Source organism: Zea mays, chromosome 1 (genome assembly GCF_902167145.1).
Source record: "Zea mays cultivar B73 chromosome 1, Zm-B73-REFERENCE-NAM-5.0, whole genome shotgun sequence".
In the NCBI taxonomy this organism is placed as follows: domain Eukaryota; kingdom Viridiplantae; phylum Streptophyta; class Magnoliopsida; order Poales; family Poaceae; genus Zea; species Zea mays.
The window spans coordinates 247,121,657-247,265,835 of record NC_050096.1 but is presented as its reverse complement, the minus strand read 5'-3'; the positions used below and the strand labels follow the sequence as shown (position 1 = coordinate 247,265,835).

At 47.8% G+C, this 144,179-nt stretch overlaps 5 protein-coding genes and 1 pseudogene across 7 annotated transcripts; 5 read left to right on the top strand and 1 right to left on the bottom strand.

Moving 5' to 3' along the window:
• Positions 1 to 33,195: 33,195 nt before the first annotated feature.
• Positions 33,196 to 34,456, top strand: LOC100217159 (OJ000126_13.10 protein). Its single transcript, NM_001143524.1, has one exon. The coding sequence runs from the start codon at positions 33,253 to 33,255 to the stop codon at positions 34,012 to 34,014; it is 762 nt and encodes a 253-aa protein (NP_001136996.1). The 5' UTR covers positions 33,196 to 33,252; the 3' UTR covers positions 34,015 to 34,456.
• A 20,619-nt stretch (positions 34,457 to 55,075) lies between these two features.
• Positions 55,076 to 57,442, top strand: LOC109943764 (uncharacterized; annotated as a pseudogene).
• Positions 57,443 to 57,576: 134 nt separating this feature from the next.
• LOC100383727 (prolyl 4-hydroxylase 2) lies at positions 57,577 to 78,381 on the top strand. Of its 3 annotated transcripts, none has more exons than XM_023300206.2 (7): positions 57,577 to 57,864; positions 57,961 to 58,018; positions 58,108 to 58,212; positions 77,079 to 77,136; positions 77,243 to 77,418; positions 77,489 to 77,549; positions 77,677 to 78,381. In XM_023300206.2, the coding sequence occupies exons 1-7, from the start codon at positions 57,734 to 57,736 to the stop codon at positions 77,712 to 77,714; spliced, it is 627 nt and encodes a 208-aa protein (XP_023155974.1). In that variant the 5' UTR covers positions 57,577 to 57,733; the 3' UTR covers positions 77,715 to 78,381. The 3 variants fall into 3 exon arrangements, with proteins under 3 accessions (XP_023155974.1, NP_001169835.1, NP_001241862.1); NM_001176364.2 differs by having other exon boundaries at positions 57,638 to 57,864; positions 77,777 to 78,257; NM_001254933.2 differs by having other exon boundaries at positions 57,638 to 57,864; positions 77,642 to 78,257.
• Positions 78,382 to 78,494: 113 nt separating this feature from the next.
• On the bottom strand, positions 78,495 to 85,666 carry LOC100272827 (uncharacterized). Its single transcript, NM_001367772.1, has 2 exons — positions 84,947 to 85,666; positions 78,495 to 79,580 (listed from the first exon to the last, which is right to left on the bottom strand). Exons 1-2 carry the CDS (start codon positions 85,607 to 85,609, stop codon positions 78,678 to 78,680), a joined length of 1,566 nt encoding a protein of 521 aa, NP_001354701.1. The 5' UTR covers positions 85,610 to 85,666; the 3' UTR covers positions 78,495 to 78,677.
• A 28,702-nt stretch (positions 85,667 to 114,368) lies between these two features.
• LOC100192561 (uncharacterized) lies at positions 114,369 to 115,458 on the top strand. Its single transcript, NM_001137777.2, has one exon. The coding sequence runs from the start codon at positions 114,424 to 114,426 to the stop codon at positions 115,288 to 115,290; it is 867 nt and encodes a 288-aa protein (NP_001131249.2). The 5' UTR covers positions 114,369 to 114,423; the 3' UTR covers positions 115,291 to 115,458.
• A 2,707-nt stretch (positions 115,459 to 118,165) lies between these two features.
• On the top strand, positions 118,166 to 118,630 carry LOC118473207 (uncharacterized). Its single transcript, XM_035961976.1, has one exon. The coding sequence runs from the start codon at positions 118,166 to 118,168 to the stop codon at positions 118,628 to 118,630; it is 465 nt and encodes a 154-aa protein (XP_035817869.1).
• The last annotated feature ends 25,549 nt before the right edge of the window (positions 118,631 to 144,179 follow it).

Genomic DNA, 144,179 nt, shown 5'->3' with positions numbered 1-144,179 from the left:
AAGTATTGCAAGCATGGTAAATAGTAGAAGGTTCATTACATACTCTCCTAGGCACATGATGCACAACATGATTCCTCCTAGGCTTACTTCTACCATGCACAAAAGTAGAGCTAGAAGCAAACATAGCATGTGAATTAAATGCATCATGACTCCTATTATAATGAGCATTTCTAGCAAATTTTCTATCATAAATGTAAGCATGACATTTTTGAGAACTACTAGCCATAGGAGCCTTCCCTTTCTCCTTGTTGAGAACGGGAGCCTTTTGGCTTGTTAAGTTATTGGTTTCCTTTTGAAAACCAAGTCCATCCTTAATAGAGGGGTGTCTACCAACGGTGTAGGCATCCCTAGCAAATTTTAACTTATCAAAATAAACCTTGCAAGTCTTAAGTTGAGCATTAAGACTTGCCACCTCATCATTTAATTTAGTAATAGACATAAGGTGTTCATCACAAGCATCAACATCAAAATCTTTACATCTATTACAAATACTAACATGCTCTACACATGAACTAGATTTATTTGCTTCCTCTAGCTTAGCAATTAAATCATCATTTACACTCTTTAAACTAGACATAGTTTCATGGCAAGCAGATAATTCAGAAGACATCATTTCATTTCTTTTAATCTCTAGAGCAAGAGATTTTTTAACACTAATAAACTTATCATGCTCTTCATACAAAATATCCTCTTGATTTTCTAAAAGTCTATCCTTTTCATTTAAAGCATCAATTAGTTCATTAATCTTTTCTACTTTAGCTCTATCTAAACCTTTGAACAAGATAGAGTAATCTACTTCATCAACACTAGAATCCTCATCACTAGAAGTAGAGTACTTGGGGAATCTCGACCACTTACCTTCTTCTCCTTAGCCATGAGGCAAGTGTGGCGTTCGTTGGGGAAGAGCGAAGACTTGTTGAAGGCCGAGGCTGCCAGTCCTTCATTGTCGGAGTCGGATGAAGAGCAGTCCGAGTCCCATTCTTTGCCAAGATGAGCCTCGCCTTTCGCCTTCCTATAGCTTTTCTTCTTCTCCTTCTTCCCATGTATTTCTTCCCCCTGGTCATTTTCATTATCGGGACATTGAGCAATAAAATGACCAGTCTTACCACATTTGAAGCAGGAGCGCTTTCCCTTTGTCTTATTCTTGTTGGTGTACTCCTTGTGTCCTTTTAATGCGGTCTTGAAGCGCTTGATGATAAGCGCCATTTCATCTTCGTTGAGGCCAGCGGCCTCCACTTGTGACACTTTGCTTGGTAGCGTCTCCATGCTGCTGGTTGCTTTGAGGGCAATGGTTTGAGGCTCGTGGATGGGTAGTGGACCGTTTAGAGCATCGTCCACATATCGAGCCTCCTTCACCATCATGCGCCTGCTCACAAACTTTCCAAGAATCTCCTCGGGCGTCATCTTGGTGTACCTGGGATTCTCACGAATAAGGTTGACAAGATGGGGGTCAATTACCGTAAATGACCTTAGCATTAGTCGGACGATGTCGTGGTCCGTCCATCTTGTGCTTCCATAGCTCCTAATCTTGTTGACCAGGGTCTTGAGCCTGTTGTACGTTTGTGTTGGCTCCTCTCCCCTGATCATCGCGAACCTTCCCAGCTCGCCTTCCACCAACTCCATTTTGGTGATCATGGTGGCGTCATTTCCCTCTTGTGATATCTTGAGGGTATCCAAATTTGCTTGGCGTTGTCCAAGCCGCTCACCTTGTTGTATTCATCCCTGCATAACGATACTAGCAAAATAGTGGTAGCTTGTGCATTCTTATGAATTTGCTCATTAATAAACACAGGGTTATCTGTACTGTCGAAATGCATTCCATTTTCAACAATCTCCCAAATACTAGGATGGAGAGAAAATAAGTGACTATGCATTTTGTGACTCCAAAAAGAGTAGTCTTCTCCATCAAAGTGTGGAGGTTTACCAAGAGGAATTGAAAGCAAATGAGCATTGGAATTGAACGGAATACGAGAATAATCAAATGAATAGTTTTGATTAACCGGTTTCTTTTTAGACGAGTCATCGTCGTCGTCGTCTCTTGGTGAAGAAGAGGAGGCGTCGCTGTCGTAGTAAATGATCTTCTTGATCCGCCTCTTCTTCTTCTCGTCCCTCTTCTTGTGACTCGATCCTGAGTCAGTGGGCTTGTCGTCCCTTGGCTCGTTGAAGAGGGACTCCTTCTCCTTGTTGTTGACCACCATCCCCTTTCCCTTAGGATCCATCTCTTCGGGCGATTAGTCCCTTACGTGAAGAGAACGGCTCCGATACCAATTGAGAGCACCTAGAGGGGGGGTGAATAGGTGATCCTGTAAAATTCAACACTAATAGCCAAAAAACTTTGTTATGTAAGTTAGAATGGCTAAGTAGCTTGAAGCGAGTTCTTGTGAACACAGATAATCAAAGGTAAAGCACACAAAAGACACGCGATTTTTATCCCGTGGTTCGGCCAAGTAATACTTGCCTACTTCCACGTTGTGGCGTCCCAATGGACGAGGGTTGCTCTCAACCCCTTCCAAGTGATCCAATGATCAACTTGAATACCACGGTTTTTCCTTTCTTTGTCTTTCTCCCATTTGCGAGGAATCTCCACAACTTGGAGCCTCTCGCCCTTACAATGATGATCACAAAAGAAGCACAGAAGTAAGGGAGGGGAGAGCAACACACACAAGACTCAAATCACAGCACAATCACGCACACAAGTCACAACTTGAGCTCAAAACACAACCCACAGAGTTTACAACTCAAATGGAGCTCAAGTCACTATCTCAAAGAATCAAATGCGCGAAGTTGGAGTCTTGGAGTCTTAGAATGTTTCTTGTAAGCTTGGGTTACTCCTCCATGCGCCTAGGGGTCCCTTTTATAGCCCCAAGGCAGCTAGGAGCCGTTGGAGGGCAACAAGGAAGGCCAAAGTTGCCTTCTGTCGGGTGGTGCACCGGACAGTCCGGTGCACCATCGGACAGTCACTATAGACGGTCCGGTGCGGATTTCCTTCCTTTTTTGGCGCAGATGACCGTTGCAGCGCCGAGCCAGTTGGCGCACCGGACACTGTTCGGTGCACACCAGACAGTCCGGCGCCCCCTGTCGACCATTGGCGCGGGCCACGCGTCGCCCGCGGATTGCGTGGCCGACCGTTGCGCTGGCGGTCGTTGGCTCACCGGACAGTTCGGTGAATTATAGCCGTACGCCGCCGATTTTTCTCGAGAGTGGCCTGTTCACCGGAGGCTGGCCTGGCGCACCGGACACTGTCCGATGCACCACTGGACAGTCCGGTGTGCCAAGCCGAGCTAGACTTTGGTTGTACCAAGCCAAGTCTTTTGCATTTCTTTTCTTCTCTTCTTTTCTCTATTTCTAGCACTTAGACAATATATGTTAGTACTCAAAACAATGTAATAAGTCTAGAAACATACCTTGTTACATGATTTGCACTTCTTGCTTGTTTGGCACATAATCAACTCACTTAATATGTGTTGGACACTTAATCACCAAAACATTATAGAAATGCCCCAAAGGCACATTTACCTTTCAGCAGCCCCGCATGTCCTCCGGGCCGCCGGCCGCCGAGAAGCCTACGGTGGCACCATTCAGGCCCTGGAGGTCACCCATCACTGCGGACGTTGTGTCCGACGCGGATAGGCGCCTCGACGGTATCGCTCTCGCTGGAGATAGACGTCGTCTCTAGATCGAGGGCCACCCCGAGGAGAAAAGGTAAATGAAATCCGCTTTCGAGTGCGACTGGTGGGAGCTGAGACGCCAGCCGATGGAGAAGCTCATAGGGAACCCCATTCAAGACTTATAGGTGGTTCCATAGCAAATAGAGCTATTGTTCTGGCCCCAATCTCGCGAGGTTGCTCTGGCTGTGGCTGTGGTGTCCCTGGCTCCACCGCGCGCTCCACCGCCCGGAGAGGAAGGAGGCCGAGGACGCGAGGCGGTCCACGTATTCGCGCAGCCAGCCGCAGGACCCGGCTGCCTCCGCTAGCGCCTCTCCGGGCGCCGCTTGTGTCTCCGACTTGGCCGCCGCAGAAATCGGAGTCCGCCCCGTCGCCGCCATCATCGGCCCCAACCTCGCGAACAAACACGGCGTAGGGAGCAGAGATCGGCTGCGTGAAATGTGGAGGCTGTGGAGCTCATGGGAGCGCGAGATTGGGGGGATTATGGCGGCTGCGGGATGCTATCATGACCGAGATTCTGGAGGTGGCAGCCGCGGGATGGAGAGGCTATCGCGACCAAGATTTCCGGAGGCAGAACACAGCCGCATGTGGATGCCTACAATGAGTAATTAATTAGTTGTAAAGATAAGGTAACACAGTCAATCATACTCAAGGAAGATAAGGGAGTAGAGCAATCAACCACAACCAACATGTTTAGGACAACAGCACAACAGTTACTTGTTTCAATCATAACTAAAATATATTCATCCAAAAATAGTGAACAAATACTTTTTGGGAATCTTAGTAAGTGCTATACAACTTTGGTATTATCATCTCAACGTGATTAGACACTTAGCAAGGTCGATTTGTGCTAAAATGACAGCTCTGTTCAGAGTTGTACAGATTCATAATTCACTTCAAAAATCCATAACTAGAGACTCATGCATCTAAAACAAGTGATCCTAGACTTTCTAGAAAGATAGTAAAATTATCTACAATTTATTTATGAACATCTTAGGTTGATTCAAAGCATATCAAGGGCAGTTAACAGAGATAGACTTTTTTTGTCCAGATTTGGATAGATTCTGACTCTACACTTCAAACATCTATAACTTGACATTTAGACCACCAAAAAGGATGATCCAAGACTTTTTGTAAAACTTAGCAAAATTACTACACAACTTCTATAATAACCGTGAAGTGATTTCAAGTTTCATCAATCCAAACAACACAATTTTCGAAATATGTTCAGAGAGTGGATATAACACAACGATTATTTTGAAAAATTAATAAATGTCAAACTATCAAGCCTATGGTCATGAAATTTTAACACAAGAAAGATAAGGAAGTTATCTACAAATTTATTATGATTAACAAGAACTGATTCCAAGTTTAACTTAGGAAAACAATGCAACCTTTGAAATCTGTATAGAATTTGGACAGATACAGGAATAGGACTTGTGAGAAGCATAACTTCCAAACTATCAATCCTAAGCTCTTGAAACTTTAAGACAAGCTAGATATATAGGTTAACTAAACTTTTGTATAGAACATATTCATAGAAAACATAATTTTATTCACTAAATTAATCGCACAACCAAAACTCTATACACATGAATTTTAGCTTGTGAGCACACGAGAACTTAACTAAATCACCAAGCAAAATCATAGAGAGATACTACCCCTTGTTAGTTCTAGCTTGTCATGACTTTGTTATCAAACTCGTAATCTATATCAATGCAAAATTCTATGTGCTTATGTTATCTAAGTTGATGATCATGAAAGGGACACCTTACCTTACTAGTGTAATCTAGTATGTGAAGGTAAGTTAATTACAAACTTTATATTGCAACACATATCCATTTTAAATGTCATCAAGCAACCACAACATCCTATGAGGATATAAGAACACTAGTTTCTTGTTTTATACCTACAATTACTTTATTAATCATTTTTAACCACTTAATCGCCATCGACCGACTTAACCTCTATTCGACGATTGAGCACCACAATTCACGGAATTTCATCCAGACATCTGGCGTCACATAGAGGGCCTACTACTTCACATCGCCAGCCATATGGAGCGCTAGAGCGACAATTATAAATAACCCGCAAGCAATCAACTTTTCTCTACGACTTTCAACCAGGTCACTAAGCACACATGACGACTACGAAGGCATGTCATCACTTCACATACACATTTACCAAAACATTTCTCGCATCGCTTGCATCTTCAACCTAAGCTTTACTACACAAATATAGGACACCTACTTTCATCACAAATATCACCATTACACAACATATACTTGATTCAATAATACTAACCATACATGTTTATCACATGAATGAAGCATTTCAACAAGCACCCTAAAACAAACTAACTCTATCACACAACTTGCATTTTGAACCTACTCGATTACTTGAAGCGTCTACTGGACGTCATGAACACAACCATACATTATATGTGAAGCATAATTCAACAAACGCATAATGTGCATTGACTTAACTTATAAACATAGAGGAAGCGATGACTTCCTTGGCATGTCACCACCTCTCTATACAAGCCAAAATAATAATTATACTGACCGAACCTTCTTATCGAGCACACCGTCCTTGTCACGAATACAACCACATCACGACATGCATTCAAAACACTTCAATAAATCCTTGCACGACCATTAATATAACACACTCCGGCACACACCTGTTCACCAATATATATACAACTTTGCATAAAGCGGTGTTTCTAATTCCGCTCATCACATCAAACAACATGACTCACCCTTTTCTCTAATTCACCTACGTGTTTACGATACTCGAGCGCATAAGAGAAATTTCGCCAATCCACTTCACGCATATGAAAATGACACCTAACACAGTTGGAAAACATAAAGAAATATCTCACCCTTTTTACACTTACTTTGTTTTCTAACGAGGGTTCAGACCACACGCTCGCATGGCACATATCAGGCGATTAGGGCACGTGGCATGGTGTCGACGCAACAGGGTGGAATGGGTCGTGGGGATGACGATAGGAGGGAGCTCTGCTTGTCGGCTTGATGCAAGGAAACCAAAGACCGTGAGGCTGAGCGTCGAGGGGGATGACGCGCAGTGACGATGGATGGAGCCAACACACTTTTTGGCGACTCCGCTAGGGACCAGATGTCAAGATCTACTAAAATTAGGCCCCAAATGGCTAGTTCTAAAGATCACACCGATATCTCCCCAGATAATATCCTGAAGCCGACTGTTGAAAGTCTGACGTCCGATGAGCAACAGCAATACAGGGACTACATGCATCAAGTGAAGGAGAAATTCTTATCATAAAACATGGTGGATCGCCACCAGAAGGATATCAAACATGGAGAAACTGATGTCGCATCTCTTCTTTCTTCGCTTCAAGTCCCCAACGTAAGTAAACCCAATGACATCCAATCTATTAAGTATTATGTAGATCATCAGCAAAATCAAATGAAACAACAGATTGGAGGGTTAGAAGAATCAATTAGAAAATTAATGTGTACGTTGGAGAAGTCTGTTGCTCCTAGTTTTCCATCATATGAAACTAGTAATAGGATATCTATGTCTAATACATCAGCGACAAGGGTTCAGACCAAACACTCGCATGGCACCGATCAGGTGATTAGGGCACGAGTCATGGTGTCGACGCAAAAGGGGTGGAATGGGTCGTGGGGATGACGACAGGAGGGAGCTATGCTTGTCGACTCGATGCAAGGAAATCAAAGAGCGCAAGGCTGAGCGCCGAGGGGGATGACGCGCAGTGACGATGCATGGCGTGAGGAGGATGCTACCGCGACACATTCATTCCACCGAGCACATGACGCGTGTCACGGTGAACAATGCGCAGCGAGGACAAACAACACGAGCAACAACGACTATGCGACGATGTGACGCAAGGAGAAGGACGACGCTTGGGCATTCCGTCGAACACCTGGCGGACGTCGATGGCATGCTACAGGGACTGTTTGCTACTGCAAGGAAACCGTGACGTGCGGCTACCACTCATATCACCGAACATGTAGCGCACAACTTGCTGCCACAGACCCTGACCCTGGGGAGGCCACGGCACATTGGCTAAGGGCGAGCTTACCGGCAACCTGGAGGTGGCCAACGGCTCCTAGAACGAAGGTCAGTGCCACGATCTGCTGGAGGTTATCGAAGGGGGCACGAACATGGCCTAGATGACAGCGAGCTCAGTTCCCAAGGTGTGGAAGAGGGTGGTCAAGCAGAGCTCCGGCGACCTGAGGGACTGACACCCGGTGACATGGGGGTTGTGGCACTGCGTGCGGCCCTTGGAGAGCCCCTGCAAGAGCTAGACGCCAGGGCGAGACCGAGCGCCATGTGTGTGTGTGGTGGGAGGGGAAGCAGGGCGCCTACTCGGGGAGGTGCTCGTTTCGACGATGGAGTGGGTGGAGGGGGTGTTGGACGGAACCCAAAATAGAGAGGAACAGGGGGAGGCATCGTGGGGAGGAAGAAGGTGCCCCCTGTGGCTAGCGCCATGGATGGATCATGGATGGAGGCGGGAGATGGTGCCTCCAGCAAGAGGCCGGGATGCCGGCCTATGAGCAGAGAGCGCGTGTGAAAAATGGTTGGGGAGAGGAAAAGTTGCACGCGGCTAGGGGTAATGAATGGTAAATATCTCAAGTGCAAGGGAGAGGAGCTCTAGTTTGGGTACTCATATCCCCTTCGGGATTGAAGGGGATTGGAGAGGAAATTAGTTTATTTCCGCCTCAATCCCCTCCAATCCCGAAGGGGATTTGAGGTTCCCAAAGGCTACTTGAGATATTTACCATTCATTACCCCATAGAAGAAATTTCAGGCTATGGCTGGGAGATTGCTTAGGATGGAAGCAAATGGTTGCTAGAGGAGAAGGAAAGAGTTTCCTTCTAGGCTAAATAAACCAAAAATATCCTAGATTTTTGGGTGATGATTTATTTGTGAGAAACTAGAACCGGTGTGACAAATGAAGAAAATTGGCGTCCGGATGACAGACGACCGGGGGAATAATTTGACCGGATATTTGATTTTGGCGTCGCTCGGAAATAATTCCTTGCACAATATTAGAAAATAAATGGACTAGAGATTTGACCGACTTTCGGGTTTGTGATCGAGAAATCAAAAATTTCCAATGTGGATCCGAGCTTAGGACCAATCTCATGGCATAACATGAATTAAACACCTGGGGTGTCATAGCCTCCCCCTTAAAAGAAACATGTCTGCAACACATAACGTATTGAATAATTAATATTTCGTGGCTAAACAAGATGCGACATATGAATACCACTAGATTATGATTAAATGCGCAAAACTATATTTCTAAGTTGATTTTAGTTAGTATAAATTATTTGCGTAAGATTTTTTAGATAAATTGAATTATCAAATAGTCAACGATTAAACAAGAATTAATTACTAAGCATGAACGATTATAGCAAAACAGTTAGCTAATATGTGTGGATCGTGCGCGCGACACATGCGAAACAGCGCGAACGAACGGTGACGGCGCACGCGGACCGCGCACGCAAACGGCAACAACGACACGTGCAATCGATGCGCGCTACGATTCGTGAATAGCGCGCGAACTAGATACGCGCATGGACACAAGCGTGCGAGTGAATGTCGACGACGCGTGTGCCAGCATGTGAATTACGCGGACGGGCTATGGCGCGACACGGGCGCACGTGCGACGACGGCGTGCCGCGAGCACGACACAACAACACGCGCAAGGGCGGGAACTCGCCACGCTGGGGCTACGCAGGATGCACGCGAGGCTGCACCAAGGGCGCGTGCGAGCCAATCGCGGGCATGAGCCGCGCCGAGCCAGGATATGGCCGCGCTGGGCAGCCACGCCGGGCAGCCGAGCTGGCCGAGGATCTGGCCGTGCCACCGCGCCAGGCAGGCGAGCTGGCCGCGGATCGTGCTGCGCCGCCGCGCCAGGCAGCCGAGCCGGCCGTCGATCTTGTCGCGCCACCGTGCTAGGAAACCGAGCCGGTCATGGATCGCTCGTGGCCTATGGCCGACCGGACGACCGCTGCAGTGTCGAGGGGAGAGGAGAGATAGGTGTGGGAGATAGGGGTCGTAGAGGTGCTCGCCGATCCTAGGATGGTCAGACGCGCAGGGAGAGAGGGTGTGCTCGTCGGGGAGAGTTGGAACCGCCATCGACGTGGGCAGGGAAAGGGGATCATAGTGGAGATAGAGGGAGAAGTGGAGGAGATGACGCATGGGGCCCACCTATAAGAATGAGAGAGGGAGGGGAGATGAGAGTGTGGTGGTTCAGGGAGATGGGCTGAACGATCGTTCCCTTTTTTATTTCTTTTCTCCTTTTTTTTATTTCTCTTCTTTTCGTATATATAGGCATAATAGACATATATATATCCATTTTAGATCAAGCCCAAAATAATTTAAATAAAATTAAATGTGATAGCAAACAAAACTATACTTTAGCATGAAATGTAGGACGCAAAGCTTCTCTAGGGTTCAATTTAGTAGGCTTACACTAATATATAACAAAATAACACTCCATTTTTTTAGAAAAAGAAAAGAAAAACAAGGAAAAGAGAGGGTAACACCTGAATTTGGTGGATATTAGAAAAATAATTTTATACCCCAAATTCAGGGTGCTACAAATATAACCCCCTTAACAGAATCTCGCCCTCGAGATTCAAGAAGGCGCTAGCAAGAAAAACAAGGTTGATTCATCGGTTGTTCACGACTTTCTTGAGTTGACTTTGACTCTGCAAGCTTAACTTGTGGACCGGTTGCTTTGACCTTCAGATGTTCACGACCCACACATATGCAATTCTTGAGGATCTCTTGGACCTGTGGCTTAGGACCCACGCACGCTTTCGCTGCGCCGCTCTGATCTTGTTGGTTGATGTTGATCGCATTGTCTTCATTAGGGTTAGCTGCTAACCCCCTTAATAGAAGCATTGATACACACTTGGTGAAGATGCTGCCGACTCTGATCTCGATTGATTAAGAGAGGTTGTAGGATGCCAACCCGACAGGTGCAAGAGGCAAGGGTATAGATAGAAAAGGTAAGCATACGTGCATGGACACAAGCGTGCGAGTGAATGTCGATGACGCGTGTGCCAGCACGTGAATTACTCGGACGGGCTATGGCGCGACACGGACGCACGTGCGACGACGGCGTGCCGCGAGCACGACATAGCAACACGCGCAAGGGCGGGAACTCGCCATGCTGGGGCTATGCAGGATGCATGCGAGGCTGCACCGAGGGCGCGTGCGAGCCAGTCGTGGGCACGAGCCGCGCCGAGCCGGGATCTGGCCGCGCTGGGCAGCCGCGCCGGGCAGCCGAGCTGGACCGAGGATCTGGCCGCGCCACCGCGCCAGGCAGCCGAGCTGGCCGCAGATCGTGCTGCGCCGCGCCAGGCAGCCGAGCCGGCAGCCGATCTTGCCGCGCCACCGTGCCAGACAACCGAGCCGGTCGTGGATTGCTCGTGGCCTATGTTCGACCGGACGACCGCTGCAGTGTCGACGGGAGAGGAGAGATAGGCATGGGAGATAGGGGTCATAGAGGTGCTACAAATCTAACCCCCTTAACAGAATCTCGCCCTCGAGATTCAAGAAGGCGCTAGCAAGAAAAACAAGGCTGATTCATCGGTTGTTCACGACTTTCTTGAGTTGACTTTGACTCTGCAAGCTTAACTTGTGGACCGGTTGCTTTGACCTTCAGATGTTCACGACCCACATATGCAATTCTTGAGGATCTCTTGGACCTGTGGCTTAGGACCCACGCACGCTTTCGCTGCACCACTCTAATCTTGTTGGTTGATGTTGATCGCATTGTCTTCATTAGGGTTAGCGGCTAACCCCCTTAATAGGAGCATTGATACACACTTGGTGAAGATGTTGTCGACTCTGATCTCGATTGATTAAGAGAGGTTGTAGGATGCCAACCGGACAGGTGCAAGAGGCAAGGGTATAGATAGAAAAGGGTAAGCATAGATGGATTAAAGAGAGAAAAGGGAGAGCACCCAACTACCTAACTCTATGGCAGTCAGCTAGTAAACTGATGTCATTGCGGACCAAGGCCCACAACACATCAACACTCATCACAAAGAAGCAAATCAGTCATCTGAAAGTCGCCTAGAGGGGGGGTGAATAGGGCGAAACTGAAATTCTCAAAAATAATCACAACTACAAGCCGGGTTAGCGTTAGAAATATAATTGAGTCCGCGAGAGAGGGTGCAAATAAGATGTGTGACACACGGATTTGTTTTACCGAGGTTCGGTTCTCGCAAACCTACTCCCCGTTGAGGTGGTCACAAAGATCGGGTCTTTTTCAACCCTTTCCCTCTCTCAAACGGTCCCTCGGACCGAGTGAGCTTTCTCTTCTCAATCACTTGGAACACAAAGTTCCTACAAGGACCACCACAAGATTGGTGTCTCTTGCCTCAATTACAAGTGAGTTTGATCGCAATAAAGAATCAAGAAGGAAGAAAGCAATCCAAGCGCAAGAGCTCGAAAGAACACAAGCAAATCTCTCTCACTAGTCACTAAAGCTTTGTGTGGAGTTTGGGAGAGGATTTGATCTCTTGAGTGTGTCTAGAATTGAATGCCTAGCTCTTGTAAGTGGTTGGAAGTGTGAAAACTTGGATGCAATGAATGGTGGGTGGTTGGGGGTATTTATAGCCCCAACCACCAAACTAGCCGTTTGGTGGGGCTGACTGTCGTATGGTGCACCGGACAGTCCGGTGCACACCGGACATGTCCGGTGCGCCAGCCACGTCACCAAAGCCGTTGGGTTCCGACCGTTGGAGCTCTGTCTTCTGGGCCCGCCTGGATGTCCGGTGGCGCACCGGACATGCACTGTAGAGTGTCCGGTTCGCCAGCATGGGCGTGCCTGACTTCTGCGCGCGCTGGCGCGCATTTAATGCGCTGCAGGTATCCGTTGGCGCCGAAGTATCCGTTGCTTCGATGTCACACCGGACAGTCCGGTGTACACCGGACATGTCCGGTGAATTATAGCGGACTAGCCGTTACGAATTCCCGAAGCTGGCGAGTTCCAGAGCCGCTCTTCCTTGGAGCACCGGACACTGTCCGGTGAATTATAGCGGAGCGCCTCTTGATTTTCTCGAAGGTGACGAGTTTGAGTTGGAGTCCTCTGGTGCACCGGACAGTCCGGTGCGCCAGACCAGAGGTGCCTTCGGTTGTCCCTTTGCTCTTTTGTTGAACCCAATATTTGGTCTTTTATTGGCTAAGAGTGAACCTTTGGCACCTGTATAACTTATACACTAGAGCAAACTAGTTAGTCCAATAATTTGTGTTGGGCAATTCAACCACCAAAATTATTTAGGAACTAGGTGTAAGCCTAATTCCCTTTCAATCTCCCCCTTTTTGGTGATTGATGCCCACACAAACCAAAGCAAATATGGAAGTACATAATTGAACTAGCTTGCATAATGTAAGTGCAAAGGTTGCTTGGAATTGAGCCAATATAACTACTCATAAGATATGCATGGATTGTTTCTTCAATTTTTGACATTTTGGACCACGCTTGCACCACATGTTTTGTTTTTGCAAATTCTTTTGTAAATCCTTTTCAAAGTTCTTTTGCAAATAGTCAAAGGTAAATGAATAAGATTTTGCAAAGCATTTTCAAGATTTGAAATTTTCTCCCCCTGATTCAAATGCTTTTCCTTTGACTAAACAAAACTCCCCCTTAATGAAATCCTCCTCTTAGTGTTCAAGAGGGTTTTGATATTAATTTTGAAGAGGGTATACCAATTTGAAATTATATCACAAGTAAGATATCAATTCGAAAATACTCTTTGAAAAACTAAAATTTTAGAAATTGGTGGTGGTGCGGTCCTTTTGCTTTGGGGCTCTTACTCTCTCCCCCTTTGGCATGAATCGCCAAAAATGGAATCATTAGAGCCCTTAGAATTACTTTCTCCCCCTTTGGCCCTAAATAAATGAGTGAAGATTATACCAAAGATGGAGTCCTCTTGCTTTGGACTCTCCCCCGAAAGATGGAGAGATGCGCGGAGCAACGGCGAAGGATGAGTTACGGAGTGGAAGCCTTTGTCTTTGCCGAAGACTCCAATCCCCTTTCAATAGACCTATGACTTGGTTTGAAAATCACTTGAAAACACATTAGTCATAGCATATGAAAGAGACATGATCAAAGGTATATAAATGAGCTATGTGTGCAAATCAACAAAAGAAGTTCCTAGAATCAAGAATATTTAGCTCATGCCTAAGTTTGTTAAAAGTTTGTTCATCAAGTGGCTTGGTAAAGATATCGGCTAATTGATCTTTAGTATTAATGTAAGAAATCTCGATATCTCCTTTTTGTTGGTGATCCCTTAAAAAGTGATACCGAATGGCTATGTGTTTAGTGCGGCTATGCTCAACGGGATTATCCGCCATGCGGATTGCACTCTCATTATCACATAGAAGCGGGACTTTGGTTAATTTGTAACCGTAGTCCCTAAGGGTTTGCCTCATCCAAAGTAATTGCGTGCAACAATGGCCTGCGGCAATGTACTCGGCTTCGGCGGTAGAAAGAGCTACGGAATTTTGCTTCTTTGAAGCCCAAGACACCAAGGATCTTCCCAAGAACTGGCAAGTCCCCGATGTGCTCTTTCTATTAATTTTACAACCCGCCCAGTCGGCATCCGAATAACCAATCAAATCAAAAGTGGATCCCTGAGGATACCAAAGCCCAAACTTAGGAGTATAAACTAAATATCTCAAGATTCGTTTTACGGCCGTAAGGTGAGCTTCCTTAGGGTCGGCTTGGAATCTTGCACACATGCATACGGAAAGCATAATATCCGGTCGTGATGCACATAAATAGAGTAAATACCCAATCATCGACCGGTATACCTTTTGATCGACGGATTTACCTCCTTCGTCGAGGTCGAGATGCCCATTGGTTCCCATGGGTGTCTTGATGGGTTTGGCATCCTTCATTCCAAACTTGCTTAGAATATCTTGAGTATACTTCGTTTGGCTTAGGAAGGTGCCTTCTTGGAGTTGCTTCACTTGAAATCCTAAGAAATATTTCAACTCCCCCATCATAGACATCTCGAACTTTTGTGTCATGATCCTACTAAATTCTTCACATGTAGACTCATTAGTAGACCCAAATATAATATCATCAACATAAATTTGGCATACAAACAAGTCATTTTCAAAAGTTTCAGTGAATAAAGTAGGATCGGCCTTTCCGACTTTGAATCCATTAGTGATAAGGAAGTCTCTAAGGCATTCATACCATGCTCTTGGGGCTTGCTTGAGCCCATAAAGTGCCTTAGAGAGTTTGTAAACATGGTTAGGGTACTCACTATCTTCAAAGCCGGGTTGCTCAACATAGACCTCTTCCTTGATTGGTCCATTGAGGAAAGCACTTTTCACGTCCATTTGATAAAGCTTAAAGCCATGGTAAGTAGCATAGGCCAATAATATGCGAATTGACTCAAGCCTAGCTACGGGTGCATAGGTTTCACCGAAATCCAAACCTTCGACTTGGGAGTATCCTTTGACCACAAGTCGAGCTTTGTTCCTTGTCACCACACCATGCTCATCTTGCTTGTTGTGGAAGACCCATTTGGTTCCTACAACATTTTGATTAGGACGTGGAACTAAATGCCATACCTCATTCCTAGTGAAGTTGTTGAGCTCCTCTTGCATCGCCACCACCCAATCCGAATCTTGAAGTGCTTCCTCTACCCTGTGTGGCTCAATAGAGGAAACAAAAGAGTAATGCTCACAAAAATGTGCAACACGAGATCTAGTCGTTACCCCCTTATGAATGTCGCCGAGGATGGTGTCGACGGGGTGATCTCGTTGGATTGCTTGGTGGACTCTTGGGTGTGACGGTCTTTGTTCTTCATCCTCCTTGTCTTGATCATTTGTATCTCCCCCTTGATCATTGTCGTCATCTTGAGGTGGCTCATTTGTTTGATCTTCTTCTTCATCAACTTGAGCCTCATCCTCATTTTGAGTCGGTGGAGATACTTGCGTGGAGGAGGATGGTTGATCTTGTGCATTGGGAGGCTCTTCGGATTCCTTAGGACACACATCCCCAATGGACATGTTCCTTAGCGCGATGCACGGAGCCTCTTCATCACCTATCTCATTAAGATCAACTTGCTCTACTTGAGAGCCGTTAGTCTCATCAAACACAACGTCACAAGAAACTTCAACTTGTCCAGAGGACTTGTTAAAGACTCTATATGCCCTTGTGTTTGAATCATATCCTAGTAAAAAGCCTTCTACAGTCTTAGGAGCAAATTTAGATTTTCTACCTCTTTTAACAAGTATAAAGCATTTGCTACCAAAGACTCTAAAATATGAAATGTTGGGCTTTTTACCGGTTAGGAGTTCATACGATGTCTTCTTGAGGATTCGGTGAAGATATAACCGGTTGATGGCGTAGCAAGCGGTGTTGACCGCCTCCGCCCAAAACCGATCCGAAGTCTTGTACTCATCAAGCATGGTTCTAGCCATGTCCAATAGAGTTCTATTCTTCCTCTCCACTACACCATTTTGTTGTGGGGTGTAGGGAGAAGAGAACTCATGCTTGATGCCCTCCTCCTCAAGGAAGCCTTCAATTTGAGAGTTCTTGAACTCCTTCCCGTTGTCGCTTCTAATTTTCTTGATCCTCAAGCCGAACTCATTTTGAGCCCGTCTCAAGAATCCCTTTAAGGTCTCTTGAGTATGAGATTTTTCCTGCAAAAAGAACACCCAAGTGAAGCGAGAATAATCATCCAATATTACAAGACAATACTTACTCCCGCCGATGCTTATGTAAGCAATCGGGTCGAATAGATCCATGTGGAGTAGCTCAAGAACCCTGTCGGTCGTCATGATGTTCTTGTGTGGATGATGGGCACCAACTTGCTTTCCTGCTTGGCATGCGCTACAAATCATGTCTTTCTCAAAATGAACATTTGTTAGTCCTAAAATGTGTTCTCCCTTTAGAAGCTTGTGAAGATTCTTCATCCCAACATGTGCTAGTCGGCGATGCCAGAGCCAGCCCATGTTAGTCTTAGCAATTAAGCAAGTGTCGAGTTCAGCTCTATCAAAATCTACCAAGTATAGCTGACCCTCTAACACTCCCTTAAATGCTATTGAATCATCACTTCTTCTAAAGACAGTGACACCTATATCAGTGAAAAGACAGTTGTAACCCATTTTGCATAATTGTGATACAGAAAGCAAATTGTAATCTAATGAATCTACAAGAAAAACATTGGAAATAGAATGGTCAGGAGATATAGCAATTTTACCCAAACCCTTGACCAAACCTTGGTTTCCATCCCCGAATGTGATAGCTCGTTGGGGATCTTGGTTTTTCTCATAGTAGGAGAACATCTTCTTCTCCCCTATCATGTGGTTTGTGCACCCGCTGTCGCTAATCCAACTTGAGCCCCCGGATGCATAAACCTACAAAACACGTTTAGTTCTTGACTTTAGGTACCCAAATGGTTTTGGGTCCTTTGGCATTAGATACAAGAACTTTGGGTACCCAAACACAAGTCTTTGATCCCTTGTGTTTGCCCCCAACATATTTGGCAACTACCTTGCCGGATTTGTTAGTCAAAACATAAGATGCATCAAAAGTTTTAAATGAAAAGCTATGTTCATTTGATGCATTAGGAGTTTTCTTCTTAGGAAACTTAGCATGGGTTTGTTGCCTAGAACTAGATGTCTCACCCTTATACATAAAAGCATGATTAGGGCCAGAGTGAGACTTCCTAGAGTGAATTCTCCTAATTTTGCTCTCGGGATAACCGGCAGGGTATAAAATGTAACCCTCGTTATCCTGAGGCATGGGAGCCTTGCCCTTAACAAAGTTGGACAATTTCTTAGGAGGGGCATTAATTTTGACATTGCCTCCCTGTTGGAAGCCAATGCCATCCTTAATGCCAGGGCGTCTCCCACTATAGAGCATACTTCTAGCAAATTTAAATTTTTCGTTTTCTAAGTTATGCTCGGCAATTTTATCATCTAATTTTGCTATATGATCATTTTGTTGTTTAATTAAATCCATGTGATCATGAATAGCATTAACATCAACATCTCTACATCTAGTACAAATAGAAGTGTGCTCAACAGTAGATAGGGATGTTCCTAAAACATCCGACTTGTATCAAAAATCTAATATTTTTAGCATAGATATACATAATATTTAAAGTTAATTTTCGGCAATGTTATTAAGAATATTATGAAGTATTTAAATAATTTTTTGTATAATTTTTTATGTACATTATTTTCTCCTTACAACAAAAAAGATGAAAAAACATCCGAATCCGTATTTGGATAGACATTCGAAATTTATATGAATTATTTAAAAAGATATAGAATGGATTTAATGTTTATTTTTTGTGAAGATTAATAGTCTCAATGCTAAAAACAAGAATATAAATTTACATAGCAAATTTTATATGTTAGTTATTCACAATCGAAGAAAGAAGACCAAAAACATGACATCTGAATAAATATCCGGATCCATCCCTAACGGTAGATGTAGAGGGTTTGCAAGATTTTAATTCTACAACCTTAGCATGTAATATATCATTTTCACTTCTAAGGTTAGAGATGGTAATATTGCAAACATCAAAATCTTTAGCCTTAGCAAGCAATTTCTCATTTTCAATCCTAAGGCTAGCAAGAGAAATGTTCAATTCTTCAATCCTAGCAAGTAAATCATCATCATTATTTCTAGAATTGGTAATTGAAACATTACAAACATGAGAATCAACCTTAGCTAACAAATTAGCATTTTCATTTCTAAGGTTGTCTATTGTCTCATGTCAAGTGCTTAGCTCACTAGATAATTTTTCACATTTCTCAACTTCTAGAGCATAAGCATTTTTTACTTTAACATGCTTTTTGTTTTCCTTGATTAGGAAGTCCTCTTGGGAGTCCAAGAGATCATCCTTCTCATGGATGGCACTAATCAATTCATTTAATTTCTCTTTTTGTTGCATGTTTAAGTTGGCAAAAAGAGTGTGCAAGTTATCTTCCTCATCACTAGCATTTTCATCACTAGAGGATTCATATCTAGTGGAGGATTTAGATTTAACCTTCTTCTTTTTGTCGTCCTTTGCCATGAGGCACTTGTGGCCGATGTTGGGGAAGAGAAGTCCCTTGGTGACGGCGATGTTGGCGGCGTCCTCGTCGGAGGAGGAGTCGCTAGAGCTTTCGTCGGAGTCCCACTCCCAACAAACATGGGCATCGCCGCCCTTCTTCTTGTAGTACCTCTTCTTCTCCTTTCTTATCCCCTTCTTGTCATCGCCCCTGTCACTGTCACTAGATATAGGACATTTTGCAATAACGTGACCGAGCTTACCACACTTGTAGCAAACCTTCTTGGAGCGGGGCTTGTAATCCTTCCCCCTCCTTTGCTTGAGGATTTGGCAAAAGCTTTTGATGACAAGCGCCATCTCTTCATTGTCGAGCTTGGAGGCATAGATTGGTTGTCTACTTGGTGTAGACTCTTCCTTCTTCTCCTCTGTTGCCTTGAATGCAACTGGTTGAGCTTCGGACGTAGAGGGGCCGTCAAGCTCGTTGATCTTCCGTGAGCCCTTGATCATAAATTCAAAGCTCACAAAATTCCCGATTACTTCCTCGGGAGTCATTAGTGTATATCTTGGATTACCACGAATTAATTGAACTTGAGTAGGGTTAAGGAAAATAAGAGATCTTAGAATAACCTTAACCACTTCGTGGTCATTCCACTTTTTGCTCCCGAGGTTGCGCACTTGGTTTACCAAGGTTTTGAGCCGGTTGTACATGTCTTGTGGCTCCTCCCCTTGGCGTAGACGGAAGCGACCGAGCTCTCCCTCGATCGTTTCCCGTTTGGTGATCTTGGTGAGTTCATCACCCTCATGCGCGGTTTTGAGCACGTCCCAAACTTCCTTGGCGCTCTTCAATCCTTGCACCTTGTTGTACTCCTCCCTACTTAGAGAGGCAAGGAGTATTGTTGTGGCTTGGGAGTTGAAGTGCTCGATTTGGGCCACCTCGTCCTCATCATAATCCTCATCCCCTACGGATGGTACCTGTGCTCCAAACTCAACAACATTCCATATACTTTTGTGGAGTGAGGTTAGATGAAATTTCATTAAATCACTCCACCTAGCATAATCTTCACCGTCAAAGGTTGGCGGTTTGCCTAATGGAACGGAAAGTAATGGAGTATGTCTAGAAGTACGAGGATAATGTAAGGGGATCTTACTGAACTTCTTACGCTCATGGCGCTTCGAAGTTATGGAGGGCGCGTCGGAGCCGGAGGTAGAAGGTGATGAAGTGTCGGTCTCGTAGTAGACCACCTTCCTCATCTTCTTAATTTTGTCGCCACTCCGATGCGACTTGTGAGAAGAAGTCTTCTTTTCCTTCTTCTTCTCCTTCCTCTTCTCCTTGTTGCGGGACTCTTCCGATGAAGCCTTCCCGTGGCTTGTAGCGGGCTTGTCGCCGGTCTCCATCTCCTTCTTGGCGAGTTCTCCCGACATCACTTCGAGCGGTTAGGCTCTAATGAAGAACCGGGCTCTTATACCAATTGAAAGTCGCCTAGAGGGGGGGTGAATAGGGCGAAACTGAAATTCTCAAAAATAATCACAACTACAAGCCGGGTTAGCGTTAGAAATATAATTGAGTCCGCGAGAGAGGGTGCAAAACAAATCGCAAGCAAATAAGAGGTGTGACACACGGATTTGTTTTACCGAGGTTCGGTTCTCGCAAACCTACTCCCCGTTGAGGTGGTCACAAAGACCGGGTCTTTTTCAACCCTTTCCCTCTCTCAAACGGTCCCTCGGACCGAGTGAGCTTTCTCTTCTCAATCACTTGGAACACAAAGTTCCTACAAGGACCACCACAAGATTGGTGTCTCTTGCCTCAATTACAAGTGAGTTTGATCGCAATAAAGAATCAAGAAGGAAGAAAGCAATCCAAGCGCAAGAGCTCGAAAGAACACAAGCAAATCTCTCTCACTAGTCACTAAAGCTTTGTGTGGAGTTTGGGAGAGGATTTGATCTCTTGAGTGTGTCTAGAATTGAATGCCTAGCTCTTGTAAGTGGTTGGAAGTGTGAAAACTTGGATGCAATGAATGGTGGGTGGTTGGGGGTATTTATAGCCCCAACCACCAAACTAGCCGTTTGGTGGGGCTGACTGTCGTATGGTGCACCGGACAGTCCGGTGCACACCGGACATGTCCGGTGCGCCAGCCACGTCACCAAAGCCGTTGGGTTCCGACCGTTGGAGCTCTGTCTTCTGGGCCCGCCTGGATGTCCGGTGGCGCACCGGACATGCACTGTAGAGTGTCCGGTGCGCCAGCATGGGCGTGCCTGACTTCTGCGCACGCTGGCGCGCATTTAATGTGCTGCAGGTATCCATTGGCGTTGAAGTATTCGTTGCTTCGATGTCACACCGGACAGTCCGGTGTACACCGGACATGTCCGGTGAATTATAGCGGACTAGCCGTTACGAATTCCCGAAGCTGGCGAGTTCCAGAGCCGCTCTTCCTTGGAGCATTATAGCGGAGCGCCTCTGGATTTTCCCGAAGGTGACGAGTTTGAGTTGGAGTCCTCTGGTGCACCGGACACTGTCCGGTGGCACACCGGACAGTCCGGTGCGCCAGACCAGAGGTGCCTTCGGTTGTCCCTTTGCTCTTTTATTGAACCCAATATTTGGTCTTTTTATTGGCTAAGAGTGAACCTTTGGCACCTGTATAACTTATACACTAGAGCAAACTAGTTAGTCCAATAATTTGTGTTGGGCAATTCAACCACCAAAATTATTTAGGAACTAGGTGTAAGCCTAATTCCCTTTCATCATCAACAAAGACAAACATCACAAGCATACAACAACAAACATCTCGTTGCTATAAGTTCCTTTTAATTAAATGGTGGTCTTTCTTGAAAAGGAAACATCTACTCTCTAAGGTTGTCGAAGGAGAAGGAGAAGAACAAGACGTGCAGGATAGGGGCACGAGCACCATAAAGGATGGAGTTAAAGCAAGGATTACAAGCAACCAGGATAAGGATACGACCAAGGGCATAATGGGTAGAACACCACTCTCGAGTTGAGATAGAATAGAGGAGACTCCAAAATGCAGACCTACGATAAGCATCAAGGTAAAGATCGAGGGATGACAAGGGTTAAAGTGATAATAGACAAACACACAACAAAGGATGTATCTTATACAAGACTTGCAAGGCGTCAAAGGAGAGGAAGCAACCAATGGTGAAGTGGGTGAGGCATTAAATGGAAAAGAGGATGCTTTAAAGGGTAGGTTCAAAGTGAGCATGAAGGTAAGGGTATAAGTATTACAAGGGTTAAAGGTGATAACGGACAAGAATGTAAGAGAGGAGATAAATGGTCATAAGAACAAAGGATATAAGTACCCTAAAGGATGGAGTTAAGACATGACCTACAAATGAAAAAGAAGGGGTACGTCCATGGGCCAGATAAGTAAACTGTCGCTCTTAAATTGAGGTGAAAGAGAGGAATTTTTTAGAACGGGCATAAAGATAAGTATCAAGGTAAGATCGATGGATGGCGACGGTAATGGTGATAGCAAACAGAAACACATCAAAGGATGGAACTAGGACAAAACTTGTAAGGCGACAAAAAAGGGGCAAAGGGACTAAGGGAGAGATAGGTAACTCACCGCTCTCAAAATGGTTGAAAGAAAGGGGAGGCTTTTAAAGGATAAGTTTAAGGTAAGCATTTAGGTAGATGGCATAAATATCGTAAGGGTCAAAGGCAGTAACAGACAAGGGTATAAGAGGAGAAGTAAAGGTGCAGAAGAACCAAGGGTAGGAGTACAACAAAGAATGGAGTTAAGACAAGACTTGCACATGGCAAAGATGAGGTTACGACCAAGGGTGGGATAAGTAAAACACCACTCTCGAACTAAGATGGAAGATTGGGGTTTTAGACAACAGACATAATGTAATCACCAAGGTAAGATCAAGAGACGAGAAAGGTAAAAGCAACAACAACCAAAAGCATCGCAAAGGATAGAGTTAAAACTCGCAAGCAACATAGAAGAGGATACGACCAAGGGAAAGTAGGTAAGTTACAACTCCCAGTTTGAGATGGAAGAGAGGAGATTTTAAAGGGTAGGTATAAGATAAACATCAAGTAAGATATAGAGGTGATAAGAATAAAGGTGCTAATGATGGAAAGCATAATCCATGGACAAAGTTAAGGCAAGACTGACGAAGTGGAGAAAACAAGCAAGGGCAAAATAGGTAAGGTTCCAACAAAATGGTTGAAGTAACAAAAATTATTACCGAGGGGAGTTATAAGGAAACGATGAGATCATCAAGGATGTGCGAAATAGAATGGTCGCTCATGGATCATCAAGAAATAAGGGTGGTCGAAAGCATGTTAACCGGAATGTCTTAAATAGGCATTGGGATATAAAGGTAAGCATATATAAAAATAAGAGTATGCAAGATTCCAATGATACGAGTGTACCAAGACCAAGAGAATAGAAAAGGCCAAAAGGTGACGGGTTCACAACAGAATAGGAAAGGGGCCTCAGAAGACAAGAAGTTCATGGACATATAAATTGAAATGTTTAAGTAGGCAGTAGAATTCAAATGTAAGTATTTGAAACAAGAGTATTGAAGAGTCTAGGAGCACGAGCATGTCAATATCCAGGGAATAGAGATGGTCAAATGGTAACAATTTAATAATGGAAGAGGGAAGAATCCTAAAAGACTAAAGTCTATGGTCAGGGGTAGAGATGGCAACGAGTACAAACTCGCTGGGTTTTGCCGTCCCAAACCCGTACTCGTGAAAAATATCTATGCCCATTAAAAAACCCGTACCCATGACGGGTTTGAGATTTTGCCCAAACACGTACCTGTCGGGTTAGCGGGTACCCATGGGTTACCCGCGGGTTTCATCTCCAATATACTTGTTCTTCTCATAATCAATAAGTATCGTAATGATTAATGATATCATGATCCAAAATCTATGTAATGAACAACGAGTTCATGATTTGGTATAAAAATTATTAGTAGAGAGAATGAAATACAAATAATAAGTTGTATAATTAAGTGACCTTGCACTAAGTTATCCATCCACCACATATATAACGCTAGTAAAAACTATAATAGCAAGCAAGCAACACTCTCATCGACTATTGATACATTCACCAATTGATAAAAATTATGAAGTAAATAAGGAATAACAAGTTTGTTGTTCGTTTATAAAATAAAATGACAATATGCACTAGGTTTGGTCGGGTTTAAAAAACCCACGGGTTCAAGGGTTTGGGTACTATAGGAACAAACTCGTACCCATAAACTCGTCGGGTATAGATTTATGCCCATTAACAAACCCATGGGTATGAAAATTGACCCAAACCCGTACCCTAATGGGGTAAAAACCCATCGAGTTTCGGGTACCCATTGCCATCTCTAGTCAGGGGGCATCTACAAAGATGTTGCAAGCACAAGAGTGAGATCAGATCCAATAGGTTGAGAAAAGTATGGATCATACTAGAATAAAATACTTTTGGCAAGGGGCATATAGGAGCACAACATAGAATTAGTCGAGGTGACTAATATTTTGAAGCAGCATCAAGGATGAGGTGAAGTAATAGTCAATAAATCCTTAAAACGACCAATGATACTCTAGGTCAGCGGTCCTACAGTTAGCACGACTTTGATACCACTTATGTCTCACCCAGTTTTAAAGGTAAACCGAATGCGAACCATGTACGTGCTAGGATCAGAAATTCACGTACACAGCGATTACATAAATGACTCATCATAACACAATGCTTCGAATAACAATAAAGAGTAAGTAATAATATTAAATACTAGAGTCATTTACATAATATAAATCAAAGTACACAAAATCAAAACGTAGCCAACGTAAATAAACCCACCACAGGCAGCTGACTAGGGGAGGTCGCTAGCCTAATCCTCAAACTCGTCGAAGTCTTGGAACTCATCGGGATCCGCCTCGACGCTTTCTTCTTCTTCTTTACCTGAGCATAGATTGCACCAACGACAACCTGGTGTTTTATGAAAGCAAGGGTGAGTACACATCAACGTACTCAGCAAATGTCCCGTTTGGCTGAGGTGGACTAGCTTTATGTGGGGTTAGGGTCAAAGCAGTTGCTTTTAGTTTGTCTGTTATTTATTATTAGTAGAAGCCAAGTTTTAGCAATAACCAACCCGTGAATCATTTCCTCATCGAGGAACATCAATATCACCATCGAACCAAAAACCATTAATAGAACCATTGTATCTCAGATCATATGTATCTCTAATCAAAGAGGATCCCAAGGCCGCTCATAACCGTGAGCATGGTTGATATATCAGTTTCATTCCCCTGCAGAGGTTGCACACTTTACCCATGAGTTGTGATCCCTTTCCAGCCTGGGTTTGCAAGATCTGATCTTCACTACCGAGGTGAACGGCCAGGGATTCACTATATAGCCTTTACAAAGACTCACCTGAGGTCATAGCCGCCCGTTAGGTTTCTCCAGTTTGATAAACACAGTACTTCTCCCCATAGGAAGGGTGACTAACAAAACCAAATCAAAAGAACATCGGCAACCAGCCTCGGCAGAGCAAGTACTATGCCCAGACCCCATTGACGGCCCTACGACGAAGCCGACTACACCTCAAGTTCCTCTAATTAATCAGCTAAGGGCGTCCCATACCACCCTCATGGTTGCACTTTTTCCCCGGGTGGTCTCTCAACGAACAGGTCCTTACAGAGAGGTGCTCAGGAAACAACCTGAGTCCCCTAAAGTATCACAAATAATCAAGATATCATCGTATCATAAATGTTCACATCATGTTCATTGATTAAAGTAAAGCAATATCATGAAGCTAACCATAATAACCCAAAAGGTAATCAAGGACAAGTTAAATACAAAGCTAGTCAATCCTTAGGTTTCAATTAAGTAATGCGGGACAATAAATTATAAGTGAATGAGACATAATGGGTCATAGGACACTTGCCTTCACCAAACAGATGCTCAGGATCTCCAACCTCGTAGAACTCGAAGAGTTTGATCTCTTGGTTGCCGAAGCTTGACCGTCGATTCCTCGAAGCTCGGAAATGGATCGCATTCTAATCGCAATGCGAAGCGAAGACGAAACACCAACAAACAAACATATATGCATAAGAACATTACACCATACAAGATAAAACATTATAAAAACATGCAATATAAAATAGAGAGCGCTTCTACGGTCACGCGAGGAAAAAGAAATGCAACAGTCGGGGCTACGGTCGAGAAGTTACCGCATTCAAGCCAAGCAGGTATTAACTATAACATTTAACTCGACCTTATCAAATATAAATTATATCTATTATTTAGTTCGATTAATCTGCTACACTAACAACTGTCAGTTAAATAAGTGATTTAATTAACTAAGGAGATTCTAATTGATGTGAATTTACGACACACGAAACAACATAACAGCATGCAGAACGACGCGCGGACACGCACGACATGCGCGAACAACGCGTGGCAATGCACACTACACGCAAAAACGATGTGTGTGTCACGCGCGAATGACGCGTGGTGACACGCGACAAGGTACGCGACGTGCAAAACAATGTGGGAACGATGCACGGCCACACACAACTTAGCGCGCGGACGACGCGCAAAGCAGCACGCCACCGCGCGCGGAACAACACACGCAACAGGCGAGAAAACTAAATAGGTGATGTGGGGGGCCTTCTTCTCCGCTGAAGGTCCTCTAAGAAAAAACACCTTCGGCAGGACGATATGCAAGCAGGTACGACATGAAAATATATGCCGAAGCTAGAATTGAAAGAGCTTCGGTATGGTGGCATGTCTAAGACGAAGGATGGCACCGACTTAAAGAGAAAAAGACTACATAGTCCCTGTTGATTTGTATTATATTTAAATTAGTTATCAGAGACACGAATGTGATTTTATCCGGGCTGTGTCTCGTGCCTATAAATAGATAAACAGTATCCCCGTACTGTTCACGCTGAACGGTAATCGCTCTGGCGCCATTCCTACTTTCTCACTTTCTGTCAAGCCGAAGGTACAAATGTAATATAAATATCATTGATGTTCATTCATGTTAATAAATAAAGAGTATAAATAATCTAATGATTTGAAATGATTGTTTATATTCTTCTTATATATTTTCATGTCTCTGTTTACATTTTTGTTCACTGGAATGATGAAGGTATACCCTTCATGACCTTCGTCTCGAGATCATTATATCTTAAGGGAAATAATGGTTCTAAGGACGAAGGTCCCTAATCATTAACAATTGTGTTGCTTTATTCTTGATGTATAGCTTTTGAGAGCAAGGACCAACAGGTGATGCGTTTATACTAAACAAATATCAAATAAATAAAAAGTAGTTAAGTTAGTATTGGCCATGTTAATGTTTATTATAAAAGCGCAAGTTGAACACTACACATTTAATCTAATTGGAATATTAATCTAATCAATATTAGTCGACCAAACCTTAAGTTAATTATCTAAAATATGTGACTTGATGAATTAACGTTATTAACATGAGTGTTTATAAGCGGAAACAATTTATTATCACGCGTAGATGTCGCGCGACACACGTGAACGGCGCATGACAACGCGTGCGAATAGCACGCGCTAACGACACGCGACGATGCGCGCAAAACAGCACTGTGGCGTGCACACGGTGCGCACACAACACGGCGTCGCGCGTGAACAACTCGCAAGAGTCACTAAAAGGTATCGTGTTTGTACTAAACAAGTATTAAATGAAAAGTATTCTGGTCGGCATTAATCAAGTTAACATTTATTTATAAAGGCGCGAGGCAGAAACTGTAAAATAGTTTTAACCAGAAAGCTATTTTAAGTAACTAGCATAATAAACAATTACTTGACTAATTAATTAATTAAAACTTGTGTCGTGATGAAATAATGTTATTAATATAAATGCGACGCTATTACAGAGTTGACGCGACCGAAACGAGTCGAAACTGGTCTGCGACGCATAACATATTGAATAATTAATAATTTGTGGCTAAACACGACGCGACATACGAATACCACTAGATTATGATTAAACACGCAAAACTATATTTCTAAGTTGATTTCAGTTAGTATAAATTATTTGCGTAAGATTTTTTAGATAAATTGAATTATCAATTAGTCAATGATTAAACAAGAATTAATTACTAAGCATGAACGATTATAGCGAAACGATTAGCTAATGTGCTTGGATCGCGCGCGCGACATGCGCGAAACAGCGCGAACGAACGGTGACGGCGCACGCGGACCGCGCACGCGAACAGCAACAACGACACGTGCGATCGATGCATGCTACGATTCGTGAATAGCGAGCGAACCAGATACGCGCACGGACACAAGCGTGCGAGTGAATGTCGACGACGCTTGTGCCAGCACGTGAATTACGCGGACAGGCTATGGCGCGACGCGGACGCACGTGCGACGACGGCGTGCCGCGAGCACGACATGGCAACGCGCGCAGGGGCGGGAACTTATCACACTGGGGCTACGCAGGATGCGCGCGAGGCTACACCGGGGGCGCGTGCGAGCGAGTCGCGAGCACGAGCCGCGTCGAGCCGGGATCTGGCCGCGCCGGGCAGCCGAGCTGGACCACAGATCTGACCGCGCCACCGCGTCAGGCAGCCGAGCCGGCCACAGATCGTGCCGCGCTAGGCAATCGAGCCGGCCGCGGATCGCTCGTGTCCTATGGCCGGCCGGATGACCGCTGCAGCGCCAAGGGGAGAGGAGAGACAAACGTGGGAGATAGGGGGTCGCACAGGTCCTCATCGATCCTGGGATGGTCGGACACACAGGGAGAGAGGGCATGCTCGTCGGGGAGAGTTGGAACCGCCATCGACGTGGGCATGGAAAGGGGATCGCAATGGAGATAGATGGAGAAGTAGAGGAGATGACGCATGGGGCCCACCTGTAAGAATGAGAGAGGGAGGGGAGATGAGAGCATGCTGGTTTAGGGAGATGGGTTGAACGATCATTCCCTTTTTAATTTATTTTCTCCTTTTTTATCTCTCTTCTTTTCGTATATATAGTCATAGTATATATATATATATATATGGCAGGTATAACGGGAGCGCTGGGCTTCCAATAGTTAAAGGAAGCACAGGTCAATCATCCCTGCAACCTGGTTTAACCCAGCGCACCGACTGGACCAGGCTGTCGGTTGCACCACCCGCGCTCACGTCTGTGCGCGCAAAAAAGGAATGCATGCATGAGTCAAACACGTCCCCTTGCATGCGCATAAATTTAGGAAAGATATGTGTGGCAGTTTCTATTTTTAAATGCTTTATTTCCTTCATAAATTTAGGATCGCTACAACAGTCATGCAACTAGACTCGTAAGGACCATTTTATGATATATACTGCTACTAAATATGCTACCCGGTGTAGATAATTATGCAATTCGGTATACTGCGTAAAAATCTGTTACCAGCTGCATGCACATGAATTTATGATGAAAATAATATGCAATGAAAGGAAATGAATAGCACGCATAGAAACAAAAAATCATATTTAATGTTTTATTTCCTTCATAAATATAGGATCCCTCCAACAGCCATGCAGCTAAACACATTAGATCTAGTTTATGATATATATTGATACAAATTATAATATATGGTGTAGCTATTTATGCAATTCGTTACACTGCATAAAAAATCTGGCATGTTGTTCACTTGTGGACGCATCTCCGGGTTGGAGCATAATAACCTTAAGTTTTGAGCATAAAATCCTTCAATTATAAGCGTAAATACCCAGCCAATGTGAGAGGTTGATAGCTCTAGTAGGTTGTTATTACGATCCTATTTTTATGGCAGATCCGAAAAACATGGCAGTCGCATGCATGCGGTTATACAGATCCAAAATTTATGGCAAAATGCATGGATGAGTCAAACACGTTCCCTTGCATGCGCGTAAATTTAGGAAAGATATGTGTGGCGGTTTCTATTTTAAATGCTTTATTTCCTCCATAAATTTAGGAGCGCTGCAACAGCCATGCAACTAGACTCGTAATGACCATTTTATGATATATATACTGATACTAAATATGTCACACTGTGTAGATAATTATGCAATTCGGTATACTACGTAAAAATCTGTTACCAACTGCATGCACACGAATTTATGATGGAAAGAATACGCAATGAAAGGAAATGAATTGCATGCATAGAAACAAAAAATCGCATTTAATGTTTTATTTTCTTCGTAAATATAGGATCCCTCCAACAGCCATGCAGCTAAATGCATTAGAACTAGTTTATGATATATACTGATACAAATTATACTACATGGTGTAGGTATTTATGCAATTCGTTACACTGCGTAAAAAATCTGGCATGGTGTTCACTGGTGGACGCATCTCCGGGTGGAGCGTAAAAACCTTAAGTTTTGAGCATAAAATTCCTCAATTATAAGCGTAAATACCGAGTCAATGTGAGAGGTTGATAGCTCTAGTAGGTTGTTATTACTATCCTATTTTTATGACAGATCCGAAAATATGGCAGCCGCATGCATGCGGTTTCTATTTTTATACAGATCCAAAAATTATGGCAAAAACTGTGGGAGTTTCCATTGCATGCGCGCAAACTATGAACAACATAAATCAAGGAATTGCCTTTCCAATGTGCATGCAGTAAACTGATATACGAACTCCGTGTTTAAGCATAAAATCGTACATTTTTGGCGTAAATAATACATGTGGTAGGCATAAAACACAATAATCGAAAACAAAACTGCGCCGGATCGGAGGATGTCACGCGCGATCATCGCTGCGCGCATCTCGGGCCTTCCGTGACGCCGCTCGCTCGAAGATCGTGCCTCATGCGTCGCCGTCGCTACTCGCACGTTGACGGGAGTCGCTTGCTCGCCGGCCTTGGAAGTGCCTCCTCCTTGGGACCTTGGGGACGCCGCCGCTTGCCCGCACAAGGGCCCCGCTGTCGCTCGCCCTCTGGATCGGGGAGCCGCCACCACCGACCTGGGAATCGCCCCCACTACTTCGGATCGAGGAACCTCCGCCACCGCGCGTCCAGGTCATGGAGTTACGGCCACCGGCTGGGGGTCCACCGCCGCGCATGCTCTGTGGCAACCGCCGTTGTCGCACGCGGCATCGCTAATGAATCGGGGTGGAGCGTAAAAAACTGAACCCTAGCACTCCGGGTCCTGTTTTATAGACGTTCGGATGTGGTCCGGCTCGACCGGATTGCACCGTCCGACCTGGGCTTCCTCTAGTTATTGGAAGCTCAGGGCTCCTAATATATATATATATATATATATATATATATATATATATATATATATATATATATATATATATATATATCCATTTTAGATTAAGCCTAAAATAATTTAAATAAAATTAAATGTGATAGCAAACAAAACTATGCTTCAGCATGAAATGCAGCACACAAAGCTTCTCTAGGGTTCAATTCAGTAGGTTTACGCTAATATATAACAAAATAACACTCCAATATTTAGAAAAAGAAAAGAAAAGCGAGAAAAAGATAGGGTAACACCTGAGTTTGGTGGATATTAGAAAAAGAATTTTATATCCCCAAATTTAGGGTGTTACATTATGCGACTGTGCTCCACCCCTTTTTGGACATTTTGCTTGATGTCTCGGTTCATATTTTCCCCCACATCCAAAACACAGCCCATTCAACCTTCGAAAATCTCTCAGTTGTCTTTCCTTTGTCAAATCTACACCTCCTCCACCAATTTTAGCCCCCCCTGTTATTGCATTTCCCTAACTTTATTAGGTACTAACCCCTTCTGAAATTTCAATTTATTCATCTCCAGTACCTCATGTTGTATTTGTGTTAAAAGAATGGCATGATATACCGTTCATGGTAGTTGGGCCATCACATGCCCTTGTAACTCCCCCTTCAACCCCTTAAGGGCTTGTTCGGTTACACCAATCCAGAAGTGGATTAGAGGGGATTAAGGGATTTAAACCCCTCCAACCCCCTTCTGGATTGGTGTAACCGAACATGCCCTAATGAATTGAGAGACAAAGAAGGTTTCACCCAAATTTGGATTATGCACTGAGTTGGTATATCTAGCTTCATCGAACGCCTGAATATACTCATCCAACCCAGCCTTCCGTGTCAGATGCAACAATCCTCTCATCGCCTGTGGGAATTCTTCAGAACCAAATTTCTCCCGCACAGCTTGGGTGAACTGTGCCTAGCTTCCCAACCCTTGCTGCCTTTTATCCACCTGCATCCAACGAGCAACATTTCCTTCCATATGCAGAGATGCTGATGAAGACCACATGAACTCAGGTACTTGGTAAATCGAAAAATACTCCACACATTTATAAATCCATATCCCTGCTTTAGTTCCCTGAAATTTTGGGAATGACATTTTTGGCAAATCCGCTGCTCTATACTCTCAATTTCCCCCTTGTTGTTCACGGAACTCCCCCTCACGAATCTCTCTGTTCCTCCCTCGCTGCTCACGGAACTCCCCCTGCCTCTGATCCTCTTCCTCTCGCCTTCGATTCTCTTCCTCAACAGTCCTACGCTCACGGTTCTCCCTCTCAGTTTTCGATCCCATACCTTCCATCTCCTTGGCCATCCACTCCAAGCAAAGACGCGACACTGTCTTCCTGGTTTCCTCCATTTGACGAGCGAGGATGGAGCGCTCCTCCTCTGCCTTCCGAGCCGCAGAGGCAGCAACCTCTGCCTGGTGTTGAAGATGTTGCTGGCCCACCTCCATGGACTCTGCTTGCTAGGCATCGTTGTCTAATCTCCATCGCCTCCACCTTGTCTCCGAGCCGGTCTAGGATCCGCATCATCCGATCCCACTGCTCCTCGCTCTTCTGCTCCAACGATTCCATTGCTTCCAACACGATCCACGTCTGCTTCGAGGGCTTCACTGTCGGCGTTGTCGTGGAAAAACTCCGAGGAACACGGCTTTGATACCACCTGAGACGCCCCTTGCCCGTCGGCACGTCACTATCGCGACGTGAGTTCGTCGGAGGTATGACGAGAGCACAACTGACTCGTGAAGAGTTTCTCCCTTTGCCAACTGGTTGTGGCGGTATTTAAGGCTTAATCCAACTCACCCTCACGGTTACCACCATAACTTGGCCCACGGCCCACACTAGCACACCAACTCATCTCACCTAGTTCCCGCTAGTGATGTCTGTCGCTCTACCCTCCACTCCGTCAGCCATGACAAACGGTGGTCTGAGTGACGCCATGGGGAGACGGGTGGTGGCGAGGGCGTTAGGCGGCGGCGTGGCCAGTCGGCGGCGACCTAGTCGGCTAGACCACGATGTGATGATTTGGTGAAGAACTGAAGATGGATGACGGCTGCTCCGTCCTGGGGAAGAGCACCGCACCTGCCCGCGAGGGTTAATGCAAATATGCAGCGCCAGCGAAGAGAGGAGCGCAGGTTCTATTCTGCAAAAAGGGCGCGATCCGTTGGCTTCAGGATGAACGTTCCGGATGGAATCTGTGCACTTGTGTACGCTGCCTTCTATTTTACTCCAGCTCGTACATGGGCATGGGCTTCGCGGCCGTTTTGACTCTGCCCCCACTTCCTGACCCTGCCGGCCCTCGCGGCCTCGCCTGACGACCCCCCAATGGACTCTCCCGGCCGGCCCCGCCGCTCTCCGCCCGCCGACCGTTTCCTCGGCCTATTCTCCTCTCCGTCCCACTCCCTCCCCGCTTCCTCGCCCTCCGCCGGGGACGAGCTCGTCGAAGGCGACTTCCTCTTCCCCGCGCCACCCTCCTCCTCGGACCCGCCGCCCGATGCCTCCAAGAATCCGGGCCGCGTCCAGGGCGGCCACCTCGGCCTGCTCGCCGCGCTCCACGAAAGCGACAGGAAGGTACGTGGGCGTGGCGGAGCTGCTGCTGTGGCCGCGTCCACGGCCACGGCCACGGCTGGAACCTCCGGGACGCTGCTCCGCCGCAAGGCGACCATCGCCGCAGCCGCAGCCGCGGCCTCGGCTTCCTCAGTGACGCCTTCAGTGTCCCCTACGTCCGCGTCGCGTGCCATACCGGTGGCACCGAGGCCAAGGGACCCTGAGCTGCCGGCCGCGGCGCCGTACCACCAGTCGGCTCCCGTCCTAGTTCCCGTCCCTCCACCCTGGAGCCGCGGGCGCAAATGGGATAAAGTCGCCGCCGGTCCTGGCGAAGGGGACGACGACGACGAGGAGCTCTTTCATGGGGACGCCGCCATGCTACCCCCGCACGAGATGGTGGCGCGCGCTTCCGCAGGCGGCGGATACGGTGAGCCAGGGAAACCGTCCTCGATGTTGGAGGGCGTCGGCCGCACGCTCAAGGGTCGCGACCTCCACCGCGTGCGTGACGCCGTGCTGCGGCAGACTGGCTTTCTTGACTGAATCCGGCAAAGGTGGTATAATATGTTTTGTCCTGCATGATCTAGTAGGAAAGGTGAAACAAGAAATTATGGTTAGCTTGTGATCCAAACTGCTCGCAGTTTTGGTGTTCTTGGAGATATGCGAGATCATATCTTGCCGTATCTTAATAATCGATGAGTAGTGAGGATTAGTGTTTGGGGCCATGGATCTCTCTCTTTCTCTCTGCAGCTAAGGAGAGAACAAAACTTGAGAGGATGTTTGGTGATTTTTGTCAGTCCAAATGTCCAAACCAATGCGTTGTTTGCTGTATCAGAATTTTGCTTTGTGAAATCTTGAGTTAAAATAATCTTGAAGATTTGGATACTCTGCTACGTACTCTTTTTCTTTTTTTGTTCTAGCAAGGTGCATGGGCTGTAATTGGCAAATATTATGCTCACCGGTTGGAAGAGATAGTGCAAATTATACCTATTATAGATTTTTGTTTCATGGGTGGTAGTTTTTTTTCGCATAGGGGAATTGGGATTGAAATTGAGGAATGCAGTATGCTGGAGATGGTCTTCCTTACTGCTCCTATTCATATGTAAGCTTCAATGTCTGATGGTCGTTTTGTCTTTTTAATATAAATTACTCTCTTCAACTATATGGCACTTTCTCTGTTAGAGTGTTGTTTTCGTTTCTGTATATACTTCTATTGTAATAGTCCTTGGTCCACCACACTCAGCTATATATATACACTCTCAACCCTGATTAGGGTTAGGGTTTCACCCTCCAACTTGTACTAGAACCATTTTTCTCTCTCTTCTTCCCTTCCTCCCACCCTAAGCCGTTGTCGTGCTTACCGCTGCTCGGCCACCCCTTGACTCCCCGCCGGCGCGCGACCTTGCTCCCCCTGCAAGCGCGCGACCGTGCTCTCCCCGTCGCGCGCGCGACCCCTGCTCTGCCCCCCGGCGCGTAGCCTCCCTGTCGGTGCCCCCTCCCTTCCTCGCTGGTGCGCGGCCCGCTCCCTCCCCCTGCTGGTCGCATGTGGCCCACACACACCCTGGTCATGGCTTGTCACACCTGGCACCCTTGGCCAATGTTCCCTAGCGCGCGATCGTCACCACCTCCCTGCCTGCTGAAAGTTGCCTAGAGAGGGGTGAATAGGGCGAATCTGAAATTTACAACTTTAAACACACGCTACAAGCCGGGGCTAGCGTTAGAACGAATATCAAGTCCGGAAGAGAGGGGAAAACAAATCAACCAAGAAATAAAGTTGATGACACGGTGATTTGTTTTACCGAGGTTCGGTTCTAAAGAACCTAGTCCCCGTTGAGGTGGTCACAAAGACCAGGTCTCTTTCAACCCTTTCCATCTCTCAAATGGTCACTTAGACCGAGTGAGGCTTCTTCCTTAATCTAACGGGTCACTTAGACCTCGCAAGGACCACAACACAATTGGTGTCTCTTGCTTCGCTTACAAAGCACTTGAGAGTAAGAAGTGAGAAGAAAAAGAAAGCCAACCAAGCAAACAAGAGCAACAAGAAATACAAGTGATCCTCTCACAAGCCCTAATGCGCTAGAGTTGAATTTGGGACTTTGAGTGGATCGATCGCTTTGATTTGTGTCTTGGAGTGAAGTCTATTGCTCTTGTATTGAATGCAATGTGTGGAATGCTTGAATGGTTGAAGTGGAGGTGGTTGGGGGGTATTTATAGCCCTCAACCACCAAAACAACCGTTGGGGGTGGTTGCTGTCGATGGGCGCACCGGACAGTCCAGTGCGCCACCGGACGTTGTCCGGTGCGCCAGCCACGTCACCCAACCGTTAGGGTTCGGGCGCAGTCGACCGTTGTAGCTTTGTCTTCTTGTGGCACCGGACAGTTCGGTGTCGCACCGGACAGGTACTGTGCACTGTTCGGTGCATCTTTGACGGCTGCTCGGCTCTGCCGCACACTGTTTGTGCACTGTTTATCTGGAATTCAGCTTTTGTAGGCGACCGTTGCGCGAAGTAGTCGTTGCTCCGCTGGTGCACCGGACAGTCTGGTAAATTATATCGGAGCAGCGCTGGAGAGACCCGAGACTGCCGAGTTTGATCTTGTACGGTCCTGGTGCATCGGACACTGTCCGGTGGCACACCGGACAGTCCGGTGCGCCAGACCAGGGAACCCTTGGTTCCTTTTGCTCCCTTTTTGAACCCTAACTTTGATCTTTTATTGGTTTGTGTGGAACCTTTATGCACCTGTAAAATATATAATCTAGAGCAAACTAGTTAGTCAAATATTTATGTTGGGCATTCAACCACCAAAATTATTTATAGGAAAAGGTTAAACACTATTTCCTTTCAATCTCCCCCTTTTTGGTGATTGATTCCAACACAAATCAAAGCAAATATATAAGTGCAGAATTGAACTAGTTTGCATAAGGTAAGTGCATAGGTTACTTAGAATTAAACCAATTTATAGTTTCACTAGATATGCATGGATTGTTTTCTTTTATTTAGCATTTTGGACCACGCTTGCACCTGTTGTTTTGTTTTTGCAAATAGTCAAAGATATATGAATAGGATTGCAAAAGGCATTTTTAAGATTTGAAATTTTCTCCCACTATTTCAAATGCTTTTCCTTTTGACTAAACAAAACTCCCCCTGAATGAAATTCTCCTCTTAGTTTTAAGATGGTTTTAATAGATACCAATTGGAAATATATTGAGATGCTAGTTTTGAATACATATACCAATTGCAAGTAAACATATCAATTTGAAATAGATAACAAGATACCAATTAAAAACTTTATTTCGAAATTTTTGAAATGGGTGGTGGTGCGGTCACTTTGCTTTGGGCTAATACTTTCTCCCCCTTTGGCATTAATCGCCAAAAACAGAGACTTTGAGAGCCCTTTCTCCCCCATTGATAAATGAAATATGAGTGAAGATTATACCAATTTGAGAGTGATGTGGAGTGACGACAAAGGATAAATGATACTGGTAGAGTGGAGTGGAAGTCTTGTCTTCGCCGAAGACTCCATTTCCCTTTCAATCTATGACATAGTATAGAAATACACTTGAAATCATATTAGTCATAGTCATGAAAGAGATATGATCAAAGGTATATAAATGAGCTATGTGTGCAATGTTTCAATTAAAATTTTGAGAATCAAGTATATTTAGCTCATTCCTAAGTTTGCTAAAGGTTTTCTCATCTAATGGTTTGGTAAAGATATCGGCTAATTGTTCTTTGGTGCTAACATAAGCTATCTCAATATCCCCCCTTTGTTGGTGATCCCTCAAAAAGTGATACCGAATGTCTATGTGCTTAGTGCAGCTGTGTTTAACGGGATTATCCGTCATGCGGATTGCACTCTCATTGTCACATAGGAAAAAGACTTTGCTCAATTTGTAGCCATAGTCCCTGAGTGTTTGCCTCATCCAAAGTAATTGCGCACAGCAATGCCCTACGTCAATATACTCGGCTTCGGCGGTAGAAAGAGCTACTGAGTTTTGTTTCTTTGAAGCCCAAGACAACAGGGATCTCCCCAGAAACTGACAAGTCCCTGATGTGCTCTTCCTATCAATTTTACACCCTACCCAATCGGCATCGGAATATCCTATCAAATCAAAAGTAGATCCCTTGGGTACCAAAGACCAAACTTAGGAGTATAAACTAAATATCTCATAATTCTTTTCACGGTCCTAAGGTGAACTTTCTTAGGATCGGCTTGGAATCTTGCACACATGCATACGAAAAGCATAATATTCGGTCGAGATGCACATAAATAGAGCAAAGATCCTATCATCGACCGGTATACCTTTTGATCTACAGATTTACCTCCCGTGTCGAGGTCGAGATGCCCATTTGTTTCCATGGGTGTCTTGTGTAGAGCCCAAAAATTTGTAGAAGAAAAAATAATAATAAAATAAATAAATAGGGAAATAAAATAGTAAATTCAAATATCTCAAATTTATACTTTAGCTTTAAATTTTGAGAATTGAATTTCGAAACCAAGAATTAATAATAGAAAGGTTTTCTATTCAACCAAGTGATTATTCATTTCATTAAATAATATACTATAAGCATTTATTTAAATGAGTATTGAAAGATAAAGGTAGTATTAAATTTTGATGACTCAAATCTAGACTAGACCTTTCAAATTCAAAACATAATTTTGAAGTTTGAAAAAAAATAAAATAAAAAATAGAAAGATTTCCTATTTATTTGAATGAGTATTTTTTTCAACAATAATATATTTAGAGGCATTTATTAAAGTAAGTAATAAATAAAGAAGTAAAAGAAACTTTACATCCATGTCGAGAGTTTGATTTGTAAATTTAACTAGTACTTGATTTCAAAGCAAACTTAAATTTGAAGATTAGAAACTTGAAATCAAAAGGGAAAATGGAAAACAGGAAATAGAAAAGCATAAAACCCATTTTGGGCCGAATCCGTCCCTGGCCCAATTACTGACAGTCCACCACCAGGCCAATACCGCGCGCGCCTACAATGAGAAATCGACACTGACTAGTGGGTCCCGTTGGTCAGTACCTCTCTATCCCCGTCGTCAACTACGGACCGAGTCTTGCGGCGAAGGAACTCCACGGATCTCGCGTGGTTGGTGTGCTAGGCCCGGCCGCGGACTCCGCGTCGTGGGAGTACAAGTATCGCCCCTGCGCCCCCTTTTCCCGTCACTTTCGCCTCCATTGCTTGGCACCTCGACCATGATTCACCCTGCCGCTGCGGCTGATTCGCGGGAGGCACTGTAAACGGCGCGCCGCCGCGACTGTCCACTGCTGTCCACCTTCCAGCCGCGCTGTGCTTCGGCCATTACCTGGGGAGCTCTGGGTGCTCTCGGACCAGGAGAACTGTCGCCCGAAAGACCGGAATTCCTCACCGTACCTGGAGCTCCGCCGCGGATCCGCACCGCGCCGTGGACAGCTTCAGCGGCCCCGCCATTCCTGGTAAGCGACCCCTGACCAGTTTCGCCTCTCGTTGTACATCGCGTAGGTCTAGACTCGTTTGGTTTGGATCGGTAGGGCGCGAGGATCTCCGGGGCTGGCCATGGCGTCGTCGCATTGCTCTGAGCGCCGCCCGGTTCGGGTCCGTGGGGAGAAGGTGGCCTCCTGGCCGTTGGATTGTCCCCTACGGTGGAGATTAGACGACTGTGTACCGATTCGCGAGAATAGATCTGTGCCGTTGATTCAGTAATGAACGGTCTAGGTCAGATCGGGGCAGGAGCGTCCTTCATCCGTTGATCTAGGATCCGACGGTCGGGGGTGAGTGCGGATGAGTAACTTGCCTAAATCTAATCCGGTGCGTCTGTTGTGGATCGGACGGCTAGGATCCAGGGATACCCCTTCGGCCATGCTACTTTGCACTTAAGCCCCTTTCCTTTGCCACAAATAACCCGTCGTCCACCTATCTTATACTGTGTGTCTTGGGATGGTTTACACCGTGATCCCTGGTGTATTCAGGAATTAGAATTGTAGACAGAGAGCTCGACCTGATTATAAATTAATTACAGAAAATGATTTTTATACAAAAATAAATCCTAGAACTTGTTTAATTAATAGAAATTACTTCTTAACTCCTTTTATATCCATTCCAGTTGCAACAATTTTGTTATATTATTGTTTATCACGTAGTACCTCTGTTTTGGCATGAATGTCACCATAAAATTTATTTCCTAATTAATCTTATATCAAATACATAAAACCTTAGGAAATTCATAATTTACTCATTTTAACTCCAATTTGATCTGTTCCAGTTGCGTTAGCTTCGTATAAATATTTAATACACAGTAACAACATTTATTATACCATATCTCATTATTTTATGATTAGACCTTTACTTAACTCATGTTGGTTAGTCTTGTTAATGTGTTCATCATTGTCTACCAAAATATAATTTGTGGTAAATTTATAACTTAAATTAAAATTGAGATAATTATTTATAAAACAACCTCTTAATTGAATTATATTAACCAATTTATAATATAGTGTAATATTTTGACCACATAGATCTTTTATAAAATCATAAACTCCTTAACCGTAACTCTGATCTTAGTAGCTCTCGATCCCACGATCTCGTAGCGACGTGTAGATTATTAATATATATTTGTACTTATGTTTGGTGTAATGTTAATTTTGCCTATACAATGCTTGTTTGTATTGCTACGACTAGAGCGAGGTCACGTGTCATTTGAAGAGCAAGTTGGTACAAGTCCCAGGCAAGTTGTGCCCTTGATCACTTCTTTTTACCCACTCATGTTCTAATTAATCATAATGATCTGCATAGGTTAATTTTGATGGGACCCAATAGGATACCCTAGTTTGTCTATCTTTATACCTTGTTTACCACTGAACTTTCTGGGTAGTACTTGCTAGTGCTATATGTGGTTTTGGGTATGGAGATACATTATTCATGATTACACTTTTGTTATCAGTTGTTATTTACTGTTCATGATAAGATCATTATGTTAATTGGAACATGGAGAACCACCCGGGAAAACAGTGCTACCATAAGGGTTTAATGGGACGCCATTGGCAGATTAATTAGGAAAGCTAGTGGATGACTATCTTACCCGAAAGGGGCAAGGGCAGTAGGGGAGTGGTCAGTGTAGGGAGGCCCTTGGGATGATTTTGCTGCGATGGCGGTCATGCGAGGGATTCCTGCATTGGAGCTTCCTATAAACTGTAGCGGGTTTTCTGAAGCTAGTGGAACTTTGTAAAGGCCTCGTAGTGTTACCCTGCCTCGCCTCCTCGGTAGAGGTGTATGGGATTGGTCGTCTCTTGGCAGATGGGTAACATGACTTGTGGGTAAAGATGCGCAACCTCTGCAGAGTGTAAAACTGGTATACTAGTCGTGCTCACGGTCATGAGCAGCTCGGACACTCACATGATTAAATTATGGAACTTAAACTCAATTTGTCATATGCATTGCATCGCAGGTGAGGTTGTTACTTTTGTTCTACTACTTAGTTTGGTTGGTATTTACTTATACTTAGTAATTGCTAATAAAATTTTGACCAACTTTAAAAGCAATGCTCAGCTCTAACCATCCTCTTTGGTAAGCCTTACACTTCACATGAGCTCCCACCTTTGGCGAGTTCATACACATTATTCCCGACAACTTGTTGAGCGATGAACGTATGTGAGATCACTCTTGCTGTCTCACACCCCCCATAGGTCAAGAACAAATACCACAGGATGAGGCGCTTGGAGGATGTTGTGACAAGTTCGTGAGAGGTCTAGGCCATCGTCTCCCAGTCAACTTTGGGTTGCTGGACCGTTGTCTCCTTATAATGTAATTATTTATTTTGTATAGAACTCCTATTATATAGTAAAGATGTGACATTCGATCCTGTGCCATGATTCATCATATGTGTGAGACTTGGTCCTAGCACACCTGGTGATTATGTTCGCGCCCGGGTCTTGGTGCCCCGAAACCCGGGTGTGACAGAAGTGGTATCAGAGGAATATTGACTGTAGGACGAAACCTAGATAGAAATGGACAAAACTCTTACCTACTTACCTTACTCTGATTCTTTCTATACTTTTCTTGATCATGTCTCATCTTCTACTGTTTTACTCTGATTAACCTTGCCTTTAATACTCTGATTCTTTTCTAACCTTATCTTAATCTTTTCTCATCTATTTCCGCTTTACTCTGATTATTCTTACCTTTTCCTTCTAAAGACAAATGTGGATTTCACACTTTGAAATCATGTGCCTAAAGTGACTTTAGGAATAGGAGACCTACTCTTAGGAACAAAAGCAAAACTATTTTCGTGAATATTTGTATGCTTGAATGTTTGTTCTTGTGATACATGTCTGATTTGGATCTTTGATTGAGTGTGATGTGTTGTGGAGTAATGTCCGCAATTGCATCTACATAGATAATTAGGAATAAAACATGTTTTCAAGCTAATTAATAAACTTAGATTTTCCCTCATTAAACTTAATCTAGCAAAAAACAAAGGATCCATCTCATCTTGAGGTATTCTATCCCTATAAATTCATCTTGTTCTAATAAACATACTTATCCCACCCTAGAGTAACCACTATGATCTAATCCAAATTAATTAGACCTCATCTAATCTAAACTAACCTAGTTTAATTGAACCTAGCCCAATCCATATGATCTAATATGATTAATCTGATCTTCAAAAGTGAGTTACTTAAACAAGTTAGTTAATCTTGGTGAAATAGATTAGACCATATTCCTATAAACCTGTTTTAACCTAAATTTAGGGCCATAGACCAACTCGGCCATGAACAAAAACTTGACCTACATAATAGGTTACATAACCTAACCAACCAATCAAGAAGCAAACAACCAAACCAGATTCTGACTAATCTCATAGCCACCTACTAAACCAGATGTTCTACCTACTGGTCACCTACAAATCTATCTTAACCACATGTTCCTAACTCGGATGGAGACACCAAGACCCAAGAAGGAAAGAGATTAACCTCATCTGCAAAGGATAAAAGAGTCAACTGGATCGCGAAAGTAGCCATGATCCACGAGCCATGATGAAGTCTTTCCTTACCCAGTACTTCTTACCGTCATCTATCCTTGCTGTAACCAAATCTCATATTGCCTAAAAAGTGGTTAGGCATAGAAGATACCCATGCCTTCCTAATCACTTTCTAAGTAACATGAAATTTCTTATTCTTAAACTGATTAGAAACTAAAAGCTAAACTATAATTAAGGCCTTTTATATCCTTTGCTTACAAATCTCGAGGACGAGATTTTTGTTAAGGTGGGTAGGATTTGTAGAGCCCAAAAATTTGTAGAAGAAAAAATAATAATAAAATAAATAAATAGGGAAATAAAATAGTAAATTCAAATATCTCAAATTTATACTTTAGCTTTAAATTTTGAGAACTGGATTTCGAAACCAAGAATTAATAATAGAAAGGTTTTCTATTCAACCAAGTGATTATTCATTTCATTAAATAATATACTATAAGCATTTATTTAAATGAGTATTGAAAGATAAAGGTAGTATTAAATTTTGATGACTCAAATCTAGACTAGACCTTTCAAATTCAAAACATAATTTTGAAGTTTGAAAAAAATAAAATAAAAAATAGAAAGATTTCCTATTTATTTGAATGAGTATTTTTTTCAACAATAATATATTTAGAGGCATTTATTAAAGTAAGTAATAAATAAAGAAGTAAAAGAAACTTTACATCCATGTCGATAGTTTGATTTGTAAATTTAACTAGTACTTGATTTCAAAGCAAACTTAAATTTGAAGATTAGAAACTTGAAATCAAAAGGGAAAATGGAAAACAGGAAATAGAAAAGTATAAAACCCATTTTGGGACGAATCCGTCCCTGGCCCAATTACTGACAGTCCACCACCAGGCCAATACCGCGCGTGCCTACACTGAGAAATCGACACTGACTAGTGGGTCCCGTTGGTCAGTACCTCTCTGTCCCCATCGTCAACTACGGACCGAGTCTTGCGGCGAAGGAACTCCACGGATCTCGCGTGGTCGGTGTGCTAGGCCCGGCCGCGGACTCCGCGTCGTGGGAGTACAAGTATCGCCCCTGCGCCCCCTTTTCCCGTCACTTTCGCCTCCATTGCTTGGCACCTCGGCCACGATTCACCCTGCCGCTGCGGCTGATTCGCGGGAGGCACTGTAAACGGCGCGCCGCCGCGACTGTCCACTGTCGTCCACCTTCCAGTCGCGTTGTGCTTCGGCCATTACCTGGGGAGCTCTGGGTGCTCTCGGACCAAGAGAACTGCCGCTCGAAAGACCGGAATTCCTCACCGTACCTGGAGCTCCGCCGCGGATCCGCACCGCGCCGTGGACAGCTTCAGCGGCCCCTCCATTCCTGGTAAGCGACCCCTGACCAGTTTCGCCTCTCGCTGTACATCGCGTAGGTCTAGACTAGTTTGGTTTGGATCGGTAGGGCGCGAGGATCTCCGGGGCCGACCATGGCGCCGTCGCATTGCTCTTAGCGCCGCCCGGTTCGGGTCCGTGGGGAGAAGGTGGCCTCCTGGCCGTTGGATCGTCCCCTACGGTGGAGATTAGATGACTATGTACCGATTCGCGAGAATAGATCTGTGGCGTTGATTCAGTAATGAACGATCTAGGTCAGATCGGGGCAGGAGCGTCCTTCATCCGTTGATCTAGGATCCAACGGTCGGGGGTGAGCGTGGATGAGTAACTTGCCTAAATCTAATCTGGTGCGTCTGCTATGGATCGGACGGCTAGGATCCGGGGATACCCCTTCGGCCACGCTACTTTGCACTTAAGCCCCTTTCCTTTGCCACAAATAACCCGCCGTCCACCTATCTTATACTCTGTGTCTTGGGGTGGTTTACACCGTGACCCCTGGTGTATTCAGGAATTAGAATTGTAGACAGAGAGCTCGACCTGATTATAAATTAATTACAGAAAATGATTTTTATACAAAAATAAATCCTATAACTTGTTTAATTAATAGAAATTACTTCTTAACCCCTTTTATATCCATTCCAGTTGCAACAATTTTGTTATATTATTGTTTATCACGTAGCACCTCTGTTTTGGCATGAATGTCACCATAAAATTTATTTCCTAATTAATCTTATATCAAATACATAAAACCTTAGGAAATTCATAATTTACCCATTTTAACTCCAATTTGATCCGTTCCAGTTGCGTTAGCTTCGTATAAATATTTACTACACAGTAACAACATTTATTATACCATATCTCATTATTTTATGATCAGACCTTTACTTAACTCATGTTGGTTAGTCTTGTTAATGTGTTCATCATTGTCTACCAAAATATAATTTGTGGTAAATTTATAACTTAGATTAAAATTGAGATAATTGTTTATAAAATAACCTCTCAATTGATTTATATTAACCAATTTATAATATAGTTTAATATTTTGACCACATAGATCTTTTATAAAATCATAAACTCTTTAACCGTAACTCTGATCTTAGTAGCTCACGATCCCACGATCTCGTAGCGACGTGTAGATTATTAATATATATTTGTACTTATGTTTGGTGTAATGTTAATTTTGTCTATACAATATTTGTTTGTATTGCTACGACTAGAGCGAGGTCACGTGTCATCTGAAGAGCAAGTTGGTACAAGTCCCAGGCAAGTTGTGCTCTTGATCACTTCTTTTTACCCACTCATGTTCTAATTAATCATAATGATCTACATAGGTTAATTTTGATGGGACCCAATAGGATACCCTAGTTTGTCTATCTTTATACCTTGTTTACCACTGAACTTTCTGGGTAGTACTTGCTAGTGCTATATGTGGTTTTGGGTATGGAGATACATTATTCATGATTACACTTTTGTTATCAGTTGTTATTTACTGTTCATGATAAGATCATTATGTTAATTGGAACATGGAGAACCACCCGGGAAAACAGTGCTACCACAAGGGTTTAATGGGACGCCCTTGGCTGATTAATTAGGAAAGCTAGTGGATGACTATCTTACCCGAAAGGGGCAAGGGCAGTAGGGGAGTGGTCAGTGTAGGGAGGCCCTTGGGATGATTTTGCTGTGATGGCGGTCATGCAAGGGATTCCTGCATTAGAGCTTCCTATAAACTGTAGCGGGTTTTCTGAAGCTAGTGGAACTTTGTAAAGGCCTCGTAGTGTTACCCTGCCTCGCCTCCTCGGTAGAGGTGTATGGGATTGGCCGTCTCTTGGCAGATGGGTAACATGACTTGTGGGTAAAGATGCGCAACCTCTACAGAGTGTAAAACTGGTATACTAGTCGTGCTCACGGTCATGAGCAGCTCGGACACTCACATGATTAAATTATGGAACTTAAACTCAATTTGTCATATGCATTGCATCGTAGGTGAGGTTGTTACTTTTGTTCTACTACTTAATTGGGCTGGTATTTACTTATACATAGTAATTGCTAATAAAATTTTGACCAACTTTAAAAGCAATTCTCAGCTCTAACCATCCTTTTGGTAAGCCTTACACTTCACATGAGCTCCCACCTTTGGCGAGTTCATACACATTATTCCCCACAACTTGTTTAGCGATAAACGTATGTGAGCTCACTCTTGCTGTCTCACACCCCCCCACAGGTCAAGAACAGGTACCACAGGATGAGGCGCTTGGAGGATGCTGTGACAAGTTCGTGAGAGGTCTAGGCCATCGTCTCCCAGTCAACTTTGGGTTGCTGGACCGTTGTCTCCTTATAATGTAATTATTTATTTTGTATAGAACTCCTATTATATAGTAAAGATGTGACATTTGATCCTGTGCCATGATTCATCATATGTGTGAGACTTGGTCCCAGCACACCTGGTGATTATGTTCACGCCCGGGTCTTGGTGCCCCGAAACCCGGGTGTGACATCTTGATGGGCTTGACATCCTTCATTCCAAACTTGATAAGTATGTCTTGTATATACTTTGTTTGGCTGTTGAACGTGCCATCTTGGAGTTGTTTGACTTGAAATCCTAGGAAATACTTCAACTCCCCCCATCATGGACATCTCGTTTTTTGTATCATTATCCTACTAAACTCTTCACAAGTAGATTTGTTAGTAGACCCAAATATGATATCATCAACATAAATTAGGCATACAAACAAATTTATTGCAATAGTTTTAGTAAAAGTGTAGGATCGGCTTTTCCGACTTTGAAGTCATTAGTGATAAGAAAATCTCGCAGGCATTCATACCGTGCTCTTGGGGCTTGCTTGAGCCCATAAAGCGTCTTTGAGAGTTTATACACATGGTTAGGGTACTCACTATCTTCAAATCTGGGAGGTTGCTCAACATAAACCTCTTCCTTGATTGGTCCATTGAGAAAGGCACTTTTCACGTCCATTTGATAAAGCTTAAAGCCATGGTAAGTAGCATAGGCAAGTAATATGCGAATTGACTCGAGTCTAGCTACGGGTGTATAAGTTTCACCAAAGTCCAAACCTTCAACTTGTGAATAACCCTTGGCCACAAGTCGGGCTTTGTTCCTTGTCACCACACCATGCTCATCTTGCTTGTTGCAGAATACCCACTTGGTACCTACAACATTTTGGTTAGGACGTGGAACAAGATGTCATACCTCATTCCTCGTGAAGTTGTTGAGCTTCTCTTGCATTGCCAACATCCAATCCGAATCTCTTAGAGCATCCTCCACCATGTATGGCTCAATAGAGGACACAAAAGAGTAATGTTCACAAAAATGAGCGACTCGAGATCGAGTAGTTACCCCCTTATGAATGTCACCGAGAATGGAGTTCACAGGGTGATCTCTTTGAATCGCTTGGTGGACTCTTGGGTGTGGCGGTCTTTGACCCTGAATCTCTTGCTCATCTTCCTTGTCTTCATTGACTTGATCTCCCCCTTGATCATTGTCCTCCTCTTGAGGTGGCTCATCCTCTTGATCCTCATCATCTTGAGCCTAATTCTCATCTTGAGTTGATGGAGATCCTTGCATGGAAGATGACGGTTGATCTTGTGCTTGTGTGTGCTCTTCGGATTCCTTAGGACACACATCCCTAATGGACATGTTCCTTAGCGCGACGTACGAAGCCTCTTCATCATCTAGTTCATCAAGATCAACTTGCTCCACTTGGGAGCCATTAGTCTCATCAAACGCAATGTCACAAGAAACCTCAACTAATCCAGTTAATTTGTTGAAAACTCTATATGCCCTTGTGTTTGAGTCATATCCTAGTAAAAAGCCTTCTACAACCTTAGGAGCAAATTTAGATTTTCTACCTTTTTAATAAGAATAAAACATTTGCTACCAAAGACTCTAAAATATGAAACAATGGGCTTTTACCGATGATGAGTTTGTACGATGCCTTCTTGAGGATTCGGTGAAGGTATAATCGAATGATGGAGTAGCAGGCGGTGTTAATCGCCTCAGCCCAAAACTGGTCCGGTGTCTTGTATTCATCAAGCATGGTCCTCGCCATGTCCAGTAGAGTTCTATTCTTCCTTTCCACTACACCATTTTGTTAAGGTGTGTAGGGAGAGAACTCATGCTTGATGCCCTCATCCTCAAGAAAGCCTTCGATTTGTGAGTTCTTGAACTCCGTCCCATTGACGCTTCTTATCTTTTTGATTCTCAATCCGAACTCATTTTGAGCCCGTCTCAAGAATCCCTTTAAAGCCTCCTGGGTTTGTGATTTTTCCTGTAAAAAGAATACCCAAGTGAAGAGAGAATAATCATCCACAATTACTAGACAATACTTACTCCCGCCGATGCTTATGTAAGATATCGGGCTGAATAGATCCATGTGGAGTATCTCTAGTGGCCTGTTCGTTGTCATTATATTCTTGTGTGGATGGTGAGAGCCAACTTGCTTTCCTACTCGACATGCACTACAAACCCTGTCTTTCTCAAAATGAACATTTGTTAATCCTAAAATATGCTCCCCCTTTAGAAGCTTGTGAAGATTCTTCATCCCAACGTGGGCTAGTCGGTGATGCCAGCCAACCCATGTTAGTCTTAGCAATTAAACAAGTATCGAGTTCAGCTTTGTTAAAATCAACCAAGTATAGCTAACCCTCTAATACTCTCTTAAATGCTACTGAATCATCACTTCTTCTAAAGACAATAACACCTACATCTGTAAATAGACAGTTGTAGCCCATTTTGCATAATTGAGAAACTGAAAGCAAGTTGTAATCTAAAGAATCTACAAGAAAAACATTGAAAATAGAATGGTCAAGTGATATAGCAATTTTACCAAGTCCTTTGACCAAACCTTGATTTCCATCCCCGAATGTGATAGCTCGTTGGGGATCTTCATTTTTCTCGTAGAAAGAGAACATTCTTTTATCCCCTGTCATATGGTTTGTGCATCCCCTATCAATTATCCAGCTTGAGCCCCCGGATGCATAAACATGCAAAACAATTTAGGCCTTGTTCTTAGGTACCCAAACAGTCTTGGGTCCTTTGACGTTAGAAACAAGCACCTTGGGTACCCAAACACAAGTCTTGGAGCTCTTGTGTTTTTCCCCAACATATTTGGCAACTACTTTGCCTTATTTGTTAGTTAAAACATATGATGCATCAAAAGTCTTAAATGAAATGTTAGGTTCAGTTGATGCAATAGGAGTTTTCTTTTTAGACATTTTAACATATGTAGAATGCCTAAAACTAGATGCCTCATTCTTATAAATAAAAGCATGGTGAGAAACAAAATGAGACTTCTTAGCATGGATTCTCCTAATTTTGTGCTCAGGATAATTAGCAGGATATAAAATGTAGCACTCATTATCCTGAACCATGGGAGCCTTACCCTTAACAAAATTAGACAATCTTTTAGGGTCATTAAGCTTGACATTGCTTCACTGTTGGAAACCAATGTCATTCTTAATGCCAGAGCGTCTCCCATTATAGAGCATGCTTCTAGCAGATTTAAATTTTTTATTTTCTATCTCATGCTCATTAATTTTAGCAGTAAGTTGAGCTATATGATCATTTTGTTGTTTAATTAAAGCAAAGTGATCATTTATAGCATCAACATTAACATCTCTACATTTAGTACAAATAGTGACATGATCAACAGTAGATATAGAGGTTTGCAAACATTTAATTCATCTATCTTAGCATGTAATATGACATTCTCATCTCTAAGACAGGAAATAGAATGATTGCAAACATTCAAGTCTTTAGCCTTGAAATTAAACTAGCATTTTCAGTTCTAAGGCTAGAAATTGATTCATTCAACTTATCAATCTTAGCAATTAAACTAGCATTTTCATTTCTAAGATTGGTAATTGAACCATGGCAAATGCTAAGCTACTTAGTCAAGTTTTCATTTTTCTCTACTTCCTGAGCATAAGCATTCTCTACCTTAACATGCTTTTATTTTCTTTAATAAGGAATTCCTCTTGGCTATCCAAAAGTTCATCCTTCTCATGAATAGCTCCTATTAATTCATTCAATTTTCTTTTTGTTGCATGTTAAGGTTGACAAAAATGGTAAGCAGATCATCTTCATTATCACTAGAACTACACTCATCACTAGATGCAGTATACTTGAGGGTGGTTCTAAATTGTACCTTCTTCTTTTTGTCGTCTTTTGCCATAAGTCACTTGTGGCCGACGTTGGGGAAGAAAAGACCCTTGTTGACGGCGATGTTGGTGGCATCCTCGTCGGAGGAGGAGTCGGTGGAGCTCTAATCGGAGTCCCATTCTCGACACACATGGGCATCGCCACCCTTCTTCTTGTAGTACTTCTTATTATCCCTCTTCTTCCCCCTCTTGTCGTCATTGCTCATGTCATTATCACTAGACATAGGACATTTAGCGATAAAAATGATCGGGCTTACCACATTTGTAGCACACCCTTTTGGAGCGGGGTTTGTAGTCCTTCCCCCTCATTTGTTTAAGGATTTGGCGAAAGCTCTTGATGATGAGCGCTATCTCCTCATTGTCGAGCTTGGAGGCGTCGATGGGGAGCCTACTTGATGTAGACTCTTCTTTCTTCTCTTCCGTCGCTTTGAATGCGACGGGTTGCACCTCGGGTGTGGAGGTACCGCCTTGTTCCAAGTCGATGATGTGTTTGGATCCTTTGATCATTAGTTCAAAGCTCACAAACTTTCCTATCACTTCCTCGGGAGACATTAATTTGTATCTAGGATCCCCACGAATTAATTGTACTTGAGTAGGATTGCAAAAATAAGGGATCTTAGAATAACTTTGACCATCTCATGGTCATCCCATTTTGTGCTCCCGAGGTTGCGCACTTGATTCACTAAGGTCTTGAGCCGGTTGTATATTGCTTGTGGCTCCTCTCCTTGGTTGAGGACGAATCGACCGAGCTCCCCCTCGATCGTCTCCCGCTTGGTGATCTTGGTCACCTCATCTCCTTCATGTGCGGTCTTTAGGACGTCCCAAATCTCCTTAGCGCTCTTTAACCCTTGCACCTTATTATACTCATCTCGACATAGAGAGGCGAGGAGTATAGTAGTTGCTTGGGAGTTAAAGCGCCGGATTTGGGCAACTTCGTCCGAGTCGTAGCCCTCGTCCCCCACGGTAGGTACCTGCGCTCCAAACTCAACAATGTCTCATATGCTTGCGTGGAGTGAGGTTAGGTGATGCCTCATTTTATCACTACACATGCAATAGTCCTCACCATCAAATTATGGTGGTTTGCCTAATGGAACGGAAAGTAAAGGAGCGTGTTTTGAAATGCGGGGATAGTGTAGGGGGATCTTACTAAATTTCTTGCGCTCATGGTGCCTAGAAATGACGGACGCAGCGTCGGAGCCGGAGGTGGAGGACGACGAAGAGTCGGTCTCGTAGCAGACTACTTTCTTCATCTTTTTCTTCTTGTCGGCACTCCGATGCGACTTGACGCGGGGAGGTGATTCCTCCCTTCCTTTGGTGCCGGACTCTCTTGATGGAGCCATCCCGTGGCTTGTGGCTTTGTCGCCGGTTTCCATCACCCTCTTGGCGGATCCTCCCGACATTACTTCGAGTGGTTAGACTCTAAATGAAGTATCGAGTTCTGATACTAATTGAAAGTTGCCTAAACGGGGGGTGAATAGGGCGAATCTGAAATTTACCAATTGAAAGTTCTGACCAGTAAGTCGGTGACCTAACCCGCCCGCTGCTGCGCACTTTGCCTTCTCATCACTCATCAGCTCGTCGACTCGTCGGGATCCTACACACAACATTGATATTTTGCCTCCTAGTATGCACCAGCACATGGGCAAGTTATTGGTGGGACCATGGCATCACTTGTCCCTCGCTAACTCATTAGAGTCCCACCGCGCCATTGCAACACGACAATGGGTGTCGCTTGCCGTCACCATCATCTATCGCTACCTTGCCTCCTGCACTCACTCCTCCTACTTATCGTCGTCTCACCAACGCTATCTCACGACAAATTCGATGACTCGCCAGAACGACGCGCTGATGCGGCTGCTCCGCCCTAGTGCCTCGTCCTCAGTCAGTCCACCTATTTTCTCCCTCTAGCTCTCCTTTCGGGAGCCAAAAAGGATTTTTGGTATTCATATCCTTTTGGGAACACTAGATTATCATTTAATATTCGTGTTATTATCATTAATCTACATTTATGGTCTAGTCCGGTGTTGCGCTGTCGGCCCCACCTAGAATTTTGTTCTGCGTCCGCCACTGTCCGGTGGCACACCGGACAGTCCGGTGCGCCAGACCAGGGAACCCTTGGTTCCTTTTGCTCTCCTTTTGAACCCTAACTTTGATATTTTATTGGTTTGTGTTGAACCTTTATACACCTGTAGAATATATAATATAGAGCAAACTAATTAGTCCAATATTTGTGTTGGGCATTCAACCACCAAAAATATTTATAGGAAAAGGTTAAACCCTATTTCCCTTTCACCTGCGCCGCCGTCGGGAGCCTCTTCCCCGATAGGAACCGTGCTTCATGCTCGCCCTACAGTGAGCGTCGCCCGATGCCAGCTTCGACTCGCCTAACGCATCCTCTTCTTCACCAGTGGAGGGCACCCCTCCCCTAGTCGTCGGGGCTGTGTCCAACCCCCTCTCCTGTCTATCTCTCTGTTGTTCTGCTTCCAGTGCCCTCCATAGACATGGCCGCAGCCACCGATCTCGTTCCAGACTGTCCCGACACACACGTGAGTGTCCTCCCAGCTTGGTTTGCCCCCACCTTCTTCCTCACCATGGTGTCCAGTTGCGTCTCTCGTGTCCCTACACCTCTCCTTAGAACACCCGAGCCAAACACATCATTTGCACCACCACCAACATGACCTGTTGCCTCCTCTTTTAGGCGTCTCTCTCTGCCAGCTACTAGGCAGAGGCCCTGAACACCGCTACACATCTCTTGAACCGCCTCCCCTCGAAGGCGGTGAACCACCCCACTCCCCACTTCACCCTGTATGGCACAACCCCTCTTACGACCACCTTCGCGTGTTCAGCTGTGCCTGCTATCCCAACACTTCCACCACCGCTCTCGACAAGCTATCACCTCGCTCCACTCGCAGCCTCTTTCTCGGTTACTCCCCTAACCATAAGGGGTATCACTGTCTTGACCTCGTCTCCCACCGTATACTCATCTATCGTCACGTTGTTTTTTTATGAAGATGTGTTTCCCCTTGCTTGCTCCTCTCCACCCACCGATCTCTACACTCTCCTTAAGTCTGATCTGGTTCCCTCTCCACCTCAGGCGCCCCGGCTTGTGTCGTTGCCCACGCCACGCACAGCTCTGACACCTCCACTCGCGCCTCTACCCGCACCACACGCGACCTCGTTGACCCCTCTCACGCCACGTTGACTCCTCTCGTGCCACGCGTGGGCCTGTTGATCCCTCCCACGCCATGCACGGCCCCGTCGATGAGCGTGGCATGCTTCGCCGACCCCGCCCTTGTCTACTGCCACACTCGGATTAGCAAATGTTTATAACTTAATTAATCAATGATTAGCAAATGTTTATTGTAGCATCATACGAGTGAATCATGGACTAATTAGGCTTAATAAACTCGTCTTATTAATTAATCATTATCCGTATAATTAATTTTGCAATTAAATTATATTTAACACTTTTAAGTAGTATTCAAACATTTATGACGCGACTAAAATTTAGGCATTCTCAGTGGGAGTTTCACGAGAGTTTCATTCTCATTAAATGACATGCTACTTAAGCAAATACAATGACATGTCATACATATAATAAAGAGAGATATGAGAGTTTAATGGAAGATGAGAGAGTTTTCATAAAAATGAAACTCTGCATATACTATTTTTCTTAATAAATCTTGACATGACATCTTGAAAACAGTGTGATTGAAATCCCTCGTTGAGAATGACCTTATTAGGCCTCTTTAGAACAAAGGAAAAGTAGAAGAATTTTGGAGGATTGGAATCATATAGGAAATTTTCCTATGTAGTCCTTTGGAACAAAGGATTGAGTTCCTACAAATCGTATAAAATGCCTATGGGATTGCTCATTGTAGTGAGATTTTGGAGGATTTCTAACAAGAGGTCCAACCTCTTGGAAACTTTCCTTTGTGCCTATCTCTTCTCTGTAATTCATATGTTCTTTCTATGTTGCATCCAAATATACTATTTAGAAGTTTTTCTGTATTTTTAATTCCTGTAGGATTGTAATTGTCATGCAACTCCATTCCTACATTTTTCTATTCCTACATTTTACTTAGAGATGGCAATGGGTACCCGAATATCCGACGTGTTTTACCCGATATGTAGGCTATACCCGCTAGTATGTTAATGGGAAATAACCTTTACCCGTTGGGTAGACGGGTATGAGTATGGGCGGGTACTACTCATACCCGCATATCCATGGGTAACTATACCCGTATCATACCGCTATTATTATCTAATAAAGTCAATCTTAGTTAAAATAAAACCCTTCTTTGGCTATTGTTTATTTAACTATCAAGTTATGTAATCATATGGTTTGTTATTTTTGAACTTTTTTTTGTATTTATTTGACATTTTGAAGTATCTGATTATTAGAATTAGAGAACTTCTTAGTGGGTACGAGTTATCCGATAGGTAAAATTAATCGCGGGTACGAGTATGAGTAAGGTTTTATATCCACGAGCATATATAGGTAACCCGATCGGTATGATTTTTTATGATGGGTACAAGTATGAAATGATATTAACAGACGGGTATATATCCGTTGTCATCCCTAATTTTACCAATCCTGAGTTCCAAAAGGATCCTTAACGTGGAATTGAACTGGTTCATAATCATATACTATCTGATTGGTTGCCCGAAGACACATGATTTATGAGCAGATACAAAGTAAGTCATTTTGACCATTTGACCGCAGCCACGTATGGTCCAGAAAACGCCGTATCTAGTTGGCCAGCGTCATGTGAACCTGCACGCGCATAGCGAATCATGTGGTAGCACCGGCACTGCACTGTATTGGATATATGGTTTGTTTGGTTTACTATTTAACTTACCACGCTTATCTAATTTTTCTACTAGGTATGTGCCCGTGCTTCGCTACGTAAGTTAAAAATTAGTTCACTTATTTGGTGATGGTTTAAGGGCTGTGGCAGCTGCAAATGCTACAATATTTACTTTTTATATAACGTGACATAGCAGCATCAGCTACTGCTGCAGAAGCAGCAGCTGAACGCTAGTCGAGCAACCAAACAACGTGAGTATAAAACATCAATACATAACGACAAATGTCAATATGATATACAAAATCCGTAGTAAAATACCACTCTGACACTAATATTATATTGATGATATAAATATGTAACGGGTACTGAGTCCCATTCACTACATTGCTGCAGTGATGAATTAGCCAGCTTGTTTACGGATCCAACAGGAACGGGCAGAATTAGCTGCATATTAGGAGTATCAGTGTTTTTCCCTGTGGCTATGCTGCTGCATTGTCGTTTGTGATGCTTTTGTAAAACTTGAAAGCTATGTATCCATCTATGACTGTTGACGCAACAGGAAACAACAGTGCGGCGGGGAAAACAGAATTTGGCTCCACGAGGCGAGGGTCCGCTACGGTGGCAACACAACGCTCGCATGGCATGGAGGCCGGAGTCGGGTCTGGTGGTGACATGTTTCAGACTCAGTACACACATGTCCCGTGCAGTCAGCCTGGACGATGGTCTCTCTCACGCAGACGTCAGCTAAACGCTGCCCAGCCCAGCTGCTGCAGGCAGAGACAAAAAGACCGGAACCCACAACAAAGGTATGCAAACCAAACCGTGTGCTCAGTTTCGGCCGATTCAGCCACGAAAAGAAAACCCCGGGCGCCACGCGGAAAACCATCGGACGACCCGACACCAGGGGCGGAGGACTCACTATAGCTCGGTGTTGCTCAAGCAATACCTTGATTCAGCCCGAGAAGAGATCAACAGTGAAAAAAATCTAATCCCTAGCTAACTCTACCCTGTTCCACGCGACCACACATCCAATGAGTGTCGAGCAAGCTGCCGACGCCGAGCCTCTGCCACTCCGCCAACTCTGTCGTCTCGGGCGGTCGTGCCCCCGTTCGCCTCCAGTCTCCCACCGCTTGTGGCTGACGCACAACAATGCCGAGCAGTTGTTCCACCTGGAGCTAGGGAGCTTCCTGCCTGTGTGCTTGCGCTCGCCAGGTACTCGTCGCCGTCGCCCGTCAAAATCGCAACAGTATCTAGAGATCTCTTGCTCTGGCCTCTGGGATGTCCTTTTTCGAGTGATTCGTGAATCGTGATTCGGAAAGCAGTGGGTATGGTCTCTAGGTGACTCGTTCGTCTTGCAATTGTAGTGTTGATGGCTAGTTTGGCTAGTAATTGGCATCCAATGTTAGGCATGCTCATATAATTATAATAATAACTTCATAATTGCCCATCCAGCGTCATGCTTGTTGTTTGGATGAACTCCAGTCCATACTAATTCTTAACGCTCCTCCGGTCCATACTAATTCTTAACGCTCCAGCTCCTTGATTTCCTTTGGATTACTGAAAGAGTTATTCTGGTGGGTAAGCAGGGTAGAGAGCATGTTGAAATTGATTCTGCATTTCTGCAGGTGGGCATGCATGGTGAAAACTGTGTTGAACATGTTTCTTTTAGCTCACAGAACCAAATCCAAATGAATACTGATTTTTTGTCTAATCTCCACCAAAAGTTTGTGTGACTTTTTTCTATTTCGTGTTGCAGTAGCAACACCTTAATTTTGGTTTGCCCTCCGCCACTGCCCGACGCTTATCGCCCCCGCGCTCCGCTTTTATTAGCAAAAGATCCCAGTAGCACAAGCTGCTTTGCCCTTCGGTGACCACGAGGACAGCATCCGAGCAGCAGCAAGACGATGCAGGTTCAGCGACCGGTTTCTGCGATGTGCCGTGCCACGGCGATAGAGGGCGGCTTCCTCCGCCCGCCCCCGTCCCGCGCGCCTCGACATCCACGCTTTCTACCTTTGCCTCTCCAGTCTCCTCCTGCTCCGCCACGACGCCCGCGGAGCTCACGCTGGCCTACCACCCGGCCATCGGGGGCGCGACGCTGGGGCTAAACAGTCGCACGCTCCCGCCAGGCGTGCCCGCCAAGGTCACGCTCCGCCGGGTCGCCACCGACGCGTACGCGAGCGCGTGATTCGAGGTGCTCGCCGCCGCCGGGGAGGAGGCCGCGGTGGAGGGCGTCTTCTCCGCTCGACGCGGGGGGCGGGGTGGCACGTGGAGTGCCGCCAGGCGCTGGCCTCGCCGGAGGTGTGCGTGGCGGATGTGGTGGTGCTCGCGGAGGGCGGCGTGCTGATGCGGGACAGGGCCCGCGCGGCCGGCCGGGGCCGGGGCCGGATGCGGTGCGGAGCCACCCGGCTGGAGGGGATACCGAAGGAGGACGTCACCACAGGCCTCTATGGCTGGTGCCGCTGTGAGTGCGACGACGACGGGGTGGGAGGTGGTCGGGGATACAGAGGAGGAGGAGCAGGAGGTCGAGATGGAGACGGTGCGGTGGGCGATGGAGGTGGGCGTGTGGGCCAGGTGCCTCGGCGTTGGCCTCCTCGCAACGGCCAGGCGCTTCCGGCGGAAGCGCACCTTCTGGTGACCGCTGGCACTTTCTCTGGGTCGGTGTGGGGCCGTTGGGGCATCGCGCACGGGAGGCGGAGGCGGGGGCATGGCCGCGCCAGGCGCCCACACTCCATTCTTAATTAGTAGTAGGGATCTAAGGTTAGTTATTTAATTTTGACGACTCACCTGGTCAACCCCTCCGTTCTTCGCTAGGGACTCGGGTCCTCGCATTGGCGGGTCCGCTGTCACCGGCAGTTCTGACATAACACACCGCTTCTTCCCCAGTTCAAGTGCCACACCGCTCGTCGCCTTCCCATCTCGCCGCGACATGAATTTCTGCCGCCACCTGCTCCTCGCCGCGGTGTTCGCGCTCCTCCTCGCTGTCTGCGCTTCTGCGGCGAGCAGGGGCGCTGGTTCCTTCGACCCATCCCGAGTGGTCCAACTCTCGTGGCGCCCCAGGTGGCAATCTGATCTCCCTCCCACTCCGCTCTCTGCTTCCGCAAACCCTAGGTCGCGCGGGAGTCTGACGGATGTGTGATTTCGTGTGGCTATTAGGGCGTTCCTGCACAAGGGTTTCCTGTCGGATGCGGAGTGCGACCACCTCATCGCGCTGGTGAGTGCCAGAGGCTGGGTGGATTGGCTTGTGATGTCTGCTTTGGTTCGTTCCATCGTTGGTTGATTTGGTGTTTGATTGGTTGAAAGGCCAAGGACAAGCTGGAGAAGTCTATGGTGGCCGATAACGAGTCCGGTAAGAGTGTCCAGAGTGAGGTGCGCACCAGCTCCGGCATGTTCCTCGAGAGGAAGCAGGTGAGCAGACGGCACTCCAATCGATTTCACTTCCTTTCCATCGTCATGTTCTGGGTTTGAATGGTTCCGAGATGGAAATGAGTATAATGTAGATTCTTTGCTTGTGTACGAAGTAATGGAATGTAGTGCTTGTACATTCATGGTGGTCTCCACAAGCAATTGAAATTTGTTGAACTGTAAGCAACAATTGCAATTTGCAACTTACCTTGGGTATTGCAATCCTGAAATAAGAGGAAAATTTATTTGCTTGACTTACTGATAGTTCTACATTGTTCTTAGGTTAATACTTAACCGTGGTCATGTGTTAATGCTTTCACGCAATTAAATATTCGTTGCTATAGCTATTTTGTTGACATTTGTGAAGTTCCATTTTTTCTTTCTCGGCTGTGTAGATACTGTAGCTATAATGACAAAGTTCAGTTTTTATTTTTGGCGCTCATACATAATTTCATGTTGGGTTTCACTATCTTTAACAAATAACTTGAACGATTAAATTCTTTAAAAAAATTATGATACAGTGATCCGTTGAATGCTGATGTTTATAGTCATTTGTACCTGTAGTTGTTTATAGCAAAATATCATGCTAAATTGTAGTTGCTTAGACCTCTTTATATCTTACGCTTTGTGAATTAAGGTCAACGAAATCGATCCATTCCTCTTTATTAAAATTAAGTTTGTTTAACTGGCTGCTTAATTATATTGCTCTTTGAAATTACCTGATTGAAATATGCATCTTATATGTGAACCATATGACCATATAATCTTATATTTACACAAAATCACTAATGATTATGCGTTCCCTGGGTTCCATCTTACTAAATTTTTATCCCTTTTTTTCCTGGTGTGCATACTTGGTGCCTTGTGGGTGCCACACTGTTGATCCAAAAAGAGGACCCTAAATTTTGCATGACTACACAATATAACATTGTACTGCATCTGTTATGTGGGGCGCAGTGTATAAGCGCCGACCACAACAGAAGGAGGGTTAGTAGATGAGAAAGAATAGGAGAGGATAAATTTAGTTGAGAAAGTCTAGGAATGAGGATTAGCCACCTAAGAGATAGATCGAGTAGTTGAGATATTATAGGGATGAGGATTAGCCGCATCCTCCCTCAGGGTACTATTTAATGTAATCAAATGAGAGCCAGGAATAAAGTAAGAAAGAAGTTGAATCCCATACCTTCCCTGTTGTCTAGTCTCCCCCTGCAGCCCTGCTGTTACCATTGATCGCCGGCCCCCAGCTGGCGACCGTCCCTTCCTGCGCAGCCAAGGGCGGCGCCCAAGCCTCTCCCGTTACCTCCCCATTGCCGAGGTCGTAACACCTTGGTATCCGGAGACCAGATTAACTAGCAACCCACCACCACCACCACCATGTCCTCTGCAAACAACACCGACCTCGTCTACCGCGCACTTGAAGCCATTAACTAGAAGTTGGTGACCCTAGACACCATGCATACGTCCATCCAGCGTTTGGAGCGTCAGCAGCAAGAGCACCAAGCCGCCATCGCCAGGTTGGATCTTCGCCAACAAGAGATCATCCTGCACAATATTGGGATCCCTAGGGGAGCCGACAGCCACAACATCAGACCGGAAGATCGCACACCCAGGCTCTATCACCTGGACTTCATCCGATATGACGACAAGATGGATCCCCTCCTCTTCACCAACAAGTGCGAGTCATTCTTCTTCCAGCAGAGAGTCATCCCAGAAGAACAAGTATGGATGACTTCCTACCACATAGAGCACGCAGCGCAACAATGGTACATGCAAATCCAACAGGAAGAAGGCACACCTTCTTGTCGCCGCTTCTCTAAACTATTGAACCTCCGCTTCGGGCCGCCCCTGCGCTCCTGCTCCTTAGGAGAATTGGCCTCCTGCCGTCGCACGGGAATCATCTCTGATTACATGGAACGCTTCCTCGAGCTGTTGCCACGCGCAGGTCCGCTGAGCGCGGATCAACAGATCCAACTATTCACCATGGGCCTGCAGGAGCCTCTGTCCATTGATGTGCAGCTGCAGAATCCGATGACATTGGCTATGAACTTGGCCCGCGCCTATGAACGACGGTAGCTCGCAGTCGCCAAAAGCAGCAGCCGCCCCTCTCGGCAGACCAGGGGCATCCTCCCAACACCGTCGCCACCGTCGGCATCTACTACTACGACGTCACCAGCATCGACACCACCACGTCCACCTTCGCACGATCATTTCGCTGTCTCTCTCCCGAGGAGATGGACGAATGCCGACGCCTGGGCCTCGGCTTCAACTGCGACGAGAAGTACGCACACAGATACAATCGTGTATGCAAGCACATATTCTACCTCGAACTCCATGCCAACGACTCCCGAGGACGAGGACTCCACCGAACCAGATCCGGAGAACCCTGTCATCTCCCTCCATGCCATAGCCGGGGTGACAGCTAGCAAGACGATGCAGGTCCCCGTGAATCTGGGCGCGATAACGGTGATCACGCTCATCGTTTTCGGTTCCACGCACAACTTCATCTCCGAGGATGCGGCTAAGAGAACAGGCCTGCCCTTCGCACTCCGCGATCACATGAGCGTGACAGTCGCCAACTGCGAACGTCTACCATGCCTAGGGGTCTTCCATAGGGCCTCGTTCGGCATCCACGACAACTCCTTCACAACCGACTTCATCGTCTTACCCCTAGCCGGGTTCGACATGGTCCTCGACGTGCAGTGGTTAGCAACGCTGGGGCCCATCCTTTGGGACTTCACCAAGCTCTCCATGGCGTTCTGGCACGACGGCCGCCAGCTGGAATGGCACGGGCTGCTAGGGCCTCCACCCCCACATTTGCTGGCAACAGAGGGAGAGGACGTCCTCGACGCCCTACTGTCAACCTTCGCCGTGCTGTTCCGAGAGCCACGTGGTCTGCCTCCAGCCAGAGACCACGACCACCGGATCCATCTTCGGTCGAACACAACACCAGTCGCTGTTTGGCCCTATCGCTATCCGGCGCTCTAGAAGGATGAACTTGAATGCCATTGCCGCGACATGAGACAACAGGGCCTCATCCGCAACAGCACCTCGGCGTTCTCCCTGGTGCTACTGGTGAAAAAGTCCAATGGGTCATGGCGCTTCTGCGTCGACTATCGGGCATTGAACGAGCGCATCATCAAAGACTCTTTCCCTATCCCCATCGTCGACGAACTCCTCGACGAACTTTGGGGCAAAGATCTTCACCAAGCTCGACCTCTGTTCGGGCTACCACCAAATCCGAATGGTGGCTGAAGACATCCACAAGACCGCGTTCTGGACTCATGAGGGCCTGTACAAATTTCTGGTCATGTCGTTCGGCTAGTCCAACGCGCCAGCGACATTCCAGACACTCATGAACATGGTGTTCCGTCCTTTCCTACACCGCTTCGTGCTTGTCTTCTTCGACGACATCCTAATCTACAACACCTCGTGGTCCGAGCATCTCCACCACCTCTGGGCCATCTTCACCGCACTGAAGACCAACTTGCTTGTGCTAAAGCGCTCCAAGTGCTCCTTCGGTACTCCGTCCGTCTCCTACCTTAGCCACATCGTCTCAGCAGCCGGCGTTGCCATGGATGCAACAAAAGTATAAGTAGTGCTGGACTTGTCGACTCCACGGTCGGTACGTGCTCTTCGTAGCTTCCTGGGCCTCGCTGGCTACTATAGCAAGTTCGTCCATGGCTACGGCGAGATTGTGACTCCCCCGACCGCGGTCCTCAAGAAAAACTGCTTTGCCTGGATGGACCAGGCAACAGAGGCGTTCAACAAGCTCAAGACGACCCTCACAAACGCACCAGTCCTCACGCTCCCCGACTTGGCAAGCATTCACAGTAGAATGCGACGCCTAGGGTGTTGGTTGCAGGGCTGTTCTTCACCAATGAGCGGGGCCAGTAGCTTACTTCAGCCGTGCCCTGGCTCCTCGGCACCGAGGGCTCGCTACATATGAGCGAGAGCTCATCGGCCTCGTCCAGGCAATACGACATTGTCAGCCATACCTATGGGGACGATCTTTCTCCATACAGACATATCACTACAGTTGAAGTACCTCCTGGACCAGAGGCTGGCAACCATCCCTCAACACCATTGGGTAAGCAAGCTTTTGGGCTTCGATTTCAGGGTGGAGTACCGACCAGAGCATACAAACAGGGTGGCAGACACCCTGTCCTACCGCGACACGGATGACAGCGCAATATCCGGGATTCCGGGCTGACATTCTAGGTGTTCGACGAGCTGCGCCAGGCCGCAACAACCCATCCGACCCTGATAGCTCTTCGCGATGAGATCTAGGCGGGTACCAGGACCACGGCGTGGACACTCATCGACGACATCGTCTTCTACAACAACCGCGCCTACTTGCCACCCGACTCTAGCATACTCTAGATCATGCTGACGGCCACACACGACATCAACCATGAAGGGGCCGAGAAGACCCTCCATCGATTTCGTCGCAACTACTACACGCCGCATGAACGCGCCATCATCCAGGAAATGGTGCGACACTGCATCACGTGCCAGCGGAACAAGACTGAACACCTTCATCCAGCTGGGCTTCTCCTTCCCCTGCCAGTACCATCCTCAGTATGGTCTGACATCGTTATGGACTTTCTGGAGGGACTGCCAAAAGTGGGTGGCAAATCGGTCATACTCTCGGTGTAGATCGATTCTCCAAGTCGACACACTTCATTGCGCTACGCCACCCCTACTCGGCGGAAACCGTGGCAGCGACGTTCTTCTTCGACATTGTACGATTACACAGACTACACAGGCTACCGACTTCGATCGTCTCTGACTCTGTTTACAAGTCGTCCGACTAATCGCGATTAGTCAGGCTGGTCGCATGTACGAGTCTGACTAGGTGGACGACTCGATCAGAGTTTCTGGTCGTCCTAATCGTCGATTAGGTGTCCAACTCGTCCGATTAGTCGTCCGATTAGCGTGTTCCTGGTCGACAGTGGTGGCCAGGTTTACTATTGGGCTTCAACGTTTTTTGGCCCATCTACAGTAGCAACATAAAAACAGTCGACTGCACCACTAGGTTACTGAAACCCTAACGTTGCCTGCTCCCCTCTCCAACCCTTAGCCTGTCCTCTGCCGCCGGCGGCCTTCCAGGGCAATCGACGGTGGCTGCTCTAGTTGTGCTGTGCAGTCCTCCCGCGCCGGCTCTCCACCTGCGCCGTCTCTGGCGTCTCCAGGACTGTGGTCATCATCTGAAGGTCGCCCCTGCTCATCTGAAGGACTCGAGGTCATCCTTGGCTCCAGAGCAGCACCACTGCACTAGTGAACTGACCACCGACGAGACACAAGATGAGCTCGTCATCTGAAGGTCGCCCCTGCTCCCCTCCTTCTCCCCCTTTTCTTTCTTATTATCATCGATTCAGCATGTATGCAGTGCTGCAGTCTGCTCTGCAGTAGTGCAGTCTCTACTCACAACAGATAGTCTCTAGTTCTTGCCTTCTTGAGTTCTTGGTCATAGTCTGCTACTCTACTATAGTTAATTTTTAGTCAATGAGTCTTACCACTTACCAGCATCTGCTAGCCTGCAGTACTGCTAGATTTATATAGTGCCTATTGGCTATCTACAATTTGCAACCATATTCCTTTCTGGACTATTGGCAAGGACTGTATTGCTTGTATATATATATTGGTATATGGCTATATGCCCAGAAATTACATAGGACGACTAGGGACGACCTGAGGTCGACCAGGACCGATTAGGCGTATCGTCGCCCTAACCGCGATTAGGCACTTGGTCGGTCCTCTAGGACGACTAGATGGTTGCCCGACTTGAAATCAGTGGTCTCCGATCGAGAATCGGTCTTCACGTCCACATTCTGGACGGCACTCTTCAAGCTACTGGGCATCAAGCTGAGTATGAACTCGGCGTTCCATCTCTAGTCTGACGGACAAACAAATGCGGTCAACAAAGCAATTGGTATGTATCTTTGTTGTTTGATAGGAGATCGTCCTCGCCAGTGGCTCAGGTGGCTAACCTGGGCAGAGTTCGTCTACAACACATCATTCCACTCTGCCCACAAAGACACTCCGTTCCGCGTCGTCTATGGTCGGGACCCACCGGCAGTCCGGGAGTATGACCTTGGTGAATGATGTGTTCCCGTCGTGGTCCAAGCATTGAAGGAACATGAGGAATTCTTAGTGGATGTGCGCGCGCGGCTCGAGCAAGCTCAAGCAGTCGCCAAACGTGTTTATGACCACGGCCACAGGGCGTTATCCTTTGCGCGGTGACTGGGCATGGCTCAGACTACGACACCGATCCCCAGCATCACTGCCGACAACAGCACACGGCGAACTCCGACCACGCTACTATGGGCCATACGAGGTGGCAACCATCGTGAATAAGGTGGCCTATCACCTCAAACTGCTAGAGAGTGCATGGCTACATGATGTGTTCCAACATCTCCGCCGCCACTGCCACCAATTCATCATGGTGCTGTTCAGCCACAACCAGCTAAAGCCCTGAAGGTCCGAGTGGCTCGAGGCTTTCGTCAGATCCTCATCCAATGGGAATCCTTGCCAAGCTCGACGACCACTTGGGAAGATTTGGATTCCTTCTGCCAGACATACCCCCAGTTCTAGTTGGAGGACGAGCTGCTTCTCAATGGAGGGGGGGAAGAGATGTTATGTGGGGCGCAATGTATAAGCACCGGCCACAACAGAAGGAGGGTTAGTAGATGAGAAAGAATAGGAGAGGATAAATTAAGTTAGTTGAGAAAGTCTAGGGATGAGGATTAGCCGCCTAATAGATAGATTGAGTAGTTGAGATATTCTAAGGATGAGGATTAGCCGCATCCTCCCTTAGGTACTATTTAATGTAATCAAATGAGAGCCAAGAATAAAGTAAGAAAGAACTTGAGTCCCATACCTTCTTGCTGTCTAGTCTCCCCCCCGCTGTTACCATTGATCGCCGGCCCCCAGCTGGCGACCGTCCCTTCATATGCAGCCAAGGGCCGGCGCCCAAGCCTCTCTCGTTACCTCCCCATCACCGGGGTCGTAACAACATCTCTAATGTTTTTAGGTTTCAGTTTTTTAGAATAATGCATCATGCACTTCTCAATTTCTCCACAAATGGGGCATTGTATCTTTCACCATATGGAAGGAAACTTGAGTTTTATTGGGTGGCATAGTAGGAATGGTAATTATTTACTTTCCACATTGGGGTGTCCCTTGATGCCCCCTCACAAAATTTGGCTTGTCTCTTCAATAAACTTGCATTTTGGTAGGTTTGTTGTCCCTTGATAAGTTGATATTTTTTGTAAGATGTATTGGAAACCCTAACCCTAGAATATGATTGGGCAGATTATTAATAGGTCACATAACTGGGCCAGGCCCATTACAAGGGACGGGTAGCTAACACCCCCCTGCAGTCACAACTCTATCCGGTAGAGATGTTGAGACTGGATCGAAAGTCTAGAAATACATTCGACGGTAACCCCTTGGTGAAGATGTTGGTGAACTGCAGCGTGGTGGGGACGCTAAAAACCTAAACGTCGTCGATAGCCACACGCTCACGGACGAAGTGCAGGTCGATCTCCACATGCTTTGTGCGCTGGTGATGCACGAGATTGGTGGAGAGGTAGACGGCACTGACGTTGTCGCAGTAGACAAGGGTGGCACGCTGAAGGGGGATGTGGAGCTCGTGGAGTAGCTGGCGCAACCAGGAGGCCTCGGCCACGCTGTTGGCCACAACGCGTTACTCGGCCTCTACACTGGAGCGGGAGATGACGGGTTGCCGCTTGGCGGCCCAGCAGACGAGGTTGGCGCCCAGGAACACATCATAGCCCGAAGTGGACCGACACGTGTCGGGACAGCCGACCCAGTCGGCGTCGGTGTAGACCACAAGCTCCAATGCCGGAGAAGGTCGAAGGAGGAGGCCGTAGTCGAGGGAGCCGCGGAGGTAGTGCAAGATCTGCTTGAGAGCGGTGAGATGGGGCTCTCGTGGGGTGTGCATATGGAGGTACACCTGCTAGACTATGTAGGTGATGTCGGGCCGGGAGAAGGTGAGGTACTGGAGCATGCCGGTTAGGCTCCGGTAAGACGTCGCATCGGTGACCGGGGGCCCGTCGTCCTCAGAGAGCTTCGCCTGAGTGTCGATAGGCGTGGAGCAGGGCTTGCAGTCTGACATGCCAGCCCGCTCCAGGATGTCGATGGCCTACTGGCGCTGGTGAAGGAAGAGACCCTGGGCCTGCGCTCGGCAGTAATGCCTAGGTCCTTCATCGCAAACTCCCGCTAGAGGGCGGTGATCGTGCGCTGTAGAAGGTCGGCGGTGGATGCCGTGAGCACAATGTCGTCGACGTAGAGTAGGAGGTAGACAATGTCCTCGCCACGTCGGTAGATGAAGATTGAGGTATCCGACTTGGCCTCAATGAAGCCTATGGAGGCTAAGTAGGAGGCGAAGCGGCTGTACCAGGCCCGCGGCGCCTGATTGAGGCTGTAGAGGAGCGGTACAACCGGTAGATCAGATCTGGGTGAGCAGCGTCGACGAAGCTGGTGGGTTGGCTGCAGTAGACAGTCTCTGTCAGAGTGCCATGGAGGAATGGCGACCGGGTGGTACACCGGCGGCTCAGAGCGGGATGTCGAGACGTCGGGTGCCGCGGGCGCAGTCGTCTCGCGCCGGTGATAGACGACGGCGGGTGCCACGGGCACAGTCGTCTTGCACCGGTGATAAACGACAGCGGGCTTGGCAAGGCGGCCCGTGCTCGTCGACGAGCCCGAGTCCGCAGGTGCTGAGGGAGTGGTGCTCCCACAAAGGTGGTAGACGAGGGCAGGGTCGGCGAAGCGCGTGGCGCTCGTCGACGGGGCCGGGCGTGGCGCAGGCGTGGCCGCGTGTGGTGCGGTAGAGGCCGACGGGGCCGCACGTGGCGCGGGTGTGGCCATGCATGGTGCGGTAGACGTCGACGAGGCCGCACGTGGCGCGGGTAGAAGTCCGCAGGTGAGGTCGACGTGGCCGCGCGTGGCGCGGGCAACGGCGCAAGGCGAGGTGCCTGGGGAGGAGGGGTAAGCGGATCGGACTCAAGGAGGGAGTCGAGATCGGCGGGTGGGGAGGAGCCTGCAAGGGGAAACACATCTTCGTCGAAGACGACGTGACGAGAGATGATGCGGTGGGAGGCGAAGTCAAGGCAGCGATACCCCTTGTGGTTAGGGGAGTAGCCAAGGAAGAGGCAGCAGGTGGAGCGGGGGGATAGTTTATGCGGAGCAGTAGCGGAAGTGTTAGGATAGCAAGCACAACCAAATACGCGGAGGTGGTCGTAGTGATGGAATAAGTCTTGAGCATCTAGAGGACAACATGAGCTTTTTGACTGTCCTCTTTTGGCATCTTAGCATCTAGAGGACAACATGAGCTTTTTGACTGTCCTCTTTTGGCATCTTAGCATCTAGAGGACATCAGGAACTTTTTGACTGTCCTCTTTAGTCTCTTTAGCATCTAGAGGACAACAATAGCTTTTTGACTGTCCTCTTTAGTCTCTTTAGCATCTAGAGGACAACAATAGCTTTTTGACCGTCCTCTTTAGTCTCTTTTAGTTTTTAGCATTTAGAGGACAATCCTGTTGTGTAGTGTGTGTGAGAAAGTGTGGTAGTGCAGCCTCTAGGGCTATAAATATGTGTCTCCAACCCTTAGATGGGTATGGCATTTGAGTAGTGTGTGAGAAATAAATGGAAATTGCCCCAACTCGTAGTGTCATCCTCTGGATGAGAGTTAGAGTCCCTCTGCTTACAATTGGTATCGGAGCCAAACTATCCTGCAGCCTAAACATCTGTTGCTCATCTCCTTCCCACACCTCTCCCCACACTCAGTCGGCAGCAAGAGCTCCAACGGTTCCTTCCTATCCTGCTCAGACGAGCAACCTTTCGTCTGAGACAGCCTCTTCCACACGCAGCGACCCCTCACTAGCCCACCATGTCCCTACGCCCGGTCACTTCGAGTGCACGGTGCCAGCAGGAGGCCGAGGTCGCCGCGGCACAAGAACGCGAGCGAGCAGCGGCTGCAGCGACAGCGGCGAGGGCAGCACGGCTGGCGGCGGCGGAACTGACAGCAGCGAGAGCGGAAGTAGAAGCAGCGGAGGTGGCGGATGCTGCACGTGCGGCGGCAGCTCTGCTTCTGTCGACGACAACACCGACGAAGAGCTCAGGCTGGCGAGGGAAGCAGCGCGAGAGCAGGCGGCACAGTGGGCAGCTGCGCATCCCCATGGGGGCGCGCGTGGCGGCAACCCAGATAGGCGCCGACGCGCTGACGGCGCTCCGGGCGAGGGCGCACGCGGCGGCAGCCCAGACGGGCGTAGACACGCCGACGGTGCTCCCGGCGGCGGTGACCGAGTCGACGAAGATCGCGGCCTCTACAGGCGGCGCGGCTCTCCCTCCCCGGATCGGTATCATGGTCGCCGCATGGCCCAGGCCATTGTCAGGGACATCGGTCCCGGCGGTGGGTGGCCTACCCTCACCAAGACCAACCACGTCGAGTGGGCCGTGGTGATGAGGGTACGGCTCCAGGTTCGCCACATGTGGGAAGCAGTTCGGTACGACGACGTCGACTACCACGAGGATCGACGGGCGCTGGATGCCCTCATTGCTGCAGTCCCGCCTGAGATTCAATTTCGCTTTCCTAGAAGCGGACTGCCAAGGAGGCCTGAGATGCCATCGTTGCGACCCACATCGACAGCGACCGTGCCCGCAAGACCACACTGCAGGCACTTCACAAGGAGTGGGAGAACCTGGCCTTCAAGCCAGGTGAGGATGTTGATGACTTTGCTCTCCGCCTCAACACTCTGTTGCAGAAGATGGTGCAGTTCGGCGACGACACCTATGATGAGGAGAGAGCTGTTGAGAAGCTCTTCCGTTGCATCCCCGAGAAGTACAAGCAGATTGCTCGCTCGATCGAGTCTCTGCTAGACCTCTCAACGATGACAATCGAAGAGGCGATAGGTCGTCTCAAGGTGGTCGACGGCGACGAACCACATGCTCCCTCTGGGCCTATCACTATCGGCGGAAAGCTACATCTCACTCGGGAGCAGTGGGAGGCCTGCCAGGGTGACAAGAAGGGAGACTCCTCGACACGAGGCCACAAATACGGCAAGCCGCGCAAGGCGCGTGGAGGCGCCAGGCCGGGGCGCGAGGACATGCTGAGGGTGGTGCCTGTGGAGGTGGCCAAGACGGCGCCGTCGGCAACAAAAAGCCGGCACGAGACGACGATTGTCACAACTGTGTCAAGCTTGGCCACTGGGCCAGGGACTGTCGACAGCCACGACGTGGCCAAGCCAACGTCGCACAGGTGGAGGCGGAGGAGGAGGCTCTGCTCCTAGCACATGCAAGGATCGAGCTATCTCCAGCGGCACCGGCCGCAGCGACACTCCTCCACCTTGATGAGTCGAAAGCACGCGCTTTCCTCGGCGACGGCTCCAGCAAAGACATGATCGAAGGATGGTGCCTCGACACCGGCGCCACTCATCACATGACCGGCCGACGGGAGTTCTTCACCGAGCTTGACTCTAGCGTCCGAGGCTCCGTCAAGTTTGGGGACGCCTCCGGCGTAGAGATCAAGGGCGCCGGCTCAGTCGTCTTCACCACCGCGTCTGGTGAGCACAAGCTGCTCACCGGAGTCTACTACATCCCCGCGTTGAGGAACTCTATCATCAGCTTGGGACAACTGGATGAGAACGGTTCGTGCGTGGAGGTCGAGCACGGAGTCATGAGGTTCTGGGATCCCTCTCGTCGCCTTCTTGCCAAGGTACGGAGGAGTCCAAATCGGCTTTACATCCTCAACGTGAAGGTGGCACAACCTTGTTGCCTTGCTGCTCGTCGGGACGACGAGGCATGGCAGTGGCACGAGCGCTTCGGACATCTTAACTTCGAGGCCCTAAAGCGGCTCAGTGCCAAGGAGATGGTACGAGGCCTGCCGTGCCTTGACCATGTGGAGCAATTCTGCGATGTCTGCGTGTTGACAAAGCAGAGACGACTCCCCTTAACCCAGCAGTCGAGCTTCCGAGCCAAGGAGAGGCTCGAGCTCGTGCATGGGGACTTGTGTGGCCCGGTGACACCAACCACACTAGGAGGACGACGCTACTTCTTGCTGCTCGTCGACGATCTCTCCCGCTACATGTGGGTGATGATCCTTGGTAGCAAGGGAGAAGTTGCGAACGGGCGTGTGCAGGTCGCTGTAGAGGCGGAGTGTGGCCGCAAGCTGCGCGTGCTGCGCACCGACAACGGCGACGAATTCACGGCTGCTGAGTTGGCGTCATACTACGCGGATGAGGGCGTTCAGCGCCACTACTCCGTGCCGACAGCCCGCAGCAGAACGACGTCATCGAGCGGCGCAACCAGACGGTTGTGGGGATGGCTCGGGCTCTCCTCAAACAGAGGGGAATGTCGGTTGTCTTCTGGGGAGAGGCGGTGGTGACAGCGGTCTACATTCTCAACCGCTCGCCCACCAAGACACTCAACGGGATGACACCGTACGAGGCTTGGCATGGGCGCAAGCCGACGGTCTCTCACCTACGGGTCTTTGGCTGCCTCGCGTTCACCAAGTAGCTTGGCCACATCGGCAAGCTCGACGACAGGAGCACCCTAGGGGTGTTGATTGGCTACATGGAGGGCTCGAAGGCCTACCGCATCCTTGACCCAGGAACACTGCGTGTGCGCACGGCGCGCGACGTAGTGTTCGACGAAGGGCGAGGATGGGCTTGGGACAAGGCGGTGGACGACGACACGACTCCAACGTACGACGACTTCACCATCGAGTACGTCCACTTTGAGGGAGCCGGGGGAATATGCGACCCTTCTTCGAGTAGGCCTACTCCAGCCCCCAAGTCTCCATCGACTACAACGCCACGCTCTCCAGCTTCGGCTACAACGAGCTCTTCGCCACCACGCCATCCAGCCACGTCTCCGGCTCCAGCGAGCTCTCCGTCACCACGTACTCCAGCACCGACGGTACCCTCCCCGGGAACATCCTCTCCGACGCCAGCTCGTGTCGAACATGACCCAGTGGAGCTCGTGACCCCGCTCTCCCACGACGAGGAGCGCGTCGACGCGTGCTACGACGACGAGCCATTGCGATATCGAAAGGTGGAGGGCCTTCTCATCGACCCGTCGGTGCTGGGCCCGACGTCTCGCATTTTGGCAGGAGAGTTGCATCTTGCATGCGACGATGGCGAGCCTTGGTCTTTCGCGGAGGTCGAGAAACATGCGGCTTGGCATGCCGTGATGCAGTCGGAGATGGACGTGGTTGAGACGAACCACACTTGGGAGCTCGATGATCTCCCTCATGGTCATCGCGCGATCACCCTTAAATGGGTGTTCAAACTGAAGAGGGATGAAGCCGGCGCCATCGTCAAGCACAAGGCTCGCTTGGTGACACGCGGTTTCTTACAACAAGATGGGATCGACTTCGACGATGCTTTCGCCCCCGTGACACGGATGGAATTCGTGCGACTCCTTGCGCTGTCAGCCCATGAGGGCTGGCACGTTCATCACATGGACGTCAAGTCGTCGTTTCTTAACGGCGACTTAAAGGAGGAGGTCTATGTACACCAGTCGCCATGTTTTGCGATCCTTGGCAAGGAGGGCAAGGTGTTGCGCCTGCGCAAGGCTTTCTATGGCCTGCGACAGGCACCGAGGGCGTGGAATGCCAAGCTGGATTCCACGCTCAAAGGAATAGGCTTCACGCCAAGCCCGCACGAGGCGACCATCTATCGGCGGGGCAATGGAGGAAGTGCCCTGCTGGTGGGTGTCTACGTCGACGACTTGGTGATCACTGACGCCAAGGATGCAGAGGTGGCAGCATTCAAGGAAGAGATGAAGGCCACATTTCAAATGAGTGACCTGGGGCATCTCTCCTACCTGGGGATTGAGGTGCACCAGGGAGACTCCGGGATCACACTTCGCCAGACCGCTTACGCCAAGCGCATTGTTGAGCTGGCTGGGCTCACCGACTGCAACCCAGCTCCCACTCCGATGAAGGAGAGGCTGAAGCTGAGTCGCGACAGCAGGACGAAGGAGGTGGACGCTACACAGTACCAGCGTCTTGTGGGGAGCCTTCGCTACCTCGTCCACACACGGCCTGACTTGGCATACTCCGTCGGCTACGTTAGTCGGTTTCTGCAGCGACCGACGACGGAGCATGAGCAGGCTGTGAAGAGGATCATCCGCTATGTTGCGGGGACTCTCGACCACGGTCTCTACTACTCGAGGTGCCCTGGGGAGGCACACCTTGTCGGGTACAACGATGACGACCACGCCGGTGACATCGACACTAGCAAGAGCACAAGCGGGATCCTCTTCTTCCTCGGCAAGTGCCTCATTAGCTGGCAGTCGGTCAAGCAGCAGGTGGTGGCCATGTCCAGCTGCAAGGCCGAGTACATAGCGGCCTCCACTGCTTCGACTCAGGCGCTCTGGCTGGCTCGACTGCTCGGTGATCTCCTCGGGAGAGCCCCTGGAGCGGTGGAACTCAGGGTGGACAGCCAGTCCGCTCTGGCATTGGCCAAGAACCCCGTGTTCCATGAACGGAGCAAGCACATCCGGGTGAGATACCACTTCATCCGAGACTGCTTGGCAGAAGGGAGCATCAAGGCGCGCTACATCAGCACCAAGGATCAGCTTGCAAACCTGCTCACCAAGCCCCTTGGGAGGATCAAGTTTCTTGAGCTTTGCTCCAGGTCCGGGATGGCCCAACTTTCCCACAAGACGACGTCCAAGACTTAGGGGGAGAATGATGGAATAAGTCTTGAGCATCTAGAGGACAACATGAGCTTTTTGACTGTCCTCTTTTGGCATCTTAGCATCTAGAGGACAGCAGGAGCTTTTTGACTGTCCTCTTTAGTCTCTTTAGCATCTAGGGGACAACAACAACTTTGTGACTATCCTCTTTAGTCTCTTTAGCATCAAGAGGACAACAATAGCTTTTTGACTGTCCTCTTTAGTCTCTTTTAGTTTTTAGCATCTAGAGGACAATCCTGTTGTGTAGTGTGTGTGAGAAAGTGTGGTAGTGCAGCCTCTAGGGCTATAAATATGTGTCTCCAACCCTTAGATGGGTATGGCATTTGAGTAGTGTGTGAGAAATAAACGAAAATTGCCCCAACTCGTAGTGTCATCCTCTGGATGAGAGTTAGAGTCCCTCTGCTTACACGTAGGAGGGGGCTGTGCCGTACAGGGCGAAGTGGGGAGTGGGATGGCTCACCGCCGTCGAAGGAAGGCGGTTGAGGAGGTGGGTGGCGGTATGCAGGGCCTCTGCCCAGTAGCTGGCAGGGAGAGACGCCTGAAAGAGAAGGCAGCGGATCATATTAGTGGTGGTTCAAATGATGCGCTCGACCCGACCATTCTGAGTAGAGGTGTAGGGACACGAGAGGCGTAACTGGACACCATTGGTGAGAAAGAAGGACCGGGAGGCGTTGTCGAACTCACGACCGTTGTCGCACTGCAGGGCACGAATCGGGAGTGTGTGAGAGTGGTGAAAGTGTCAGACTTCAATCGCAGGGGAAAAGTCCAAAGAAAATGGGAATAATCGTCCAAAATCACCAAATAATATTTGTATCCAGAAAGACTGATTACAGGGTAGGCCAAAGATCACAATGAACCAGGTCAAAAGCCTGCTCAGCCCGAGAAGACGAAGTAGGAAACGGGAGACGAGTATGTGGGCCTAACTAACAAGCATGACAGAGGCCCTCAAAATGTCTCCTACTACGAGAAGAATCTAGACTACTGGAAAGCTTGGTCATGACGCCAGGTCCTAGGTGGCCGAGACGACGATGCCAAGTGGTGGAGGTGGTGGCGGAGACCAAGACGGGAGGTGGGGACGCGCCGGTGGATGAAGGGCGGATCGTGTAGAGGGGCCCGGTGCTGTCACATCGAGCGAGAGGGGTCCTGGTGGCTAGATCCTTCACAGAAAAACCAGTAAGGTCAAACTCAATGGAACATGAATTGTCAGTCGGGGGCACGCTGAGGTGGAGTTGGGGTCGTCGGGGGCACGCTGTATGGGGGCATGCCGAAGGCAGGTGGCGATGGAGCTCCGTAGGTGGGTGCAGTCAGGAGAGCTGGCGCCGGCACAGGAGGATGGGAGGTACTGGGGCCTGACCCGGCCACATGGAGATGGTACCGGTCCAGGGGTTGTAGACCGACGGCCAGCCCTGGCCGCCCCCGGCCGGTGGAACCTCCATGCGTAGAGCTGCCACCCCTGCGTCCGCCCTTGCGGGGGTGACGCTTGCCGTCGGTGGTGGAGGCCGGATGAGGGGCCGCAGGGGTGGTGGCAGGAGAACGGGCGGAGCCCCCGGTCGATGAGGTGCGAGGGCCATGGCCCCCGGAAGGCGCCTGACCACCAGGAGGAGCGTTGTAGAGTGCCGAGGCCGGAGCGGGTGCCTCAATCGTCATGGTGAGCTCCTCGAGGAGAAGCTCATCCGCACGGCATGGAAGGTGGGAAACGACACGGTCCGCTTGATGAGATCCTTCAGGTGGCCGTACAGGGGACCGAGGCCACGAAGAAGGTTCAACAACAGGGTGTGGTCGGCGACAGGCTCGCTGAGATCACGGAGAGAGTCCGACATGCCCTTCATCTGGCGGCAGTATTCGTCCACGGAGAGTTCCCCCTAAGAGAACATGTGGAACTAGGCGTCGAGGTGGAGTGCCCGAGCCTTCCGATTCTCGAGGAACTGGTCCTCGAGAGCGAGCCACGCTTGACGGGCTGTGTCCGACTGATCACTGATGATGTCCTGCAGCTCGACGGTGATAGTGTCGTGGAGCCACGAGATGACCACGCTGTCCATCTGGACTCATGATGGAGACAATGGGGCGACGTGGTCGTCGAGGACGTGGTCAACGAGGGCGAAGCGTCGAAGGGTGAGGACCACCTGAGCGCGCCAGCGAGGATAGTGGGAGGGTGCCAGGTCCAACACGACGGACACGAGGGACCGTATGTTGTGAACCCCAGCGACCTGGGCATGGAGTGCAACGATGGTGTCGGCGTCGAGTCCGGAGGCATGGGGGAACACAGGGACCTCCCCGGGGAAGGCACAACGGGAAGGGGCGGTGTGTCGCGGCCTTGCTGGCCAACCACACCTGGGACTTGGTCCCATGTCCTCCAGGCACCAACGTGGTCACCGGCAAGTGGCTCTTTCGCCACAAGCTGACCTCGGCTGGCTCCCTCGACCGCTACAAGGCCTGTTGGGTCCTTCGGGGCTTCACCCAGCGCCCCGGAGTGGACTACGACGAGACCTTCAGCCTCGTCGTCAAGTTCGCCACCGTTCCCGCCGCCCTCGCCCTCTCCCGGGACTGGGCGACCCAGGTCCCCTCATGATAGCTCTTGGTCGTTCCAGTAGTTGGCTGCCTGTTTCTTTTTGTTTTAAGTGTGTTCGGCCCAGTCCAGGCTAGTCCTGGATGGCCTTGCGTTGGGGGTGGACCTTCTTAAATGAAATGAAGCACAACTCTTCTGCGTTTGTCCAAAAAAAGATCGTATTTGAATAAATATCTCATTCAAGCAAAATCTATCTATACAATATATAGAAAACCGTAGTAACGCACGTGCAACTAGCTAGTTAACTTTGAGATATGAATTTTTTGCATACTGATAAAAGTAAATCATACCATCAATGGGCGAAGCAATTAAGCAGCTAGAAATTGCCCTTTTGTACATATAAAACAGCTAGAAATTACTCTTAGCGTACCTCAACTTGCTTGGTACTAAAAGGCTTTGTTGTTGTTGTACATATAAAATTTTAAAAACTGGAGATGCCCCATTGACATGCCTGTTTTACTGCATATCACAAAAGTAGGCAAAGATACTATGGGCCTGTTTGGCACCAAAGTATTTTACTATTTTTACAGTTTTGATAAAATACTGTGGTATTTGAGAAAACTGAGGTATTGTAAGCTATGAGGTGTTTGGTTTGATTTTGCAAACTATAGTTTTCAATACTACAGTATCCTCAAAACTGCAGTATTTTGGAGTTTTAGATACTGAACTCAGGACCAAAGTTTTGGCTCAGTTGTGTCTTCTCCTATCTGACACACCCTCCTCCCTGCTAGCTTCTTTCAAAAAGAACCGTGCAAGCAAAGAGCATGCAGTATTAGAAAATACTACGGTTTAACTGGAGTATTGTGAAACCATAATATTTGTGTCATGTGCAGTCACAAACCATAGTATTATACAAACTATGTTGTCACCTTTACTAGCTAATCAGCTTGCGTGAAATTTGATTGGAATGTAGGGCCTGTTTCGAAGTAAAGTATTTTTACAGTTTCTGGGCAATACCATGGTTTTACTAATACCATAGTATTTTATGGCATATGGTGTTTGTTGCATTCCTGAAAACTATGTTTTCAAAATCATGGTATTCTAGATCTAGATACCAATGGTATTTTTGGAGTATTGGAAACTCCACTCTAACCTAAAGTTTTCATGTCATAGCTAGCTTTTGTCTAATACCATGATTTATAATGTTGTAGTCAAACAATGTTTCTTAAAACCACTACATTTTTTGGGATGACCAAATCCACGGTATTGTCATGACAATTGCAAAGTATAGTATTGTAAAACCATGGTTTTGATAAACTATTGCCAAAGAGGTTCGTAGCTTTGTCATATTCTTTATACATGCAAGGTGCATTTTTCTACTGTGCATGTAACACGCAATAACAGTAGGGCCATTTTGTTTCCTGCACACAGAATATTCTGAAATTCAGTACCCCGGGGAAAAAAAAAGAAGGCCCCAGGGTTCTACTTTCCAAACGAAGCCTCAAGGTTTCATGGGTTATTTGGAATGAGTAATGTAGTGTAGAAGATCTATGTCTTGGCTGGCAACAATTACTTATGTACAGACTACAAAATGTAACATTGATATGACGATATGTTAACTGAGAAATTTACTTGTCAGGATGAAGTAGTAACGAGAATAGAGGAGAGGATATCTGCTTGGACATTTCTTCCACCAGGTACCTCGAAAGCATCAATTAAATTATGCAAAAACCCTTTTAGACTTGCATTTTCTTTCCATTTAGTTGTTCAACAACCTTAACTGTATGGTTCTGGTATGCTCAGAAAATGGCGAATCCATTCAGATATTACACTACCAGAATGGTGAGAAATATGAACCCCACTACGACTACTTCCATGACAAAAAAAATCAAGCCTTGGGTGGCCATCGCATCGCCACTGTGCTGATGTACCTCTCTAATGTTGAGAAGGGTGGAGAGACCATCTTCCCCAATGCAGAGGTAGTTTGCTTGTCCTTCCTGTGTTTACTGTCTTAAGAATGCCAGTTGTAACAACTTCAACATTCAATAGGGGAAGCTATTACAACCGAAGGACAACACTTGGTCTGATTGTGCAAGAAATGGATATGCAGGTATATAGCAGTAGTTTCTGGTAGAGCTTTTTATTTACATTGCAGATCTGGGCTCTATATCATCTTGACCAGTTCTTACCTAACGTGACTAGGGCCCATGGCTCTTTTTGCTTGGTAATGTCACTAGGGTATAGTTTCTTTAGCTCGGCGCTGCACATCATGTGAGTAGTACCTTCCACCATGCGCATTTACTCTGCTGTCTATCTGCTGCTGGTTTCCTTGTGCAGTTAAACCGGTAAAGGGTGATGCCCTGCTGTTCTTCAGCCTCCATCCTGATGCAACGACAGACTCTGACAGCTTGCACGGTAGCTGCCCCGTAATCGAAGGCCAGAAGTGGTCCGCAACTAAATGGATCCATGTGAGGTCATTTGACCTCCCTGTGAAGCAGCCGGGTTCCTCTGACGGATGCGAGGACGACAATATCCTCTGCCCCCAGTGGGCAGCTGTGGGTGAGTGTGCCAAGAACCCTAACTACATGGTGGGGACCAAGGAAGCTCCTGGCTTCTGCCGGAAGAGCTGCAAAGTATGCGCAGAGTAAGGTAGTAGCCTGCTGTCTGATATGTGTCATGGCGTGTTGCGTAGTAGTCTGCTGTTTGGATACCGACTGGAGTATAGCATGTATGAAGTAGAACCCGGAAGAAGGAATCGTACGAGAGCCGAGTTATCTGATAACTTGTCTCTTGTGGGAAATGAAAGCGTTCCTTAATTAAGCGAGGAGGTGCTTTGTGGTGTCCTTATACGTGTTGAGCTGTTCTCCAGTTGCGTAGGGCGTGATTGCCAAAACGTAGCCCAGTGGGTGGCCGAGGGTTGTGTGAAATAACTTTTGCCTTTATGTTCTTAGCTGTTGGGTGCAGAAAGATGCACGTTGCTGACACGAAGGAGAACAGTCCCCGCCCGCCCCCCCTTTTCACTTCACCTTGTGTGACCTTGCATTCAATTCCGGTTGGTACAATAAAGCCATTGCTATAATATATAGTAGATGTGACCAATACAAGGAGAAAAATTACAGCCCATTGCCAAGCATCATCACAATGAATATACTACTAGTAGTATTAATTCTGCAGCAAAGACACATCACAATAACCCAATTTTCTTTTCCTTTTTTCGATCATCGACCTTGTTGTTATATTAGCAGCCATTGGGTTTCTTGGCCGGCGCCGGCGGCTTGGGGGTGGCCACCACCCCGTCGTTGCCTGCGAGCGCCAGGTACTTGTCCTTCCTGGTGAGGCTTGTGCACTCGTAGGAGAGCGTGGCGGCGATTAGCCTCTGGATGTAGTTGGCCACCTCGTGGCTTGTCCTGCCGCCGGCGCAGGTGAGCTCGGGCGGGAGCTTGTTGAGGAAGGTGACGACGTATGCCGGGCTGGGGTTCATGAAGAAGTAGAATGGGTCCATCCCCTTCCACCCCCTGGCCGTTGTGCCGTGGAACATGCTCATCCGGTTCTCCATGGCCACGGGCACCACCTCGTGGGTGAGCTCCGCGAAGAGCGCCGAGAAGCGCAGCAGGAAGGGCTCCCGGCACGTGGTCCCCTCGGGGCAGATGACGAGGTCGCCCTCCGCCAGCAGGTCCCGGATCATGGCGGCGTCGGAGGCGCGGTCCCGCGTGAGGCGCACCGTCCGGATGGGCGAGAGGAACTCGGAGAGGCGCGAGAGCGAGTAGGTGACCGCCGCCACGGGGCGCCCCAGCGCGGTGGACAGGAAGATGGGGTCCAGCAGCGTCCGGTGCGAGCAGGCGAAGAGGACGCCCCTCCGGCCCGTGGCGCGCTCGGCGCGCGGCGGCGGCGGGGCGCCCCGGACGTGCACGCGCACGCCCAGCGCCCAGAAGGCGTAGTACACCAGCGGCATGGGCAGCAGCGCCCCCGCCGCGATGCGCAGGCAGGCGAGCGCGAAGCCCACGGGGAACCACAGCACGACCAGCAGCGCCGCCAGCGGCGTCGGCCGGCGCACCAGGCGGCCGTCGTGGAAGATGACCGGGCGAGGCAGCTGGTCCATGGGCAATGGCTCCACCGGCGCGCGCGGGACGATGTACGCCTCCTGCAGTTTTGCATGCCATGCAGGCGCCCACAGCATGCGTGCGTCAATAATGGCGAATTAACATTTAAAAAAAGAACCCGTACTGCTGTTACTACTACCAGCACAATGAATACAATTGAAGAGGAGCGCAGCTACCACCGTGTGCCATCAGTTGTTCATATAGAACCCAAATTACTTCTGTACGGTTATTGACTGTACGTACACCATTGCGTTGGACGTCTAGCTACATGGCAGTGGAACGAACCTTTGTCAAAATTCTTCTTCTTCTCATTGTCTATTGGACAGCAGGGGCACTAGGCATGACTACGACGACCTACTTGATGCTGCATCCTGCCGAGGATACCTAATTGTTTCGTCTTTGCACAATTGAAGGAGGTCGATCGATCGGCAGGGCAGTCTTTTGATTGCGATCCATGCCATGCACATGCATATCGAAATCTCAGACAAGCAACTGTAGCAGCGGTACATACATCACTGTTCACTCCAGTCCAGCTAGCTAGCCAGTGGCAGTAACTGTGGTTAGTTGGATTCACCTAAAAGGTTGTACGGGCATCGCCGCGGGTTTTTGCGTGTCCCCCCTCTCAGAATAATCCTGAGATCTTTTAGCTTCTATCCGAGCAGTAGTCGGTACATATATATAAGTATCCTTTCATCTTAATTAGCATCTACTTTAGTACTAGTTATTAGAAAGTATTGAAGATTTTTTGGTTTTTGAGTTTGCTACTTCTATATGTACCTAATCCTATCATGATTTATGATGTGGCTTAACAAAATAAAAAAAATCTGCCCAAACATATGTCTATCTCTAGGAAATTTTATGATCCTAGTTCTTTAATTTCTTGGGGTTTTATCTCTCCACACGCGGCGCCATGGCTAGCTACTCTCGCTGTCTAGTCCACCACCACCAAGCAAATGGTGTCGGCACGCGGTTGCATGTGATCGATGCACAACAACCACGACAACAACAAACGTAGGAGGAGTGCACGATACGCAATGTGACTATGGCTCGTGAGGAATGCATTGTAGCGACAGGGGTCACAATGGCATACGTGGCTGAGACGACCCGCTAGGCCGCACATGGCTGACGATGCTGCCTGCGTGTGGACACAAGTGAGCAGGAGCAGCACAACATGGTGGAGCGGGACATAGTCATGCAGAGTCCTCATAGGCACCGATGCCTCTCTCTCCTTCTCCATAGCGACGTTGTGGCCACACCATGGCAGACGTGACTCCCCCATCATTTAGACTATCGTTAAGGAGTCTAGCGATGACACATGGCCCATAGTCACTAAGATCAAACAAGTGGAGCTTGGTGATGAAGGTGAAGCTATAAACACGATAGATGTGATAGTTATGGTATAGTGACATCAACTTCCATGAGGATCGGTGGGCCCCAGAGGCCCTCCTTGCCGGTGTCCCATCGAAGATGGTGCCTATCCTCATGGACAAGGAGTCCACCACGGACACATAGGACACCATCGTCGTGGAAAGCACGATAGCGCTCGTGCCCTCAGAGCCACCCAACACAAGCTGTGTTAGGAGTGGGATCGCCTAGCGTTCCGGCCAGGCGAGGACGTCGATGATTTTTCTCTCTGTCTCTCCAGCCTAATGCAACATATGACAAAGTACAGTGACATGACATCAGTAAGAAGAAACTCATCGATAAGTTCCTCCACGCCATCCATAAAAAGTGCATGTAGGTTGCCTTAGTGATGAAGACATTGCTAGACCTCTTTGAGGTGATGATCGAGGAGGTAATTGACATGCACATGTCACATAAACACATGAGAGTGACATGCTGGTTCTATTCCTAGTACTCAGGGGCATCAAGGTAAACTCCCTCCCACACTGGTTGCTCTGCTATTCTCCACCTTGGTGAGTCATGTGCCCACATCTTCCTAGGTAATGGTTCGAGCATCAACAAGATCGATGGCTAGTATCTCAATATGCCACCCACCACATGATCGACACGTAGGAGTACTTCTCTAACATGAACTTTGGTGTGGGAGGCTTCATCAAGTTTGGGATGCCTTCATCATAGAGATCAAGGGTGTCGACTCTGTCATCTTCACCACCAAGATTGGTGAGCAACGACTGCTCACCCATGTCTACTACATACCCACACTGAGGAATTCCATCACCAGTTTATGGTAGTTGGATAAGAATGGCTCACACATGAAGATCGACCATGGGGTGTTGTGTATCTAGGATCACCATCGCCGCCTTCCCACTAAGGTGAACAGAGGAAGCAATCACATCTACATCCTCCATGTGTAGGTGCACAATCTCTCTGTCTTGTAGCCCACCATGACAATGATGCATGGCGGTGGCACAAGCACTTTGGGCACCTCAGTTTTGAGGCACAGAGACAACTTAGCAGTAAGGAGATGGTGTAGGGCATGCAGCGCGTTGAGTACGTGGAGCAGTTCTATGACATTTGCATGTTGATGAAGCAGCAATGGCTCCCCTTCCAGTACCATTAAGCTACAATGCCAAAAATAAGTTACAACTCATGCACGATGACCTATGTAGCCTAGTGACACTGGGAACTCCTGAAGAAAGCACTACATCCTCGTTGTCGATGATGTGCCTCACTACATGTGGGTTGTCCTACTCAACACCAAGGCGGCCATTGTGGATGCCGTCAAGCGATCGTGGAGGAGTGCGTCTATAAGCTTCAGGTGCTGCTTATGAACAATAGTGGTGAGTTCATAGTGTTTGAGTCCATGGTGTACTACACCAATAAAGGGATCCAACACCACTACTTTATGCAATACACCATGTAGTAGAACAATGTCATCAATCATCACAACTAGATGGTGGTAGCCACCACTCACGCCTTCTTCAAGTATAAAGGGACATCAATTATCTACCGAGGCGGGGTAGTGATGACTGTCATCCACCTGCTGAATCGCTTGCCCACCAAGGCCCTTGATGTCAAAACCCATATGAGCCCTTGCACGATCGCAAGCTAGCAGTCAACCACCTCCATGTGTTTTGTTGTTTGGTGTTTGCCAAGAAGCTCAACCATGCCAACTAGCTTGATGGATAGAGTATGCTAGGGGTCTTCATCGACTATGTTGATGGCGTCAAGGCATACCTCATCCACGACCTACGATAAAGCACATGCACATCATGCACGACATCATGTTCGATGAAGAGCGAGGCTAGACATGGGGCAAGATGGTGGACGATGGCTTGACATCAATGGTCAACTAGTCCATCATCGACTATATCAACTTCAAGGGAGATGGGAGGGGGGCTAGCAAAGCATCACTTCATCAAGCTTGCCTATCCAACATCTAGTTTTCCACTAGCTCTAGTGAGTCCTCAACCACAAACTCTATCAACAATGCTCCACTCTCCTGCACTAACTCCTCACTCCCATGTTCCAGTTCCCACACCTATAGGACCAGCATCAACAACTTTGGTAAGCAACAAGCAGGGCACACTAGAGTTCCCTAGTCAATCATCTATGAACGAGGACCACGAGCATGGAACATAGAGCACTATCGTCATCCGTGGCAAGGAGAACAAGGTGCTCCGCCTATGCAAGGCACCCTATGGTCTATGGTCGGCACCACAACCTTGGAAGACCAAGATGGATTTCACCCTCAAGCTGATGGGGTTCTATTATAGCACTCACGAGGTGATTGTCTACCGATGGGGCAAGGGAAGTTGTGCCCTGCTGGTAGAGGATGAGATGAAGGATGTTTTCCATATGTGCAACCTAAGGCCACTCTCCTACATAGGATTAAGGTCCATCAAGATAGCTCTAGCATCTCACTCAGCCATACTTTGTATGCCAGGCACATCATCGAGCTAGGTAGGATCACCGACTGCAACTCATCTTACATTCCTATAGAGGAGAGGCTAAAGCCAAGCCATGATATCATGGAAGAGTAGGTGGACACGACTGACACCCATTTTGGGAAGCCTTCGCTATCTTGTTTACATGCGGACAATCTTGGCGTTCACCATCACCTATGTCAGTTGGTTTATGTAGAGATCGCCTATAGAGAGCATCAATAGGCTGTGAAGAGGATCATACGCTATATCGTCAGAGGTATCTCCGACTATGGCTTGCGCTACCCAAGTTATCTTAGCGCTGCACACTTTATCTTGTACAGGGAAAATAAACCACACCGGTGACATCGATACAAGTAAGAGCAAGAGTGGAACTCTGCTCTTCCTCATCAAGGGCTTGGTGGTTATGATTTATTATAAGCGTGACTTAGTGAATAGGAAATCTCTGCCTCCAAAACCTTTAACCATGTCTAACACCCTCAAAGGTGTACCGGCCGGCAAGACTTGTTAACAAGGAACCCCAAGGGGCAGTTGGCATATGCAGGATGTCCCAAGCCCACACGACGAGTTTGCGCCGTGTCGTGTGTGCTGACAGTCTAGGCAGATCCTTTTTTAGCTTGCAACGCATACGAAACATGCATGAAGGCTCATCGGTCCCAACTACCGCCCAAACCCGTGGGCGTGTGTGTAGACGTGCCGAATAAATGATAAAATATACTTATTATATATAGATCGTTGATGCCGTGCTGACCAACGAACACTCTTTTAGTGCACGAAGATGTGACCCAACCAGACTATTAATTAAACGCTATCATTATTGTATATCCTGAGCGCTAGCTCCAACTGTATGTGCGGTGTGTAGTTTTTGTTTTAGTACCGGTAGTTGTGGATGTGTGCTACGTAGTAGCACGTACGAGTATGGAGACTTCATTCGTTCCACCGATTACTCTGCATGTCCGTATTTCTCTCTCTACGTTGGTTGTCTCGATCTATTCCTTGTTGATGATGATGCAATTAACTGTGAATCATTTTTCTAATGTACTTTTACTTTGTCTCTTAATGTAACAATTGAACGGTATACGTACTTGTACTTCTATTCTTTGTTGGAACGTGGGGTTTTTTTTTTGAATCTTCGATTGAATGTAAAATTATAGAGAATTTTGGACACCGCTTTGTTTTTTCTTTGTTTCGCCATGTGCGTGGCAGCAGCCAGTGTGTGCAACTCTGATCCACAACAGTACGTGCCGTATATCTCCAATTTATGGAGGGATCATGCATGCAATGCAGCAAAGACATGCGCGATGAACAGCACAGGACTTCATTATTTAATTTTTATTTTCACAGAGCGGTACGTACGGTTCAACTACCGTATAGGGGTGGCGATCCTATTGGCTGTACATACTGTTTGGTGTTTACTACAAGATTTTCGTGAAATTCGTGCAGTCAAGAAACTTTCAACTCCGTGAACAAAAGGAGTAAAAGTTGGTGTTTGCACGAATACGGAACCATATTTATTATATAGACGGACAAAGTCAAATGCGTGTACGACGAATATATACCTTGCACATGCTCATGAAGGGGTAGTCGGAGCGGCTGTTCCCGAGGCCGACGTCGGGCGCGGCGTCGTCGTCGTCGTCGCCGGCCAATATCTCCCGCAGCGCGTCGGCCCTGCTCCAGCCGACGAGGACGCCCCTGCGGCTGTCCACCATGCCCGTGGCGCGGCCGCGCCACGTGGCGAGCTCGGTGCCCGCGACGGCGTCGGCGCCGAGGCAGTCCCTGAGGAACGGCTCGGCCATGATCCTGGGCGCGGCCGTGAGCACGACGCGCCTCCGTGCGCAGGCCGAGAACACCCGCCACGCGGCCGGGTGCACGTCGGCGGCGTAGAAGCGCGGGAGCACGGCGCGCGCCGCCGACTCGATGTCGCGCACCCGGGCGCCCGCCGTGGCCGCGAACACCAGCACGCGCGCGCACGCCGACTCCGAGGCCAGCGCCCGCAGCGCCGCGGCCAGCGGGGCCAGCAGCAGCAGCAGCAGCAGGCGCGGCACGCCGCCGGCCTCGAAGGCCACCAGCGCGTAGTACGGGAACGCGCTGCGGGAGCGCAGCAGCGCGCCGTCCAGGTCCGCCACCACGGCGTGCGCGCCGCGGCCCGACGCGTCGCACTTGTCCACCGTCGGGAACGGCTCCACTCCGGCCGCGACCACGGCCTCCACCGCCTCCTCCATGATGCCACTAGACTAGACCCACCAGGCACTGCGCACGACCTCTCTCGCCACTAGCTTAGACCGATCTGGCAGTGTGAGTGTGTATATATAGGGGGTGGGACTGGGACTGGGACTGGGACGGCGCCCGTGCCCGCGGTATGGTTGGTTGGTGAACGGTAGGGATGGGCTATCATTACACTAGCTAGTACTGGTTCGCTAATACATTTCTAAAACGTTTATTAGTGAGAGGGTGGTTGCAATGCGAGTGTCACACACTGGGATCATGGAGCTGCAATTTATGCCCTCATTTATCGCGGTCGGTTTTAAGAGATGGGGACCCGTACGTGGTCCGACGCTGAATCGGAATGACGGGAGGAAGGACCGCGCGATAAATACATGTGGCAGGACATGCATGCATGCATATCATCCTGGTTTTACTTTCCGACTCGGCGATATGATGCTCTTCCTGCATCAACCCTGCGACTGCGAGAATCAACAAATCACCTTGTTTGCTAAAACTAGACCAACTCAATGGCTCGGAATAGACCAGCTAACAATAATGCCCATCCGGAAGCTAAGAGGCGACCGACCATGGCAAACATATATCTTAGATTCCACTAGTATATACAGACTACTTAAGGGCTTGTTCGTTTTGTTCTCAGTCCATGTGGATTGAGTGGGATTATATGAGTTTCAATCCTAAATAAGTCAAAATCTTTCATAATTTTTTCTAATCCCACCCAATCCACACGGGATAGGAATAACCGAACAAGCCCTAAGGTGTCTTCTTACGTACGTCAGAGCATATGTGCCGTTTGCTTTCACATAAATGTTACATAAATGCAACGTGGTGAGTAACCGATAATGTTAAATCATGTTTGTTTAAACTTATTATCGCGGTCACTTGGGTGTAACCATTACCGTTGTTATTTATATTACAGTTCGTGGACTAAACAACATCCTAAGGAGGAATAAGAGTTTTAGTTTTTATGAAGTTTAGAACAAGACGGACAAAATACAAAAAAGTCAAAAAGATGAAAAATAGCCATAATTGGTCGTGTGATGAATACATGGACACTATATAGATACCCTCATCGAGGAACTAAAACTGCTGCTTGCTTTTTGGTTTTTCATCATTTAGCCGGAAGGTTTTTAATCTTTTAATTAAGTGCTCATTGGTATGGGTGGTGGCACTACATTCTAATTGCTCGATTTCATTTGTTAGCCCACCATCTATATTTACAAAGGATTTAGATTTTCTAGCAATTTTTTTATTATTCTTTTGTGAGCTAACTAATTTAGATTCCAATGATTTTAACTGGGCCTTTTTGTTTAGTGCACACCACTTCAAACAATCGGACGGCATGCCCAAGTTCTTCTGTCAAGGGTTTTCATCATTAATACCATTATCACTACCATACTCACTAGAGGTATTTGTGACATGAGTGTGATGAAGAATATGATGAAGAAGTGATAACGGCCATGGCTCCTTGGTGATGGTCCCAGCCGTCTCCACTATTGAGCTTCCGACTGAAATACCGCGAGCCTCGTTCCCTCAAGTACACGGTAGCGGCTGCACTACAAACACTGTTGATGTGTGTCACACCCGGTTTTATGCACCTATATGTGTGCCCACGATGTTTGCTCACATATACAATGGCTTCATTAGTGATAACAATAATCCATATCCAGCATAAAACGTCGTTACTTATTACATATGGACCCATAGGTCAAAAACAATGATTACAACTATTACATAAAAAACAAGCGGATCGAGTGGCCTCCACAGGCATCATCCGAGAAGACCACACGCCTGGACTTCACCACCCTATTCATCAGCATACACCCATATGCTTTATTTAGTTGAGAAGCAATATTTAAGGCAAGGTTGAGTACTTTTGGATGGTGTGAAATCCGTAGGTCTTGATATAGAAGTGTTATGATTCCACACAACTTTAGTAAACTCTTATGTCCATTTCCCCTTTGGTAACCCAACCAAGAATTTTGTGATTCCCAGTAGGATTATTCCATTTGCTCTTTCCACCAATCCATTGGACTCTAGATGCCTGATAGAAGCGAAGTGTATGCTTGTCCCCACTTGACCGCAAAATGCTTTGAATGCTTCAGAGTACAACTGAGTGTCATTATCAACAGTGATGGACTTTGGCACTACGAAACGACAAATAATGTTTTGCCAAAAGAATTTTTGAATGGTGGCCGAAGTTATGGTTGCCAAAGCCTTTGCTTCGATCCATTTTGAGAAATACTCGACTGTGACCACTGCGTATTTTAGGTTTCCCTGGGCAGCTGGCATTGTGCCAATTATATCCATTCCCCATCTTTGTAAGGGCCAAGTGGGTTGTATCAACTGACTAGGACGATGGCAGTTTTTGATCTCTTACACATCTTTGGCAGTTGTCACACTTCTGCACAAACTCCGCTGTATCCGATGCTGCATAAAATCATTCACGAAAATTTTTACAACACTTTTGCACAAAATCCTTGACGATTTTTTTTCAGTAGAGCTCTAGGACCAATATGCGAGCTACATAAACCAGAATGAATTTCTCTTATCAATTCTTGGCCTTTGTCTCTAGAAATGCACTTTAGTAGAGGTGAACAAACACCTTCTTTGTATAACTTCCCTTCTATAATCTTGTATGGTCTTGTTCTTGCTTGCATCCTTTTGGTGTATGCTTCGTCATCGACTGGATGATTTCCTCGAAGGAAAGTTATAATCTCCGTTCTCCAATCTTCGTTGTGTGTAGGAGATACTATTAAGATAGCCCTTTCTATTAGATCGACCGAAGGTTCCTTTAATACTTATAAGAACACTTCAGGAGGTAAAGGGAGCCTCTAAGTGGCAGACTTGGCCAACATGTCAGCATGCTCGTTATCCAACCTTGAGATGTTCTTTAATGAGAAACCTTCAAAGGAAGATTCCATCCTTCTAACCATGTCAAGGTATTTCTCCATATTAGGATTTTTCACCTTGCTCGATTTATCCACCTCGAAAGCATCTAGGCCCTGGTTGGTTTTAGTGATTAATGACAACGTAAGATTATATGTGACTAACGTGTGTTTTTGCAGAGCAAATGGTAAATTAGGTCACATTATAGGAAGTTGCGCTACAACGGTGAAAACAACCCCTGAGATGAGAACTTGAAGCAACGGCTGCAAAAGGCGAATCAAAAGATGAAGGACTTCATATTATAAGTGTCAAAGGACATGTGAACACTTGGTATAGAGTTAGGACTTCTATTTTTATTTTAGCCATACTATAAAGAGGGGTTGTGAAAGAATAGTTTGACCAAGAGAAATCTAGTGTAGTGTTGGTGCATGTTCACACTCACAACTAGTGCTAGGTGTCACTCTATAACTCACTCACAAGATTAGAACGAAAACGGTTTAGAAAAACCTAAGGAAAAGACTTGGGATTGCTGACATAGGGGCACCGGACTGTCGGGTGCATCACCTGGCAGTGGGCCCAATAATGCCCTAGGAGCAACCCTCTGCTCCTGAAGAAACTTGAGAGCCCGCTATTCGCTGGCTCGAATTTTAGCCAGGCACCGGACTGTCCGGTCTGCACCGGACAATCACTGTTCACTGTCTGGTGCACTGTCAGAGCAACGACTAGCTGTTGGATGCACACCGTTGGTGCACCAGACTGTCTGGTGCGCCCATGCGCAGTAGCCTACAATAACGACTAGTTTTGGTTGGTGGGGGTATTTGTACCCCCTCTACCAGCCACATTTAGTGTCTTGCTGCCCATATACACTTGTATTCATTGCTAGTGCATTGCAAGCCCACAAAGCATTATGAGGTGATTAGCAAAATCATAATCCCATGTTAGGATCTCATTAGTGCACATGAGAGCCACCAAAAGCACACACCACATGCATTAGGCTTCTCTTGGTCAAGTGCAAGTCTATAACTTGTTACTCTTGGTGATCGGCATCACCTAGACGACTTGGTGGTGATTGGGGTTTGGTGATCACCTTGGAGGACTTGTTGGTGACCCAACTCGGAGATTGTACATGGTCATGAGGGATCCACCGTGTTGGAGAGGCAAAAGATCATCTCATAGTGAGCACTTGGTTCTTGCGAGGACCAAGGGGAGCGATATCCTTGCGTGAGTGCTCCAACAAGGACTAGGGAAGAGTGCCGACTCTTCGATACCTCGGGAAAATTTTGGAGGAGTCTTCTTACCCTTACTTTACATTCCGCATTTACTTTGAGTATTTTACTTTGTGTATTTTCTTAGTTAGTATTTGTAATAATGACTTAGGGTTGTTGTTTATCTCGTAGCTTTTACTTATTGCTAGTAGTTTGGTTGAAGTTGGGCTCATGCTTAGGGTTTAACTTTTGTTGGAATTTTAGAAAAGCCCAATTCACCCCCTCTTGGGCATCGTGATCCTTTCACACCTGACCTGTGATAACTTGGGAATATGATTTCAATACTGCTCCTCGTACACCCATTGCTTTCAGCTTCCTTAGTCCCAACAACAAAGCTTCATACTCTGTTATATTGTTTGTGCTCCGGAATTACGGCCTAATAGCATATGATGTCTTCACTTTAGATGGTGACACAATAACAATTGCAGCTCCGGCTTCGAAAGATCCCCATGAGCCATCACAAAAAAACTGGCCAAACAACTTCATTTGACTAGGATGCTTCATCTTGTGAGCCTGGGGTCCAATCAGCAATAAAATATGCCAGTGCTTGAGACTGAATGGAGGACCTGTGCACAAAATCGATGATGAACTCATTGAGTTTTGCTGCCCATTTACCAATTTGGCTCGAAGCTTCTCTATTTCTTATAATATCTTTAAGTGGTAGCGACGAAGGTACAACGATATTGTGGGACTAAAAATAGTAACAAAGCTTTCTTGAGGCCATTAGGACAACATAAAGGACGTTCTCCATTTCTGTATAATTTTTTTGGATGGACTCAACACTTCGGAGATGAAATAAACAAGCATTTGCCTTTTGATACCTTCGGTCACTGTCTCCTGGACCAATGTTGCGCTTATGTAAGTGTGTGAAGCTGATACATAGAGTAACAATGGATCCCCTGGTGAAGGTGGAGATAATGTTGTAAGCTTTATCAGATAATCTTTCAGTTCTTCGAAGGCTTGCTGCTGAGGAGGACTCTATTGAAAGACCTCTATTGATTTTAGGACTTTGAAGAATGTCAAGTTTTGTTCAGCAGATCTTGAAATGAATATGTTTAAGAAAGCCAACCTTCCTGCCAATATCTGAGCCCCTTTTCTTGATTTTGGTGGCTCCATATGAAGTATTGCTTTGATTTTGCTTGGATTCGCTTCTATAGCTTTTGTTGATACAAGGCAACCCAAAAACTTGCCCTTCTTTACTCCGGAGACGTATTTCTCTGAGTTAAGTTTCAAACCTACTTTTCTGAAATTAGCGAATGTTTCTTGGAGACCTAAGATATGATCGTGCTGCTTCGTACTCCTTATGATGATATCATCAACATAAGTTAGGACATTCCTACCCAACTGTGAACTCATCACTTTGGTTGTCATTCTGCTAAAGCTCCCACCAGCATTCTTAAGCCCCTCAAGCATCCGAAGATAGCAATAAGTTCCACTAGGGGTTTTGAAACTAGTCTTCGGCTCATCTTTCTTTTTCATCCATATTTGGTGATACCCTCAATAGCAATCGAGCATACTAATGATCTCTAAAGTTGCAACTGCTTCTACTAACGAATCAATTCTTGATAGTGGGAACACATCTGTTGGGGGCCTTCGTCTTCCAAAGGTCCTCAAAAACATGATTTAACAATGTTTTTGGAGTGTATTACATGACCAGGTATCTTCGGACTTGGAGCAGAACCAAAGTGTGAGAAGCACGAAGAATACGAAGGTTGACGCAGAGCCGAAGCAATGCGCAAGGGAGCTTCGACATGATAGCAGAAAAGGGAACCGACTTAAAAGGGAAAAGACTATTTAGACCTCGATGGATCACTATAGAGTCATTAGCAAATGTAAATGGCATGGGTGTTATTTTACATGGGCTGCGTCCCATGCCTATAAATAGATGAACAATGCTCCTGCACTGTTCACGCTGACTTGGCATTTGCTTTTGCGTCACGCTCGCACTTTTACCTTCTTTCAAGCCGAAGGTACATTTGTAACTTGATATCATTTCTATTTTTCTATGATAATAAAATATAAATGAGCTGATAATGATACATAATTGTTCATGTTATCTTTCACATTTCATGTGATTCTATTTTCATTATCATATGATGTAATGATGAAGGTATGTCCTTCATGACCTTCGTCCGAAGATCATTATATCCCAAGGGAAATAATGCTTCGATGGACGAAGGGCATTAACATTTAACATTCTTTGTGTTGCCTTGTTCTTAACTCATAGCATTTGAGAACAAGTCCCCAACATTGGCGCCCACCTCCGGTGAATCCTTTTCGACCACCTTCGGCAAGCACTGACCTTCGCCATGCCACCGAAGAAAGCTTCAGCGATAGGGGCTGCCGCTCTGCAGCCACTGGACCCAAACCAGGAGACCCTTTCTCTTCGAGAGGCCCGAAGCCAGAAGAGGAAGGCCATTATTCCAACACTTCAGGAGGAGGAGTTGGACCAAGAAATCAGAAACATGGAGATGCTTCATCAACAAGTACAAAGGAAAAAGGAGAAGATGGCTCGACTAGCCGATCTTCAAAGGCAGATTGACGAAGCCACTGAAGAAGTACGTCATCTTGCCCAAGACGAACAAGAACGAAGGCCCCAACATAGGGAGCTTCATCAAGAAGGCTTCTTCAACGAAGATGGATGGTATGATGATTTTAATCATGATACCTTTGCTTTTGACGATGCTTCTCCCTTGACAGCAGAACTGCAGGCTATCCCATGGCCTCCATCATACAAGCCACCTCAACTCCCCATGTATGATGGACATTCAGTTACGAAGCAGTTTTTGATGAGATATGAAGCAACTATATCTTCATACGGAGGCAATGCAGCTGTTATGGCCAAGTCCTTCGTCATGGCAGTTAAGAATGTGGCCCAAACGTGGTATTCTTCTCTTCGGCCAGGAACTATTACTTCATGGCAGAAGCTCAAGGATATGTTGGTAACAAGTTTCCAGGGCTTTCAGACGAAGCCAGTTATAGCTCAGGCTTTGTTTCAATGCACGCAAGACCATGATGAGTATCTCCAAGCATACGTCCGAAGGTTCTTGCGCCTGAGAGTACAAGCGCCTATAGTGCCCAATGAAATTGTCATTGAGGCCATGATCAAGGGGCTTCGTCCAGGACCTACTGCCCAGTATTTTGCTAGAAAGCCTCCACAGACTTTGGAGAAGCTGCTTCAAAAGATGGATGAATACATTCGCGCTGACAATGACTTTCGTCAAAGAAGGGAGAACGCCTATAGGTTCTCTGAGATGACCAGGGGTTTCAGAGGGAGAATCCACCCAAGGCATGTCAGGTCAATCCACTCCACTCAGAGTGACGACAGAGGAAGTCAACAATAGAGGCCACAATATTCCTTGCAAGCTTTGGGGCAGCAACAAAGCTATCTTCGACCGCCAGCTCCAAGAGGCAGAGGCGCCAGGGGCTTTGGAGGAAGGTTTGGGGATCAACCTAGGAAAATTTATTGCTTATTCTGTGGTGAGGACAAGGGCCATACCACAAGGATGTGCCATGTCACCATTCAGAAACAAAAGGAAATAACAGAAGCCGCAGCTCAACAGAACCAGCCGAAGCAAGTCATGCACACTGCTTCATATCACTCACCCTACATACCAGAGTATGTGGGTAACCATCCTGCAGCTTCTGTTGCTTCGGCTAGCCAGCCACAAGCATCTTGGCCACAACCTCCACCTCCCCCACCACTACAACCTGCATATCCACGAGGTCAGCAACTAGAAGGGAGCCAACAGACACACCAACAGTGAGATTTCAAGGAGGAGTCCGAAGCTCGCACAGTCAACAGTATTGTGCCAGAATCGAAGCATATCTATTGAGAGATATCCTACCCCTGAAATAGTTTTTACATTCATTGTCATTTTCTTTCTAAGGAACAATTATCGAAAACCTAGTTTTCTTGTCATTTTCAATTCCTTGTAATAGCTTCGTTTTTGCCATAGTGAAAATATATCTTCTCTACAGACTTACGGAGTCCAAAAAGTCGCTGAAGCACAAAAAGTCGTTCCTAAGGGAACGCGCGGCTAAAAATTACATCACAAGTATCTCCGAAGCTACAAAAAGTCGTTCTACGGAACGCAGCGTAAGTTTGCCGAAGCTACAAAAAGTCGTTCCTAAGGGAGCGCAGTGTAAGTTTTCTGCTCAAAAGTCGTTCCAAAGGGAATGCAGAGCCAAATACCGCCAAAATATAAGGCGAAGCGCGAAAAGTCAACGCGAATACCGCCGAAATAGAAGGCGAAGAAGTTCAAAAGACGTTCCTAAGGGAATGCAGAACTTACAACGAAAAGTCAGCGCTGATACACCGAAAAATAAGCGGTGAAGCCGAAAAATAAACGGCAAAGAGATTGTGTAATTCCACTATGGGGATGTGAGTGTGTGTCTTCGACACAAAGTATCATTTTGCATAGCATAACATCGTCACATCATTTCGCATAACATAACATCATACATCATATTGCATCAATGGCACAAGAAGGGGATACAATGTTGACCTTCGGAGAATGCTTCACAAAAGTGAAATTGTGTTAAGGCACAAAATAAGTTTTGAAGAAATACAGCTTCATCAGCTCTGATGTGGAGGAATTTTTTTTGAAGAAATACAGCTTCATCAGCTCTGATGTGGAGGAAAAAATCTGTTGTTGACGAAGCATTAATGTTTGGCGATGCTTGGATGACTTTTTACGAAGCACTCTGATGAGGAGGAAAAAATCTGTTGTTGATGAAGCATTAATGTTTTTGTGACGATTGGAGGATTTTTCACCAAGCATAAAAGCTCTTCTTCATGAAGCATGAAAAGAAGGGAAGGTGTTTTTTCGCCGAAGGCTCAAAAACAGTATGTACATAAAAGTTTTATGCATCGTAAAGAAATAAATTACAAAACCATTCATATATTACATTCAAAACCCATGAGCACCAAATATTACAAGCATAGTTCAGCAAATGTTACATTAATATTCTAGTAATGTTTTTACAATAGCTATTCTTCTTCTTTCAAAACTTTATCTGCAGCTTCGATCAGCAGTTGGGTAACGACTTCGTCTACAATAGTTTCAGCCATGCTAATAATTTCTGCTGATTCCTTTGCCTCTGGGTCGGCCAATGACTCGAAGGGCTCTGGGAGAGGAGATAGTTCAGCTGCGGTAGAAAACGTAAATCAGTTCGAAGCCACAAAAATAAACAATAAAGTTAAAAGCCATTAAGCAATACCTATCCGCCTTTCGAGTTCCGCAGCTTTTTCAACTGCCTTTGTTGCTTCCCTAGCGTCATGAGTATCTTTTTGGCTCTTCTTTATTATTTCATGGGCCATCCCTCGGCCGCCATTTTCCCATATGTCAGTGAAATTTTTTCCGCCTACTAAGCTTGCTTCGGCCTAGGGGTCCTTCGTATCATCAATAGAGAAAGCAGCTTCGGCTTTGGCCAAAGTTTTCACATGTTCACAACCTGACTTCTCCAAAATAGCTGCAATTCCCCTCGCACCAAAGAAGGTGCAGACGTCCTCTCGGTCACTCAAAATTTCCTCAAAGGCTTCGGCCTCGCTGCTGATCCATTCAATTGGGCCTTCAGGATCACCCCGTATGAAGTTATCTTCGGTTGAATATGCGCCAACGTTGGTGAAGCTAGTTTTTATCTTCTTCACACATTCCACAGATTTTTCATAACATCTTTCTTTTGATGAGCGAAGTTCTGCAACTGTTTTTTCCCAATAATTTTTTCAGTAATCACTGGCATCTCGGTCAGCTTCGGCAATAGCGCATTTCAATTTGGCTTCGGCCAGTTGCTTTTGGAGGTTTTCAATCTCGTTCCTTTGGATTTTAGATTGGGTCTTGTTGTTAGCTTCATCCCCCTTTACCTTGTCCTCCAATGTAAGTAGAACTTTGTCTTTTTCCAAAGCTTCGTTCCTCAGCTTAATAACCTCTGTTCGAAGGTTGTTGAGAGCAATAGTGCAACTCTCGTATTCAGCATTCTTTTGCGCCCTTAAGGCGTTGCTAAGTATTAAACCCTATATGAAAAGAATGAACGAGTTAATATAAGAGCAAAAGAATAATTCAAAATTCATAAACTTCCACATATACAATTTTTGTACCTTCAGACTGTTATATGCGAGGCTATCTGCAAGATTGTCCTTCGTCATGGCGCAGAGGCCAGCTTCAAGCTTTGGGAACCCCATACTTCTGGCCATCTCCCGGCAGACAGATAATTCTTTGTTGTCTGAGAGGCAGTATAAGAAGTCATCTTCGTTTGTGCCATTGAACACTAAGGCCCCTTTCGGATACTTCAGTTCTCAGGCATAATGTTTAGCTTCAAAAATCTCTGCTTCAGATAATCTTTTTCTCGAAGCGTGTCGTATAATATAATCAAGAACTTCGGAAGGCGCTTCGGGAGTAGTAGTGGCAGCTTTTTTAGGCAGAATTTGATCTACAGCTTCTTTTTCCGCTGCCTTTTCTCCGGTTTCCAAGGATTTCTCCTTAGCGGGCTCTGAAGTCCTAGCTTCAGTGTCGGCCTGGCTCTTTGTAGCTTCAGCTTCGGTCAGCTTTGTTTCAGTTTCAATCTGCGTTTCTGAAGCCTTGGCAGTTTTCCCTGAAGTAGAGCTTGAATTTTTTATCGTTTCCAGCACATCTAGTACACTGGCCATCCTTTTCCTCTTGGGGGTCGCTGTAAGACCTTTTTGTGCCTTCGGCACTGTCACTTCTGCCGAAGGGCTTAGAACTTCTAATATTTTCGTCCCTTCGACTCTTGTCTCTTTAATATTATCGGCCTTCGGCTCAGCTAATTTGGCTGAGGATGCCTTCGGCATTGCAGCCGGCTCTTCAATCTTTTGCGTGGGAGGAGCAGGTTCTTTCGCTTCAGTAGCTGAAGAAGTCTCACCGCCAAATTCGGGCACTATGGCCGGTTCAATGTAGCACGGTCGGTGTGTAAGGACCTTCAGTTTTTTCCTCTTCGACGCAGGCTCGTTGGAGTAGCCGAAGCAACAGTCTTCCCAGAAGTTGCACCCTTTCTTTTCTGCCCACGCGGTGGGTAGTGGTAATCAGGGTACACAAATCCAATAGCATCAAAAACTCTATTTAGCCTTTTCTTTTTTCGGCTCCCGAAGGTCGCTGATAGTGCATTATCTTCAAACTTGGAGTATGCTCCAAGTAGTTCATCACTAGTATTTTCAACACACTTCAGCCAATCGTCGTCTGGTTCGATAAATTGGTCTCTAAACCTGAAGGTATATTTCAATCGAACCAAACCACCTTCGCTAGGGTTAGTAATGATTTCCTTTGGCATTTCCCAGCTGTCTATCAGTGGCCATATTCTGTAGGCCACGTGCTCTTGGACTAAGTCCCTTGTCCCAATAAATGCGCAGACTGTGCTGAAGGCCCTTTGGCATGCTTTGGCTACCTCATCGATCTCTACCTTCGGCTTTCAGAGGCCGAAGCGCGACCAGATGGGGCGCATGATGATTTCTTTAATATCTTCTCTTACTTTTAAATCATTCTTCACGTAAAACCACTCCTCCATCTAGGCACTGGGCCATCTCTTCCGAAAGGTTGGTACTGGATAGCTTGAGCCAGAACGAGCAACGAAGCTGTAGCAACCAAAATTGTTATGGTACTGTTCTTTACCCCAGGGTTTCGTTTTATAGCACAATTCATGCATACTATAAAAGCATTTTGCATTTGGCTCCAGACCTTGACTTCTCACAGCCCAAATGAAGATCCCCATTCTGATAATTGCTTCGGGAGTGATCTGGTGAAGGAAAATCTGATATATCTTTAAAACCTCAACCACAAATCTGCTTAAGGGGAACCGAAGTCCAGCTTTGAAGAAGCTTCGGTAGATTACGACTTCATTTTCTTCAGGAACAGGAACAGTCCTGTCTCCGTTGTCAGCTCTCACAATAGATATATCTCGAAAATACCTTCCTCTCATGCTATCAAAATGACTTTGTCTAATAGTCGATTTCCCGAAGACTGCATGACTTGGTCGCCAGGGCCGATCTTCGGAATCTTCGCCCCCACTTTTCGCATCATAACTGTCGCTGTCATCGGTATCTTCAGATAAGCCTTCTAGAATTTCTTTTGTAATCTTTTCTGTATTTGTCTTTGCAATTGACTCAATGAATACAACAGTCTTTTCCTCATGAAGCTTCTCCTCTTCGGTTAGCTTTGTTTCAGCAACTGTCTTCTTGTCTTGAGACATCTTATCTACGGAACTGACAAAAATATGTCCTTAAATCCGAAGCTTAGAAAATTTAAGAAACTAAGCAACTGTTGGAAAGCTAGAGCTAAGAAATCAAGCAAAGCAAAGCAGGCGTACCAAATGTGCTCGGGGTGAGTTCTTATTTATACGCCCAACGCGCTCCAAGTTGGATGGCCCCGTCTGTCATTGACTGTTGCTATTCTAGCAATGGGAAGGTGTTTTTTCGGACCTTCGGCTTAGGGCCTTCGTCCATATTGCAACCTGAATTCATTATTCTAACAAATTAACCTTGCGAGGGGCTACTATTGGGGGCCTTCGTCTTCCGAAGGTCCTCAAAAACATGATTTAACAATGTTTCTGGAGTGTATTACATGACCAGGTATCTTCGGACTTGGAGCAGAACCACAGTGTGAGAAGCACGAAGAATACGAAGGTTGACGCAGAGTCGAAGCAATGCGCAAGGGAGCTTCGACATGATAGCAGAAAAGGGAACTGACTTAAAAGGGAAAAGGCTATTTAGACCTCGATGGATCACTATAGAGTCATTAGCAAATGTAAAGGGCATGGGTGTAATTTTACATGGGCTGCGTCCCGTGCCTATAAATAGATGAACAGTGCTCCTGCACTGTTCACACTGACTTGGCATTTGTTTTTGCGTCACGCTCGCACTTTTACCTTCTTTCAAGCCGAAGGTACATTTGTAACTTGATATCATTTCTATTTTTCTATGATAATAAAATAGAAATGAGCTGATAATGATACATAATTGTTCATGTTATCTTTCACATTTCATGTGATTCGCTTTTCATTATCGTATGTTGTAATGATGAAGGTATGTCCTTCATGACCTTCGTCTGAAGATCATTATATCCCAAGGGAAATAATACTTTGATGGACGAAGGGCATTAACATTTAACATTCTTTGTGTTGCCTTGTTCTTAACTCATAGCATTTGAGAACAAGTCCCTAACAACATCTTTTGAGCATGCTTTGTTGAGGTCTGTGAAATCAATACACATTCTCCATTTGCCATTGGATTTGTTGACCATGACTGTATTGGCCACCCACTCAGTATATGCAACTTCTCTTATGACTCCAACACTAAGAAATCTTTTGACTTTGGCTTTTTCACCTTCAGCCTTATCTTCGGACATCTTCCGAAGTTTTTGCTTGCGTGGCCTAACACTTGGGTCCACATTCAGGGCATGGTCTATTATACTCCTATCTACTCCACACAGGTTATTTGCTGACCAGGCAAAGACATCCATGTTGTGAAATAGAAACCATCGTAGGTTGGACTCTTGCTCCTAAGTTAGCTCGTTGCCGAAGAATATCCTTTGCTCTGCAACATCAACGCAGAGAAGTACTGGTTTTGGCTAATCCACCGAAGATGCCTTTTCTTTCACTAGCCTTTCAGAATCTCGGATTTGTGCTTCGGATCCATCTATGCTGTAAACAATTTTTGGCTCTTGTAGGGTTCCCTCTGCCCTTCTTGCTATCTCTTGGCTGCCATAAACCGATATCACTCATTGATTACTGGTATCTTCATGCAGAGATAACCTGAATGCAAGACTGCTTCGAAGACATTGAGAGTTCCCCTTTTGATGACAACCTTGTATGGGAATTCCATGTCAACAACATCAAACATTACATCTTCTGTTCTTGTGTTATTGATGTAGCCAAAGGTGACGAGCATGATTAGCTTCCCTAGTGTCATCACTTGCTGTCTTCCGAAGCCATAGAGAGGAAAAGCTAAATCTTGGAGCTTCTCTTCGGGCTCCTGGATTTGCCTGAAAGCCTTGACAAATATGATGTCTGTAGTGCTGCGTGTGTCAACCAAAACATTATGGACTACAAAACCTTTGATTACACAAGAGATAACCATGGCATCTCTATGCGGGTAATCCTTAAGACAAAGATCATCCTGAGAGAAGCTAATAGGAATATGGAACCATTTGGTCCCGATGTAGGGTCCTTGGACACCTACAAGTTGTACCCTTCTCTGGGCTTCTTTTTTCTCCTTTTTATTGCTGGGTTCAAAGCTTGAGCCTCCAATGATGGTGAGAATAAGCTTCTCCATGAGGGCTGATGAAGCTTGATGGCTTTCCATGCTCTTCGTCGCGATGAAACTTGTCGTGGTTGTGAAATCACTGGAGGTGGGTGCTAGTGTTGGTCACTTATTTTCAATTGCTACATGGCATAAAAAAAGGCAACATAGAATTGAGAAACAAAAAACCTTCTCCCTCCAAGCAATACACCTTCAGTGTAATAGTTCGAGGATGAAGGTTTCAACGTATAATAAAAGATGAAGTTAACGTATACTTGGTTTCAATCCTGTGAAGGCACTGAAACCAAGGTAATGCATGTTACGAAAAAGCTTCGTCTTTAGGTTGATACAGAGTATAAATACGAAGGAAAAAGGTTTTTGAACAGGAACATTCATCATAAGCGAAATGTGATGTAAAGAGACACGAAATAACACACGAGAGCTTATCTCTGTTGCCTTGGCATTCTCAATATGTCTCTCATTACATTAAACATATTTACAAGCATACCTTTAGTTCCTGAGTGATAGGATGCTCGATGGTTCTTCGAAGGCTAAGCACTACAAAGCTAGGGGTCCAGAAAAAGAGTACTTTATGCAGGGTACTGTTCATGTATTTATAGGGGAGACGAACCGACCATGTATAGATTTACAGTAATGCCCATCCACTTTTACATAAGCCCGTTACAAATGCCATTAGGACAATAATGTACTTTCTTCGTTCTTGACTCCACGAATTCCAACCTTCGTCGCCCCGTTGCCTTCCCTTTCGACTTGCGGCCGAAGTTGCCGCCTTCGGCGATTATTTTTGTTGCTTGTGTATAGACGAAGTGCCTTTGTATGCGGCTTCTAGCCGAAGCTTAGCTTCGTCCGTTAGTCGGAATCATTCCTGAAATACACTTGTTAATGACGAAGCCACATGCTAGGCAAACAATCTTCGGTATATAAGTGATCTTCGGCATATAAGGCCCCCAACACTAGCCAATTTCACTAACACTTTTTTAGCCAACTAGCTATTAGCTTTAGCTCTAATGCATTCAAACATTCCCTTAGTCTCTGTTTGATTGTATTAGAGCTAATAATTAGGTGCTAAAATTAGCCAGAGACATCCAGACAGCCTAGCTGATAGTTCAACTATTGGCTGACTTTATAGCTGGTGACGTTCAAATACTCCTAGCTAATAGTCCAGCTTACTATTAGTTGCACCCTCAAATACTCGTTAGTTCATTAACTAGTTCAACTTAGCTAAAATACGTTAATATTTAGCTAGCTGCTAATTATCCAACTAATTTTACTAAGGTTGATTAGCTAGCTAACTATTAGCTCTAATGCATTCATACATGCTCTTAGTAGATTGATGCTTGCAATGCAAGCGTGTGGGAAATCTATAGCCAACTTTAAATTCTATTTGGATCCATTTCTTTAAAGTTTAGAATTCTAAAAGGTTTATAGAATTTTAATTTACTTGAGCTCTAAAACTCAAATGTAAGATGGCCTAAAGTTTAAAGCTCTAAATCTTCTTTGGTAAAACGTGGGAACAAGAAAAATGTAGGAATATAGTTGTATGACAATCGCAATCCTACAAGAATCAAACACACACAAAAACTTCTTAATAGGTATGACAATTTAATCCATGGATAGGGATATCCGTCGGATCTCCGACCCGACGGATCAGGATATGGATATGTTTTTTGACCCGTGGGTTAGACCCGTATCCGATCCGAGATAAAACAGGGCATGGATTTGGATATTAAACCTCACTCGCGGGTAATCCGTTTGATATTCGAAATTAAACATTAGTCCATTACTGTCGACCCACACATGGACACCAATGAACAAATCGCCAGCCCACCATTGTCCATTGAGCCCAGGCGCCAGGTGCCAGCCCACTGCCCACCAAGGCACCATTCTGCCAAAGACCCAAAGTGGCAAACGCCCAAACCAGGACACCAATGTTCTTATATTTTGGTTATCGAATCTGATTATTGATTTAACCATTTATCTATTTTGTTGTTTGCCAAGATGAACATGATTCTACTATCATTGAAAAAAATTTAAACACAACTCAAGGCTCAACACTACACTCGGATCAGAATCAGAAGGCAAAAGGCTTAAGGCCAAAAGCATACATGTATTTGTTGTCATGTATTTGTTTTCATGTTGAGACATGTAGATATGTATTTTTGTCATGTTGAGAATGTTGCTTGTTGAAGGACATGTATATTTGTTTAAATTTTTTTATTAAATTTTAAGTTGTGTATGATGTTGAATTGGTAAGAAATTTGATTAATTATGTTATTCAATTGCTGAAAATGGTTCTTTGTTATATTCGATGGATATCCAATGGGTATCCGAAACCCGATGGGCATGGATATGAATATGAATTTCTACCCGCGGGTATAGTCGCAGGCGGATATTATCTATGACCGTGGATATGACTGCGGGCGGATATTTTCAATATCCGATCCGAATCCGACTCATTGCCATCCCTACTTATTAAAGAGCGTTTGGATGCAACATAGAAAGAATATGAATTAGAGGAAAGAGATAGACACAAAGAATATTTTCAACATTTTGAACCTCATGTTAAAAATTCTCTAAAATCTCAGTACAATGGGCCATTCCATAGAAATTTTGTAGGGCAATTACGATTATACCCTTCTGCAACATTGTAATTGTGATTTTACCTTTCGTTTTTCAACTTCGTGATTTTACCCCTCTATCTTGAAAATGAAGCTGTCATTTGCCCCTCGCTCTTAACACCGTTAGTAAAATTAGAATTAATGATTTAAAAAATAAAAATAAGGGATAAATCACAATTGCAAGGTGAGGAAAGGGTATAATCACAATTAATCCTAAAAACAATGTTGAAAATTTCAGGTTTAATTGTGATTAACCTCTTCTCTCATCTTATAATCACGATTTTACCTATCGTTTATTATTTTTAATTACTAATTATGTTTTAAACTAATGGTGTTAAGAGGGAGAGGCAAACATCAACTTGGTTTTTAAAATAGATGAGCAAAATTATAAAGTTGAAAAAAGAGGGATAAAATCATAATTGCAAGGTCGGAGAAGGGTATAGGTGTACATTCGGGCCGTCCGGTCCGGCCCGCCCAAGCCCGAAAAGGCCCGTATTGTTTGAATTTTGGACCGGCACGACCTGTTTGAATTTTGGGTCGTGTCGGGCCGACCCACGCGCCTAGCCCTCGGCCCACGGCTCGGCCCGTAATTGCTTAAACGTGCTGGGCTAATTTCGGGCGGCCCAAAATTATAAAAGCCTAAAATTCACATTAGGGCCCGAAATTCAATTTTTGGTCAGAAATTCAGTTTTGGCCCGAAATTCACGTCAGGGCCCGAACTTCACATCAGAGCTCGAAATTCAAAATAAATTTAATAAATCAAATAAAAGATAAGACAAATAAATTTGACCAAAAGCAAACTTAATATTTGTATTAAGTTACCAGAGCTATGTAATGACTACCTCGTTTACAAATTATTTTGTTAGAAAGAAAAAGAATATAATCAGCTCTATATAAAGTTTGTAAGTTCAGTTCATTATCTAATGTTCATAATAAAAATAATCACATACTCTAATTCAAAGCTACAAAAAACATCTAACTAATATTATCTCTAGCTTTGTGTTCTTTATCAAGTACATGAAAGTGTGGAATGAAGTGTGATTTTAATAAATATATGAGCCTTTTTGTGCCTCTATATGGGTCATTTCGTGCCTGATTTAAACGGGTCGTTCTCGTGCCCGCCCATAGGCCACGACGTCGGCCCAAGCCCGGCCCGATATATCGGGACGTGCCGGCTCGACACTAAAATATTTTGGGTCGTGCCATGCCTAGGCCGTGTTTTTTTTTCCGTACTTTGGGCCGGCCCATCAGGCCCGGCCCAAATGTACACCTATAGAGGAGGGTATAATCGTAATTGCCCCAAATTTTACAGTACTTATAGGAACTCATCCTTTGTTTCCAATAAACGCATAGAAAATTTGTCTATAGGATCTCAATCCTTTAAAATTAGTTTACTTTTTTTTCTTTTGTTCTAAAGGAGACCTTAGCGTTTGATCCTAAAACCATTTTTTTAAAAAAACTTTTTTATATGATACCCCTCAGTGTGTAGGAGGTGTTTGGTTTGATGAATTAATCTATCAAAGATGAAGTAGTGTATCATGAGTCTATTACTCAAATTTAGTGGGATGAACTCATTTATCATATTAGTATTAACAAAGTACTTATGAGGAATGATGTGGTAATAGATCAATTAATTCGATTCCATAAATCAAACAAAAAAAGTAAAGAGTGAGAAGGTAGTGGGCTAGATTAATCGTCAAACCAAACAAGGCCGGCCGTTTAGAATAGCACCAACCAGACCACCCGTGCATCCGCCGGTTGCGCTCTGACACAAACGCAGGCACTACTATATTTTAGAGGAGAAAGAAACAGATATGCTTCGCACTAGCTATAACTAACCAGCTAACTAACCAACTAGTGGTGGTGGCTGGAAAAATATACTTATCAGATAAAACTGCACACACCAAATAAACGAACCAGAAGAAGAGGAAGCATTGAGACGCTTCTTGTTCCGTTTGAGTTGCGAAATGAAAGAGGAGCACGCAGCTAGGGGCCATGGCGGCGGTGGTTCAACTCCCGGCCTAGATGAGGGCACACCAACTCAGGTGACGCCCGGGATTCGGACCGATTCCTTTCCATTCCGGCCTTCCCTTCCCTTCATGTTTAGTTGTGCCCATCCATCACGTCCGAATCCCCCCCTCTCCCTCCCCTCCGATCACTCGATCAGGCCTTCGCCCCAATTGTATATATATTGAATTGAATGAAGCTCCTCTCTCGAACGGCCTCGGCCGGCCCCCTCCTTGGCTCCTTGGCATCATTCTCTGCAGAGCTCTGGCGGATGCAGAAAGCGCTGCCGCCGTGCAGTGTCCACTGCATCTGCATGGATTGATGGATATGGAACCTTCTGCATGCAGCTGCATCTGCTGCAAGGGTGCTCAGCTGCATTCATCAGAGGCACCAGAAAAAACAAATGGAAGCGAAACGGTTCTTCTGCGCCTGATCGGGTTGCCATCACCATGTCGTGCCATGATTCAGCCGATCCTATGCGTATGCGCACGTCGCCTCTACCTGTACGCATGGGCAATGGGCACAGTATATGCAACCATCGCTTTTCCAAGGATCGCCGGTGATATTAGCATTATGGCATGCAAAATATAGCCCACAAACAAACGACTCTTGCAGTCCATAGGTTAGTCTATTTTGACGTACGGCCTGCAAACAATTTAAGTATTTCTCAATGCTTTCGAACAACCATAATAAGTGCAAGTCTTTATAAAATTTAATCTCTAAAATATAGTTTGGAGGGTTATTTGAGCCCTCAAACAACTTTTTTTCTACTCTTTGACTTACAGAGAATCTAGAATAGACTAGACACACATATATTGGAATGATATAAGGAGCCTCCTATAGTTGCTCGCACTAATATGATTGATATATCATTATAGTGCTTCTTGATGTAAAACATATCAGACATAAATAAATTTAATCGGAATTTTGTTTAGAGTTTTGAAAGCCTTGAAATTCTATATCGAGATGACTTTTTTTATCAGCTCTTCTTGGCTAAAAAAATATATTGTTGGCGTCTTGACCCTCTGTTTTCTGAACATGCGAAGTCCAGTTTGCTCCACACATCGCAGTTTACCAAACCCAGTATGCTCACGGGCCATTTCCCTAAAATTACATGCATAAGCAGCAGAGTCAGTCCAAAGGCCCAAGCAACAGGCGGCCAGCTCCTACTCTCTTCTGCCAGTAGCGCTGCAAACTGCAGCAGACGAACTCGATCTGGAGGTCGCAGTTGCAGTAGTTTCCGCCGCGCCTGCAACTGCATCGGCCGAGCTATCGACCCCGTGAAGAATACTAGCCGCCGGATTATATTGAAATTTTATGATTTCATTGTGTAAATCACTTTGGTTTCTATATATAGTGCATCATATTTTTTTTGAAACATTTTTAAATTTTTATCACAGCCTCTACATATGATATTATGACATGTGGACAAGTTTCATAATTTTCTGACTTTGTTTGTGTTTTATATAATTTTTAAACAACTGGATGACAAGTTTACGAGCATTTTTAGTGAGCATGGTGCTCGAAAATTCCAGTCTGCTCATTAAATCGGCTGTAACTTGTGTTAAATAACATGGATACCATTTTTGCATTCACAGTTTTGCATTTTTCGAGTGACTTGCATTTTAAATCTAAATTATCCGAGAAAAATCAATTAAAAGAACAATATCTAATAGTTATAGCAAACACTTTTATAATTATGTCAAAATAGAATATGTAAGTCTAGATAATGTAATAACAAACCACAAAAAATTTGGTTGAGAAAAAAAAATATATAATTTGCCGAGTTTTCAAGAATGACACTCGTAAAAGCATACTTTGCCGAGTGCTGGGCGTGAGACACTCGACAAAGTTTTTTAAAAAATATTAAACCACTCTTTGCCGAGTGCTTGTTAGTGGGCACTCAGCAAAGAATACTTTGCCGAGTGTTAGATCCAGGACACTCGGCAAAGAGTATTTTTAAATTAAAAAAATATCTTTGCCGAGTGCCAGATCGCGGTCACTCGGCAAAGAAGATGAACTTAACATACCCGCGTGGCCACGGGCCTATTCATTTCATTCACTCCGCCACCACCGCCGTCGCTCCCTCGCACAACACCACCGCCGCCCGGACTCGCCACGCGCCACCACCGTCGCCCGCATCGCCCTGCCCTGCTCCACCACAACTCGCCCGACCCAACCGCCGCCACCACCGGGCGCCCCTGTCGTCGCCCCCGCACGACCCGCGCCCGGTGCACCACTGCCGGCGCTGACGCCCACGCCTGTCCCCGGCCCCGACCACCGCCGTCGCGCCGTCGTGCCTCATCAATTCCTGAGCCCCCCGACGATCTCCACTGTCTAGGTATGAATTTCTCCATGATCTAGGCTATAGTCTCGTTGAGAATTTGTGATAAAACCAAGGTAGTAGTATACAACCCAAACACGTGTGAATGAAAAATGTAAATCATGTAAATGTAGTATATATAATATAAATGCAGTTTGCATGTAGTTATGTAGTCTTATTGTGCTATCTCTCATGGATTTAATATATATATATAGATGTGATTGTCGGACATCGTGTCGTTGAAATATGCGTGGATGTCAGCCATCGTGCTGCTACTTTTATTTGCAGGTTTTGGAAACCTCCCCTTGCAGGGGAGGTGTTGCCAAAATTTTCTATTGATAGGCTTCTGTTAAATTTTTTTGTAGAGGTATTCCTTGCCGCTGCACAAGAACCTGCACCACAACGCGTCATCACCGCACCGACCCGCTAGCCTGATTCCACCGTCATCCTAAGTATAACTTCTATTAAACTATTAGAAGGTATGAACGTAGTGTACATGGATTACATGTTTATATTAAACTATACTCGGTTATATATGTTAGAGGATGGATGACCGTGAGTGGATGTACACGGACCGTGTAGAAAGGAATGATGTCACCCCTGAGTGGATTAGAAAGATCGATAATTTCGTAGAATGGGCATATGGCGAAGCTGCTAAAGGAGCGAGTCTAGTCCCATGCCCGTGCAACAAATGTGCCAACAGAAAAAGAAAATCAAAGAAGGCCATGGTAGAACATATTTGGAACAATGGATTTACGCTGGACTATACACGGTGGATCTTCCATGGTGAAGCATATCGTACGAGAGAGGAGGTGGTGAGACAATGCGTCGAGGATTATGATGCTGATGTGGGGGTAGCGAATATGTTGAACGACTATCACGAGGCACAGTTCACTGGAGGATGTACGAAGGACGAGCCAGAGCTGACCACAAAGGCATTCTACGACATGTTTGACGCGGCACAGAAGCCCCTTCTCGACCAGACAAAGGTTTCTCAACTGGATGTGATTGGGCGTGTAATGGCGTTCAAGTCGTAGTACATCATGAGTCGAGACACATTCGATGGCTTATTGACAGTTATTGGAAGCCTGCTTCCGGAGGATCATGTTCTGCCAAAGAGCATGTATGAGGCACAAAAACTCCTTCGTGCACTTAAGATGACGCATGAGCAGATACATGCTTATCCAAAGGGTTGCGTGCTATTTAGGAAAGAATACACGGAGGCAAAGTACTATCCGAAGTGTAAATCGTCTAGATTCATGGAGGTAGACTCTGGTGATGGACAGAAGAGGCAGCTCGACATCCCCGTGACAATCCTACGCCACCTTCCGTTCATACCGAAGATCCAGCGTCTATACATGACCAAGAAATCCACGAAATAGATAACATGGTACAAAAATGGCAAACAATATAATCCTAACAAGATGGTGCACACATCCGATGGTGAAGCATGGAAACACTTTAATGACATTCACTGTGAGAAAGCCGAAGAGGCTTGTAATGTACGTGTTGCGCTGGCCACAGATGGGTTCAATTCCTATGGAATGAGCGCTGTCCCATACACATGTTGGCCTATGTTTGTTATCCTAATCAATCTCCCCCTGGTGTATGCTTTCAAAGACAGAACATATTCGTGTCGTTGATAGTTCACGGACACCCGGGGAATAAAATGGGAGTGTACATGAAGCCTTTGATTGATGAATTGGTACGTGCTTGGGAGGAAGGGGTAAAGCTATAAAGACAAACTTCAAAATGCATGTTTGGTACCAGTACTCTATGCATGACTTACCACCGTATGGGCTATTCTGCGCCTAGTGTGTTCACGGTAATTCTCATGCCCTGTTTACAAGGAAGCTCTTAGGTTCATTTGGTTGAAGAAAGATGGCAAATATTTGTCGTTCGATAAACATCGACAATTTCTTCCCCTGACCATCCATTCCGCCTAGACATCAAGAACTTTACAAAAGGTGTCGTAATGACAGACCGCCCATCTGCAATGATGGCTGGTGCCGAAATTCGACAACAGATAGATGGGCTCGTGGCCAATCCAGAAGCTGGTTTTGTGGGATATGGTGAGCAACATATGTGGACACATAAGTCGGGCTTGACTCGACTCCCCTATTATAACGACCTGCTCCTTCCACACAACATTGACGTGATGCACACTGAAAAGAATGTCGCCGAGGCACATTGGGTATCAATTATGGACATTTCTAATAAGTTATAAGATAACGTAAAGGCATGAGTGGATCTGGCAGGGTTATGTGATAGACCAAACCAAGAGATGAAGCCACCTAGTGGTGGAAAGACATGGAGAAGGCCTAAGGCCGATTTTGTCCTCAACAGGGCCTAAAGGAAGGAAGTACTGCATTGGATCAAGATGTTGATGTTCCCTGATGGGTATGCAGCTAACCTGAGTAGGGGGTGAACTTATCTACTCTATGAGTCCTAGGGATGAAGAGTCATGACTTCCACATATGGATTGAACAGATTCTTCTGGTGATGGTTCGAGGCTATGTCCCTGAGCATGTTTAGCTAGCTCTTATAGAGTTGAGCTATTTCTTCTGCCAGCTTTGTGCAAAAGAGTTATCTTGGACCGTGATTGCAGACATGGAAATATTGACATCGTGTTACTGTGTAAGCTTGAGAAGATATTTGCACCCGGCTTCTTCAATCCAATGCAGTATTTGATTCTTCATCTCTCGTATCCAATCGAGAGATGTCTAAAGACTATTAGAAACAAATGTAAAAATAAATGCAAAATCGAGGCTTGCATTATAGAGGCATACATTCTAGAGGAGGTTTCAAACTTCACAACAACTTACTATGGTGACAAACTGCCGAGCGTGCGTAATCCACCCCCTCGTTACAATGATGGTGTCAATGAATTGAACCTCAACATATTTCGAGGTCAACTTGAAAGCACAAGTGGTTCAACCACTAAGACCCTAAGACATGAAGAGTGGTGCCATATCATGCTATATGTATTGACCAACCTTGAAGAGGTGACGCCATACATGGAACAATTTCTTAATGAATTCTAGCTTCGATCAAGGGACCCAACTCCATAGGAATATGATACCCTTCTTAGAAAGGGTGCGGGAAATGGATTGTCTGATTTCATTTCCTGGTTCAAACATAAGGTATGTGCTTAGTTTGTCAAAGAGATCCGTTTATGAACTCAATTTAGCGTCTTTTAACTTGCGAATACTTGCAGGGCCAAAGAGATCCGTATATGAGTGCTGAGTTGAGACAAGTAGCCAATGGCTTTGCTTATAGGGTCAGTAAATATTCTGGTTATGACATCAATGGATACTGTTTTCGCACAATAAGTTACGACCAAGGTTGGCCCAATCAAAAAACAACGTGTTCTGGAGTTTTTATGCCCGGCCTTGACGAGGTCGAGTATTTTGGATGAATCGAAGAAATATATGAACTCAATTTTCATGGTTCCAAACCTCTTACTCCATTGATATTCAAATGTAATTGGTTTGACCCAGAAGTGACGAGACGAACACATTCTAATCTTGAGATAGTCGAAATTCGACAGGATTCCACCTTAACAGAACACGATGTCTATATCGTGGCCCAACAGGCCACACAAGTGTATTATCTCCCATATGCGTGCCAAACGAAAGAACATCTTAAGGGTTGGGATGTTATGTATAAGGTATCACTGCACGATAAATTACCTGTTCCAAACAATAAAGATTATAACTTAGACCCAGACACATATGACAGAGAGTTCTTCCAAGAAGATAGGCTAGATGGGCGATTTGAGATAGATTTAACCGAAGCTGTCGGAATGGAAGTAGATATTGAAATGGTTGTTGATGAGGAGGAAGATGAGGTGCAAAATGAGAATGACTTAGAATTACTTGAAGGCAATGACATTAATGATGAACTTACGCCTTCAGATGGTGTTGACTATGAAATGGTTGATAGTGATGATGACACTTATGATTCGGCTAACCCCGGCACAAATGAAAATTATTTTTAATCGATGTAATGATATATTTTTTATTTCACACGTATTTCTAAATACATCTTTTTATATGTGCTTATTTGCTTATTCTTAATTGTAGGTTGTGGGACAAAGATGGTGGGTGGTGGGATGAGGACAAGGAGGGGGAGGAGGAGCACTCGTAGGAAGGCGGAGGAGGCATAGCAGGACGATGACGTCCAGCTGCAGGTGGAGTAGCAGGCCACTATCGATGCGGCGCAGTAGGACAATGACGACGCTCAGCAGGACGCCTCAGGTTCGAGAAACGTCTACCTGCGAGGTCCCACGAGCCTCCCTCAGCGTCCCATACTTCGAGACGGGCGACCACTGATTCGGTCGGATGGGGAGAGGCATGTAACTTTATGTTCTCATTGCTTGTTCATACTATGTGTTCAATTTCATAATATAAAGTAATACTTTTTATTTATCACTTGGACAAGTTTTGGAAGGTTGTGGAGAATGCAGGGGGTCACGGCCGCAACCCCAATGGCATCCTCGGCCTTCTATGCAGGGAACACTTCCCTGGACTGGTTGAGTACGCCGGAGTGACGTGCCCAGCTTATACCTTCGACCACTACGCCGTCGCCCTAGATGCAGTAGACCAGGACGACTAGGAATTTAACAATAAGGCGGAGCGGGTGAAGCAAGAGCTATGGGTAAGTCTTACTATATTATAAAATATGTCGCATTCATTGCACATACTTGAAATAATGTATGGATACATCGTCTTTGTATGCAGGATTTCTTTAGATGCGAGGCTAGGTACAAAGCCAGGGCGGATGTGGTGGCTACCACGAGCTGTAAGAAGCTTGTCGTGGACATGCACTATGAGACGCAAATCCAGGCCATCGTCAGCTACCATTGTTCCGTCCTTGGGGAGAAGGTGACCCCCGAACCATGTCGTTGACTAGGGACAATTACTTGCAGGTAAATACATCACTTTAATATTCGTGACAAAATTTGCTTACTTTTATCTTCTAATATGAAGTGTACTTGTTTTACTTTATAGATGATTCCTTATTGGTACGCCGCACATCCTCAGTGTTGGAAGCAGATGGTAGATAGGTGGTGCTCGCCTGAGTGGGATGAGGCGCACAATGCTAGCCAGGAACGACGTTTGATGATGCAAGGTCCCTCCCACCACCAAGGCAGCCGCAGCCTCGACAAATATGCAGAAGCATGGGTATGCCCTCCTTTTTATTTAGGCATATAACAATGATTTAGATATTATTTCTAACCATCTCAATGGTTTTCTTGCAATCGGTGTCACATGATGGACAACCATGCTCCATCTTCTTGGCTTATGCTATGGCCCACAAGGGCAAGGCGATGTCCGACGTCACCTACAACCCGGATGATGGGCCGAGGCGTATAGCAACCCCACCATCTACAGTCGCCTAAGTGAGTACACTGCCATGGCACAGGAGGTCCATGGGCCAGATTACGATCCGAGGACCGAGGACATTAACGGAGATGTCCTCATGAGGGTCAGAGGAGGCAAGAGGCATTGGTGGTACTAGATTGCCGATGGCGCAATCGACTCGTCGTCGACTCCCACTCTGTCTCACGTGCGAGCAAGGAGCCCAGCCATACGACCTCGGTAGGACGTCTCACATCATCAGATACAACAACTCCAGGTTAGTGCTTCTGTAGCTCGTCATTCCTTGAGTTATATACCGTCTCTTTGAGTTATTATAATATTTGGTTGAAATATTACAGGCCTAGCTAGAATAAGAGAGGAGGGAACAACAGGAGATGGAGGCGAGGATGATGGCAGAACAACAGCAGAGGATGGCGAGATGTTCCAGTACATGCAGAGCCTTGGCGCCGCACAAGGTTTTGTTCCACCACCTCCGTTGTTCCCTGCAGTTGACCCTGCTCAGTTCCATAATCCTGTGAGTATCAAAATTCTAGTCCTGCATGATATATATTTATCTGGTAACATATGCAATCTCTTATCTGTGTAGGGACAATCTAGGGCGACATCCAACAACCCTCATGGATCACCCAGCCCATCGTCGCACCAGTCCAGCCATCCACCACGCTGATGATCTTCTCTTAGCTTAGTGGTGATTGTGAGACTTGTATGACAAACTTGTCCTGAACTTATGCTTGTGAAAAAACTTATGTTTTAGAGTTGGAAATATTTATGCTGGTAAAACTTGGTATGAACATAGACATGTTTGTGAAAAACTTGTGAGATTTGTGTTTTTTAAATATGTGGTCTCTATTATGTATGTGATGATTATGTGATATCTGTGATGTATATGTGATGATTATGTGATATATGTTTTGTTTGTTTGGATGGAATAGCAAAAACAAATAAAAATGGGTAATCTGGTCACTTTGCTGAGTGTAACACTCGGTAAAGAGGCACTTTGCCAAGTGTCAAGGTCATAACACTCGACAAAGAAGATACACCTGGGCACCAGTAAAGCCTCTTTGTCGAGTGTTGTGGCCTTGACACTCGGCAAAGGAATTGACATAGGGACCCGCTGGTGATCCCTATGTCGAGTGCTAGTTCGACGAGCACTCGGCAAAGAGAGAGCCTTTGCCGAGTGCCACCTAATACGCTCGGAAAAGGACCTGTTAAAGGGGCCCACAGGGAGCTTCTTTGCCGAGTGTCAGTACAGTGGACACTCGGCAAAGAGTGAGCTTTTACCGAGTGTCAGCACAGTGGACGCTCGGCACAGACTCCGTTGCCGTTACCTAGCGTCGTGACGGTGACTTTTCTTTGGTGAGTACCGGCTGACACTCGGCAAAATTTTTGCCGAGTGTCCGATAAAAAGTACTCGATAAAGAAACCTTTGTCGATGTACGGTGCGCCGAGTTTTTTTTGCCGAGCGTCATACTCGGCAAAAACTTTGTTAAGTGTTTTTTAGGCTTTGCCGTTGCCGAGTGTTTTAGACACTCACAAAACAAGTGTTTCTGCCTTTCTGGTAGTGCATTGCGGCGGGCGATGTCTAGTGGTGTTGTCCGGGCTCGTTGGCCCGATAGCGGACGTTCTCTAAATTTGAGTACACCACGGTATAACGTTCTTTTTGAGGATAAAGAAAAAAGCGCTGACGCTCCACTGCGTGGATGGGACGCAGGTCACATGCGTCATGCGTGCAGGATGCAGACTCTATGCAGGCATGCACTGCAAGGTGGGCGCGGACGCCTGCCAGCTGGCCTCGTCACCTCGCTCCCCCGTTCTTGTTCTCTAATCATGGCTGTCTTTGCTTCCATTGCGATGCAAGTCACACTGACAAAGCCCATCCTAAGCCTAAAGCTTGGGCCTTCGTTAAGACAAAGAAAAGAAACCACTTTGGCACTCTCTCGTATAAATAGCTCCGTCCCATCGTCGTCATATCTCGCGGGCTTTCCCGCAGCAAGATCAACGTCGTCGTTCAAGCCAGCGGTAGTAGAGACTACGACCGAGGCTAGCTAAGCTAAGAGATGGCGGATCACCAGTACTCGGCGTGGACGACTTCCGCTGCTCGTCATCGGGTCTTCTCCTGTGCGCTCATGGCTCTTGTTAGTTTTGTGGCTGCAGGACGACCCATGGTGCTCGCCGACGCCATCGTCTTTCACGTGGCGAACAGGTGCCCGTTCCCGGTGTGGCCGGCGTCCGCCCCTAACACCGGCCACCCAGTGCTCGCCGGCGGCGGCTTCTACGTCCCGCAGGGCAAGTCGAGGCGCGTCGTCGCGCCGGCCAACTGGAACGGGCGCTTCTGGGCCCGCACCGGTTGCAACTTCACCGCGAACGGCATGGGCGTAGCGGGCTGCCTCACCGGCGACTGCGAGGGCCGGCTCGCCTGTAACGGGTCCGTGGGCGCCCCGCCCGCCACGCTAGTCGAGGTGAGCCTGCACGAGGACGCCCCGAAAGGGAGCTCCTACGACGTGAGCCTGGTGGACGGGTACAACCTCCCCGTCGCCGTCTCCGCCAAGCCCGCCACGGGCGGCGCGGACCCGAACAAGTGCGCCATTGCCGGCTGCGCCAAGAACGTGAACGCGGTGTGCCCGCCGGAGCTGCAGGTGACCGCTACCGGCAGCGGCGGCGGCAAGACGGTGGTGGCGTGCAAGAGCGCGTGCCTAGCGTTCGGGCTCGACGCCTTCTGCTGCCGCGGCGCGTACGCGACGCCGGCCACGTGCCGAGGGACCGTGTACTCGCGCCTCTTCAAGGACGCCTGCCCGGCATACTACAGCTATGCCTACGACACCGCCGCCACGACGGCCAGCGGGTGCTACGCGCAGGAGTACATCATCACGTTCTGCCCGTCCAGATGGGGCGACGAGCCCGGGGATCGTGCTGCTCAGATTTGAATTTGGTGTCGTCATCGTCAGTCAGGCAATTACCAATCACCATTGCGTCGAGCTTTTCGCACGTCTTTATGTATGTGTGTACGCTTGTGTCTGCTTCTAGTGGGCTTTCACATAAATTTCTACATACATATACACATACAACAATAAAAAATAAGGTAGTGCTATTTATCGGCCGCGTAAAATCCGGGATTCTTTTGATCAACAATTATCATCCGCGTGATCACAATCAGATGGCTGCCGACCTGTGACACCTATCTCCCTCTCGCTCGCGGGCACCAAGGGCGTGTTTGGGAGGGTGGCCCAGTAGCCCGGTTGCGCTCATGGGCTGCAAGTAGCCTTGTTTGCCAGGTTGGCCCGTTTCGCGGCCTGGCTGAAAACAGCCAAAAGGTCGGCATCTGGCTAGCTCCCAGGAAACGCGGCTAGGGTTCGTTTCCTGGGAGCGCGGCGCACGGGCGGAATTTGGCGGCGGGCGGGGTGGCTGGCAGGAGCTCGCGCGGGCTCGCGCGAGAATGATGAGGATTTCACGCGCGCAGGAAGGAGCGCTCCGGTGAATCCTCTTGCGGCTATATATGGCGACGGTGCTCCCTCCTTTTCCCCTCCTCTCGCTGCTCATTCTTCTTCCACCCCCTCCCCCCCTCGTGAGAGACCGGCGGCTGTGCGTAGCGGCTGCGTCCAGCTCCGCCTGGTGCCGGGACTCCGTGGCGTTGGGCATCTGCTTCGTCGCTTCGTCTCTGGTCGATCTGCTTCCTATACTTCTAGATCTGCTCCGTCTCCGTTGCTACGACCTTGACCCCAAGGTGAAATCAACCCCCAATCGTTCTATTTTCTGGTTCATGCTTCATGAGTTAGGGTTTGGTACTGTGTGTTGTTCATGTTATACCTGCTGCGATTTTGATTTTCATGTGGTTTGCTTTGGATTTATATTAAAATGGTCAATGATGTTGTCCTTTACGTTCACTTGGAGGTATCATATAGATGATGCAGTCGTGTTCTTTTTCCTTACTGATTCATTTTGTAAGCATGCTGAGGCCAAGCAGGGTATGATTAGATTAATTCTTGTATCATTGTTATATGCATGTAGATGGATCCCTCTTTGAGCCGTGAGATGTTGTGTAAGCAAGCAGCTGCCTTGACAGTAGCGATGGTTTCATTTGTTACAACTAGGCTTAAAAGAAAAAGGTTTGATCCTGAAGTAGAGCCTGACCCTCTAGTCTATGTACTTAGGGAACAAAGTGAACTTCACAGACAGAGGACCCTCACATGATTTACAACTCCACTGATGTAGAGTGCATTTCCATGCTTAGGATGAAGAGAGCCCCTTTTTTTGCTTTATGCACGACCTTTAGAGAGAGGGGACTGGTAACTGATAGGGAGGGGTGTCAGTAGAGGAGCAAGTTGCCATGTTCTTGCATGTTGTTGGTCACAACCAAAGGTTTAGAGTTGTGCACCAGGCCTTTAGGAGGTCCACTCAGACAGTACACAAGCACTTTCATCAGGTTTTGTATGCTGTTGGAGAGCTTAGGAAGGAACTTATCAAGGCACCTAGCCCTACCACTCACCCAAAGATCACTGGAAGCTATAGATGGAATCCATATTTAAAGGTATTTGCCTACCTTGGGTTCATTAGTTGTTCATATTCATATGTTCATTTATCTTACATATATGGTTTTTAGGATTGCATTGGTGCCATTGATGGCACCCATGTGCTGGCAAGGGTGCCTAGACACATGCAGCAAGCTTTCAGGGGTAGGAAAGCTAACCTGACACAATATGTGATGGTTGCTGTGGACTTTGACCTCAAGTTCACATACGTTCTAACTGGCTGGGAGGGGTCTGCCCATGATGCACTTATCTTGGCTGATGCCATTGAGAGGGATGATGGGTTCACTGTCGCACAAGGTAATTGCACTACCAAGTTCACATTGTAGGTAAATTCTACAATGTCACACAAGCTCACAGTAGATTTCACATTGTAGGTAAATTCTACTTGGTAGATGTGGGGTATGCATGCCGCACTGGCTTTCTACCCCCCCTTCAGGGGGGTTAGGTACCATTTGAGTGAGTTTGGGAGCAGAAATCGACCCACCAATGCAAGAGAACTGTTCAACCTGAGACACTCATCACTTAGAGTAACTGTGGAGAGGGCTATAGGTGCATTGAGGAACATGTTTCGTATCTTGGACAACAAGCCCTTTCACAAGTATAAGACACAAGTCAAGCTTGTGTTGGCATGCTCAATCCTGCATAACTGGATTTTAGGCTTTGGCATTGATGAAGTAGTGCCTGATGAGGAGGGTTTCACTGGCACACAACAAGATCCACTAGATGACAATGGTAGCCAGAACCAAGAATCCAGTGCCATGGCTGCAAAGAGGGATGCCATTTGCAATGTTATGTGGGAAGGGAGGGGAAGCTCTAGGATATGATGGTTTGTTTACCCTGCTATGGAACTCATGTTTGTTTGATGATAATGTAATAATATGATGGACATGGTTGAGACCAATTTTTTATTCCCATATGTCTCTTCTTGTTGTGCTGATATTATTATCCTAATTTGTACATGCAAACCAGTGGTAAGATGCCTTCAGTCCCAGCTGGTGATCAGGGTGGGTTTGTCCCAGCTATTGATGTGATGACTGAGATGATAAGGGTTGGTGCTAGTGCAGCAGCTAACGCTGATGATGCTACTGCATCTAGTGCCGGTGCTGCTCCAGCAGCAGCTGGTCTTGTTGCTGCTGTTCCCGGGGGTCCTAGGGCAATGAGGTGGAACAACAACACCTCTGGATTTATTCTTAGGAGGATGGCTCAACTTCTTAGTGATGGTAGCAGGCCTGACTAGGTCTTCAAGGACAAGGAGGCCATTTTTGGCCATGCTATGGCCACTAGCAAATTTGCACTTGGTTCTGGTGAAGCCTTAGGACAGAACCAGGTTGATAGTGTTGCTGCCAAGGTTGAGGGACCTGCCTTCACCTATATCTCTGAAGAGAGAGCACAAACTGATGTTGGAGAGGGTAGCAAGGCCACCGAGATCCCCTCCATAGCTGTGGGTAGGAAGAGGAAGAGAGGGAACCTCAGTGAGGATGAGATGCTTATGTTGACCAATATGTTTGATGCAGTGAACAATGTGGCTAATGCCCTTAGAGAGACTAGACCTGCCCATGTGGATGGTAACCTCTACCTAGCTGTGATGGAGATGCCTGGCTATTCTGAGGAGGCACTGATTGTTGCCTACACCTTCCTCCTGGACAACAAGGCTCAAGGCAGGGGCTTTGTTCACATGACTAAGGCACATAGAAACATTTGGCTTAGGACCTTCCTAGTCAAGAACTACTACATGTAGGTGAATTACATGTTGGTGTGCACCACCACCCACTCTCTCTTCCTACCCACTCTCTCTTTTGACTACAACTGGGAATAGTTTGTTGTAGACATTTTGGTGTGCAGTCTGGTTTACTCCCACCAGTCCTTTTGTCTAATTTACCTAGGAGGGTGGCTAACAATAGGTAACATTTGGGTGGACACCATTTGAACCCTAAGCTATTGGGCTCAAACTTTTTGTAAGGCACTATTTGTGTAGCCTCTGTTGGCTGCTGTGGTAAGTTTATATTATTTCATCCATTTCATACTATGAGTGAAGTTTTTACTTGGCCAATGATGCTATATACACTAATCTGAGGAGCATTTGCATTTGATGTGTTGTACTGCAGCTGAGGCCCGTGTTTACTTGTGCTTTCCTTTATGCCTATGATGACATAATTGCCATGGAACCATGTTGTCATTATTGCCCGTGTTAATTTGGATGATCTTTAAATTGTGAGGTACTGGGCATATGCTGAAAATTATGTTGTTTCCACCATGTTGTGATTATTGCCATGGAACCATGGGGCACATCCATGCCCAATGCAACTGTTATCCACCAAAGATGACTTGATGGCTGGGTTGGATGAATATCATAGTTTCATGGCTGCCCAGCTATGTTCCTTATGCTCCAAGTTAAAAGATCACATGAAAATGGCAATTATATCTGAGGAAAATCATTGCTATTATCAATCTTGCATGGCTTCTTTGATGATATGTTGCAGATGGATGCCCAACTACCTGTTGCAGATGGATATGTTATTCTTTCATGGCTTCTTTGATTGTAACTTGTAGCCAGCAATGAAAATAATTGATGAAGTTAAGTTAAATTTGTCTTAGGCTAACTCAGTTGATGCTTGTATTGTTCAATTGACATATGTTGTTGTAATCCTCTATTTTCTGTCAGCAATGTCCATCTCTATTTTATGTCAGCAATGTCCATCTTTATTTTCTGTCTATGGGCCAGGCCGACCACAAGCTAGCTGCCAAACATATTCCCAGTTTGGCAGTTGGCCTCTTAGCCCAACTGTCTGTAAGGGTCACAAACACGACCTCGCCTGGGCCGAGCTCATTTTGTACAGCAACACAAACAAGGTGACTTGCACCAACTGGGCCAAGCCAACCTAGGGCTGGGCCAGTAGGGCAGGCCGAGCCAGCCTGGTGCAGGGTCGCAAACACGCCCCAATTCTTTGTCTCGGAGCCACCTACAGGCTACAGTTACATCCACAGTAAAGTTTTATATTTTAGAGTAGCTTCAGGATTAAAACTGGCTAAAGAGTATTAAATATTATGTATAAAGATTACAATGGGACTAAACATTAGTAAGAGAAATCTAAGGACATCCTAAGGGACTGAAGTTCCTTTAGTCATCTTGTTTGACAATTTAATTAGAGACTAAAAATGACTAAACTATTGTCACTAATCTTTAGGAAGTGGAAACCAAACGGGACCATAGTTTTAAGTTTGTATAGTTTTCCTCAAAAATTAATGATAATTTTGTAACTCGTGATGGGTCACTAGTTCTTGCTACTGCTTCAATTGTGTGGAAGATATGTTTTGTAAAAATTATCTTCTACCTTCTTTCCATTACAATCATTCCAACGAGGTAGTACTTCAACTGTGTGGAAGGATTGAAGGAGCAATTGTGTGGAAGATATGTCTCTACTCCTTAAACCACGAGTTTCATGCATTGTGCGTTGTCGTGCGTCACTCAGCAAGTGCGTAGATCTATTTTTGTCCCCATGTCTCATCTCTGGCCTAAATGAATAAGCCTTATCTCTTTTACATGTGTAACAATCAGGTAACCACTGCCCTCATATATAGCCTAGCAACCAGATAAGATAAGACTTACCTCTTGCAGGCGCAACCAACCATGCAACCACCACAAATGTCTATATTAACCCCTAAATTTTTCTTTCTGTCCCCCCTCTCCGCCTCCCTCATCCAAGTTCTTCTGCACTGCCATAGTGGACATCGAGCAGGCCATCCTGCTAGCCTCCGACTCGCCAGCCGTCGCCGTGCCCCACCCTCCTCACCACCTTTACCTTCCCCCATCGGTAAGCTAGCGCTTAGAACCGTTGCCATGACTCTCCACCTCCATGCACCTCTGTAGGCAGCGAGCAAAAATAATCAAGGGAGAGAAGGATTCATCGTCGATGATGTGTGGCTAAAGAACTGACTCTCTGCCATCATGCACCTCTGTAGGCCGCGGGGCAAGAACAGCTGAGGGAGTCAGGGAGAGGAGGATTCATCGTCGATGATGTCTGGCTAAACAACTGCCTCTCTGCCATCATGCACCTCTGCAGGCCACGGGGCAAGAACAGCCGATGGAGTCAGGGAGAGGAGGAGATGTTGCTTCCGACGATGCATGGCTAAACAGTCGAGGAAGAGGAGAAGGCACTTTAGATCATGAGTTTAGTTTTGTATTGGTTTTTGGCAAAAAAATATAAGATATTGAGGTCGATGACTGTCACATCCGGTTTTGGAAGGTAAACCGAATGCGAACCATGTACGTGCTAGGATTAGAAATTCACATACACAACGATTACATAAATGACTCATCATAGCACAATGCTTCGAATAACAATTAAGAGTAAGTAATAATACTACAGATTAGAGTCATTTACATAATATAAATCAAAGTGCACATAATAGAAACATAGCCAACGTAAAAAAACCCACCACAGGCAGCTGACTGGGGGAGGTCACTAGCCTAATTCTCGAACTCATCAAAGTCCTCGAACTCCTGGAGATTCACCTCGACGCCTTCTTCTCCTTTACCTGAGCATAGGTTGCACAAAAGGCAACATGATGTTTTGTGAAAGCAAGGGTGAGTACACATCAACGTACTCAACAAATGTCCAATTTGGCTGAGGTGGACTAGCTTTATGTGGGGTTAGGATCAAACAATTGCTTTTAGTTCGTTAGGTATTTATTATTAGTAGAAGCCAAGTTTTAGCAATAACCAACCTGTTAACCGTTTCCTCATCGATGAACATTATTATCATCATCAAGACCAGAACGATAAATAACACCATAGTATCTCAGGTCATATGCATCTCTAATCAAAGGAGCTCATAGGGTCGCTCATAACCATGAGCACGACTTATATATCAATTTCATTCCTCTGCAGAGGCCGCACACTTTACCCATGAGTCGTGATCCCTTCCTAGCCTGGGTTTGCAAGACCCGATCTTCACTACCGAGGTGAATGGCTAGGGATACACTATGTAGCCTTTACAAAGATTCCCCTGGTGTGTAGTCGCCCATTAGGTTTCACCAGTCGTACAAACACAATACTCCTCCCTAAGGTGGGTGACTAACAGAACCAAATCAAAGGAACCTCGGCACCCACCCTTAGCAGAGCAAGCTGAGAGCACCTAGAGGGGGGGGGGTCAATAGGTGATCCTGTAAAATTCAACACTAATAGCCACAAAACTTGTTATGTAAGTTAGAACGACTAAGTAGCTTGAAGCGAGTTCTTGTGAACACAGATAATCAAAGGTAAAGCACACAAGAGACACGTGATTTTTTATCCCATGGTTCGGCCAAGTAATACTTGCCTACTTCCACGTTGTGGCGTCCCAATGGACGAGGGTTGCACTCAACCCCTTTCAAGTGATCCAATGATCAACTTGAATACCACGTTTTTCCTTTCTTTGTCTTTCTCCCGTTTGCGAGGAATCTCCACAACTTGGAGCCTCTCGCCCTTACAATGATGATCACAAAAGATGTACGGAAGTAAGGGAGGGAAAAGCAACACACACAAGACTCAAATCACAGCACAATCACGCACACAAGTCACAACTCGAGCTCACAACACAACCCACGGAGTTCACAACTCAAATGGAGCTCAAGTCACTATCTCAAAGAATCAAATGCGCGAAGTTGGAGTCTTGGAGGCTTAGAATGTTTCTTGAATGCTTGGGTAGCTCCTCCATACGCCTAGGGGTCCCTTTTATAGCCCCAAGGCAGTTAGGAGCCGTTGGAGGCCAACAAGGAAGGCTATCCTTGCCTTCTGTCGGGTCCGGTGCGCCACCGGACAACCACTGTTCATGTCCGGTGCATGATCTCTTTCCTATTCTGGCGCAGACGGCCGTTGCAGATTCGTGGCAGTTGGCGCACCGGACAGTCCGGTGCCCCCTGCCGACCGTTGGCGCGGGCCACGCGACGCCCGCGGATTGCGCGACCGACCGTTGCGCTGGCGGCCGTTGGCTCACCGAACAGTCCGGTGCACCACCGGACAGTCTGGTGAATTATAGCCGTACACTGCCAAACTTTCTCGAGAGCGACCTATTCACCGGAGGCTAGCCTGGCGCACCGGACACTGTCCGGTGCACCACCGGACAGTCCGGTGTGCCAAGCCGAGCTGGACATTGGCTGTACCAAGCCAAGTCTTTTGCATTTCTTTTCTTCTCTTTATTTATCTGTTTCTAGCACTTAGACAATATATGTTAGTACTCAAAACAATGTACTAAGTCTAGAAACATACCTTGTTACATGGTTTGCACTTCTTGCTTGTTTGGCACATCATATCTCACTCACTATGTGTTGGACACTTAATCACCAAAACATTATAGAAATGGCCCAATGGCACATTTCCCTTTCAATCTCCCCCTTTTTGGTGATTTATGCCAACACATCAAAGAGCAATGCAAAACATGCAACATCAATTCAATTTGAAGACCAAATTGTTTTTTACTCTAATTTGGCATATTTGGATCATTCTTTGCCACCACTTGGTTTGTTTTTGCAAATCAAATTCATTTTTCTATCTCTAAGTCAAACACACTTGTTTAGGCACAAAGAGAGATATTCCAATCGAAAAATTGATCAAGTACCAAAAACTCCCCCTTTTTGTCATAATCGAAAATTCTCCCCCACAAGAGGCCAAATTCTGCAATAAGAGTATTTTGGTCAAATCGAGAATCGTAACTCTACTATTTTCAAAATTCTCAAGTGGTAGCTGATCCATTTGCTTTGGCCTTAATTTCTCCCCCTTTGGCATCAAGCACCAAAACGGGATTATTCTCGGCCCTTTAACCCCATTGCCTCACCAAAATTGTCAATTAAGAGCAAAAGGCAATAAGAGCATGAGAATGAACTTGGAGGTGAGTACACTAATACAGGAGTGCAGTGGAAGTCTTTGTATGGTCCAAGTTCACCTTTCCCTTTCAATGCACCTTTGAGACTACATCAAGTACACTTAAACACAAAGGTTAGTCTCAAAGGGTCAAGTTGTAGCACATCTCCCCCTAAATATGTGAATCATTCACACATGGACTTTTGAGGTCCGGGGATCCCTTGCACAACTTGAGCACCATATATAATCAACAAATTTCATAAATGCATAAGGTAACTTGATCAAAGGCATAAAACACATTGTCGGCGTTTTGACCCCGGGGGGTCCCTGGACCGACGAGTAAATTATCGCTGCGTGTCCCAGCCCAGATGGGTCGGCGCGAGACGGGACACAAAGGGGGGAGAACAGTAAAGGGGAACCCGTGGCCTTCGTGTTGTCCTGCGCCCAGGGCGGATGGATGCGCTTGCAGTAGGGAGTTACAAGCGTTCGCGTGGGAGAGAGAGAGAGAGCCTTATGCACCGGCTCGTTCTCTCGCACGGCCAACCTTCTCGTACGAGAGCCCTGGACCTTCCTTTTATAGGCATAAGGAGAGGGTCCAGGTGTATAATGGGGGGTGTAGCAGTGTGCTAACGTGTCTAGCAGAGAGGAGCTAGAGCCCTAAGTACATGCCGTCGTGGCAGTCGGAGAGGTTTTGGCACCCTGTTCATGTGATGTCGTGGCAGTCGGAGGAGCGCTTGGGCCCTGTGGAAGGACAGCTGTCGGGGCTGTCGAATCCTTGCTGACGTCTCCTTGCTTCCGTAAGGGGCTGAGAGCCGCCTGTCGTCATGGAGCACGCGGGGCGCCATCATTATTTGTTTATCGGAGTGAGCCAGATGGGACGCTGGTCTTGTTCCCCGTAGCCTGAGCTAGCTAGGGGTAGGGTAATGATGCCCACCCTGTGACGTGGTCGGTCCGAGCCCTAGGTCGGGCGAGGCGGAGGCTCCTCCGAGGTCGAGGTCGAGTCTGTCTTCCGAGGTCGAGGCTGAGTCCGACCCCTGGGTCGGGCGAGGCGGAGACCGTCTTCCGATGTCGAGGCTGTGTCCGAGCCCTGGGGTCGGGCGAGGCGAAGTCCGTCGTCCAGCGTCGAGGTTGAGCCCGAGCCCTGGGGTTGGGCGAGGCGGAGACCGTCTTCCGAGGCCGAGGCTGAGTCCGACCCCTGGGGTCGGGCGAGGCGGAGACCGTCTTCCGAGGCCAAGGCTGTGTCCAAGCCCTGGGGTCGGGCGAGGCGGAGTCCGTCGTCTAGCGTCGAGGTTGAGCCCGAGCCCTAGGGTCGGGCGAGGCAGAGCTTCCTATGGCGCCCGAGGCTGGACTTAGTTGCTGTCAACCTCACTCTGTCGAGTGGCACAGCAGTCGGAGCGACGCAGGCGGTGCTGTTTTCTTGTCAGGTCGGTCAGTGGAGCGGCAAAGTGACTGCAGTCACTTCGGCTCTGTCGACTGAAGAGCGCGCGTCAGGATAAGGTGTCAGGCGATCCTTGCATTAAATGCTCCTGCGATACGGTCGGTTGGCGTGGCGATCTGGCCAAGGTTGCTTCTCTGCGAAGACTGGGCCTCGGGCGAGCCGAAGGTGTGTCCGTTGCTTGAGGGGGCCCTCGGGCGAGACGTGAATCCTCCGGGTCGGCTGCCTTTGCCCAAGGCTGGGCTCGGGCGAGGCGAGATCGTGTCCCTTGAGTGGACTGAGCCTTGACCTTAATCGCGCCCATCAGGCCTTTGCAGCTTTGTGCTGATGGGGGTTACTAGCTGAGATTAGGAGTCTTGGGGGTACCCCTAATTATGGTCCCCGACAGTAGCCCCCGAGCCTCGAAGGGAGTGTTGATACTCGCTTGGAGGCTTTTATCGCACTTTTTTGCAAGGGGACCAGCCTTTCTCGGTTGCGTTTCGTTCCGGTGGGTGCGCGCGAGCGCACCCGCCGGGTGTAGCCCCAGAGGCCTCGAAGGAGTGGTTTGACTCCTTCGAGGTCTTAGCGCGTTTCGTGATGCTTCAGCCGGTCTGGTTGTTCCCTCATGCGAACTGGCCGTAGCCCGGGTGCATAGTCGAGTCCCAAGTTCTCGAGCTGGTATGTTGACGCTGTCAACGGTTTGGTCGGAGCCGGGTTTGCGAGAGCAGCCCCCGAGCCTCCGCACAGAGCGAGAGGACGGTCAAGGACAAACTCGACTTTTTTCATACGCCCCTGCGTCGCCTTTCCGCAAGGAGGAGGGGGGAAGCGCCATGTTGCCCTCGGAGGGCGCCGAACATGGTGTCTCCAGTGAGTTGCTAGCGGGTAATCCGAGTGGACGCCTGTGCCCCATTCGTTAGGGGTCGGCTAGTGGCCCGGAGGCGCGCTCCAAAAGTACCTACAGGTGATTCGCCGGACCCGGTCCCCTTTTGACGGGGTCCGAGGGCTCGATGCCTCCCTCTGGTGGGATTCCGTTACAAAATCGTTCCCGTCGGTCTCGGAAATGTCCTAGGGTACCTCGGGAGCGTAGCCCGAGCCTTGGTTATGTATCGAACGTACCCAGGGTCATCCCTCGCTCTGCGTGCTCTGAGGCGGCTGTCAGAACCCTTCGGGGGCCAGCCTACGAACCCCTGATCAGTAGTGGGCGCGGAGCCCGAGTGGCCTGAGGCGGCCGTTGAACCCTTCCGAGGGGCCAGCCTTCGAACCTCTGACTAGTAGTGGGCGCGGAGCCCGAGTGCTCTAAGGCGGCTGTTGGACCCTTCCGAGGGGCCAGCCTTCGAACCTCTGATCAGTAGGGGGGCTCGGGGCCCGCTTCCTTCGCAGAGAAGGATCCGTTTCGGAGTATCCCATTTCCCGGTTCCTGTGGGAAGAGAGAGGAAGAGGAAGTGGAAAAGAATACGAAATCGAATGACGTGGCACACCTTTTTTGACGCGGTCATTATGGCGGAGGTGAAGCGTCGCCTGCTTCGCCTGCCAAAGGTGCCGCCTGTCCTGCCGCAGAGTTAATGCAACGGGACGAGTGGTTCGCGAGGCAGCCGTTGTGCGTGCGCGAGCCGTTCGAGGAACGGAACACGGGCGCGTCGTCTTCACGCCGTGGGAGAGGTTTCTCTCGCTGTCCCAGGAGGGGGCGTGAGCTTGCTGACGACTTGACTGCTGCTTCCGCCCGTCTGCCACCACCATTACTGCCGGCCCATTTCTGGCCGTATCGACCGTCGCGCCTTCTCCCGCGGCTGACTGACCCGTGACCAATGTGCTCGGTTGGCACTGTCGGGTCATGCGCAGGGTCGTCTCAAGTCGTGGCACCGGTTCCGCAGTCGAGGAGGCGCGGTACTGGCGCGAGTGGCGGTGCAGTTTCTCGCACGTAGTAACCGGCGCGTCGGTTACATGACGTGTGGGCCTGGGCCTCTATGCTGGACGCGTCGAAGTCGAAAGGGTGCGCCCCCTTGGTGCGGTTGCATGCCGCCTGCATGGCGGTCCGCCCTTTCACCCGCTGGTCCGGGCGATAGTGGAGGAATGCTTGTAACCGCTGGGCAGTTGCGCGTACCGCGCGCGGCGGTTTTGGCTCCTTCTGTCCTGGGCTAGCTTGCATGACGTATGGGACCCAGCCCTCGTGTCGTAGGGGGAGGACCTTGGAGCGTGTTGGAGAAGACTCAGTCCACGCCGGCTGAGGACGCAAGTGGGGAGAGTCGCCTTTAAAATGAGGGTGACCCCCTTGGATGGCAACCATGTCTTCGCACTCCATGTATCGCGTCCTTCCACCTTCCGAGCCCCCGGATGGGGAGCACTCGCGTTGCTTTCGTCTTGTCGTCGTTGGAGGAACGCAACTTCGCGGAAGTTGGTACCTTTCAGCCATCGCTCGGCTTCAAGGATTTTCATCAGGCAGCCCGACTACATCCCCTCGCCGGTGGTCACCCAAGACGGTGACCACCAGTTTGATGGTGGGGAGAAGCAAGCCGGGCTGTGACCTCTGCCCCACCCTCAGCTTCAAGGATCTTCATCATCCTGGCTGGGGCGGAGGCTGGACTGAGCCAGAGCTCTACCTCTCGCGCGGGTTCGTGGGTCACCTTCTCCCTCAGCATTCAGGGGAGAGGGCGCTCACCGGCCTAGCGGGAGGGTCGAACTTCGACTACGCGGGGCTGGTCGGCGGCGAGCGTCGTCAGCTTCAGCGCGTTGGGCTCGCTGGCTCAGCTGGCTCTGGCTCGGCTCCCAGTGCCCACTCCCGCCGCGAGAGCAGTTGTCGCGCCGCGTGCACCGGAGGGCCACCCAAGACGTCGCGCGCTGCTAGGGCGGCGTTCGTGTTCTTGGGTTGTCCTGCCTTTGCTCCGGTACGACGCCTCTACGCGGAGGTCGGTGCTCGCCCGCCCGGGAGGATCCGAGTGGGGATCTGCCGGTGGGCAGATGGCTTCCGTCGTTGGCGCGGAGGTGGTGGTGGCTGAAGAAGTCCTCGTCGTCGACGGGATCACCGCCACCATCCGCGCTCCGGGCCTCCGGCTCTTTGGCTTTGATAGCTTGTCCTTGCCCCTCGAGTGGGGACGTGGGCGAGGGCCTTGTTGTAGCAGCGTTCGCCCTGAGGCCATCGCTGCTGTTGTTTGGCCACCTGGAGCGGAGGTCGTTGTCGCTGCTGCCGGAGCGGGCGGCGGTGAGCCACCTGGGGTTTCGTCGCCCCGCAGGCCCTCCAATGTGGGGGTTGTTCGTACCTGCGGGGGTGGAACCGGAGTTCCGTTTGTAATGGCACCTTGGGTGCCGGTGTCTGTTCATTGTGGCTGTCGGGGCCTGAACATGTAGGTATTTTTGGGTGTAATACCGTGTATTTTCCTCATTTCGAGCACTAGGACTCGCCTGTCGGCTAACTAAACTGCTTAACCAAGTGTGAGTTGCCTCGTGCGAAGGTGACGAGTGAGGTATCCGTATCCCGGAGGCGTAGGAGTCCCTCGGCTCGGTCGGCCTTGCCGCCCGAGGCTTCTCTTGCTTAGTTAAAGGAACCCTCGGCCGCTCTGCGATGAGCCGGAGCCGGAGGCAGCAGTGTAAGCATGGACAGAGGCAGAGTTGGCTCGAAAAGAGGCTTCGTCGGCCGGAGCCTGGCCGGGCTGTCCACTGGCGGGACCAGCGCCAGAGTCGAGTTGCCGAGGCCATGAGCCGGGCTGGTGTCCTCGGGGGACAGCTGGCTGAGGCTTCGGGGCGGCCGGCCGAGCCGTCTGCTCGGACCGGGTTCCTGGAGGAGACCCTGGCGGCGATGGTCCGGGCGTGGTGCTGACGTCGTCCTTCGGAGCGGAGATCCTTCGCCCGTGTTGCCGTTCGAGGCTCGGTCGGACTTCGCCGAAGGTGGAGTTGACGCCGAGGCCGGTGCTGCTGCTCCCCCTCCATCGACGTCTGAGCCTGCAGGATCGGTTCGCCTGTAGTATGCATATGTTTTTTGCGGCCACCGAGGCCTAAACATACTGTCGTCGCATTGTAAAGCTGCGTTTCTTTTCCTCTTGTTTCGAGTATCAGGGCTTGCTCGTCGGTAGCAGAATCGTTTATCCGAGCTAGAGTTACTTCTCACGGAAGGTGATGAGTGAGGTATCCGTATCCTGGAGGTGTAGGAATCCCTCGGCTCGGTCGGCCTTGCCTCTTACAAGTACTCTTGCTCGTCCGCAGGATTCTATTATCGACGTAGCCGAGAAAACCCGAAAAACCGTTTCGGCAGAAAGTCTTTTGAGCGTTAAGGCTTGTTCGGTCAGCAGGATCGCTCATCCGAACGCGAGTTACTTCTCGTAGAAGGCGATGAGTGAGGTATCCGTATCCCGGAGGCGTAGGAGTCCCTCGGCTCGGTCGACCTTGCCTGCTTACGTGTACTCCGTCGTTTTCATGATCCCACTACCGAAGTAGTCGAAAAGCACGAAAGATATTCTGGCAGAAAGACTTTTTCCGAGGAAAATTTTGACGCGGAGGGGGTTCCCCCCTTCTAGCCCCCGAGGGAGGGTCGGGCTTTGCCGAGGCAAGGCTAACCCTTCCTTGATGGTTAGACTTCATATGTAAACGAGGTATATGAACGGCTTGAAAACATCTTAAGGGTAGAAGCGACGTAGCTGTCGGATCTTCCAAGCGTTGCTGTAGACCCCGCCTTGACTGTTGGCTAGCTTGTACGTCCCGGGCTTCAAAATCTTGGCGATGATGAATGGCCCTTCCCAAGTAGGCGTGAGCTTGTGGCGCCCTCGGGCGTTTTGTCGCAGCCGAAGCACCAAGTCGCCCACCTGGAGGTCTCGGGACCGAACCCCTCGGGCGTGGTAGCGTCGCAGGGACTGCTGATACCGCACCGAGTGTAGTAAGGCCATGTCCCGAGCCTCTTCCAGCTGGTCCAGTGAGTCTTCTCGGTTGGTTCGATTGCTTTGGTCGTCGTACGCCCTCGTCCTCGGGGAACCGTATTCTAAGTCTGTGGGCAAGATGGCCTCGGCCCCATAGACTAGAAAGAACGGTGTGAAGCCCGTGGCTCGGCTCGGCATTGTCCTCAGACTCCAGACCACCGAGGGGAGTTCCTTCATCCATCGTCTGCCGAACTTGTGGAGGTCGTTGTAGATCCGTGGCTTGAGTCCTTGCAGAATCATGCCGTTAGCACGCTCTACTTGCCCATTCGTCATGGGGTGAGCCACGGCGGCCCAGTCCACCCAGATGTGGTGATCCTCGCAGAAGTCCAGGAACTTTCTGCCGGTGAACTGGGTGTCGTTGTCGGTGATGATGGAGTTCGGGACCCCGAAGCGATGGATGATGTTGGTGAAGAACACCACCGCCTGTTCGGACCTGATGTTGTTTAGGGGTCGGACCTCGATCCACTTGGAGAATTTGTCGATGGCGACCAGCAGGTGCGTGTAGCCCCCGGGTGCCTTCTGTAAGGGACCAACGAGGTCCAGACCCCACATAGTAAACGGCCAGGTGATGGGTATTGTTTGCAGAGCCTGAGCGGGTAGATGCGTCTGCCTTGCGTAGAATTGACACCCTTGGCAGGTGCGGACAATTCTAGTGGCGTCGGCCACCGCGGTCGGCCAGTAGAAACCTTGTCGGAAAGCGTTTCCAACAAGGGCTCGAGGCGCTGCGTGATGACCGCAAGCCCCCGAGTGTATTTCTTGTAAGAGCTCCTGGCCTTCGGCGATGGATATGCATCGCTGGAGGATGCCAGAGGGGCTGCGGTGGTAGAGCTCCTTCCCGTCACCCAGCAAGACGAATGACTTGGCGCGCCGCGCCAGACGCCGAGCTTCGGCTCGGTCGAGGGGCAGCTCTCCTCGGTGGAGATATTGCAGGTACGGGGTCTGCCAGTCTCGACTAGGCGGGACCCCACTCCGCGCTTCCTCGACGCGCACTGCCTCACCCTCGGGGGCCGAGGGTGCCTCGGGATGAGTTGAGGGTGCCTCGGGCTGAGCCGAGGGCGCCTCGGGCAGGGCCGAGACCTTCTCGGGCTTGGGCGTGTCGTCGATCTTGACTGAGGGTTGATGTAGGTCTCGGGAGAAGACGTCCGGGGGAACCGTTGTCCGCGTCGAAGCTATCTTCGCTAGCTCGTCCGCAGTCTCGTTGTACCGCCGGGCGACGTGGTTGACCTCGAGCCCGTAGAACTTGTCCTCCAGGCGCCGAACCTCGTCGCAGTAGGCTTCCATCTTCGGGTCGCGGCAGTGGGAGTTCTTCATGACTTGGTCGATGACAAGCTGCGAGTCACCGCGAGCGTCGAGGCGTTGGACCCCTAGCTCGATGGCGATGCGCAACCCGTTGACCAGAGCCTCGTACTCAGCCACGTTGTTGGACGCCGGGAAATGGAGGCGCAACACGTAGCGGAGGTGCTTCCCGAGGGGCGAGATGAAGAGCAGGCCCGCGCCTACCCCTGTTTTCATCAGCGACCCGTCGAAAAACATGGTCCAGAGTTCCGGTTGGATCGGAGCTACCGGGAGCTGGGTGTCGACCCATTTAGCCACAAAATCCGCCAAGACTTGGGACTTGATGGCCTTCCAAGGGGCGAACGAGATTGTCTCGCCCATGATTTCCACCGCCCACTTTGCAATCCTACCCGAGGCCTCTCGGCACTGGATGATCTCCCCCAGGGGGAAGGATGACACCACAGTCACCGGATGAGACTCGAAGTAGTGTCGCAACTTCCACCGCGTCAGAATCACCGCGTACAGTAGCTTCTGAATTTGTGGGTAGCGGATCTTGGTCTCTGTCAGTACCTCACTGATGAAGTAGACCGGCCTCTGGACGGGCAATGCATGCCCTTCTTCTCGTCTCTCAACCACGATCGCGGCGCTGACCACCTGAGTGGTAGCGGCGACGTAGATCAAGAGGGCTTCTCCGGCAGCGGGAGGCACCAGGATGGGTGCGTTCGTAAGGAGCGCCTTCAGGTTCCCGAGGGCTTCCTCAGCCTCGGGGGTCCAAGTGAAGCACTCTGTCTTCCTCAAGGGCGGTACAGAGGTAGGCCTCTTTCGCCGAGGCGCGAGATGAAGTGGCTCAGAGTCGCAAGACATCCCATAACCCTCTGTACTCCTTTCAAGTCCTTGATGGGGCCCATGCTGGTGATGGCCGCGATTTTCTCCGGGTTGGCCTCGATGCCCCGCTCGGAGACGATGAACCCCAAGAGCATGCCTCGGGGGACTCCGAAGACGCACTTCTCGGGATTGAGTTTTACGCCTTTCGCCTTGAGACACCGGAATGTCGTTTCGAGGTCGGAGAGGAGGTCAGAGGCTTTCCTCGTCTTGACTATGATGTCATCGACGTAAGCCTCGATCGTTCGACCAATGTGCTCTCCGAACACGTGGTTCATGCACCTTTGGTATGTCGCACCCGCATTCCTCAAACCAAATGGCATAGTAACGTAGCAGTACATGCCAAAAGGTGTGATGAAAGAAGTCGCGAGCTGGTCGGACCCTTTCATCTTGATTTGGTGATACCCTGAGTAGGCGTCGAGGAATGACAGGGTTTCGCACCCAGCAGTGGAATCCATGATTTGATCGATGCGAGGCAGAGGGTAGGGAACCTTCGGACATGCTTTGTTTAGACCAGTATACTCTACACACATCCGTCATTTCCCTCCTTTCTTTTTCACAAGCACAGGGTTGGCAAGCCATTCGGGATGGAATACCTCTTTGATGAACCCTGCGGCCATCAGCTTGTGGATCTCCTCGCCTATGGCTCTGCGCTTTTCTTCGTCGAATCGGCGCAGAGGCTGCTTCACGGGTCGGGCTCCAGCTCAGATATCCAGCGAGTGCTCGGCAACATCCCTCGGTATGCCAGGCATATCCGAGGGACTCCACGCAAAGACTTCGGCGTTCGCGCGGAGAAAGTCGACGAGCACTGCTTCCTATTTGGGGTCGAGCTCGGAGCCGATCCGTGTCTGCTTGGAGGCGTCGTTGCTGGGGTCGAGAGGGACGGACTTAACCGTCTCTGCTGGCTCGAAGTTGCCGGCATGACGCTTCGCATCTGGCGCCTCCTTGGAGAGGCTCTCCAGGTCGGCGATGAGGGCCTCGGATTCGGCGAGGGCCTCGGCGTACTCCACGCACTCCATGTCGCATTCGTACGCGTGTCGGTACGTGGGGCCGATGGTGATGACCCCGTTGGGGCCCGACATTTTGAGCTTGAGGTAGGTGTAGTTGGGGACAACCATGAACTTGGCGTAGCATGGCCTCCCCAGTACTGCATGGTAGGTTCCTCAGAACCCGACCACCTCGAACGTGAGGGTTTCCCTTCAGAAGTTGGAGGGAGTCCCGAAGCAGACGGGTAGATCGAGTTGTCCGAGGGGTTGGACGCGTTTCCCGGGGATGATCCCGTGAAAAGGCGTCGCGCCTGTCCGGATCGAGGACAGATCGATCTGTAGGAGCCCGAGGGTCTCGGCGTAGATGATGTTGAGGCTGCAGCCTCCGTCCATGAGGACCTTGGTGAGCCTGACATTGCCGATGACGGGGTCGACAACGAGCGGATATTTCCCCGGGCTCGGCACGCGGTCGGGGTGGTCGCCCTGGTCGAAGGTGATGGGCTTGTCGGACCAGTCTAGGTAGACTGGCGCCGCCACCTTTACCGAGCAGACCTCCCGACGCTCTTGCTTGCGGTGCCGAGCCGAGGCGTTCGCCACTTGACCACCGTAGATCATGAAGCAGTCGTGAACCTCGGGGAACTCCTCTGCCTTGTGATCCTCCTTCTTGTCGTTGTTGTGGGCCTTGCCACCTTCCGCCGGTGGCCCGACCTTGTGAAAGTGGCGCCGAAGCATGACGCACTCCTCAAGGGTGTGCTTGACGGGCCCCTGATGATAGGGGCACGGCTCCTTGAGCATCTTATCGAAGAGATTGGCACCTCCAGGAGGTTTCCGAGGGTTCTTGTACTCAGCGGCGGCGACAAGGTCCGCGTCGGTGGCGTCGCGCTTCGCTTGCGACTTCTTCTTGTTCTTCTTCTTGGTGCCGCGCTGAGTGGACGCCTCGAGGACGTCTTCCGGCTGGCAGCCCTGGGGCTGCTTGTCCTTCCGGAAGATGGCCTCAACCGCCTCCTGGCCAGAGGCGAACTTGGTGGTGATGTCCATCAGCTCGCTCGCCCTGGTGGGGGTCTTGCGACCCAGCTTGCTCACTAGGTCATGGCAGGTGGTGCCGGTGAGGAACGCGCCGATGACGTCCGAGTCGGTGACGTTGGGCAGCTCGGTGCGCTGCTTCGAGAATCGCCGGATGTAGTCCCGGAGAGACTCTCCCGGCTGCTGGCGGCAGCTTCGGAGATCCCAGAAGTTCCTAGGGCGCACGTACGTGCCCTGGAAGTTGCCGGCGAAGGCTCGGACCAGGTCGTCCTAGTTGGAGATCTGCCCCGGAGGCAGATGCTCCAGCCAGGCTCGAGCGGTGTCGGAGAGGAACATGGGGAGGTTGTGGATGATGAGGTTGTCATCGTCCGTTCCACCCAGCTGGCAGGCCAGTCGGTAGTCCGCGAGCCACAGTTTCGGCCTCGTCTCCCCCGAGTACTTTGTGATGGTAGTCGGGGTTCGGAACCGGGTCGGGAACGGCGCCCGTCGTATGGCCCGGCTGAAAGCCTGCAGACCGGGTGGTTCGGGCGAGGGGCTCCGATCCTCCCCACTGTCGTAGCGTCCCCCACGCCTGGGGTGGTAGCCTCAGCGCACCCTCTCGTCGAGGTGGGCTCGACGGTTGCCGTGGTGGTGCTCGTTGCCGAGGCGACCCGGGGCCGCAGGCGCCGTGTTGCGCGTGCGCCCGGTGTGGACCGAGGCTTCCCGCATAAATCGGGAAGTCGCGGCGCGATGCTCCGAGGGGTACCCCTGCCTTCGGGAGGCAGAGCTTTCGGCCCGTCGGACCGCGACATCCTCCAGGAGATTCTTGAGCTCTCCCTGGATACGCCGCCCTTCGGTGGTCGATGGTTCCGGCATCGCGCGGAGTGGTATTGCTGCTGTAGCCAGGTTCTGGCCGACCCCACTGGAAGCCGGTGGCGGCCTTGCCCTGACGTCGTCGGCAATGCGATGCTGGATGCCCTGGGGTAGATGACGCGCTTCTCCGGCCAGAGCTTGGTCTGATCATTCCTGCCCGATGTTCCGCCAGAACTGCTCAAGTGTTCCTGCTCCCTCGTCGAGCCTGGCCTGCATCTCGCGGATTTGCTCGAGCTGTGCGTCCTGACCCTCCGCAGGGACTTGGACCACAACTAGCTCCTGAAGGATGTCAACGCGAGGCGCAGGCCTAGGGGGATCGCCGTTTTCCGGCATACCAAGATGGTTGCCTTCACCGGGACCCCCTAGATCGACGTGGAAACATTCACGACTTGGGCCGCAGTCCTTGTCGCCAAAGCTGCGGCTACCATCGGAACAATCGGAGAGGCAGTAGTCGCATGCGGTCATGAAGTCCCGCATGGCACTGGGGTTACCGAGCCCGGAGAAATCCCAACAAAAGTCGGGCTCGTCATCTTCCTCGGAACCCGAGGGTCCGTAGGTCGAGACGGCTGTCAGTCTGTCCCAGAGCGACCGCATATGGTACCCCGAAGGGTTGGTACATGCCTCTATGAAGGCTTCCACCGAAGCGAGGTCGCTTGGTGGGTCGAAGCTGAATCCAAAAGGCACGAGATGGGAATCGGTCGGTACCTCTTGGTCGACGGGCGGTGATGAAGTCGCGTCAGGGGCGGACTGCACCGTTGTCTCAGGTACGAGGGCGACGCCCAGCAAGTCCTTCGCGAGCGTGCTGGCGTTGTTCGTCTGCTTGGGGTTGGCGTGTTGCGGGGAAACGGTGCTCGTCTTCGTCTCAGACGCAAGGTCGAAGCCCGACGTGTCCCCCGCTGGGGCGCCGGCGTCGTCAACTTGCTCGACAGCCGACGAGGTGCCGCCTCCTTCTTGGCCATGGTTGCCCCGCCTCCTCCTCCGTCGGTGGGGGAGGTGACAGGACAAACCCGGATGTTGTTCTTCCGCCATGTGGGGAAGACGTCGTTGATTCCGCCGCCGGCGGGCGGGCTGACGGCCGCCATTGTCGCTGTCGCGCGGCGGAGGGAGGAGTATCATGTCGTAGCTGCCGTCGAGGGACATGAACTCAAGACTCCCAAAATGGAGCATCGTCCCGGGTTGGAAAGGTTGCTGGAGACTACCCATCTGGAGCTTGACGGGAAGCTGTTCGTCAACACGCAGCAGGCCCCTACCTGGCGCGCCAACTGTCAGCGTTTCGACCCAGGGGGGTCCCTGGACCGACGAGTAAATTGTCGCTGCGTGTCCCAGCCCAGATGGGTCGGCGCGAGACATGACGCAAAGGGGGGAGAACAGTAAAGGGGAACCCGCGGCCTTCGTGTTGTCCTACGCCCAGAGCGGATGGATGCGCTTGCAATAGGGGGTTACAAGCGTCCGCGTGGGAGAGAGAGAGAGAGAGAGAGCCTTATGCGCCGGCCCGTTCTCCCGCGCAGCCAACCTTCTCATACGAGAGCCCTGGACCTTCCTTTTATAGGCGTAAGGAGAGGGTCCAGGTGTACAATGGGGGGTGTAGCAGTGTGCTAACGTGTCTAGCAGAGAGGAGCTAGAGCCCTAAGTACATGCCGTCGTGGCAGTCGGAGAGGTTTTGGCACCCTGTTCATGTGATGTCGTGGCCGTCGGAGGAGCGCTTGGGCCTTGTGGAAGGACAGCTGTCGGGGCTGTCGAATCCTTGCTGACGTCTCCTTGCTTCCGTAAGGGGCTGAGAGCCGCCTGTCGTCATGGAGCACACGGGGTGCCATCATTATTTGTTTATCGGGGCGAGCCAGATGGGACGCCGGTCTTGTTCCCCGTAGCCTGAGCTAGCTAGGGGTAGGGTAATGATGCCCCCCCTATGACGTGGTCGGTCCGAGCCCTAGGTCGGGCGAGGCGGAGGCTCCTCCGAGGTCGAGGTCGAGTCCGTCTTCCGAGGTCGAGGCTGAGTCCGACCCTTGGGTCGGGCGAGGCGGAGACCGTCTTCCGAGGCCGAGGCTGTGTCCGAGCCCTGGGGTCGGGCGAGGCGGAGACCGTCTTCCGAGGCCGAGGCTGTGTCCGAGCCCTGGGGTCGGGCGAGGCGGAGTCCGTCGTCCAGCGTCGAGGTTGAGCCCGAGCCCTGGGGTCGGGCGAGGCGGAGACCGTCTTCCGAGGCCGAGGCTGAGTCCGACCCCTGGGTCGGGCGAGGCGGAGACCGTCTTCCGAGGCCGAGGCTGTGTCCGAGCCCTGGGGTCGGGCGAGGCGGAGTCCGTCGTCCAGCGTCGAGGTTGAGCCCGAGCCCTGGGGTCGGGCGAGGCGGAGTCCGTCGTCCAGCGTCGAGGTTGAGCCCAAGCCCTGGGGTCGGGCGAGGCGTAGCTTCCTATGGCGCCCGAGGCTGGACTTAGCTGCTGTCAGCCTCACTCTGTCGAGTGGCACAGCAGTCGGAGCGACGCAGGTGGTGCTGTTTTCTTGTCAGGTCGGTCAGTGGAGCGGCGAAGTGACTGCGGTCACTTCGGCTCTGTCGACTGAAGAGCGCGCGTCAAGATAAGGTGTTAGGCGATCCTTGCATTAAATGCTCCTGCGATACGGTCGGTTGGCGTGGCGATCTGGCCAAGGTTGCTTCTCTGCGAAGACTGGGCCTCGGGCGAGCCGAAGGTGTGTCCGTTGCTTGAGGGGGCCCTCGGGCGAGACGTGAATCCTCCGGGGTCGGCTGCCTGCCTCGGGCGAGGCAAGATCGTGTCCCTTGAGTGGACTGAGCCTTGACCTTAATCGCGCCCATCAGGCCTTTGCAGCTTTGTGCTGATGGGGGTTACCAGCTGAGATTAGGAGTCTTGGGGGTACCCCTAATTATGGTCCCCGACACACATGTATGCTATAAATCAATCCAAGTTACGCGAATCTAAGACATTTAGCTCACTACGCAGCCTGCAAAAGGTTCTCATCTAAAGGTTTGGTAAAGATATATGCTAGCTGGTTCTTGGTGCTAATATGGAACACCTCGATATCTCCCTTTTGCTGGTGGTCTCTCAGAAAGTGATGTCGGATGTCTATTTGTTTAGTGCGGCTGTGTTCAATAGGATTATCCGCCATGTGGATTGCACTCTCATTGTCACATAGGAGTGGGACTTTGCTCAGATTGTAGCTAAAGTCCCGGAGGGTTTGCCTCATCCAAAGTAGTTGCGCGCAACACTGCCCTACGGTAACATACTCGGCCTCAGCGGTGGATAGGGCAATGGAGGTTTGTTTCTTTGAACTCCAAGACACCAGGGACCTTCCTAGGAATTGGCACGTCCCTGATGTACTCTTCCTATCAACCTTGCATCCAGCATAATCGGAGTCTGAATATCCAATTAAGTCAAAGGTAGACCCCTTTGGATACCAGATCCCGAAGCAAGGCGTAGAAACTAAATATCTAAGAATTCGCTTAACGGCCATAAGGTGACATTCCCTTGGGTCAGATTGATATCTAGCACACATGCATACGCTAAGCATAATATCTGGTCTACTAGCACATAAATAAAGTAATGACCCTATCATAGACCGGTATGCCTTTTGATCAACTGACTTACCTCCTTTGTTGAGGTCGACATGTCCATCGGTTCACATAGGTGTCTTTGCGGGCTTGGCGTCCTTCATCCCAAACCGCTTGAGAAGATCTTGAGTGTACTTCGTTTGGGAGATGAAGGTGCCGTCCTTGAGTTACTTCACTTGGAACCCAAGGAAGTAGTTCAAGTCGCCCATCACTGACATCTCAAATTTCTGAGTCATCACCTTGCTAAACTCCTCACAAGACTTTTGATTAGTAGAACCAAATATTATGTCATCGACATAAATTTGGCATACAAAAAGGTCACCATTACAAGTCTTAGTGAAAAGTGTGGGATCGGCTTTCCCAACCTTGAAAGCATTAGCAATTAAGAAATCTCTAAGGCATTCATACCATGCTCTTGGGGCTTGCTTAAGTCCATAGAGCGCCTTAGAGAGTTTAAACACATGGTCGGGGTACCTATCATCCTCAAATCTAGGGGTTGTTCCACGTACACTTCCTCCTTGATTGGCCCATTGAGGAAAGCGCTCTTCACTTCCATTTGAAACAACCTGAAAGAGTGGTAAGCGGCATAGGCTAATAATATTCTAATAGACTCTAGCCTAGCCACAGGAGCAAAAGTCTCCTCGAAATCCAAACCTGCGACTTGGGCATAACCTTTTGCCACAAGTCGAGCCTTGTTTCTTGTCACCACTCCGTGCTCGTCTTGCTTGTTGCGGAACACCCACTTGGTTCCCACAACATTTTGCTTTGGACGTGGCACCAGGCTCCAAACTTCATTCCTCTTGAAGTGGTTGAGCTCTTCCTGCATGGCCAACACCGAGTCCGGATCTTGCAAGGCCTCTTCTACCCTGAAAGGCTCAATAGAAGAGACAAATGAGTAATGCTCACAAAAATTAGCTAATCTTGAGCGAGTAGTTACTCCCTTGCTTATGTCACCTAGAATCTGATCGACGGGGTGGTTTCTTTGAATCGTCGCTCGGACTTGAGTTGGAGGGGCCGGTGGTGCTTCTTCCTCCATAGCTTGTTCTTCTTGTGCTCCCCCTTGATCACACGCCTCTTCTTGATGAATCTGTCCATCATCTTGAGTTGGGGGATGCACCATCGTTGAGGAAGAAGGTTGATCTCGCTCTTGTTGTTCCTGTGGTCTCACATCTCCAATCGCCATGGTGCGTATTGCGGCTGTCGGAACATCATCTTCATCTATATCATCAAGATCAACTTGCTCTCTTGGAGAGCCATTAGTCTCATCAAATACAACATTGCTAGAGATTTCAACCAAACCCGATGATTTGTTGAAGACTCTATACGCCTTTGTATTTGAGTCATATCCTAGTAAAAACCCTTCTACAGCTTTGGGAGCAAATTTGGAATGTCTACCTTTCTTCACCAAAATGTAGCATTTGCTCCCAAATACACGAAAGTAAGAGACATTGGGTTTGTTACCGGAAAGGAGTTCGTAGGAGGTCTTTTTGAGGAGACGATGTAGATAGAGCCAGTTTATGGCGTGGCAAGCTGTGTTCACAGCTTCCGACCAAAACCGCTCGGGCGTCTTGAACTCTCCAAGCATCGTCCTCGCCATGTCGATGAATGTCCTGTTCTTCCTCTCTACCACACCATTTTGCTATGGTGTGTAGGGAGTGGAGAACTCATGCTTGACACCTTCCTCCTCAAGATACTCCTCAACTTGTAAGTTCTTGAACTCAGACTCGTTGTCGCTCCTTATCTTTTTCACCTTGAGCTCAAATTTGTTTTGAGCCCTCCTTAGAAAGCGCTTCAGGGTCCCTTGGGTTTCTGATTTATCCTACAAAAAGAACATCCAAGTGAAGCGGGAAAAGTCATCTACAATTACAAGACCATACTTACTTCCCCCGATGCTTAGGTAGGCGATGGGTCCAAAGAGGTCCATGTGAAGAAGCTCCAGTGGTCTTGATGTTGTCATCACATTCTTGCTGTGATGAGTGCTTCCCACCTGTTTCCCTGCTTGACAAGCTGCACAAGGTATGTCTTTCTCGAAGCAGACATTGGTTAGTCCTAACACATGTTCTCCCTTTAGAAGTTTATGAAGGTTCTTCATCCCAACATGTGCTAGACGGCGATGCCACAGCCAGCCCATACCCGTCTAATACACCCTTAAATGCTAATGAACCATCACTTCTTCTAAAGACAGAAACATCAACATTTGTAAACAAACAATTGTAGCCCATGTGGCACAATTGACTTACAGATAGGAGGTTGTAACCAAGCGAATCTACTAAAAATACGTTTGAAATGGATTGCTCGTTGGTGATGGCTATCATGCCCAAGCCTTTGACCTTGCCTTGGTTCCCATCTCCAAAGATGATCGTATCCTAGGAATCCTTGTTCTTGACGTAGGAGGTGAACATCTTCTTCTCCCCCGTCATGTGGTTTGTGCATCCGCTATCGATAATCCAGCTTGAGCCCCCGGATGCATAAACCTGCAAGACAATTTACGCTTGGGTTTTAGGTACCCAACTCTTGTTGGGTCCTACAAGGTTAGTTACAATAGCCTTTGGAATCCAAATACAAGTCTTATCTCCCTTGCATTTGGAACCCAACTTCCTAGCAACTACTTTTTCATTCTTACAAAAAATTGCAAACGAAGTATTGCAAGTATGGTAAATAGTAGAAGGTTCATTACATACTCTCCTAGGCACATGATGCACAACATGATTTCTCCTAGGCTTACTTCTACCATGCACAAAAGTAGAGCTAGAAGCAAACATAGCATATGAATTAAACGCATCATAACTCTTATTAAAATGAGCATTTCTAGCAAATTTTCTATCATAAATGTAAGCATGACATTTTTGAGAACTACTAGCCATAGGAGCCTTCCCTTTCTCCTTGTTGAGAACGGGAGCCTTTTGGCTTGTTAAGTTCTTGGTTTCCTTTCGAAAACCAAGTCCATCCTTAATAGAGGGGTGTCTACCCACGGTGTAGGCATCCCTAGCAAATTTTAATTGATCATAATTAATTTTGCAAGTCTTAAGTTGAGCATTAAGACTTGCCACCTCATCATTTAATTTGGTAATAGACATAAGGTGTTCATCACAAGCATCAACATCAAAATCCTTACATCTATTACAAATACTCACATGCTCTACACATGAACTAGATTTATTTGCTTCCTCTAGCTTAGCATTTAAATCATCATTAACACTCTTTAAACTAGACACAGTTTCATGGCAAGTAGATAATTCAGAAGACAACATTTCATTCCTTTTAATCTCTAAAGCAAGAGATTTTTGCACACTAAGAAACTTATCATGCTCTTCATACAAAATATCCTCTTGCTTTTCTAAAAGTCTATCCTTTTCATTTAAAGCATCAATTAGTTCATTAATCTTTTCTACTTTAGCTCTATCTAATCCTTTGAACAAGCTAGAGTAATCTACTTCATCATCACTAGAATCCTCATCACTAGAAGTAGAGTACTTGGGGGAGTCTCGAACACTCACCTTCTTTTCCTTGGCCATGAGGTAGGTGTGGCGTTCGTTGGGGAAGAGCGAAGATTTGTTGAAGGCCGAGGCTGCCAGTCCTTCATCGTCGGAGTCGGATGAAGAGCAGTTTGAATCCCATTCTTTACCAAGGTGTGCCTCGCCCTTCGCCTTCTTGTAGACCTTCTTCTTTTCCATCTTCCCGTGCTTTTCTTGTTCCTGGTCATCATCATTATCGGGGCATTGTGCTATGAAATGACCAGTCTTACCGCATTTGAAGCAGGAGCGCTTTCCCCCTTGCTTTGTTCTTGTTGGGGTACTCCTTGTGTCCTTTCAATGCGGTCTTGAAGCGCTTGATGATAAGCGCCATCTCATCTTCATTGAGGTCCGCGGCCTCCACTTGTGCCACCTTGCTTGGAAGCATCTCCCTGCTGCTAGTAGCCTTAAGAGCCACAGGTTGAGGCTCGTAGATGGGTAGTGGACCGTTTAGCGCATCGTCCACATATCGAGCCTCCTTCACCATCATGCGCCCGCTCACAAACTTCCCAAGAATCTCCTCGGGCGTCATCTTGGTGTACCTGGGATTCTCACGAATAAGGTTGACAAGATGAGGGTCAATTACGGTAAATGGCCTTAGCATTAGTCAGACGACGTCGTGGTCCGTCCATCTTGTGCTTCCATAGCTCCTAATCTTGTTGACCAGAGTCTTGAGCCGGTTGTATGTTTGAGTTGGCTCCTCTCCCCTGATCATGGCAAACCTCCCCAACTCGCCTTCCACCAGTTCCATCTTGGTGATCATAGTTGCATCATTTCCCTCATGTGAGATCTTAAAGGTATCCCAGATTTGCTTGGCGTTGTCCAAGCCGCTAACCTTGTTGTATTCATCCCTGCACAAAGATGCTAGCAAAACAGTGGTAGCTTGTGCATTTTTATGAATTTGTTCATTGATTATCAGAGGGTTATCCGTACTATCGAAATGCATTCCATTCTCCACGATTTCCCAAATGCTAGGATGGAGAGAGAATAGATGACTACACATTTTATGACTCCAAAATGTGTAATCCTCTCCATCAAAGTGTGGGGGTTTTCCAAGAGGAATAGAAAGTAAATGGGCATTTGAATTGTATGGAATGCGGGAATAATCAAAGGAATAGTTTTGGTTAACCGTCTTTTTCTTTGACGAAGAGTCGTCGTCGTCGTCGTCTCTTGGTGAAGAAGAAGATTCATCGCTGTCGTAGTAGACGATCTTCTTGATGCGCCTCTTCTTCTTCCCGTCCTTCTTCTTATGGCTCAAGCCAGAGTCAGTGGGCTTGTCGTCCCTTGTCTCGTTGAAGAGGGATTCCTTCTCCTTGTCGTTGACCACCATCCCCTTTCCCTTAGGATCCATCTCTTCGGGCGATTAGTCCCTAACGTGAAGAGAACAGCTCTGATACCAATTGAGAGCAACTAGAGGGGGTGAATAGGTGATCCTGTAAAATTCAACACTAATAGCCACAAAACTTGTTATGTAAGTTAGAACGGCTAAGTAGCTTGAAGCGAGTTTGTGAACACAGATAATCAAAGGTAAAGCACACAAGAGACACGTGATTTTTATCCCGTGGTTCGGCCAAGTAATACTTGCCTACTTCCACGTTGTGGCGTCCCAATGGACGAGGGTTGCACTTAACCCCTTTCAAGTGATCCAATGATCAACTTGAATACCACGTTTTTCCTTTCTTTGTCTTTCTCCCGTTTGCGAGGAATCTCCACAACTTGGAGCCTCTCGCCCTTACAATGATGATCACAAAAGATGTACGGAAGTAAGGGAGGGAAAAGCAACACACACAAGACTCAAATCACAGCACAATCACGCACACAAGTCACAACTCGAGCTCACAAAACAACCCACAGAGTTCACAACTCAAATGGAGCTCAAGTCACTATCTCAAAGAATCAAATGCGCGAAGTTGGAGTCTTGGAGGCTTAGAATGTTTCTTGAATGCTTGGGTAGCTCCTCCATACGCCTAGGGGTCCCTTTTATAGCCCCAAGGCAGCTAGGAGCCGTTGGAGGCCAATAAGGAAGACTATCCTTGCCTTCTGTCGGG

Excerpts from the sequence above, each read along its gene's own strand:
- LOC100217159 (NM_001143524.1), top strand. The coding sequence starts at position 33,253 with ATGGACTCTCCCGGCCGGCCCCGCCGCTCTCCGCCCGCCGACCGTTTC.
- LOC100383727 (NM_001176364.2), top strand. The coding sequence starts at position 57,734 with ATGAATTTCTGCCGCCACCTGCTCCTCGCCGCGGTGTTCGCGCTCCTC. Across the intron at positions 58,213-77,078 it reads TGTTCCTCGAGAGGAAGCAG|GATGAAGTAGTAACGAGAAT; the intron begins GTGAGCAGACGG and ends TTTACTTGTCAG. Across the intron at positions 77,419-77,488 it reads CCATCTTCCCCAATGCAGAG|GGGAAGCTATTACAACCGAA; the intron begins GTAGTTTGCTTG and ends AACATTCAATAG.
- LOC100272827 (NM_001367772.1), bottom strand. The coding sequence starts at position 85,609 with ATGGAGGAGGCGGTGGAGGCCGTGGTCGCGGCCGGAGTGGAGCCGTTC. Across the intron at positions 79,581-84,946 it reads CCTTCATGAGCATGTGCAAG|GAGGCGTACATCGTCCCGCG; the intron begins GTATATATTCGT and ends GCAAAACTGCAG.
- LOC100192561 (NM_001137777.2), top strand. The coding sequence starts at position 114,424 with ATGGCGGATCACCAGTACTCGGCGTGGACGACTTCCGCTGCTCGTCAT.
- LOC118473207 (XM_035961976.1), top strand. The coding sequence starts at position 118,166 with ATGGCCACTAGCAAATTTGCACTTGGTTCTGGTGAAGCCTTAGGACAG.